Source organism: Anser anser (assembly GCF_964211835.1).
Source record: "Anser anser genome assembly, chromosome: 2".
In the NCBI taxonomy this organism is placed as follows: Eukaryota; Metazoa; Chordata; class Aves; order Anseriformes; family Anatidae; genus Anser; species Anser anser.
Window position 1 is genome coordinate 41,674,517 of NC_139721.1, and position 127,239 is coordinate 41,801,755.

General features: G+C 40.2%; 1 protein-coding gene and 1 long non-coding RNA gene across 6 annotated transcripts; both read left to right on the forward strand.

The window, feature by feature from the left end:
* The first annotated feature begins 202 nt into the window (after positions 1-202).
* ATP6V1H (ATPase H+ transporting V1 subunit H) lies at positions 203-40,755 on the forward strand. Of its 2 annotated transcripts, none has more exons than XM_083824822.1 (14): positions 203-401; positions 1,315-1,441; positions 7,597-7,699; positions 8,139-8,228; positions 11,490-11,603; positions 13,550-13,654; positions 14,561-14,614; positions 17,364-17,461; positions 19,713-19,905; positions 23,014-23,192; positions 23,970-24,095; positions 25,567-25,668; positions 30,103-30,216; positions 39,910-40,755. In XM_083824822.1, exons 2-14 carry the CDS (start codon positions 1,338-1,340, stop codon positions 39,968-39,970), a joined length of 1,443 nt encoding a protein of 480 aa, XP_083680948.1. In that variant the 5' UTR covers positions 203-401; positions 1,315-1,337; the 3' UTR covers positions 39,971-40,755. The 2 variants fall into 2 exon arrangements, with proteins under 2 accessions (XP_083680948.1, XP_083680949.1); XM_083824823.1 differs by lacking the exon at positions 203-401 and adding an exon at positions 759-869.
* Positions 40,756-45,462: 4,707 nt separating this feature from the next.
* Positions 45,463-100,438, forward strand: LOC310894573. 4 transcript variants are annotated; one of them, XR_014580016.1, is made up of 9 exons: positions 45,463-45,495; positions 66,671-66,794; positions 74,160-74,309; positions 82,049-82,092; positions 82,226-82,420; positions 84,263-92,103; positions 92,953-93,158; positions 96,505-96,694; positions 99,652-100,438. It is a non-coding gene; the product is annotated as an uncharacterized lncRNA (long non-coding RNA). The 4 variants fall into 4 exon arrangements; XR_014580015.1 differs by having other exon boundaries at positions 82,226-92,103; XR_014580017.1 differs by lacking the exon at positions 45,463-45,495 and adding an exon at positions 52,477-55,116 and having other exon boundaries at positions 82,226-92,103.
* Positions 100,439-127,239: the final 26,801 nt, after the last annotated feature.

The following is a 127,239-nucleotide window of genomic DNA, read 5'->3' on the forward strand; positions in this document are numbered from 1 at the left end:
CAGTGGGTGACATTGGTGGTAGGGGGACGGTTAGACCAGATGATCTCGGAGGTCTTCTCCAACCTTAATGATGCTGCGATTCTACAACCTGATCCCCGCATACCCCCCCCCGCCCCGGGCACCCCACAGAGGCGACCCCTCGGCCCCGCCCCGCCTCCCTCCGCCCCTCCCCGGGGCGCCCCGCCTCCCCGCGCGGCCGGGAGGGGGCGGGGCCGCGCGCGAGCCGACGCGGCTTGGGCCTCGGCGGCGGCCGTCGCGGCTCACGTGAGCGGCGTCACGTGACGGCGGCGCCAGGCGAGCGGCGGCGGAGCTGCGGCCGGAGGGCGCCTGCGGAGCGGGACGGGGCTGCCCGGCCTCCCGCGGCCTTCCCGGGCCTCGGCCCCCGGCCGCCCTCCCGACGGGTGAGTGAGCTGGGGGGGGCGCGGGGCGGGTGTCTGCCGGTGTGTGTGTGTGTGGGGGGGGGGGCGGTTCAAGGGGAGTTCGGTTTCGGTGCCTTTTTTTTTTTTGTTTTTATTTTTTGCGTTTTGGTTAAAATCCTGTTTTCATTCAGTTATGCGAGGGAGCTGCGTCTGTTGGGGGCGGGGCAGCGCGTACCGGTTTGCTCCCGGTCCCTGCAGCGAAGGGAGCCCGGGAGGGCCAGAACCAGGCTGGGCCAGGAGGCTCCAGCCGGTTCAGGGCGTCAGAAGCCGCTGCTGCGGCCGGCCCTGCGGTCAGCTCCTTGTTTTGGCATCAGAGTCAGCTGGGGATTAAATCACAACGGAAGGAGAAAGCAGAAGTGGTGAAGGTCACTCTTTCGGTCTGTGTAGCAGGGCTCTTCATCCGCATAACTGGTGGATTTATTTCTTTCTGAATCTGCAGTTCGTGCGCTTGTATGCTTTTTTTACTTATCCTTTACAGTAGTAGACAAATATCTAAATCGGTCCCGAAGTATGGTTAGGAGGCAGGTATATGCGTGCGCAGGATTTTAAGCCTTGTTGTCAGTCCTGATTTGGAAGGAAAACAGTTTCTGCTATTTGCAAGGCTCCTTGAGCGTTGTAGAAAGGTAGTGTCTATTGAAATCATTTAGTTTGATTAATTGAGAGTTGATAAGATGGGAAGCTTAGAGTTTAGTGTGCAAGTATACCATACCCTTGTCTGCTGTAGGGAAATCACACTTTAGGTGCTTTATAAAACTTTGATTTCAAAGAAAGTACTAAAGTTGTTTTAGGGGATGGGACTACTGAAAAGAGATTTTCTTTTATTTTTTAGTTACTGACAAACGTTCTGCTCTTTAACACTTTAACAAACGGTTTCAAATCTGTCTTTTTTTCTTAGGTGCATTTTAAATATCAGTGAAGATGGATATCCGAGGTGCTGTAGATGCTGCTGTCCCAACGAATATCATTGCTGCCAAAGCTGCTGAAGTTCGGGCAAACAAAGTAAATTGGCAGTCTTATCTCCAGTAAGTAAAATATTGCTACAAATCTTTTTTTTTATTTTTTTTATTTTTAGACTTCTTGGGGTTTTGCGTTGCACAGGAATATTGTTACAATGTGGAACAATCTGTCTTGAGGTCATGTGAAGGGTTGGAAAAAGTCTATATTAAATGCAAGCGGTTGGGGATTTTTTTCTTATTACAAGAAGGAACTCTACTTATGTGAACTGAAGACAGTAATAACAAATGTAACTGTGTAAATGCATGGTTAAAGAGTCTGTTTTTCTCATTACCAGTGAAGAACCTTTCTCAATTTTAGCTTTATCAGACAGGTACTGAAGTAAATCCAATTTACAGTAAGAGTTGTCTTATGTGTAGGTATAGTTTCTGTACTGGTAAAGCGCCTTTTGTGTAAACACAAGTTGTGCTAGCAAAACTGGTCCGGGAAAACAAACTGTACCTCAAATAAAGGACAAATTGTCCTGGACAGCAATTGAAACAGGTGAATGGAGAAGCAGACAATCTGGGGAGAGTTGTGCTGTTTCAGGTAGGATCAGAATTTCCTGTAGAAGTAATAGCACTGGAACTGGTGGGAGAAATATCGTCTAAAGAGGATACAGGGACAAGCTGAGGAAAATAAATTTGTGTATGAGGTAGGGAACAAGGAAAATAAATAGACATTCGCTAGTTCTTTCTGCTCTGTAATCTGAAGTAAAATGTGGAATGCCTGCATCCCTGCATTCCTCCCCCTGATCTATGAAGAATATCAGCAAAGTGTAAATTGTTATTGTCTCTTGAATGTCCCCCTGTGCTAGCAAATTAGTTACAGAGGAACTAATGCTGAAGTAAAGTGGTAGATATCTTGGTGATTACAGAGGTACAAACCATGCTGATGGGGCTTTGTGTTTATCATTGCACCACTTCACAAACGGTGAGTGTTTTTCCAGATGGCTGTGATATATATGTAAATATTTGCTAGACAGTAGAAAAGGATTGCAAAACCGTACACATGGAAGCTGAGAAATGCTTACACAGTAGAAGCTCATGAATGACAACCTACTAGAGAGCACTGTGCTGTGGAGCTCAGTCCTATTCCATTTGTTCAGTTGGAACTTTTTTTTTCCTCTTTGTATACCTGCATGGTAAACTGGATTAAAGAACTGATCTGTTGAAGCAGCATCATTTTCTGGGTTATTTTTCAGATGGTTCCTGGTTCAGTTAGTGTGACATTACAGTGGCTGTGCAAAAGAGCAAGGTTGGAGTGGTAACTTGAGAGTGGCAGCAACCAAGCACTTGTTGACATGTCTCTACGTGGCTTTTGCTGCTACTGTATGCCTTGTTATCCATCGGATAGGAAACGTGTTCTGGGGAAGCCTGTGTGACCGTTTCAGTGCTGTTCTAGTTGGCAGTAACGGGTTAGTGGAAGTACAGCTGTTCACTGCTGATCTGTTGAGTACGCAGTAGTCTTCTCTGAGTCTCTAGTGGTTCAGGCTACTGGGCTGGTAAGGTTGAGCTGTTGCTTTTGTTGGTGTAGGGGATGGTTCTGTTTGGCAGAGGGCTATATTTTGAATATATAATGTAATATTAATTGCTTGAATGTGTTTCTTGTGGTCTACTATTTATAACCCACCTTTGTTCTTGGGGTTCTTTCTCTGTGGTGATCGATAAGGATTGGGCAGTTTTGTTTTCGTCAGCAGCTTCCTATATAACTTCTGACCAGTAGGCAGACTTGATGGTTCTTTTCCAGGTCCTAGGATTTTACTTTGTTCTGCTGTGGAGTCTATGAAAGGAGAATGTGTCAGTTATTTCCCCTCTTGGGCTTACTCAGGTTTTGGAGACTACTGTAGTGCATGTGACTAATGTTTGTGACCGTACTGTGAGACTGCTCGGTTCTCGGTGCCCTCTACATGTCAATGACAGCGTGTCCTGTTTGTTATTGCTCCGAAATAAACGTAATCTTTGTGTTTTGTATTTACTGATAACAGGCTGTCTGACTAAGGTAGCTCCAAGGATGAACTCGAGTGGTGCCAGAGGGATCGCAGAGCATTGTGAGCTGTACTTCCTTGGCTGACGAGCTTACTTATCGTTACTTACTGGAAAATATCAGCAGAACTTTTGGGGTTTCTAAAGAAGAAAAGATTATTTCTGTTTTTGAATGTGTCCTTTCTACAACAGCCAAATTTGGTCATGATTATGTCTTTGAAGCTAGTGCTTTAAGGGATTTGTAGGAAAGTCAGCTAGTGCAGCTGTATTGGCTGGCATTTCTAGAAGGAAGCATGCTATATTACTGACTGGAAACTTCTGGCTTCTGGTGACCTGTTAGAGGCAGGTCGGAGTGGTTTGTTCTGTCGTATAGAGTAGAAGGAAGGTGGTGTACTGATGATTTTGAAGGACAGTTCTTTGTTCTCTTCTTAGCTGCTGTTCTGGCAGTCTGTGCAGTTTGTGAGGTGAACTTCCATGTAAAGCCTTCACCGTAGATGGAGATTTACTGAAGTCTTCAGACATGTTTATATTAGAGGAAGGAATTTTGTCTGGTTTTCGTATGTTAACACACCAACTCAAGCATGACATAATTTCTTTTCCTTAAAGATTAGATAGCATTTCTGTAGTTAGAGTTAAAAAAAAAAAATCACAAATTCTTGATTTAAGGATTTTTTTTAAATCTAGTTGTGACAGTTGTATAAAGATGGTTTAAAGTCTGCACCATTCACAGCAGTGTAGGAGTCTGGTCACAGAGGAAGGACTTCTGAAGTTCCTTTTTGCTCTCTCTCTTCCTCAGTGGAAAAATAAAATAGCTTATGAGCAGTTGGTCAGGCTGCAGTAGCCTGACTTCTGTAGAGTTAACTCAAGCTAAAGATTAACTGGCATATTGTTTATTTCATCTCTGAAGGTTGTAACTGTAAACTAAATGTCAAACTAACACAACTGCTGACTTTGATATTTTCTATGTATATTATTGGCATAAAAAAGTGAAATATTTAAGTATGACAGCTGGACATGTCACCTGTGTTTTCCAGTGTTCACCATTCCAAAATTAGGCTGTGGATTTGTTTTTTTTTTGTTACTGAAGCTTACGGAAATAGCTGGAATTCGACACACAACAGAAGTTTCTGAGGGAGAAGAAACTAGCAAACCTTAAAACTGTAGAATGTGAACTGTAGATCTAGTTACCTTTTGGAAACTAAATGTAGTTGAGGCCATTAATTCTGTGCAGACTTTCCTGCCTTTGGATCTTGAAACTCCTAGTAATTTAGAAATGTTGGTGCTTTCTGTTAGTGGAAAAAGTGGTATGCTACTGTTTTGTACTGTGTGCTCGCTTTCAGTGTTTGTCTCAGGGTGTCAGAATGCCTTTGTAGGGTACCTTATCCTACAGGAAGGAAATTTAGTTTTGCTTTTTAAAGGTAGTAAGTGATTTTTTTGGAGAAGTGAACACATTTTGGAAATTCCATCTTACTACATTTGATAGTACCTGTGTAATCAGCTGAGGTGCCTGGCGGCTGTTCTGTATTTGGCTTCCTACGTGTTTTCAAGTAACTCACAAGTGTTTGTGAATTCTGATTTTAAAATACCTGTTTTAGTTTCCTAGGGGTGGGAACTTTCTAAAGCAGTTTAAGTATTATCTCATACTTCAAAAGCAAATCTAGTCTCAGATAAGCTTCCTAGCTTGCAGTGTTTTTTTTTTTATTTTATTCAATACTGTAGAGTATGTTCAGCTTGAATGTTAGCTGTCAAGCAGTTGGATCAGGTAAATGCCCTTTAGGTATATATAAAGTACTGTAGATAGCTGATTAAAAGAAATCATGTCTTGACATCATGGTAGGTAGCCCTAAATATGAGCTTCACACTTGCAGCAGATGGTACTTAGTGTTGTTTTTTTTTTAAGGGGGGAAAAAGTCCACAATGACTTTGATTAAGTTATTCAGACAAAGAAAAGGAGGAACAGCAGTTGGAGAAAATGTATAATTAAAAAAAAAATCACAAGATTCTGAATCATTGTTAGAGACCAAGAGGTTTAAAAAATGGTGATCTCACATCCATGCTTTTTAAAATCTGGCATGGCTGCAGTTAACAGTCCTGCAGCGAGTGCCCTCAAAGGCAGGACTTTGTGCTTCAAGCACAGAGCGTTAGTAACAGGGTTACAGAACTCCTGATCCAAACCAGATTATATCCAGACAGCTGAAGCTCAGTCAGGATTACTGTTATTGATAGACAAAAGACTGTGTAGACGTGTCCTGGAAAATAAAAGCAATGAAATCGAGTGGTTGTTAGGAATTGGGATGGAGGGAAGCTTTGGTTACCTTGTTTGCTTAAAGGGGCTGGGAAATCCCACTTTTCCTTGAAAGTCAGCAAATGTTTTCTAATAGCCTGTCTGTAAACAAGCATTGCACTTCTTGGGCTGAGGCTTTTTTTCTATCATTAAAGCTGAAAATTAAGGGTTCACCTTAAGTCATCTTTGAAGTGCTTCGGAAGTGGCAGTATTCTTTCTTATAAACTCTTCTTTATCGCTGTCATCCAGGTGTTCCTGACTTGGCCAGCATTGACTGAAACATGAGTGGCTGCTAGTCATGCATCATTATGGGCAGTATTGTTAGCAAATGAATTGTCCTCTTTTTTCATCAGCTACCCAAAGTCTATTTTTAATAGGTGAGAAAGAAGACTGCTCAATCTAAAAGGCATGTGGTGGCAGCATGGTCATTGTTGGCTAATTATTTTTTCTCTGTAACTAGTTCAATTTTAGTAGGAACTACTGTCAAAGACTACCACGGGCTGTGTAGTCAATCTTAATTGCCTTTTCTCAGCACATATGAAGATATTTCTTAAAAAAAAAACACCAGCTAGAATACAAGAATGGCTCACGATGTACTGGATTGCTTATGTTTTTGCTTGAAAAGTAAATGTGAGAAAAGATGCCTCTAATGAGGCTATCCTGAGATACAACTGTTTAAGGAAGAATAGAAATGAGAACATGATGTACATCTTATGTTTCTGTAGTTCATGAGTCCAGGCGAGACAACTACAGAAAACTTGCACTTTTATTTGGGGTTTACAAGGATTTTAATGGAACTTCTGTTCATGGAACATCGGGAAACTGACCCAGAACATCGGGAAACTGACCCAGAACATGGAAAAGATGGATTAAAAGATTCAAGCTACATAGATTTGAAAAGTGGAGGAGGCAGTTGGCTCAGTGGAAATGTTAAGAGGAGATAAATCTTGGAAACACTTAAACAGGGCAATGTCTAATATTTTCATCCTCTGTGACTTTACTTTGATGATGATGTGAACAGTTTTCTTCTTTCCTGCAGCACTCCTGATTTTAACTAGTAAAGCTAGTCACCTATAAGTCTTGGATTTTCAGGACTATCTGATTTAAAATTAGTTTTCTTATCCTAAGACTACCTGACTTGCACTATTTTGACTTGTTCATTGTTGAATGTGTGATGGTAAGTTTTACATTGTGACAAAAATAAACAAACCCCAAGGATATTCTGCCAGCTCCTCGGCTGAGTCAACAGCTTTCCGAAATAGCTCTGATGGTGGCAGTAACCCCTTGAATATTGCTGTTCGTTTTAGTTAAGGAAAAGACCAAATGGAGATCTGTTAGCTTGTAATTGTCCTGCAGCAGTTTACTATCTCAAGTCCTCTTGCTATGTGTTTGGATGAGCTCGTGGGCATATCAGCTTTTAAATTATCAAGAAAAGCAGAAATGTCTTAATTTATGAAAGCTAAAAATATATTAGGAATCAACCTCTCTATACTTCTGAAAATTCTCTTCAAGGCTTAGGACAAACTTAAAATAACAATTTTATTTTTCACCACTAATTTCAGGTTGGATTAGACTGTTACTCGTAATTATGGCATAAAGTGCTAGCTGTGTGTATTTCAGTTCTTTCAACTACTTCCCACTGACCATCGTGTTCAGCCTCTGGAAGCTGAAGAATGATTTAGAGAATGCTGTTGAACAGAAGCAATGCACAAGGAAGGATTCAGAGTGATTGTTCTGTTACTAGAGTTTTAAACTCTGCATTGCAAGGCTATCTGCAGAAAGGAGCTCTTTATGTTCTGCTGTGGGATATAGGATTGATAAAAATGATTCTGTTGAGATACCAAGTTGAAGAAAGTAAGGTTTTTAATACTTTATCGTTTGTATGTTGCTAATGGTTTCATACTTTGCTTTTCAGAGGGCAGATGATTTCAGGTGAAGACTGTGAATTTATTCAAAGATTTGAACAGAAAAGAAATCCAGAAGAGAAACAAGAGCTGTTGCAAACTGAAGGCAACCAAGTAATTTTCCTTTCTTTTTAATATCTTTTCAGGGAAGGAGAATGGAAGGAAATTTTCATACCAACTCTATTTCAATGTTGATGATACAGTTAAGATGTTATGGAAGAAGTATAAAACTTGTATAAAAAATAACTTTTGCTAAATATAGCATGGAGATTTTCATAATCAGTCTTTCAAGAAAGCACCTTGCTGACTTTTGCTGGGGAGTATTTATCTTGTTTGAAAGCCATAAAATGATTTGTAGAGGGTAATAATCAATGACAGAAAACTTTTCTTTGTTGTATAATGCCAAATGTATTCATCTTTTACTGCAATTGAATAAAATGTTGGGATGCTTAATGTGTAAGACTTAACTGCGAATTAATGAGGATCTGTTTTGTATTATCAAAAGGAATGAACACAATTGTTAATATTAATTTTAATGTCTTTTATTTTCTAGTGTGCTAAAACATTTATAAACTTGATGACTCACATCTCGAAGGAGCAGACGGTTCAGTACATTCTCACTATGGTTGATGATATGCTGCAAGTAGGTCAATAACCTCTTTTATTTTTAAGTCTTTAAAGGAATGTTTGTATGTTTACTTTGTCTAGTTCAAGTCTAGTGAATGTTAGTAGGTCTCATGGTGCTTATGGTCTCTGACATTAGTACATGCCCTGTAGCTACAATGTGCAATGGGTGATACCATCTCCTGTGCTGTGCTTTACCCCACAGGTAAAGGCTCTCACTGGCCCACTCAAACAACTGCATTAGTTCTAGTTGGTTACAGAAAGTAGTTGGAAATAACCGCTTACTTGATTCTGTCATGTTCAGCTAGATGCAGATGCTTTCTCGACGTTATGGTAGTGCACCGATGTTTCTGTATTCAGGGCCTTACCATGTTAAAGCAGTGACATGGGCGACATTCTTAAAGTTAAATGACTTAAAGTTGTTCAGGCTTTATGGTGATAGAGCAGAAAAGAGGTGTCAGTGCAAGTTTCTCTATGTACATTTGCTTTTGTTTGAATTTGGATGTCTTCTTCACTTCAGAAATTCTGCCTCAGTTTCTGAAAGGCTGTGGCGACTTCGCAATGCTCTGTGACACTTCATTATTCAGACATGCCTTGCTGCTGGCAAAGAGGTCTTGTGTGCAGGTATCTGCTTCACATTCCCCCAGAGCTGCCTAGCCCTCCATGCTTCTGCTAGACAAGGCTGAAACAGGGCTTCTACTTTCTTTTGATCTTGTTCAGATAGTAAAATGCTGACAATGATACCTTACGGACCTTTTGTTGCGCACTTCCAAGGTGCAAGGTTCTTGTTGGAGGGCAGGATATTTATTGGCCACTAATTCTGTGACTGAATTTAGTGCAGGGCTCTGCAACTGGCAAGCACAGTAGAATCCACAATAGTGGAAAGGAAGTCTCCTGTCTTCGCCTTAGTGGACTTAATTCAGTACATCCAAAACTTTAAGCAATAAATTGTTCATGGTGCCACTGATTCTCTCAGTGAAATTGTTTTGAGCAAGGATGCCTGCTGTATATTCATGAGATGAAGGAAGAATAATTGAAAGCCACCTTTGATGGCTGAAACTTCTAGAAGCTATCATAAGTAATAATATCCAGCTTTTGTCTGTGATAATGACCATCTGCATCTCTTCTATTGTCTTTCAATGCTTTTTTTGTGAGGTTGTAAGAAAATCATGTCAATTGTGCTTTGAGTGTGCTAGAAGCCCAGCTGGCTGTCTAGGATTGTTCCAGCAGTTCTACTCAGGGGTTTGGTTGTTGTTCTAGGGAAGATTTCTTTTGGAGGCTAATGTGGAAATTGCATTCTGAGAACATCACCGTTCTGTTTATGAAGATGGAAAGTGTTTGCATACTGGATCCCCAAGGAAACATTCATTTCCCTAATCATGTGCTAAATGCTTGGAACAATTTTTGAGTTAGTGACCCCATCACACTTCACAGCCTGTTAATTATGAAATCTTTAAGAACCTGCAGAGTAGTTAGTGGAGGTAGCAGTACCACCCAAGTGAGCTTCATTTAGCATCTGGCATTTCTGAAAAAGGATAATTATTCAACTGTTGATGTGAATGTTTAGGATTTTCTTTTTATTGATCTATTCAGCTGCCTAGAAAGGTGCAGCACTACGTATTTCAGGGCCATCAGCTGTTCTCCCATCTTTCCTCCTGTCATTGTGTCACCTTAACAGCAAACACCAGGCTGATTTTCTGATTGACAGCATGTTGAAGTTATTTCAGCTTTCCTGCTTCCAGACCTGTCTCCTTTGTAGTTATGTTGTAAACGTTGACTTTTTTTGCTCTTTTTAGCTAGACTTTGTGTGGCACCAGTATAGATGCTAACAGTGACTTATTTGATAAAGCTGTCATTTTTCCTTAAAGTAGTTATCACAGAGCCGAAGCTTTTTGTGAAGACTGTAAGTTCCTGAGATCTTAGTCTTTTCTTTTATTCCACAGTTTGAACAATAGAAATTGAGTTTTTGAGCTTTTTGGTACATGCCATATAGAGTATTAAATGCTTGAACAGTGAATCACTGGAAGAGTTAGGAGTACCAGATAACTGCTGGCACCTGATCTTCCTCCCCACGAAGTAAGCAGGCCAGAAATTTGCAGCCCAGTTGGTGCAGTAACATTGAAACTTTCAAGGAAGGGTTGGCTGCAACTGTGATACTTGGTAAAATGCCAGTCTTGGATACATTCAGATCATCTTGTGTTTAATAGAAGGTACTCCAATAAGTGGACTTGTCCAGCTGATTTTTTCATCCACGGTATTGTTGAAAGGGTGCTGTACGAGTGATAGAAAGCCCTTCAGTTAGTGGAGTTTGAAAAATTAAATTCAGGGGATAGTGGAGACTGAGGTACTGCTCTCATGCAAGTCTCCTATTTACAGTGTCTTGAACAGTTTTGTCTTCCTTGATAGAAATTGTGTATTTGTTTGGAGTAGCTTGACTTCAAAGGGGAGACATCTCTTTATAATAAAAGCTTACAATCCACTGGGCTAGATAATATATGGAAGTGCTGAGGAAACACGGGAATCCATATACTTCATTTTCTCTAAGAATATATTTCAGGCTCTTAGAGCTTCCCTCTCTTCAGGTTTGTGTGGCTGCTTCTCTGCTCTGCTTTAAGGTTATAGCCGCTTTGTGCAGCGGTTACTAGGTAAAATGCTAGAAACAGCTGTGCATGGTGCCCTAGTTCGGGTACTTGTGATACTCTGGGGTTTAGTGTAGAAGCTCTGCAGAGCAGACTTGTGGTGGCTCTGTCCTCTTGGTGCTCAGGCTGCCCAAGGTGAACCAGCTGCAGCTTTGGGAGAGCTCGCTTCCCATTGAGAGGAATGGAGAGGCAGGGCTAGCTTGCACTTCTGGTTTTGTTCATAGAATGCACAGGCAGACTCAACAAAAGGGATTAGTGTAGAAGTGACAGTATGTGGAAGACTTCCTGGATTTTATTCAAGCATAATGAAAAATGGTATCATTTAACTAGTCTCTCATTCTGGTTGATCAAAAGGATATATCCATTTTTACTGTAACAGGTGTTGGAGCACTGAGATACTGTTAGGGTTTCAAAGTTTAATTCCACCCTCCTCAAATCTCCAGCTTCAATGTCAGCATGCTGAAATGGACTTGTATCTGCAAGGAACTGTCAAACTGAAAAATTTCCAGGGACTATTATAATCCTGGATACACTCTGATAAAGCGTATTAACATATCAACATAAGGATGAGCAAAAGTACCTGTCTTCTGTTGAATGCTCTTACAAGTCTCTGATCTTCTCCCCTCTCCCTATTTTTACAGGAAAATCATCAGCGTGTTTGTATCTTCTTTGATTATGCAAAACGTGGTAAAAACACTGCATGGTCCTACTTTCTGCCGATGTTGAATCGACAAGATCTTTTCACTGTGCATATGGTAAGCTTCGAATGAATCCATCTCTGAAGATGGTGGAGAAAAATGCTGTTTATTTTCCTTTTGGAGATTTTGGAGTCTGCAATTTCATCTGCTGCCTGGACTTCAGAGTTTTTCTAGTTGGAGTCTAGATGAGTCATTCTTAATATAAGCTGGACTTAACCACTTTTTAGAAGGAAAAGCTGTGTTGTTTGATGTTTGGGTTTTTGGGGAGACTAGAGTAGATGTTAAGGACTCAGAAAAGAAAGGATTTTAGAGTTAGGCGCAGTAAGGCATAACTAGAAAAGTAACTTTTGTAACAGCTTCCAGTCAATGCTCCTCATCCTATATGAACATTAGAATTTAAGTTCTAATCCTGTGACAGGAAATCTTGCTGAACATTACTCTGTCAAATTATTATAACGCTGCTTGAAGTCTGTTTAAAATGGTTCGTAAGCACACTAGGGAGGAAACAGCAGCTGCTGTTGTAGTGGGTTTACCCTGGATGGCAGGAAGAAAGCCCCCACCCAGTTGCTTGTCCAGTCCCCCACAGTGGGATGAGAGACAGAATTGGAATGGTGAAAGTGAGAGAACTCGTGACTTGAGAGTAGGCAGTTTAGTAAGTGGAGGAGGCTTGGGGTGGTGGTGGTGGGGTAGCAACAAACAAAAATGGGGAAAAAAGGCACCAAAAAACAAAGCTGCTGCTGCAAAAGCAGTCAGTCACCACCAGCAGACTGATGTTCAGCCAGTCACTGAGCTACTTTGGAAACTGCCTCACTCCCCCTCAGCTTTCTTGCTGAGCATGATGTTTCATAGAATCACAGAATGGTTTGGGTTGGAAGGGACCTTAAAGATCACCTAGTTCCACCCCCCTGCTACAGGCAGGGACACTTCCCGCTAGACCAGGTTGCTCAAAGCCCCATCCAACCCCATCCAACCTGGCCTTGAACACTTAACTCAGAACATATCCGTTTGAGTTCAGGTCAGCTGTCCCGGCTGTGTCCCTTCCCAGCCTACTTGCTGGGAATGCCAAGTGAGAAACAGAGGCATCCTTGGTGTTGTGCAAGCACTGTTTGGCAATGCCTAAAACACTGGTGTGTTATCAGCACTGTTTTGGTCACCAGCCTAAAACAGGGCACCGTATGGGCTGCTATGAAGAAAACTAAGTCCATTGCAGTACAGTGGAAAGGCGCCTGCAATAGTCTTCCCACTGCATCATGGAGCTGTATGCAGGCAAACTAACACCTGCTTCAGTAATTTTTTGTTTAAACTGCTTCTTTATGTATAAGTTGGCTCAAATATTTCTGCACGTATGCTGCAGGCTGTAGCGTATAGTTACTTTGAAAATAATTTGAAAAGGCTGGCATAGAAATGCACTCCTCTGATTTGTTGTGTATAGTCTTATGCTGTAGACTTAATGAAAACTTTTAGTTTGGCACCATTTTTATGTTTAAATTTCATTCTTAAATTCTACCTTTCCTTTTGGTTTTCTGCTGTTTTTTTTCTAGGTTGGAACCTTTTTCCATCTGGAAAATGACTTGCTTCAACTTAAGTACAAAATACATGGTTGCAAACTATTATATTTGTGTTGACATTTGCATTAATTGCTTAAAGTAAAGTATGTCTTAGATCATTAAGTGTCTTACTGCTGGTGAATTTCTGACTTCAGTAGAATCCTACAGATATAGCCCATTGATAGGCCCATTCTGAGTTCTTCTTTGGGGCTTTGTGAACTTCAGCAGCTACAGCTATCTGATAACCTTGTGAAAACGCACCAGTTACTAGGAAGTAGAAGCAAAAAAAAGCTGAAGAAACCAAGTTGCTAGGCAGAGAGATAGAAACCTATCCGTCTTCCATGTAAGGGGCCATCCTTTACCTAAACTTGGTTTCTGGAGCTGGTAGGACTGTCCTCTAACACTGAAGACTGAAACTGTTAGATTTGAAAATCCATTCATTCCTTTCTCTTTCAGGCTGCAAGAATTATTGCCAAACTGGCTGCTTGGGGGAGAGAACTTATGGAAGGCAGTGACTTGAATTACTATTTCAACTGGATTAAAACTCAGCTCAGTTCACAGGTAAAAAGCTACTTCTGTTTAAACTCTACAGTGACTTTAAATTTAGAAGTTTGAATTAAAAAATAAAAAATAAGGCTTTTCGCTTTTTCTGTTGGTTACCTTTCATTGTCTACTGGGCACTAAGAAAACGTGAGGGTTTTCTGTCTCCCTGCGTTGTTTTGCTTCTCATAGCTTGTTTCTAGGAAGAAAAATCCCATGGCAACAGGAATTGAACATGAAAACTTTTTTCCAGTTTACTACAGTATGCCTTTTTGTAGTTGCCACTTGAAACTAAATAAATCCTGATTTATTTGGACAGAACTTGTATGGCATTACCTCAGTGTGAACTGCTTCCTGCTGGCATGTCCTTCAGATATGAATCTTTCTCCTTCGCCTTCTGTTTTGAGATTTACCCACTTCTTCCCCTCAGTCCTTACGAAAACCTAGTGATTTGTCATTCTCTAAGGTAGTGCTGAAAGAGAAGTAGATTACAGAGAAACATAATTCAGTGTGTTTAGTAACAGTGTATTTTTGCATAGGTTTCCTAATTGTAGGCTTATTAAGAATTCTGTGTTTTTCTCTGGAAGAAGAATCTTAGTCAGAATTTCTTTCAGAAAGATTCAAGAGAAGAGCTTTCGAATCCTAAGATAAAGGTGGATAAAAGTCTTAAATCTATGCTTAAGCTAAAAAAGGGGAAAAAAAATGAAATTGTGATATGACACGGTAAGCTCCAAGCATATTCCTCTAGACATGATGGTATGTGTGTGAAAGAAATACAATATATTATTCTAACATATTAAGCCAAAAAAGTATCTAATAAATTAACTTTTTATAACTAGAGGGATGGGAAAATTGAAGTGGTGTTGGGAACAACCTTTCTGTAAGCATGAAGGACAGCTCTGATTTTATGCTTTTTTTTTTTCCTAGAAGTTACGTGGTACAGGTGGTTCTGTGGAAGCAGGAGCAGTCTCCACAAGTGATGTGAGTGTTTCTTTAAAGCTTGTCAATCTGCTGTTTAAGGCAGGTGATACCCACTCCTTGGATTAAGGTGCAGAGGTGTTCTGGTATCAATAATAGAAAATGCTTCAAATGGAACTGTACAACAACAGAGTGCCAGGTGATGGCGCCAAGAAACAAAAGTATTTTTAAAATCACTGGTTTCACAGAAAATGCTGGCAGTGGAAGTATGTATTTCCAAAGTTGGATTGGGTTATGAAAACTGTAGATGTATCTGGCATCCTTATTGTTAAAACTTGAAGAGATGGTGGGCAAATTTGTTTAATATTTGAACAATACTGTCTGTTTAGCTTTGTCTTCTACTAGTCAGACAGTTTGGTGCATGAAGCTTCTGGGTCTTGTAATGTGCAGACCTTAAGGCACATCAGCTGTTAAAGCAAACATTGCCCCCGCAAACTTCTGTAGCACGAAATTACAAGAGTGCTTTTGAAGCTATAAACTGTTCGTATTTGAAGAGCCTGAATTCAGAGGAAAGTGGATTGTCCTTTTCTCATCGGTATTCATATATATTGAATTTCTTGTAGCTATAATGGGTATTGGGCTCTGAGATGAATCTAGGCAGTATAGCAAATGCAAGTGATGATAACACTTGATTTTCATCTTTGTTGTGGCACAGTGAGGCAGTTTATTTTGCCTTTTGAATGTGGAGTGGAATTCAGTGTGGTTTTTGTTCCTCTTACAACCTGAAAGTGTTTGTAGTCTTTCAGAAGATTTAAATATGAGCCTGGAATTTGTTTCTTTTCTAAAAGCAGTCATAGCTTTAAAGCATTAGCTTCCTGTAGAGAAAAGCCTCTTAAATTACCGCCTGACCAGGATTTAAAATAGTAAAGATGGAAGACTGCTATGTATGGCCATAGGTAGGGGGGAAATTACAATCTGAGAGTGGTAGTCGAAGTATTTCAGTATTTTGTGTTTAGGTCAGTGTCCCATACTGTTAGGTTTTGTTAGACTATGTCATATGGCCGTAGGACAGCGAATAGTTCTATTGCACGCCATGCAACTTGTTACAGAGGTGTTAAGCTATTCCAGTTTGGTTAGAAATATGTGTTCATTGTGCTGTAGCACTGCATGGATGTACCACTGCAGGGTCCCAAAGCAGCAGAACTGATGGTACAGATATGTTCTAGGATAATTAAGTTGGGCATGTTTGGTGTTGACTTTGTTTCTGATTTCAGATCTGGCTTGTGTTGGGTTTCCAAGCAGGTCCTAACTAATTTATATCAGAGTAAATTAATGATGCAATGGTAACATTCTTAGATTGGGATTGATGTCTGGGACATAGGAAATTTCAGTTGTAATAATGTTGGAAGAGAATGATTTTATTATAGTTTCTTTAAGAAGTTCAGGAGTACACAGGTTGGTGATGCAGATAAATTAATACATTATTTGGAGCAGGAGTGTTTGTGTGTTTATACTATTTAATTTGCATGGAAGTCTGAGAGCAAATAGCTACCCAATAAAATAAATGTTGTTTGATTTGGATCTAGGTGTTTTGGAGTCACTTTTTACGAAAAGGTCTCAAAAATAAGGATGAATTCATTCTGTGACCCTCATCAGACATTGTTCTGTTTGTCTTTTATCTTATTTTCGTATGGACTGGCCTAGTTTATTTTTTTCCAGTAAATGTTTGAAAGGTTTGACCTTGTGTTATGCGACTGATCTAGCTTGAGACTTTCAAGACACTTAATAAAGAAAAAGGCTTATAGGAAAAAATATTTTATCTGCAGCATGTCTGAGTGTTAGTGAAGATAATACCAGAATCTGAGCACGAAGGGAGAATAAAATGCCACTTCTGTCATAAATTGGGATCTTTCTTTTTACTGACCAAAAAACATTTTTGAATTTCAGCTGATCTTGTTACTACATGAAAAATACGTACATTTAGAGCTAGAAAGCTGTTTAATGATTAAGTCTGTGACAGTTCATAAAGGAATCTGGATGAAAATGGAATTCAGTGATGCATCTCACAGCATTTTTCTGATGTGAAAGTTTTACTCGTTTTTCTTTTCTTGACGCAGTATTATGTGCTAAGACTTCAATGAATATAGAAAAAATTAAAATGCAGGCTAAAGTTTGAGGATGGTTTTGTGTACTCATCTTCCTAATGTTATCTTTTTTGTGTAAATGCACATCTCATTATGGTGAGCATGGTCCTTTGTGGCACATGCATAGGAAAACATAAAACTGTGATGGCATCGCTGCTGCTCTGAGTCGAGAATGGAAATGGGAAGAAACCGAGCTCAGTTCCTTTGACTACAAAGGCCTCCAGCAGACTTAACCAGGCTCTATAGAAGTTTGCTGATTTATTTTCTGGTATGCTCTATAGAGTAGTAATTGATTCAGTTGATCAAATGGCTCTGGCACTATAATCAAACAGAAGGTAGCCTTCATACGTGCTAAAAGAAGGCATGTTCAAATGAGCTATGAAAATCTACTGCTGGAATGGTAAAATGGCATTGCTTGCATAACACTTCTTTCCTATTCAAAATGCTTCTGTTTGTATTTTACTTCCCGCCTTTCCTTTTCTTGTGCTTTTTTTGTTTAAATAAAGGCTTGGAAAGCATTGTAAGGGTGAGCCTTTTTTAACTCAGAAGTGTTGCTGAAGAAATGTGTATTGAAGTATGCCAGTAGAGCCGAGTTTGGAAAACTGAGCTTTAGCACTTGCCCACTTAACTCTTCTTGTAAGAAGTGATGTGTTCTTCTTTTCACCCAGAGCTCCCAGTACGTGCAGTGTGTTGCTGGATGCCTGCAGCTGATGCTGAGGGTCAACGAATATCGCTTTGCATGGGTAGAAGCAGATGGGGTAAACTGGTGAGCATTTTTTTTACTTTATATGGATATACTTGACCTTTACAATAGCATTTTCCCAAATGACTACTTTGGGAATAGAATTCTCTTGCAAAAGACAGCTTCTCTGTTGGAGTACAAAATGTATTTGTTTTCAAAAACTCATACAGTCAAACAGACAAATGAAACTGCAGATGTGGGTACCAATGTGAGACCTTAATGCTGCTTTACTCTTCATGGAGTATACATAAATATCTGAAGGGTAATAAACCTGCTGTCTGCCTTCAACTGAAGATGCTTTGATTTTTTTTCACTTGTTAAAACAAAAACTGAAGAAATGAATTTCCGCTAATTATTATCATCGTCTTTGTTTGGAATTATTTAATTGCAGTATGTTAGTGAAAGGAGAAACTAAGAAATATGTTCTAGAGCTAAGATCCTGTTTTTTAAATTTATTTTACATATGGCTTCAAATAGATCTTAGTTCAAATTCACTTCATAAATAGCTTTGCATGAGGCTAGGATGGTGTCAGTCATCTTTAAAAATTATAAATAACTTTTCTGTCTTGTATGTTTGGGACAGTGGCTATACAGTTTTAATTTTAAGAAAAAATAACATTGTACCCTGAGCTGGAGAAAAGTCAAAGTGGTCAGTGAAATTATTTTGGGACGTCATTGGTGGTATGAAATTTGACAAGGGTAAAAGCTGGGTTCTGCACCTTGGATGGAGTAATGCCTGACGCAGCTACAGGATGGGAAGCACGTGGCTGGGGAGTAGCCCTGTGGAGGGGGACCTGGTGTGCTGGTCAACAGCAGGCTCAACGTGAGCCAGCAGTGTGCTTTAGCAGCCAAGAAGGCAAACCTCATTTTGGGATGCATTAAGTACAGAATGGCCACCCAGTCAAAAAGGCGATTCTCCCGCTATGTTTAGTGTTGATGCGGCCTCACCTTGAACATTGTGTGCAGTTCTGGGCTCCACAATATAAAGGGATGTTCAGGTACTTGAAGCATCCAGAGGTGGGCAAAAAAGCTGGTAAAAGGGATGGTAAAGGGCATCTCCTGTGCGGAGAGGCTGGGGATGCCTGGATTGTCCTGTCCGGAGAAAAGGAGGACTAGAGGTCACCCCGCTGCTCCCTGCAGCTCCCTGAGGAGGGGAAGCAGAGGGAGGTGCCGGCCTCTGCTCCCTGGGAACTGACGACAGGATGTGTGGGAACGGCACAGAGCTGTGCCAGGGGAGGGTCCGAGTGGATGTTAGAAAAAATGTCTTTACCGTGAGGGTGGTCAAACACTGGAATGGGCTTCCTAGAGAGGAGGTGGATGCCTCATGCCTGTCAGTGTTCAAGAGGCATTTGGTTAATGCCCTTAACGATATGTTTTAACTTTAGGTTATGTCTGAAGAGGTCAGGCAGACGAACTAGATGATTTTCGTAGGTCCCTTTCAACTGAGCTATTCTAATTTTAAAATGAAAGGTCAAAAGATGCTTCTGTGTCAAGATGATGCTACTGAAACAAATTTTTTCGCTAAGGAAGCTGATACAATAAACTATTGAGGTGTTACAGTAAGTCTACATTTCAAACTTGTTTGTTTCACTTTTGATAAGTTTTGAAAGTAATTTTTAATTGCATTAGCTTTTATTTGGAATGCATTTGTAAACTGGTTTTTAAATTTTCAAAAGTACAGGTTCATTCAGCTGAATAACTCTTTCTCAGAGGTCTTGTGATATCATTTCTTCTCTGATTGTTCTCTGTATGTGTGTCCTGTCCAAGATGTGTTACACCTATAGACTTTTTTCTGAAAACCCACATGTTAACTAGTGATTACTTACAATTCAGACATTACATGGAGAAGTAGAACTACAGGAACAAATTCAATCCTTGTAGATTTTTGTTCTGCCTTTCTATTCTCGTTTCCTAACTGAAAAAACACCTGTGTTTCTCCTGGAATGACGTATGATGTTCTAAACTTGCCACTGGAAAAAGAATCTCAGTAAACTTGAAGGTGGATACAGTACCACAGTAGTTCAAATTGGAAAAGCTTCTTTATGGCTGCATGGCTGAGGAGGAAATATATTTATTTTTAAAAGATGGCTTTCTGAACAAGCTGCTCGTGCAATGATAAATACTGGTGCAGGATACTGTGAAGTGGGTTGCATTCTCATCTCAGTAGCTCTTTCCAATAAGTTCCTGTTAGACATTTATTTTCATATTTCTGTGCAGAACAATACAATGTATACAGTTAATTAAAAATGAAATTATACTTTTGTTAATTTTTCAGTATCATGGGAGTCTTGAGCAACAAATGTGGGTTCCAGCTCCAGTATCAGATGATTTTCTGCGTGTGGCTGTTGGCATTCAGCCCTCAAATGTGTGAATATCTCCGTCGGTATAATATTGTTCCAGTGCTGTCAGATATTCTTCAGGAGTCAGTCAAAGAGAAAGTGACTAGAATCATCCTTGCAGCATTTCGGGTAAGTGTCATTTGACTGCAGTCTCACTGTTCTTCTCTCAGGTGAGCAGATGTTAGATGCTGCTGATGCACATCTGTTTCTGTTAGGCATTAGGTATCCTGGAATGAAAGCTTAATTGTCCCTCTTTTTTTGTGAGCTGAGTTTTGCCACAGGTAACAGACATGTTTTTATAAGTAATAATGTCTACTATTCAGTCTCTTAAAATGAAATTGATTAAAAGAAAAAAATTTAGTGCAGGCTACTTTAGTTCAAGATGTTTTTTTCTACTGGTCCTAGTCTAAAAGGCTGGAATTTGCTGATACCTGACACATTTTTGCCTTATGAAGCAACCAAAATATTAAAAATAAAATACATTATAATCAGGTATCTCTTTGTCTGACTTAATTGAATTTTATCTCCTAGTCCAAAAATCTTGTCTTGGTCATTCTGTCAAGATGAATATGAGGATATAGCTTACTCACGGTGCCTATGTTACCTAAAATTTCAGGGCCTGTTTAAGATAACTTGGAATAACTAAGCACCAATGCTTGATGTTTTCATTGTGAGAGTGCAGGCTTGTGTTCATGAGTGTTATCTCTGAATGTGCATGCTCCTCAAGTGTCTTGTATGTGATATGAGGCTACTATGACTTTTAATTCTTGCGTCCTGAGAAGGAGACGTTTATTTTCCTGGGTGGTAATTGTGTTCTAGTAGTAGGTGTTGAAGGCAGATTTGGATGTGGAGAGGGCAGTTGTTGTTTACTGACTTGCTGATCAGCTGTAACTAGCAATGTGAAGGTGCTTAATCTGTGACTTAAATGGTCTGTCTAACCAAAAGCATCTGTCACTTTGAAAAACTGGATAAGGCAGATTATAAGAACATGATTTTTATCCTATTAAAGGAGGTCAGTGATGTGAAGTATCCAGTAGGACTATTCTTACTGTATTCATCTCTTCAGATGTTCTAGTGTGCTTTAGGGCCTTGATGCTAGGATTAAGCAGGGAGCTACAGCAAGGCAACTTAAAAAAAAAAAAAAAAAAAATGCTGAGGGGCTCAGCAGCTCATTTTCAACTTCTTCCAATTCTTGAAGTCGTAAACAGGAGAAAAAAACTTCTAGTTTTTAGGGTTAGTGTATCTTTGCAAGACAAAAATCAAGACAAGCTTTTTTAATAAATAAAGGCTGAGGAAGAATAAGATGGTTCTGTTACGGGCTTCAGGGAAACTTGGCTGTTTTCTTTTTCCCAACATTGAAGATAAGTAGTGGCATGAGAATGAGGTTTTAAACTGGCAGCCAGGAAATATAGATTAGAAATTGGACATCAGAGCTGTGAATTCTGAAGCAAAGTTAAAATAGGTAGTGGAGGCAAAATAAACCTTTTTCTGTGTGACAGGTTGCAGTATTAGTTTTGGGGGTCATGGGTGTGATCTGTGTAAACAAGTAGGCTTGATAATTCTCCAAATCATGCCTGCTGGCTGTACTTCACTGAAGGCATGGCATGAGGCTTAATGACTTGCATATATTTCCTTTACTGTCTGACTTCTCATTTGTTCTGGTTTACCTCTTTGGTTAGTTAGTTATATGAAGTATGTAATTGTTTTTTTCTGTAAAACAACTGTTTATGTTATATCAATTACTTTCTCTATTTACCTATTAAAATGTTTCCCTCATTTTTCCATTTCTTTGATTTCATTGCATTTTATGCCCCTCTTGTAGCTGTGACTCATTTTGTACCGTAAAACTTATCAGTGAATAGTTCAGTGATCCATTCTACTTAGTCATATGTTTGTATTTTCCTAATACATCCTTTCAATTTCACTATAAAAAGCTTGAATACCTCTCTTTGGTATGAGTTATGTAATAGTATTTGGAGTAGCTGTCTATATATCTCTTTGAAAACTTTATATACCTGCTCCTTAAAAGACAAATTTTAAGTTCAAGATCCATGATTTGTTCTTTTGTTAGCATTTACAACTCAAAGTAGGTAATTTAGCATTACTTTGTGTAAATTACCTTCTCCTGCTGAAATAGAATGGATCTTTTTCCACACATTAATGGCCACATACAATTAACTTTAAAAGCAGTAATATGACTTACTTTCAATAGGCAAATTTTAGTAGTTCTTTGCAGTGTTCTACCTTACTAATAACTTAAGTATAGGGGTTCTGTGATATAACAAGACTGATGCAGTCTAATTCCTTCTGTGTGATTGTATAGCTTATTTCTGGTAGGTGTTACAGCTTATTTATATGGACACATGTTCTGTCTGCTAAGGACAGCATCTTTTACATGGAATTTATCTTTTATTAGAAAATGTAGGTAGCTCTGAACAATGTAATTTGAAGCTGATTGAGTAGAAATGTAATGAATAAATGACAGTGGAACTTGACTATTACATTCTGTGCTTCTAATTCCAGTCTTACCAATAGGCATCTCTTTGAATAAAAATTCTTAGTCAGAATGTTCCCAATATCAAAAGAAGCTGATCTAATCCAGATGCTAGCTTTTTAGATAGAAAGATGACTCCTTTTTTTTAAAGGCTTTCCTGCTCTGTACTGGTGTTGCATGAAAAGCTAAAATTATAATTCTAGATAAAATCAATTGTTTATGGCAGAGGCTCTGGGACTTGGGGTACTTAAGTGTGCCTTTTTTCTTTGAATAGTCTTTCTAGTCAGCCCTACTTAACATGGAAAATGATAAAAACAGGGGAATTAAAACTTTCTTATATTTAAGGTAGCATACTATCTAGGAGGAAAAGGGTCTGAGTGACCCAAGCTTGAATGCAGTGGTACTTGTGCTTTTCGTCTTGCATGATTGCATTACATTTACCTTGCAAGCTGGAGCCCAGTCTTTTTGTTTGAAATTCTTCTTGGTCTGCCACAGTGACACACATGAGTACTCCTCCTCTGTAGCAAGGTCAGCCCATGGCAGTTGACACCGCTAAATGTAGGTGTAAAGTAGCTATTGTTTGGTCAAGTCATACTTCTTCGGAGACATTATTTCAGGAATGGCTCAATTCTGCCTAATGGTCACTTATTTTAATAAATTGTTCCAATAAGAATTTTTCAATGATACTAGTCTGTCAAAACAGTCTGTCCTTAAAAACAAAAAACAACCTTTTATTTTCCTAGAATTTGCTAGAGAAATCGACTGAGAGAGAAACTCGCCAAGAGTATGCTCTTGCGATGATTCAGTGTAAAGTCTTAAAGCAGCTAGAGAATTTGGATCAGCAGAAATACGATGACGAAGACATAAGTGAAGATATCAAGTTTCTACTGGACAAGCTCGGTGAGAGTGTGCAAGACCTTAGGTATGTTTTAAGTATGAACTTCTCAAAAAGTGTAATTACATGGATGTTGGTAAAACTTTTTTCTCTAAAGCTGTATAATATATGGAATTATGATACTTAAATGATAGCTGATACAGAATGTACAGAGATGCTGGTTATATATAAAAGTTTCCTATTCAAAGTGAATATATGCTGGCTGAATAGAAAATAAATCTTCACTTCTGGATATATTATCTTCATAACTGATAATTATGTGAAAACAACTTCAGAAGAGAGTTTATAGGAGTTCAAGTCTAACCTAAAGACTAATTAGCATACATCTTGCTGTCCAGGTTAACTCAAGTTTTTGCTAGTGCTTACCTAGTTCTCGCTTTTGTGCGTAAACTGAACTGCATTGTAGTTGCCATCAGAAGTTTGATTCTATGAAAGACAGGCACCAGGATCCTTGATTAGGGAAGTTAAAACCTAGAAACCATGCAAAACAGCTGACAAATTCCCGAAAACACACAGGGTTGTATGTTTTTTTTCCCTTCAGGATACCTGTTTTGGAGTGGATGGAGGGATTATGTTTTGAAGATATTTCTCTCTTACCTTTCATGGCTTTTTGTATTTTTCAGCTGAATTCTGAGACAAAGAGCAGTTCTCATGTGCTGCTGAGAGCAGTCTTCCAGTTGTGTTAAATGTATCATAACAAATGGTGCTCCAACTCTGTCTTGCTAGGCACAGGCTTTGGCGTATGGTTCAGACTCCATTCGTGGAAACAGAGCCAGTATTTCATTCAGGTCTCTTGTTCTGTAGCTCCTTCGATGAGTACAGTTCCGAGCTCAAGTCGGGAAGGCTGGAGTGGAGTCCTGTACACAAGTCTGAGAAGTTTTGGCGGGAGAACGCTGTAAGATTAAATGAGAAGAACTATGAACTACTCAAGTAGGTTTTCAAGCCTTGCATCAGAATTCTTTAATATTTTCAGTATTGAAGTGAGCCTGTATTTAATACTTTATTTCAACGTGAACATGTAGAATGACAGCAAGTCAGATCATCTTGCTGTTGTTAGAATGGATGGTTTTTACTAAGTACTTCTTTATTTTTTACTTTCTTTTTCAAAAGCTGAATTGTTTATTTGCTTTTACTGGTCAAAATGTATTGATGATAGGGGGAATATCTCTAGCTTAATCTAGCTGCAGATGTGTACAGTTGAATCTTTTATTGCTTTCATTTGAAAAACATCTATACTAATTGACATATGGTAAAAACCTTTTTTAATTACGTTTATTGTAATTTTGTGTTGTCTTGTCATTGTTCTGAGCAACGAGCTTTTTTCTTAAGTAGTTGGGGGTTGAAAGTGGTATTATTTCATGGAAAAACAAAGTTACTGAGATATATCCAGTCTGTTTTTACTTGGGACAAAGTTTGGTGTAAGTTTGTTAGATGAAGTGAAGCTGAAGCTTAAGTTTATTGTTCTTATTGGGGTCAAGGACTTATTTGCTGACTTCAGGAATTATGCACTCAAAAGATGTCTGGGTTTTAATCTGCTGTGAGAGGTGTTAGTTCTCTACGTTGTCATCAACTGATAGTATGTGGCGATCTCTCTGGTATTCACTAAGTGCAAGACCTAACAGCAAGCAGGAGGTCAAGTGAAATATACGTGATGTTGGCAGATAGTGAACATACTGAGCTTGAACTTCGGGTGCATTTCAGTTTGCACTGAGACTTCATCAAGCCCAGTCTGATAAGTTACTTTGAGGGCACTTTCTTAGATATTTAGTATTACAGACAAAAAATTTAGCTGCTGCCAACTGCAACATGTATATAATGCTGAGACTTGGTATTTCCTGTAGTAACTGCAATACTTTTCTCTGTTCTTCTCTCCAGATTTTGGGGTGGTTTAGTTAGATGTATTGTGCTTGTGCTAACATAAAGACAGTGATCTACAATTAAAAAAAAAAAAAGAAAACTTAACAGCAAAAACAAACAATAACATAAGAAATGTGGAGAGATTCTTGTATTGAAGAATCTCTCATGTTGTAAGGCAAACAATCCTCTTTTTACTACAAGCACCATCATTTTATTTTCCCTTACCTGCCATCTTACTCTTTTTCTAACTCTAATAAACTTACTGTTGACCTTACTGTTCTTTTTGCCTTCCACCATGACTGACTTCTTAAGCAAGTGATGCTGGACTTTTTGAAATTTAGTAAATGCTTTTAATAATTCTGTTACTGAAGGCCAGGTCTCTATTGTTTTAAATGCAACTACATATTTGAAGAAAGTTCTGCTTTACTGTTTGTGCGACTAGTAGCGTCATTTTTGTTTGCCAGCTTTATTATTTTATCAGTTTGTGGGGGGAGGAGGGAAGCCACAAAAAATCAAAACAAACTGGGACTTGTTTGTTTCCTAGAATCCTGACAAAACTTCTGGAGGTTTCTGATGATCCACAAGTGCTGGCTGTAGCTGCTCATGATGTGGGGGAATATGTGCGACACTATCCCCGTGGGAAACGGTAAGAAAAATGCTAATATGCTTAACATTTGGCTACTATATACTTTACCTGATTTTTTTCTAATTTATATTAAAATATGCTACATAGGGTTTTCAGGTGATGACTTAAGTGTAATTCATTGGGAAGGTGTTACAGATAGGTTCCCTCCACTGCTAAGGGATTCTAAAATATATGAAATCGAAGACCTAGTTTCTGTTTTCCTATGTCTAAAGCAGTCTTGAATAAGTTTTTCAGACTAAAGCAGCAGATGTGCATGGGAAGAAATTAGAATAGCTATTTAATCATCATAGTTTTTTTGCCCTCAGTAACTGTTGGACTGTAAATATTGCACTTAGAATAATGATGGGTTATTTCCACAAGGATTAAGTCTATTTTGTGACTTAAAACCATCAAAAAGATTTTTGTCACAAACAACTGGCATTGTAACTTCAGTGGGGTTAGCACAGACTCAGTTGTCATGTTATTTTTACCGTGTCTTCGTTTGCCTATACAAATAAAAATTTTAGTTGAAAATGTTGATGTATTTAAACCTGAATTCTAGTCAAAATATACAGACACTACTATATATGCTTTGCTTTATTTTAAAACTCTGTGAGCAAAGAAATTACTTGCTGAATAATTGCATCTCTAAAGAAAAGAGACTACTGAAGCAGAAAGTGACCTTTCAGTTTTGTAGAAATCATGCTCATCAGTCACCAAGGGGACGTGTGACTTAATTTCTGTAGCAATGAAGCTGTCAGGTTTTGCTTTCTGCATAGGATTTAACAGGGAAGATGGCATGGTTTTCTAGGCATGTTGGAAACGGCATGAACATTTCTTGTGTAGACTGCTATCTTGACATTAGCAGAATCATGAAGACCAGACTGCAACTTGATGCCATATGCTTGAAAGACTTGCTCAAAGACTCACAGACTTTGTATAAGCAACTAGAACTGAAGGTATTTTTAGATAATTGGAACAAACTAACTGTGTCTACTAAGAAAAATCAGGTGTTCAGTATTCCACTTAGACTGAGAAGTGCTGTGTATTTGCTGATTAGCTCCTGTGTCTTCCAAAAGAGATTTATGACAAGTGGTGTTGGAGTGGAGGCAATATATCTTCTAAGGTGGAAACACTGCTGCCTGCAAGGAGGCAAAGCTGAAGGATTAGTACTGAATATTCCTGTTTCAAGCTGCCCTGTCTGAAACAATTTTATTAGATAGCTGCATAATCCTTAAGCAGCTTGCATGCATATTCAAGTGTAGTATAATGCTTGGTCTAGTACAGCCGTGCAGTTGCTGGACTGAAGCTGTGAAGTCAAATGAGTGGACGAACAGAACCTGTATCTCTGCTTCTGGTTGGGAAAACGTACTCCTGGTGGGACCTCAGCTCTGCTCAGCTGCTATAGTACCTTCCTCCTGGGCTGGTAAACCTATCCAGAAGCGTATCCTTCTTCAAAAGGAGTGATCACTGGCAAATGACAAGTGTCCTCAATACCATTCTAATCCACATTCTTTTATCACGTTATACTTCAATTGTCTTCTACATACAGACCTAGATTATTTAGGTTTGTGTTCTGAAGGACAAACTAAAATGCCTGTTTCTTTTAAGGAATTTCATTGTAATCCAACGAGTTCACGTTAAACAATTTTAGGGCTAAAAGCTTAAAATACCAAAGGACTGTGTGTCAGTTCTCATTGAGAAGTCCATTTCTTAGCGTCGTGGTATTTGGTATATAGCTATTTACTGCTCCCGTGCTTGGTTGGCATTTCACACTTTCATTGTGTGACTCACTGGGAGAATGGATGCTCGTCAATGGTTTAGAAGAGAGAATTCAAACGTCTTAAATAAATTTTTCTTCTAAGTGTTTAACCTTATCTCTTAAATGGATCCTCTTTAAGCCTTTGAAGGTTGAAGTGGATGATTAAATCCTGAAACTTTTTGAGTTTACCAGCTGCATGCGGCAGAGACTCAGGAGTTAAAAGGTCACCGACCTTCCTCTGTCTGACAATAGAAAATATTTTTTAAGTCAAATGCTACATTTTTGTTTGACTGTTCTCTAATGATGTCAGCTTACATGATTTTAACTTGCCTTTAATATTCTTCATCATAGTGCAGACTCTTAAGGCTGTACCACTGGGGGCTTCTAATAAGAGTCAGTAGTATGTGTTTGCTGAGAATATAACAGCAGAAATAAGTATGTGATGTTTGCTGTCATTAAAATAAGCACAGATTAAACATCAGCCTCCACTACAGTTTGCATATGGCTCAGGAGTTATCACTGTGTAATGTTGTTTACAGTCACCCCACCTCTGAAATTGCCTCTAATATCCAAGAAATTGACACCTCAAGCTTTTCCCTTCCTTGTCTCGTGGTTCAGAGACAGGTTGGTTGCTTTTCCCTTTTTCACTTTAGTCTGTTTTTAGATATACATTGTAGATTTCATATTAATATATTTTGCTTTAACAGTCTAATCTGTTCTCATTTATTTTTTTTCCTCCTCTTTAAAACTTAAAACATAAAACTTGTTTAAATTGCCCCCATCTTGTTGTAGTGCACTGTTGTTATTGGGAAGAGTCTCTGCAGAAGATGTACCAAGATTGTAACTGGCCAATTGAGCTCTATTTTACTTTAAAATGGCTAGAAGTTGAGGGGAGGGAAAACAACTTAAAAATAGCGTGTTGAGCAGGTTAGGAACTTGAAGCAATAAGCTTTACTGTGAACCTTCCTCATTAGTTGCTTACCTTTCAGACTAAAACATGTAGCTGGGAAGCGATTTGTACAATTAGGAAGTGTTGTGCAAGGGCAGTAACACCATTCTTGGGCTCTTCGTATTCTCAGCCATAATGTCAGTGGTTGTCCTGTCATCTAAAATACTTCCATTTGATCATAGGTTTTTATCTTTTCATTTGATTCTTGCATGCTCCTTGCAAAAGGAAGGCTTTGAGTTTCTTGCCCCTTTTACCTCCTTTAACTTCCTGAAAATTAAGTGTTTAAATCAGTCCTGTAATGGGGAAAAGGGTCTTGATTACGTTTCATAGGCTTGTATTTGTGTGCAGTGGTTTTAGACTTAACTTGACAGAAATATGAGAAATCCGAAGTCAGGAATACAGGTTTGATGAATTCATCTTGTTACTAATAACTTAGAGAATTCTTGGTGAGGATTTTCTGGCTTAAAGCAACTGCACTTTTCTGAATCTGCGCCTTTTGTATGAAACATCCTTGTGTTTTAATGCTGTTGGGAAATAATATTCCCTGGGGTTTCTCGGATAGTTTTTGTGTGAGTGATGAAATAAGAATTTTTTCATCTCTGTTTTGTCTTTATACTGCTTTGCAGTTTACAAAAACACGGTGTGTTGTGCAGTAGTAATGCATTAATTTGGCCATACAAAAAAAAACAAACAGAGCTAATGCAAGATTAGAATATCAGGGTAGCGTTGAGTAATGTTATTGATAGCCACTTAATGGAATTATGTTTAACTACTCAGTGATGTGTAAGAGAACCAATCTGAAAAAAAAAAAACCAACAACCTACAACACTGTGCAACTTGGTGAGTAATCAGTTTACACATTTCTTGCAAATTTTCTCCAAGCTATTATGACAGACTAGAATGCTGCATGTAATATCATCTGGATGCAGCCTTTTCTAGGTGTATGTATGTTGCTGTCTAATTTATTTATGAAGCAATTTATTCATGATATGATACAAGGCCTCATCAGCTTTTGGTATGGGATTTGGTGTAGATATTAAGGTCTGGCTGAGTACTATGAAATCTGTGGTAAGAGATGCAGCTTTAACTATTTTTTTCTTGGAAATTGTAATTGTTAGCAGCCAGTTCAGCATCTTACACAGAATAACTGTGGCTCAATATAGTACAGTTTGTGTGGCAAAAAGCCCTGTGAGCAGTACCAGTTTGTCGATAAATGCCATGAAAATTAGGCTTGACCTTTAGGTATTGATATACCTAGCACAGTAAGCAGTGGTGGACTGGATTAGAGACTCATTATTGAAAAAAAAAAAAAAGTGTCACCTGGATATCATCAATTAATAGAGGGTGCTACCTCCCCCTAAATAATACTTGATAGTGCTGTACCCTGCCAACCTTCTCAAGGTAATATTGAATTCTTTAGCAAGCTGGGTAAAGTAAATGACCCTTCCTGTGAAGAGGGCTTCCTGCTGGATGGATGTTTTATTCCAAAATTTATGGTAGTGGTAGCAAACCTTTGTTCTGATGTTGTGGATTGTCCAAAAAATATAATTTCAGTAGGTAGTATGAGAGTTCTGCATTGGTAACATGTCAAATAGGATGTATATGTTAGGAAATAAATACTTCTAATAAAATAATTAGAATACTGTGTTACTTTAACTTCTAATGCCCTGAACATGAAATGGTTGGATGGGAGAGCTACCCAGGAGCTAAGTAATGTGAAAAAACCTGTTCTTCTGTCTTTCAGAGTGATTGAACAACTTGGTGGTAAACAGCTAGTAATGAACCATATGCACCATGAGGACCAACAAGTTCGTTACAATGCACTGCTGGCTGTGCAGAAGCTGATGGTTCACAACTGGTATGTGAGGCTTGTTTAATATACTGCTAACAGTAAGAGATGTTGGGCTATAAAGAGAAATCAAAACCAATTTCTTTAAGGGTGGTGGGTGAGAATAACACTTTAATATGGTGAAACTGCACTTGTTAAACAATAGAGTAATGTGGATAGTTCAGAAAAGGTTCTTCACCAAGAAGGAACAGGCCAAGGAAGTGGTCGCGGCACCGAGCCTGAAGTTCAGGAAGCATTTAGACAACACTCTCTGACATCTGGTTTGACTTTTTGGGTGGTCCTGTGTGGAGCCAGGAGCTGGACTTGTCTACGATGCTGATGTGTAGGATCTTAGCTACATTCTCTGTATGTTTTTATTGCTGTTGAATGTAGTAACTTGACCTTATGGGACCGAAGTAATAAGTAATTCGGTTCAGTGAATTTCTGGACTTAGTTGAACTACTTAATGCTTAATATGAGCTGCAATTCAGGCTTGCAAAACTATAAAGTCTTAAAAATGGTAAGAATGTCCATAGGCATCCTGAAAACCTTACTAGTCTTGGCTGATGTAGTTGTAAGAATTGGTACTTCAAATATTTAAGTAACAGTTGTTTTTGTAAAGTGGATGCTTGACTGTTCTCTTGCACTGTTGTTCTTTGCTGTGATCTCTTCCGTCTCTTTACACTGGTATTCTTCTGTTTCCATTTTAAGGGATGTAAGTGCAGTTTTTCTTGAGCCCACGGAGTACAAAGGCTTTTGGGCTGGCTGGTTAGTTGAAGTTGAAAACCACTCACCAGATTCTCTTCCATCGTTTGTCTAGAATAGCATTTGAAGCGAGGCTTTCCATTTCATTGCTTGTCAACTAGTTCCCTAATAAAGCTCCAAAAATCTTCAAGTCTTGGAGTGTTCTGCCACAGAACTTGCTGGTGCGTCACACCGCCTCTCCAGTGCCTCACCTATAAAGGTCCTGTTCTGTGCTGAAGAGCTGACTTTCTGGAACACTTCAGTGATTGCATACCTAATCAGCATGGCAGGTTATGTTGAAGTTATGCTAAACATAAAGCATGGAGAGTTAAAAATACTGATTAGGATTTCTTAATCTGATTATTACTTAATATTTAACCAAAGCTCATATTTCCGATCTGGCGTTACCTTATAGAAGGATAAAATGCAGCAGTGTATCTGAGTACGTCAGAACACAGATGTGAAGACAGAAACAACTATTTTAATTTTGACCTTAACCATTTTATTTCTAAAAGACTGGTTCTTGGAATCACCTATAAATTCTATTGGGTGTTCTTGTGTGTTTTTTTTAAAATGCTGATTAGTGATAAGAGTGTGAAAGTGGTAAGGGGAAGGAATTTTCCCAAGTATGTTCTGTAAGGTTCTTTGTGACCTACTTTCTGTAGAAGACAGGCTATCAAGGGTGACAGAAGCCTCCTGACCCCTTTCCCTGCAAAGTATCTTCATTAAACAGTGCTAGTTTCCTCCCTTTCTTTTTGAAGTATTTGGTTTTCTAACTCACATGCGTATTATAAAACTCATGTTGTCCTGCTTCTTCCTTTCATACTATGGGCAGCCTCCTAAAACAGAGAAACACTTAAATGTTTAAATTATGTACTACAACAAATCCAGAGTGAATGTCCTCTGCCTGTAAGGACAACTTTGGTAAATAACATTCAATTTCCAAGTGTGTGGAGATGGAGATGAGGTGTGGTGATGTGCAACCTAATCTGAGTGCAGTGCTGTGAATTGCACTCCACCCTGCTTGGCTGTGTTTAGCAGTATTTTTTTTCTTACTTTATGCTGTTTTGATATATTTGAAACATGCTTAGTACCATAAATTCTCTATCTCTAAATAGAGATCACAACATGGAAGGGCTAGTTACTGAATTTGTCTTCTACGGGAGGAAAGGTCGGTCTTGCCGTGTGTTCTGATGCCTTGACAAATCTGGTAATAAAAATGTTAATCTTTGGTCTTTCTCCAGCGTGTACCTCATTGGCAATGGAAGTTTTCCTGGATGCCTAGCCTGGCTTTTCTCATTTTCAACTTGAGTACTAATTTTAAATATATAAAATCTGCTATTCTGGATTAGTCTTGGCTCTTTTTATCGCGTGAACACTTCACCCCTTGCTTTTCTTTCCCAGCTTGTGAACCTTTAGACTTGAGAATGAGGGATTGCAGTTAAATCTCATTTCAGATCTCCAGAGATGTCAACAGAAAACTTGTTAGCACCATTTTCAGATTTGTATTGTCATCTCTCAAGGGAATTTTTTTAATGCTTATTGGAAGGAGTCTCTGGGAGTGATTTGTCCTTGGCTCATCCATTACAAGGAGAACACTTTGGCAATGATATTGGATAGCTTGTGTTAGAGAAGTGACGCATTGTTTGTACGTAGGAAGATAAATTTGTCTTGGTATAGGTTTGGGTTTTGATATGAATCGGGAGCTCTTCAGTTTCGTAGCTTATTTGGGGAGGAGAGAGAACTTAACTCAGTTCTTGAGTCTTTAATTGCTTCGTAGTGCAGTTCAAGTGCCTACTTGTTTAGACTTGTTTAGCTTTGTTTTGTCATAATATGGATTAATTGGCATTGCCAAAGTTTTGCTTACCTTGCTCTTCAGAGTTGGGGAAACAATAAGCATTTTTTCACTTGCTTCTATGTCTTTTGGAGTTCCAGTTATTTCTCTTGAGGCAATTGTTTTTCCTTGAATTTAATTTGTGTGATACAACCCTGCATTACTATTTGTGATGCATGCATGACAGAAGCGGTGTGATTCTTCCTAGATCTGGAGCCTAATGGAGAAGGACAAGAAAATAAAGGCTTGCACCAGGCCTTGAAAACTTCTAGTACCTGAGTGGGGAGTGTCATGAAGCAGCTGAAGAGGCATTCTGCTTAGAACACAGCTGTATCATTAGGCTGCTAATAACTCAACTTGAAGACAATTAACTTCTAAGTAATTTGAATAGTTCATTACAGGCTGCTCAGCTGGCTTTTCCTTAGGGGATTTTAAGTCAGGGATAAATGGAGAAGAAATCAGACTGTCAGGCATTCTGTTTAATGGCAAAACTTCCTTAGCAAAGGCAGCAACTGCTGTCAGTTTTTCTGATGAGGTAAATTCAGGTGAAATATTCTGGTTACATTTGCATGTTAAATGGTCATGCATTTGATGAAACAGGTAGTGAAGGTATCATTAGCATTGCTCAATATCTTTAAATGGTGACTTATTCTGTGCTTTAATTTCACTTAACTGTGTGTTTAGTCCTGGCACTGCTGATGATAAAAGCCTGTTACCGGCAGATGAGGGAGTTTGGAATGGAAGTTATGGTGTGGGTTTTTCTACTGTCCTGTTCAATTTATGCCTTCTCTGTGCGTGAGAAGCGTCTTTGTTTTTGATGGTGTTCAGAAGCAATGGCCAACTTGACCATCCAACTTGACCATTCTAGTAATAGGTACTGGTTTGGGGAACCTATTGCTGGAGTGATGTTTTCATGATGCAGAATAAAAAAAGTATCAAATTAAGTTCTAAAGTGACAGGACTTGCATGTGTCCCTCACGGCATAACACTTTAACAGTCGAACTCGATGATCCTGAAGGTCTCTTCCAACCTAGATGATTTATTTTCCCAACTGTACAGATTGTGTGCTAAGTCGAGTGCTCTGCTGCTGTAGGAGGGAGGGTGGAGGGCTGACCAGTGGAGGTTACATGGGTGTACTTGTTATGGCAAGGGAGTAACTGGCCTATTGTCAGTTAGCTGAGATGTGCCACTTGTGCTCTTTGTTCATGCTAGTGTGAAGTAAAATGTGGTAGCTTATCCTCTGTAGGCGAAACTTTCTTCAGTTTTCATGCAAGCGCTGAAATCACGGTGAATCTGGCTGCAAGCTTGTTTTTCCTGTGGCTGAGTCAAGGTAATGGCTGAACTGGTAGCATCTTTGGCAATAGCTCCTGTTGAAAAAAAAGTACTGAACTGTGCTGCACCTTTCTACTCATGCCTTAGTAGCGAGCTGCTGTTAGTGATTGCATCTCTTACCTCTGGGCTCAGGTGTGATGCCTGGTCTACCCAGGGACCTTTTACCTGCGTGGGCTCTGAGCTAGAAACCTCTTTCAAATGAATAGGCTTTTCAAATAAAATGTGATTCAGTGAATAGGCATCAATGTGCAGAGTATGAGGACAGAGGATGCTGAACAATGGGAGTTAGGATGTGTCACTGGTGCACAATCAAGTATGGTATTGGAAATAAAATTAACAAATGGCATACTGAAGGAAGCAACACATTCAGGTAAGTTTTGAATATGCAACAGATTCATGTGCTATTTTCAGAGTGCACATCCCAGACAAAATTACTTGCTTCTCATCTTTTAAAATGACTAGGTATGCGGAGAGACAGTAATAAAAAATCTGAAACTGCCTAGAATTTGCAGTATGCTATATTTAGAAGGTGTTGTTCTAGAGCTAGCACTGAACACGCAGCATGTCATTATTCTTTTCTTAGGTATAAATTTTGTTCTCCCAAGCCAGTGTAACCCCTGAGATAGCTTCTGTACCTTACTTGCTCCTGGTAGCAAGAAGTGCAGCATGTAATGATAGTTAACTGGCAGCCATGAAGTTTGACCCTTCTTGTTTCTCCAAGCACTCAGACATATAATGCTTAACACAGTAGACTTCAATCCAAAAGGTTATATTTATCCTCTTTGGCCTTCGTTGTCAGTGTTATTTCTTAAACTTTTCAGCTAGTTAAATATTACTGAGAAGATTCTCTCATTAAAAAAAATCTTTTTGAAGAGTGTGGTTGCTAGGTAGAATGAGACAAATTAGGCAAAAATCCAATTAAATATAGGCATACTTGATATTTAGCATGAGTGCTCCATCTTTTCATTTGGATGTAAATGTGTCTTTGTAAAGGTTCATTCAGTATAGTTAGGGACTGTGGTTTGTATTGTGCATATGTTCTCCAGGATCTTGCAGTTTATGATTATTTCCTCTCATGAGATTCGCATCATTTATAAAACACACTTTGATATTTCTAGACTTTCTATTGATGTGGAACAAATATTTTGCAAATATCGACTATCCTGCTCAGTTTGCTTTTTATTTTTCAAAGAAATAATTTTCATGTGCTGTGGTAAATAATAAGGAAGAATGTCACCAAAGAAGTAATTTTCTGATAGTTTCTCTTCTGATTAGTGTTCCTTTAAAGATGGACTAACTGAACTGGAAATTGGAATATAACCCTAGAAGGAATACTACTGAAACTGCAAAGCTTGTTCCTTTTAGCACATGACCTCTAGAAATCTGGTCTGTGTGTCTTAAAAATTTCCTATCATAAATTTTGTTGTTGACAATGGTCCTTGGCTGAATCTGAGAATTAGTATAAAATTTTCAGTTAGGGTCTTGTGCCTGTTTGCAGTTATCTCCTTACGCCATACTTGGTGAATTTGCTGGTTTACGTGTTGGATCAGTTCCTTGTGCCTTTTCCCAAGTGACCTTCCAGCATTTGTTGCGATTGCTGTAACATTTAAGCGTATCTTGGCTCCAGTGTGTTCATGTTTCTTGTATGCAAACAGAACCAATTAAATGAGCATAACTGAATTAAGAAGCAAATTAGAATAAGCATTTGAGATGCAAGAAATTCTTGTATGCTCCTGTTTTCCTTTCCATGTTGGAAAAAGCATTTAGGATACCCTAGAAAACCTGTGTTTAAAAATAAGGTCTGAAAAAGGGGAAATTGTTAATGTGGAAGGACTTCGTTCTGTAATATGAATTAAAGGATTAATATGCAAATGGAAATGACTTACACCTCCTCTCATAGGGGGGCAAATGTGGAGTTTCAAGTTCTGTTGATCTGAGCTTTGGTTAAGTTATTGAGGACTTTTGAGTCACTACAAAGTAATATATTTAAACAAAGTAATATATTTAACTTGCATGTTTTGAGACGCTTCGTCAGTGCAGAGGTAATATTTTGTGCTCTTGTAAGTTGAATTGATTGTTTCATGTTTGAATGCAGTTATCTGTAACTACAAGCTTGTCTGGATTAGCTTCATGTGCTTTATAAAGGTCTTTCTGCTCCGGTGTGAGGAAAACTGAAAAAGAGTAGAACTTGTTCCAAAGTGCTAAATTTGCAAATTTAAATCTCTGAGGTGCTTGGGCCTTTTTGCTCAATTAATTTTACATCTTGGTTATTAATGCTGGCTGGAGGATGAATTGCCTGCTTGTTCTGTGTTGGGTGGTTTCTAGTGCTGATTCAGAGTTAGTGCTACTAGGAACTGCTGCAAGGTACCCTCAATACATGAGAAGTGAACTCTGTAGATACTTGGCAGCCCCAGCGTGGGGAGTGTACTGAAGTGATGTGCTTACTGGTAAGTCTGCTTTGTGTGGAAAAGGGCAGAATTTTCCAGGTGCTTGAGGAAGCACTGTTAAGTGTACAGGAGCTTTCTTTCATTTCCTTCACTTTCTGGACAGCAGTTAAGGCATAAAGCATGATATGTAAATGTGTTCAGTACTACTGATGCAGAATTTCATTTCCCTTCATCTCCTTAAATGATTCAAAAGAAAAATCAGCCTATGTGTGTACTGTGAAAATGTTTACTATTTCTGACTGGCTTGTAGTGTTCTATCCTGTAATGCAATGCTTCCTTGAGACAAAAGGCAGCCCTCCAGTGGGAAGAATTGTTGGCAAAATTTGTAGACTGATCTGTATTTTGACAGTGTGTTACTTTTTCTACAACTTTGTACTTTGAATTTTGTGTGTCTTCAACATATCACTCTATGTATTCTTTAAGAAAGATCTGCTTGGCCTGATTAGAAGGGAAACATACAATAATTTGTAAGATTTGAGCAATGCAAGACTGTGTGGGTATGAAGGTCCCCAAAGTTGGTTATGTCAAATGTTAGCAGGATGTACTTAGCCTACAGAACAAGCTGATCAGGCATGCACAAACCTGTACCAGTAGTTGCCATGTTCATCTGTCACATACTTTTACTTCTGAGCATAACCGTCTTAGGAACTTGATATGCTTGCAAAAGACTGTGATGCTTTTAAAAAAAAAAATAAATGAAGTTGGCCTTTTCCTGCAGCTGTGAGGGAAAGGAAGAAATAACAGTATGCTTAAGATAGGCAGAAGTGGTCCAATTCATGGGTATATATCTTATTTCAAAAATCACTTGAATTCCTCATTACTTTCCACTGTAGTGTGCACCCCTAATCTGTGTCAGATGCTTCTTTAAATATTTTGTGATTTGTTATCTTGGTGACAAGGTCTATTCATCTTTCATCCTACGTGATCTTCCAGTGCAGTGTTTGGAAGGCTTGCGTTCTTAAAGGTAACTTTAATTCTGTGGTGTGAACAATAGCTCTAAAATCCCATTTTGTATTTTAAAATTTAACTGAGGATAATTGCAGGATAAGTCAAATCTTAAATATTTGATCTGTAAGAGCATAATGATGGACACTTGTGCCCAGCTTGTGTGAAGACTGAAGCTTATAGTAATGCTTAATCTCATGATGTGATGAAATACCCATGTGTAAAATAAATAAATATATATATATGCACGCACTTAAATCTTCATGTATTTCAGTATGTATTTTAACGGAGGGAGAACGGGGGCTGCTGAAGCTTGAGTTTTAGTGGAAGATGTATGGGAGGTGATGAAAGGTCCTAGGTTAAGCAGTAAAACACATTTTGGAAATGATAAACTGAAGATTAACTGGTACTTCTAACAACAGCAGGTGGAAGTTGAATATGTCACTGAGTGCTCATAAAACATTCTCCTGCTCTGCCTTCTCAGCAAAAATGGCTCTTGAGTACAGTGCACCGTGGTTGGATTTTGTTATGTCTTGAGTATGCTTCTGAACTGGCGTAAGCCTTGCAATCTGTACTGTTAAGGATCGTTAGCTTGACTGATTTTCCTACTTCTAAATAATTACCTTGGAAATTCACATTCAGAGTGGTTCACATGTGCTTTAAGAATAAATAACTTGGCATGCTTGTTGTGCTTCAAGCAAACCTATCTACGTGCAAGCATTAGTTGCTTTCAAGGCTTGGATGTGAGAAGAAATAGTAGAACTAGTGCATGCATGTAGGCAAGAACGAAAGAAAGAGCAGAAGGAGATTTGATGATTTTGGAAACCATTCCATAGTTGCTGGCTGTGGTTTTGGATGGCTGTCAAATTTAACTTATTTTGGTGGTACGATTTTGGGTCCTGCCAAACCGTAAGAGAGCAGTTTATTTCCTCCTTTTGCCATCAGGAGCCTCTGCTTTGAGGTTGATAACCTATTTATTACGATCATTTATTATATCATTTTTATGTGATAATATCATTATATCATTTATTATGATCATTTCTATTGAGTGCTAGCCTTAAAATACAGCAATCCTGCAGAAACACCTGATAAAGCTGTGAGTAAGGTGCTCAATCATAAAGTGTGGCTCAGCATGCAAATTTACTACCATTGCTTGTAGAGTTTGAAGCTAGTATTGTATTTTGTAGGAATTTTGCTTTTCTAGCTGTTTTTAGCTTTAAAACAGAAATGCTGTTGGGTGATACAGGTGTGGTGCTAAACTTTATTCTGCAATAGAAATTGTTATGCATAGGGAATTGCAGATCAACAAGACACTAAACTGAAACGCAGTTTTTTGGAATGGGCAATAAGAACTGATCTTTCTCTTTTGGAGAAGGATTTTTTAAAGCAGCAGTGCATTCTCCTGAGTAAATTCTTTACTAAACTCGATTCTGAACATGCCTTTGCTTCTAATGCTTAACTCGTATAGATTGAAACAGCTGTGTAATGAGGAAAATGGTGGTTCAAAGTGTACGATTGGCAAGTGGAAACATGCCTAGATTTCACAGGTCTTGAGACCTCTCTTTCAACCGGTACAGTGGCGCAATTATTAATGCTTATTACAGAAAATGAATTTCAACCCACCTACTGTTAAAGACCTCTTTCAGCTTCCTTGTGCTTCTGTGAAGTGTTGAGCTGCTTTCACTGGAGACAGCGAAAGATGAGAAGACTCAGAATTGTGCATTTTTTCCATAGAATTTCAATATTGTTGCTAGAGCAAATGCTAAGAAACTTTGGTGTTTATTCGATTGTTGAGAGGGCAGATACAAAATAACTGCCTAGATAGACTTCAGAACAAAAGGCAAAAACAAACAAACAAAATTTTTAAGGGACCTGTTGGTATACAGCAGTGTTGACTTTAATACCTTTTATTTCTTCCAACTTGAAATTAAATTTCCTAAGTGTCTCTCTAGCTACAGGAAGACTTTGCTAGCGTATGGGTTAAACTGACAATTTATGGGTTAAACTGACAAAGTGTTACTTGTAAAACAGCTGTGTGAACACATGAAGGAGATCCTTTTTAAATAATTTGCCACAGCCTCTAATATGTATATTCAGCAAGAAAAATCTGTAGGCTTCATGGGTGTTCTGTAACAGTTGGCAGGACTTGTGAATGTTGCAGGAGGGCTTTTTCTTTTTCCAGAGTTTTGCTGATGTTCAATTCATACTGTATTTTCAGAAGATTAGGTGTTGGATGCCTAAAGCTTAGATACTGTCATAGTAGCTCCAGTGACTGTCTGATATTAGTAGACCCTATTTGAAGGAGCAACTCTAAATGTAAAATGTAAAAACTTTTCCCACTTTCTCTACTTTGTAATTCCCACCACCATCCAACTCCCTGTTCTCCATAATGTTTCTCAATCTATTTTTTTTGTATTTCAGGGAATACCTTGGAAAGCAATTGCAATCAGAACAACCTCAAACGGCGACTGCACGGAGCTAAACACTTCCATCAGTGCATTGCAGTTCCTGCTTCTAACTAGAATATGTTTGTCTTTTAAATTAATTGTTAAATTAATTGTCCAAGGAAACAAATCTCATGGTCTTTGCCTGCTACTAGTGCATAAGCTTTCCAACTTTCCTCCAGTGTTTTTTGGCTTAGTAAAAATTTGTTCAGCTAGTTCTGACAAATATGGCTATTATCTCTTCCTGTTATATTCTGAATGTATCTGAAAAAATGTGGCTAATATATTGCATTTGTTTTATGTATTTATTCTAATAATAAAGAATGCTACTAAAGGATTTTCATTCCATGTCACAACCTAGAAAAAATGTTCTCTTAGTGGGTTATCAGTCTTGTCACTTTCCAGGAAAAGCAAAGATAAATCCACTTGTGTATCTCCAGAGAAATTAATAAAGCTTTGACTTGGTGTTCTGTAGGGAATGCCTGAGAACTGTTGATTATCAGTACTGAAATATATACCAACTCTCAAAACAATGTTAATACTGTAAATAAAAGAAATGTATGGGGGCAATTTTGGGTAGGGGACTTCTCTCTTTTGAGACGATATTTTAAAACAAGAAGAGGGCAAGGTGGAGGGCAGGGAGAAGACTCCTCTAATGAGAAGTGATACTTAAGGTTCTTAGTGGAGCTGAATAATAGCAGTGTTAAAATTGCAGATCAAAGATCAAATGATTTTTCATTTTAATAACAAAAGTGCAGTAATAGGTGAACTCAGAAGTTGATGGAGTGTTTCTGTTAATTATTAAAAATACTTGTAAATGCCATGGTTTTAGTGTCATTCTAAAATCCATTGTATTCCATTTACATTAACTCACGTTGTTTGGCTGTCAAGTTCTTCTGTATTTTATAGCACCTGATAGCAAAGATGATGTAAGCATCAATGAATTGAGGATTATATAGGATTGAAATATGAAAAGCCTTGTTGCATGTACATGAGTTTGGCTACAGGCATTTGCAACACCAAGCATGTTCTTGTGATTCACTTTTTAGAAGGGAAGGAGATGAGAGAATGTGACTTAATTTCATGTGTGGTGCAAGTCTCCAAGAAAGCTTAGGATATTTTGTCAAGCAAAAAACAAACTGGGGAAACTTCTTTTGCAGTCTGGGTTTTTGTTGTATGTAACTAAAGTTTGACCACTGTTGCAAAGGGGGGAGAGAGGGATGATGGATGACAATTTGTGATGACTTCTTGGATTAAAATTGGATTATGTAGATTAATGACTGCTTACTTATGCATCTTACTTATGCATGTATGAAGTAGGCATTGATATTGTGGTTGTTATCATGAGAATAGGATAACAAGGCTTGAATGGAATTAAATTGATTTCTGTACGTGAGGTTTACCTAGGTGGATCTTACCTTGATGGTGAATGTTCCCGCATTGAGAGATGCTGGTGAGCAGGGAAGCTGTTGGAAGAGTAAGGATGCATACAGACACAGCTGTTTGTGTCTTGAGTCAGTTGAGTGGTCTCGAAATAAATCGGTCCTCCCTGATTTCACACTTGGATTTGCATCGCACATTGGTACACAAATGGGGTTCTTTGATTCAGCTTTAGGATGCACATCACATGTACCTTGGTTACTTGGCAAGCATACAGTCCACTGAACCAGGTAAGAATTTGTTTGAAATAAAGTCCTTTGAAATGCATGCGGAGTGAAGACTGGCTTAAGGCAATTGGCACTGCTCTACAAATGAGACTCTTGGGTCACCCTGCTTGTTGGTATAAATGTATCCCAAGACTGACATTGAAGGTGTTGTAAAGGGTTGGTCTTATGGTTACAGCTATAATGTTGGGCCCAGGGTGATGGAGCATTGGTGGGGAGGTACATCCATGTCTGCAAAACTAGAAGTCTGTGGTGTTTTCTTCTCTAAAGAGTTGTCTAAGGAGAATAGAGAAGAACTGCTTGGTAGGAAGTAAAGACAATGAATGCTACTTAAGGCAACCACTCCCAACTTTTTTTTTGAGAGGTGGGAATAACCAGGCAATTTGTAACATGGAACACCTTTTGCTTACAGGGGTTGTCCTCAAACATATAAATGTTATGCTTGTCTATTGTTGTATTGGGTATATATGGCAAGGTTTTGGTACTGGGGGGCTGCAGGAGTGACCTCTGTGAGCAGAGCCCAGCCGCTGCCCCGTGTCAGATGAAAGCCAGCTCCAGCTGGCTCCAAAAGGGACCTGCTGCTGGCCAGAGACAGGGACCAACACCAGCTGGGCCTCTGGGAGAGCAGATCTACAAGAAGGGGAAAAGAAAACCTGCTGTGCAACAGCAGCTGGGAGAGAGGAGTGAGAATCAGCCCTGCAGACCCCCAGGTCAGGGCAGCAGGACGTGCTCCAGGCATGCAGCAGCAGTTCCCCTGTGGCCTGTGGAGAGGCCCCTGGTGGAGCAGGCTGTCCCCCTGCAGCCCACGGGTCCCACACGGAGCAGATCTCCACGCTGCAGCCCGTGGAGGAGCCCCCGGTGGAGCAGGTGGATGTGGCCTGGAGGAGGCTGCGGCCCATGGAGAGCCCCCGCAGGAGCAGGCCCCGGGCCGGAGCTGCAGCCCGTGGAGAGGAGCCCACGCAGGAGCAGGGGGTCTGGGGGGAGCTGCCGCCCGTGGGGGACCCGTGCTGGAGCAGTTTGCTCCTGGGGGATGGACCCCGTGGTACGGAGCCATGTGGGAGCAGTTCTTGAGGAGCTGCTGCCTGTGGGCAGCCCCCGCAGGCTCAGTTCGGGAAGGACGGCATCCCGTGGGAGGGACCCCACGGGGAGCAGGGGCAGAGAGGGACTGTGAAGGAGCAGTGGAGATGAAAGGGAGATGGTCAGTCAGGGGCTGACAGCAGCCCCCGTTCCCCTGCACTCCTCGGGGGCAGGAGGTAGAAGAGGGTGGGTTGGAGGAAATTGTTTTAGTTTGCTGTTCTTTCTTACTGCTCTAGCTCATTAGAAAAATAAGTAATAAATTTCTCTTGTCTCCCTATGCTCAGTCTGTTTTGCCGGAGATTATAATTGTTGAGTGATCTCCCTGTCCTTATCTCAACCCTTGAGCCCTTTCCGTTGTATTTCTCCCCCTTTCCCTTTGAGGAGGAAGAGTGAGAGAGTGGTTGTGGTGGAGTGGTGGAGCTGTCCTGTAGCTTTTAAATGTGGAAGTTGGGGAACTTGACCAAAAGCATTCATTGAATATCAACTAATTCATAAAACTTTCTGCTATGTAAGTTTTTAGTCTGAAAAGTTCTGATTAGCTTTAGCTCTTAGTACTGAGCACTGTTTTTACTATTCACCTGTTTGCTCGCTTAACTTGCTCAGTCACATTCTCCCAAAATCTGGCATGTGGAACATAGGCAGATGCCATGGTGGCAGATTGAACACTTCAGGGCCCTGTGATGACAGCGTGGGTAGAGCTTGGTTTTCGGAAGAGAAATGTGTGCCAGTAGTTTCTTTCTATTGCTCTGGTGATATAAAGGTTTAGAGATTACTGGAGGTCCTCTGTGACAGACCAGATGACTATCTTGCTCCTAAAGCTCCTAATGCAAGAAATTAGAATTACCTTACTCCAAATCAGGGTAATAAATCTGTTTATGAATACTCTTTTTTTCCTAAATTTGTTTGCACTCTTACTTTGATTCCAAGAGTTTAATTTTCCTATAACGAAAGTAACTGCATTTCTGAAATCTTTATAAGCAGACTTTAACTTTTCTTCATTTGAGGTTTCTTTTGCTTTTCATGATAACATCTGCTTAAATGATTTTCTCTAAACTTTTGGTCTCCGGGTCTAAAATCTTAAGTGGAAATAAATGAGTAAATTTGCAGTATGCAGCAACCATAACAAGAATTAAAACCTGTCATAAATCAAAGCAGAAGAGATAGAAGGGGAACATGAGGAAGAACAGTGCTGCCTTCTGGAAGTAAGCCAAGAAAATGCTTTAATGATATGCTTAGTGCATTTTTACTGTTCCTACAAGCCTTTAGAGATCTGGCCTGCAGTTGGACGAAGGGGTGAAGGGGAAGCCAATTCTTGGTCGTGGCCAGTGTGTGCTACTTTCTCACACCAAAACAACCAAGGGCTGAGCAGGAGGTGGACTGCGTGGGCCCTAGATGGACCCTGCTGCTCTTTAATAGCTCATCAGAATTGCAAAAAATATCTTTGTGCATCTTCGTGAACAAATGAAGTTTTACAGTTTGTCATACTTGGGCCTGCTGGGCAAACACTCTTTTTCTATGAGTTTTCCATGCTAGTTTTAGCCCAGTAAATTACAAAGGGTCTGAAGGAATTCTCTTGACTCATCTCTATCCAAAAGCTTTCATTTCTGCTGAAGGAGCAGCTGAACATGAAAAATGTGCTAAAAAAGTTAACATATTTAAGAATATTTTCCATGAACTGCCCCTGGGCCTTACTGCTGCTTGAAAGCTAGGTTACTGTACAGTAAGGAGCATAATAACAGAAATGGAATAATGTGTAACTGTTATGCAGCGTCTTTCTGTTTCAATTCTTTGGTTGTACCCAAGAAAATTTCTGTGCTTTGAGAACCTAATTTTTATTGGAGGAAACAACTCCTTTTTTAAAAGCTCTTTATGTAAATGTTGGCAGTATGAACATATTTTTTCTTTTTCAGTCTGATAGTATCACAGATTTTCCCAGAAGTGCACAATTTATGTCTCTGTGAGAAAACTGAATCTGCAACAAAGAACAATTACATTTTTCGTGAGTCATTATGGTGTCCTTCTGTGCATATTCATATGTTTTTTTTTTTCAAGGCTCTTCAGTTAGTATGCCTTGTCTGGATTCTTTGTAGAGACAAAGCTTAAAAATTAAATATCGTTTTGAATGCAGTCATAAGCTACTTTAATAAGGCCACATGCATATGGCTCAGCCATAAAATGGGCGAAAAAATCAGGTAGCTGATTGTGGCAATGACAGTTATAACCTACTGATTCAGAAATTCCAGAACTACCATGGTATCAGATTCTTTTGGGGTAGGAGAATGTAATCAAGTTGCAGACTTGAAGGTCATTGTTCTTTAGATAATTTAAATGAAAAGAAAGTGGTGCAAAACAAGCCTATTCTATCAGGTTCAGTTGGCTAAAATACAGCTTCAGATAATGAGTCTGTCACTGTGGGGATCACAGCTAATAGCTGGATTGTAGATGCGTACAAATGCAAAGCAAGATACATTAGTCATTGTCCTGGTTCCAGTTAGGACAGAGTTAAGTAGCTCATAGTAGCTGGTAGGGTGCTATGTTTTGGATTAGGATGAGAAGAGCGCTGATAACATGCTGATGTTTTAATTGTTGCAGAGCAGTGTTTACACCAGGCCAAGGACTTTTCGGCTTCTCGCTCTGTCCTGCCAGCGAGCAGGCTGGGGGTGCAGCAGGAGCTGGGAGGGGACAGACCCAGGACAGCTGACCCAAACTGGCCAAAGGGGTATTCCATACCATCTGACGTCATGCTAAACAATATATAGGGGTGGCTGGCCGGGGTGGGGGGCCGGCTGCTCGGGGATAGGCTGAGCATCGGTCAGCGGGTGGTGAGCAATTGCATTGTGCATCACTTGTTTCTTATACATTATTATTATTAATACTATTATCATTATCACTATTATTATTATTATTGTTATTATTATTTTCCTGTCTTAATAAACTGTCTTTATCTCAACTCACAGGCTTCACTTTCCCGTTTCTCTCCCCCATCCCAGAGAGGGAGGGGGGAGGGTGAGCGAACGGCTGTGTGGTGTTTAGCTGCCAGCCGGGTTAAACCACAACAGTCCTTTTGGCGCCCAACGTGGGGCCCGAAGGGTTGAGATATCGACAAATCTGACCAGAGTGTGTTAAACTAAAATTGGTATAAGTATTGGACCTGCTTAATAGTTGCTAGTCACGATGTTGATTGCCTTAATCTCCAGTCTGCTGTACCTGTATTCCAAATTGAGTTTTATGGTGCGTTACTTTCTGTATGTGCTCCCTGTTGCACTGTTTATCCTTTCCGGGCCCTGGTTTAAGATTGTTATGGTACTGTGCGGTGTAGCAATGGCTTATGAAATGATGAGATATCTGGTCACGACTTTAACCTGGTATTTGTACTCAGCACTGACGTCGACTCTATACTTTGGAACCCATATCTCAGAAACTATTAGCAATTACACCTATTGCCTGTTTTCGTTAGGGAGCCAATCTGTGAAGGGGACAGGGGAAGACATGTTTCCCTACCTGTTCACTCTCCCTTTCTCCTTCACCACCACCCTCTTTTCCCCCGAGTTAGTTACGGTGGTTCTCCGAGATGTTGAATATCCTTGGGATACTCAGACCAGCCTGCTCTTGTTGTTATGTCTCCTGAATGCGCTTCAGATTTTGTGGAGGGTTAAACAACTACTTAGGAATCTCATCCGGAGATCTGTCTTGAGGCGGGATAGTTGCGAGTGGCAGGGAGTGTGGGAGGATATGGGCAGGTTTCTAGAGCAGTGGTCACCTCCAGTGTTTTGGACATTCACCCCTGAACAACTGCAAAATCCTAAAAAGCTGGCAGAATGCTTGAAAAAAAGGTGTCATGACTCTGGCAGTTCCAAAGTGACACAAATCACTGTAGCGTGCTGGGGTCTGGCTTGTGCCTATCGAGCTGCAATTGATGCTACTAGCAACCTAGCTCCAGCTCCTGCGGCCGCTCCAGCTGCAGCTCCTGCAGCCGCTCCAGCTCCAGCTCCTGCAGCCGTTCCAGCTCCAGCTCCTGCAGCCGTTCCAGCTCCAGCTCCTGCAGCCGCTCCAGCTCCAGCTCCTGCAGCCACTCCAGCTGCAGCTCCCGCGGCCGCTCCAGTTCCAGCTCCCGCAGCCGCTCCAGTTCCAGCTCCCGCAGCCGCTCCAGCTCCAGCTCCTGCAGCCGCTCCAGCTCCTGCAGCCGCTCCAGCTCCTGCAGCCGCTCCAGCTCCTGCAGCCGTTCCGGCTCCAGCTCCTGCAGCCGCTCCAGCTCCTGCAGCCGCTCCAGCTCCTGCAGCCGCTCCAGCTCCTGCAGCCGTTCCGGCTCCTGCAGCCGCTCCAGCTCCAGCCCCTGCAGCCCCTCCAGCTCCTGCAGCTGCCCCAGCTCGTGCAGCTGCTCCCACTCCTGTGGCTGGGTCAGAGAAACGAGCTGTAGCAGTGCAAGTTGACCCCGCAGAGGGTATTCCAACCCCTGTGGCAGACCCTGCGTCTGGGTCAGAGAAACGAGCTGTAGCAGTGCAAGTTGACCCCGCAGAGGGTATTCCAACCCCTGTGGCAGACCCTGTGTCTGGGTCAGAGAAACGAGCTGTAGCAGTGCAAGTTGACCCCGCAGAGGGTATTCCAACCCCTGTGGCAGACCCTGTGTCTGGGTCAGAGAAACGAGCTGTAGCAGTGCAAGTTGTCCCTGTAGACAAGGTGAAAAAATGGTATAGAGGCTCAGGTCGTTTAAAACGCAGACAGTCTTCTGCTAAGTCTGGGCGTAGTGAAGACGAGGCTGGGCCATCAAAGGTGCAGGAGACTGAAGATGAGGATGAGGATGGCGAAAAATCAACAGTAACTACCCGGACTCCATACCAGCCATCAAAGGTGCAGGAGACTGAAGATGAGGATGAGGATGTCGGAAAATCAACAGTAACTACCCGGACTCTACACCGGCCATCAAAGGTGCAGAAGACTGAAGATGAGGATGAGGATGTCGAAAAATCAACAGTAATTACCCGGACTCTATACCAGCGTGAGCTACGAGATGTGCGAAAAGATTTTGGTCGCTGTATAGGCGAGCAGCTTGTCACCTGGCTGCTCCGATGCTGGGACACGGGAGCCAATTATGTGGAATTGGAGGGCAAGGAAGCCAGGCGGCTGGGATCCCTTGCTAGGGACGCATGCATTGACAAAGCAATTGGAGATGGAGCACGATCTCGCAGCCTCTGGAGGCGTCTCCTGTCAGCTGTGAAGGAAAGGTATCTCTTCAAGGAAGAACTTGTATGTTTACCAAGCAAATGGACCACCATGGAGAAGGGAATTCAGTACCTGAGGGAATTGGCCGTACGGGAAGTAATTTATAAGGACCTAGACGACGCACAAACATCCGCAGATCCAGATGCAGTCCGGTGTACACTACCCATGTGGCGGAAGTTTGTACAGAGTGCCCCATCATCATATGCCAACTCATTGGCAATACTAGCCTGGAAAACGGAGGAGAATCCCACAGTGAATGAAGTGACTAAAATACTCCGGCAGTACGAAGGAAATCTCTCCTCTTCCCTAAAGGCCTGTGTCTCAGCTGTGGAGAAACTCTCTGAAGAGGTCCACCAACTTAAAGAGAATTTATCTTCCCCTCCACCTGAACGAACCAGTGTCCACCAGCTAAAAGAGAATGCTTTAGAGAAACTTTCTGAAAAGATCCACCAACTTGAAGAAAGATTATCTTCCCCTTCACCTGAACGAACCAGTGTCCACCAGCTAAAAGAGAATGCTTTGGAGAAACTTTCTGAAAAGATCCACCAACTTGAAGAAAGATTATCTTCCCCTTCACCTGAACGAACTAGTGTCCACCAGCTAAAAGAAGAATACCTTGGAGAAACTTTCTGAAAAGATCCACCAACTTGAAGAGAGATTATTTTCCTCCCCACCTGTACAAACCAGTGTCTCAGCTATTAGGGGTAAACGTTCATCTATGCAAGGAAGACAATATGGTGGGCACACACACCGCGCCACCCTGTGGTTTTACCTACGTGACCATGGAGAGGACATGAGAAAATGGGATGGAAAATCTACTGCGACCCTAGAGGCACGGGTACGTGAATTGCAAAGGAAAACAATTGGGAAAAAGGAGTTCTCTGAAAGGTTTGCTGCTCCAACTTCCAGCAGGCAGTCCTTTAAACACAGAAATGAAGATTCTGACCAGGACTAGAGGGGCCCTGCCTCCAGCCAGGGGGAGGAAAGGGACAATCGAGTTTATTGGACTGTGTGGATTCGATGGCCTGGCACGTCAGACGCACAGAAGTATAAGGCTTTGGTAGACACCGGTGCACAATGTACTCTAATGCCATCAAGCTATAAAGGGCCAGAGCCCATCTGTATTTATGGTGTGACGGGGGGATCCCAGCAGTTAACTGTATTGGAGGCTGAAGTGAGTCTAACCGGTAATGAGTGGCAAAAGCACCGTATTGTGACTGGCCCAGATGCTCCGTGCATCCTTGGCATAGACTATCTTAGAAGAGGATATTTCAAGGACCCAAAAGGATTCCGCTGGGCTTTTGGCATAGCTGCTTTGGAGACAGAGGACATTAAACAGTTGTCTACCTTGCCTGGTCTCTCAGAGGACCCTTCTGTTGTGGGGTTGCTGAGGGTTGAAGAACAGCAAGTGCCGATCGCTACCACAACTGTGCACCGGCGGCAATATCGCACCAACCGAGACTCCCTGAGTCCCATCCATAAGCTAATTCGTCAACTGGAGAGCCAAGGAGTGATCAGCAAGACTCATTCACCTTTTAATAGTCCCATATGGCCAGTGCGAAAGTCTAATGGTGAGTGGAGACTAACAGTGGACTATCGTGGCCTGAACGAAGTCACGCCACCACTGAGTGCTGCAGTGCCGGACATGCTAGAACTCCAGTATGAACTGGAATCAAAGGCAGCCAAGTGGTATGCCACAATTGATATCGCTAATGCATTTTTCTCCATCCCTCTAGCAGCACAGTGCAGGCCACAGTTTGCTTTCACTTGGAGGGGAGTCCAATATACTTGGAATCGGCTGCCCCAGGGGTGGAAACACAGCCCTACCATTTGCCATGGACTGATCCAGTCTGCGCTGGAGCAGGGGGAAGCTCCTGAACACCTGCAGTACATCGATGACATCATTGTGTGGGGTGACACTGCAGAAGAAGTTTTCGAGAAAGGGAAGAAAATAGTCCAAATCCTTCTGAGGGCCGGTTTTGCCATAAAACAGAATAAAGTTAAAGGACCTGCACGAGAGATCCAGTTTTTAGGAATTAAATGGCAAGATGGACGTCGTCAAATCCCAATGGATGTGATCAACAAGATAACAGCTATGTCTCCACCAACTAGCAAAAAAGAAACACAAACTTTCCTAGGTGTCGTGGGGTTTTGGAGAATGCATATTCCAAATTACAGTCTGATTGTAAACCCGCTCTACCAAGTAACCCGTAAGAAGAATGCTTTTGAATGGGGCCCTGAGCAATGACAAGCCTTTGAACAAATTAAGCAGGAAATAGTTCATGCAGTAGCCCTCGGGCCAGTCCGAACAGGACCAGATGTAAAGAATGTGCTCTACACCGCAGCCGGAGAGAATGGTCCCACCTGGAGCCTCTGGCAGAAAGAACCTGGGGAAACTCGAGGTCGACCCCTGGGGTTTTGGAGTCGGGGATACAGAGGATCTGAAGCCCGCTATACTCCAACTGAAAAGGAGATATTGGCAGCATATGAAGGAGTTCGATCTGCTTCGGAAGTGGTCGGTACTGAAGCGCAGCTCCTCCTGGCACCCCGACTGCCGGTACTAGGCTGGATGTTCAAAGGAAGGGTCCCCTCTACGCATCATGCAACTGATGCTACATGGAGCAAGTGGGTTGCACTGATTACTCAGCGGGCTCGAATAGGAAACCCCAGTCGCCCAGGAATCTTGGAGGTGATTATGGACTGGCCAGAAGGCAAATACTTTGGGATATCATCAGAGGAGGAGGTGGTTCGTGCTGAAGAAGCCCCCCTGTACAACAAGCTACCGGAAAATGAGAAGAAATATGCCTTGTTCACTGACGGGTCCTGTCGTATTGTGGGAAAGCATCGGAGATGGAAAGCTGCTGTATGGAGTCCTACACGACGAGTTGCAGAAGCTGCTGAGGGAGAAGGTGAATCGAGTCAGTTTGCAGAAGTAAAAGCCATTCAGCTGGCTTTAGATATTGCTGAACGAGAAAAGTGGCCAGTTCTCTATCTCTATACTGATTCATGGATGGTAGCAAATGCCCTGTGGGGGTGGTTACAGCAATGGAAGCAGAACAACTGGCAGCGCAGGGGCAAGCCCATCTGGGCTGCGGCATTGTGGCAAGATATTGCTGCCCGGGTAGAGAACCTGGTTGTAAAGGTACGCCATGTAGATGCTCATGTGCCCAAGAATCGGGCTACTGAAGAACACCAAAACAACCAGCAGGTGGATCAGGCTGCTAAGATTGAAGTGGCTCAGGTGGACCTGGACTGGCAACATAAAGGTGAATTATTTATAGCCCGATGGGCCCATGACACCTCAGGCCATCAAGGTAGAGATGCAACCTACAGATGGGCTCGTGATCGAGGGGTGGACCTGACCATGGACACTATAGCCCAGGTTATTCATGACTGTGAAACATGTGCTGCAATCAAGCAAGCCAAACGGTCAAAACCTCTTTGGTATGGAGGACGATGGCTGAAATATAAATATGGAGAGGCCTGGCAGATTGATTACATCACACTCCCTCAAACCCGCAACGGCAAGCGCCATGTACTTACAATGGTGGAAGCAACCACCGGATGGCTGGAAACATATCCTGTGCCCCATGCCACCGCCCGGAACACTATCCTGGGCCTTGAAAAGCAAGTCTTATGGCGACATGGCACCCCAGAGAGAATTGAGTCAGACAACGGGACTCATTTCCGAAACAACCTTATAGACACTTGGGCCAAAGAACATGGTATTGAGTGGGTGTATCACATCCCCTATCATGCACCAGCCTCTGGAAAAGTTGAACGATACAATGGACTGTTGAAGACTACACTGAAAGCAATGGGTGCTGGGACATTCAAAAATTGGGATACACATTTGGCAAAGGCCACCTGGTTAGTCAATACCAGGGGATCTGCCAACCGAGCTGGACCTGCCCAATCAAACCTGTTACGCACTGTAGAAGGGGATAAAGTTCCTGTAGTGCACGTAAGAAACATGCTGGGTAAAACAGTCTGGGCTACTCCTGCCTCAGGAAAAGGCAAACCCATTCGTGGAATTGCTTTTGCTCAGGGACCTGGATGCACTTGGTGGGTAATGCAAAAGAATGGGGAGGTCCGGTGTGTACCTCAAGGGGATTTGATACTGGGTGAGAATAGCCCATGAGTTGAATTGTAGTATGTTAATTATTATATAATAATGTATGTCATCACTACCATGATTGCTATATATCATAGATGAAAATGGTGATTAATTAGAATGTATTGGACAGAGTGTAACCTGAGCATGACATAAATGGTATGGAATAAGGGGTGGATATCTGTCCTGGTTCCAGTTAGGACAGAGTTAAGTAGCTCATAGTAGCTGGTAGGGTGCTATGTTTTGGATTAGGATGAGAAGAGCGCTGATAACATGCTGATGTTTTAATTGTTGCAGAGCAGTGCTTACACCAGGCCAAGGACTTTTTGGCTTCTCGCTCTGTCCTGCCAGCGAGCAGGCTGGGGGTGCAGCAGGAGCTGGGAGGGGACAGACCCAGGACAGCTGACCCAAACTGGCCAAAGGGGTATTCCATACCATCTGATGTCATGCTAAACAATATATAGGGGTGGCTGGCCGGGGTGGGGGGGCCGGCTGCTCGGGAATAGGCTGGGCATCGGTCAGCGGGTGGTGAGCAATTGCATTGTGCATCACTTGTTTTCTTACACATTATTATTGTTAATACTATTACCATTATCACTATTATTATTATTATTGTTATTATTATTTTCCTGTCTTAATAAACTGTCTTTATCTCAACTCACAGGCTTCACTTTCCCGTTTCTCTCCCCCATCCCAGAGAGGGAGGGGGGAGGGTGAGCGAACGGCTGTGTGGTGTTTAGCTGCCAGCCGGGTTAAACCACAACAGTCATCAAAAAGGTGAAAAAATTTTGACATAAATACCAAGTAGAAAAATAGTTCTTAGAAATGTTCTTTTTTTTCTTTCTTCTAAGCCTTTTCAGTGTTGCAAAAATTTTTTTTTTGGCTAAGAGATCATATGAAATTTTAATCTGAAAGAATCACTTTGTATTTGGCTTCCCCAGCAAGTGCAATTGAATTGAGCTGCTTCTGTCCTATCCAGATGCATACGTATGAGAACGCTTTTTTTTTTAAACTGTAGTTTTAACAGTTGATGGAGAATTACAGAACAGATTAACACAATTGGTAATTTACATTTCTAAAGTTTTCTTCAATATTTTAAATCTACAAAAAAATGATCGTGGTTGTTCTGAGTAGGCTGTGTAAGGAAGTTTGAGGAGTAGTAGGATATGTGATCACAAAGCTTTGCATCATTGTCTTCAGTTAATAATTATAAATATAAATAATTATAAAATACATCTCAGATGTCTTAAACGGGTGAATTCCTTTTATAGAGAAGATTCTTATTATGAAGTGCAAAAAATTGTATATCTTGTGTTATCGTGGAGTGTCACTCCTCTGTTAGTATTCCGGTTCATAGTGCTATCCATTTTTTTCTGTATTATATCCTAATTCTTTTTAGAATTGGTGATATTTCCCATCACCAGTTTCCAGCCGCTCAATGCTTTATGCAAAAAAGAACCATCGTCTTCACAGAGTGTTTGAGATTATTAAGCAGAACTTCTACCTATGGTCCTCTTTACTGGGTGGTCTTCAGTGCTTCATCAGTTGTCATCGCTATTCTCTCTTCCTTTATTTTTGAGGAGTGAGGACTGCTCATTCATCATCTTGGATGAGGCACTTTTTCTGTTTAAAGCCTCTGCTAACCTAACAAGAAAAGAAAAACATTTTAAATTGGCAGTTTACTTAATAGAACCTAGTAAAGCAGGTTGGGTTTCTAAATGTGTATTTTGAAAAGATGGAAATGCTTTTTCTACAGCAATGGGAACACCTCTTGCTGCTTGTGAGACTGCAGTGTCAAGATGGTGTAATTTAAATTTTAACTCTTCTATTTTTAACTCTTCTATTTAATTGTTGTAGGCAGATATGACTAATTATGACCTAAGTTAAAAAAAGCTAGCTTGTACTATGAAGTAGTCCTAAATCACCAGAAACAATAAATAGGATACTTGAAATGAATTTTTAAATATATTTCTCACCGCCTCCTGCATCAAGATGGCTTGAGAAATAGATGTCAGAAAATGATGATGATTCTGAAATATGTGTTCTTGAAGACCTTTTTCAAGTATTGCTTGTAATAGAAGTATTTTGCGTTCTATGTGGTCATGTCTCACAAGGTCCAGGATGCACAGTATTAGCAGCATGAGACTTGAAAACTAATTGGTGTGCATTGGCCTCCATTGCCAGGCAGGATTAGGTAATACACTCTCAATTTAAAAGAAATTTATAAAATATAAAAATATTTTAAAATTACTTTATATCTCATCAGTTCCCTTTTTACCATAAATCACTAACAGTGTAGTGTAAACCAGTTCTAGAGAAACATTCTGAAATGACCTCTACTGCAGCTTATGTAGGTGATGCTAATGACATATACAAAGGCAAGTTGAATCTTAGTCAACATAGACCGCTCTGTGCCATCTACTCCTTCTTCTGCTCAGTATCTCAAGCTGAATTTCATTTCAAACGTGCCATGTTTAGCTGTTTGCTTCTGCCTTGTGCCCAGTCTGGATGCCACAGAAATAATTGAACTGGGGGTGTTTGTCAGGTAAGTGGATTCCAAAAGAGATCAGTGAATGGAGGATGATTGCTCAAGCTGCATTGCAGTTGCGGACAGTTTGGATAGCTTTGCATATATTGTAAAGAATTTTTTTTCTTTCTATGCACAAAATTGCATCTTGCTTACCTTCGGAAGAACACAACAAACCAACCCCCTTGAGAATATATGCTGAGGCATTACTATAGCATCTGTGTTGTAGTAGTTTTGCTGTTCTCCTAAATGCACCTTATCATACTTCCATGCTGAGTCTCTATACAAATGCAGGCTCCCAGGATGGTGAAGAATTGCTTGCTATTTTCACTTAACCTTTGGGCTTTCTGGGAAGCTGGCGAAGAAGCAGAGGGAGTTGCATGGCCTGTTCTGAATATACCTCATTGCTGCCAACTTGCTTCCATCTGTACTTGGATGTACAGCTTCATTTTTCTTTCTTCCAATATGACCGCAGGAAAAGCTGCTCCCCACCCTGAGGCATAAATACCAGGCAAGCCAGGAGAGGTGATGTTTCCTCCTGTTGTAGTTATGGCTAAGGAGCTCCATGCAGCTTTTCCAGGGGTGAGTGTTGTTTGTTCTTCCTTTAGAGCTGTTTTTATCTCGATTATATTTTTCCTATTACATGAAGCTGTAAGAAATTGCAGATAAAACTTCTCATTTTATGGAGTGGCAGGCAAGCTATTTCCAATCTGAAGCGCCTGGGGTGGGAGTGAAATAGAGCCACACATCATAAAGTGACACTTTTGAGACTTGCTCATGACTTGATAACAGTGTCCTGGCTTTGATAATAGTGTCCTGGCTTTCTACCTGTGGTCTGAAGTAGGTGTCAGGTCTGAGAGAGCATCATCTACCTGTATGTGGGGCAGCATGGGCTGGTTGGGATGTGTAGGTACAAATATCATCTTTCCTGGGCCCAGTGTGCTGGATGAATTCCTGGTATTCATCTTTAATTAAACTGATGCCTGCATACATGAAATACTAGGTATATAATATAATAATTCTTAATACTATGTATAACAACTTCTGGTTTATTTTTAAAGGGGTTCCTCACTGGTGACCAAAGGTCAAACCTTTAATGTTTTTGCTGAGCCTTTGGAAACTGCTGTCAGACTGTAGCAACTCATCTGTCCACTTGATGTACCTGCTTGCTATGGTACTTTGGATGCAATAACTGCCACAGAAAGCTTTAGGCTTTTACAGATGGGTCACCATAGAACCTCTCTAAATGTCTGGGAACTTGCTTACCGTAAACATTACTTTTTGCAAAAACACATGCCCTTTTCCCAACATCGTTGAAGTGGCAGAGTGGAGACGAGTGTCTAGTAACTAGTAAGAGAGTGATCAAAGTAGAAGGCAGATGGTGCTTTTTCTCAGCACAACTTTGCAGTGAAGGAGGGAAAAATAAAGGTTACAGTATTATCGGGAGCTCTTGTCTAGCAAGAAAATTAAACCAGTGCTTGGAAATGCTATTTAATCACCACTGTTGCAGCACAGGGTTTATAAAAAGCTGAAGAGGCCAAACAAAAACCATTTGTGTTCTGATGTAATTTGTTATGAAAATAGTTGTTATGCCATGTGGAGAGAGCAGGTTCCCCAGTTAACTGGCCGTGCAGCCTCCCTTCTGGGCTGCAGCATCAAGAGACCCCGTTTTGTACGGAGCAGCAAGGCTTTGATGGGAGGGCCTAGCTTTTGGAAGAGGTGCCAGGAGCAGTGCGTGGCACGGCCTGGTAACCCCAGGCTCACCAGAGCGTTAGGCCAGCACGCACAGGGGCCCTGTGAGGGACCGGTGGTGCTCTGCTGTACCGCTAGGTTGCTCACACCGTAAGAATTACTCTTGATTTCATCCCTTTTAAAGGCTGATTCCATAACCTGGTTTCCAAGGGCAGATCCTTGCAGCAACCTCTCCTGAACTGCGGGATTCAGTCTACTGCCTGTTTGTGCCCATGATGATGTTGCAGCAGGGAATGGAAATAAAACAGTTTTCCCCCTGTATTTTTTCTGTGGACTTAACCAGTTTTCATGAAAGGCTTGAAACTTTGAATTTGTGGAAGCAGAGCGTTGTCTCGTGACTAGAGGAAAGGTTCAGGAAAGATCAGCAAAGGCCTGACTTGGTTCTGATTGCCAGATCTCAGAGGCTGCAGCATTAAGTGTCTTTCTCCTAGCATCAGCTGTTTGTTGCTCTTACTCTTCCTGCTGGAAGATTGGACCAGAAACCCACTCCTCTGGCCCTAAACCTTCTTCCAGGTTCACTGAAGCTATGGCAAGGATATTGTCATTTGCTCTTGCGCTGATATTTTCTTACAGCTACTTACATTCCTGTGGCAGTAGCTTCCCCCAGGCACCTCCCTAGGTCATTTAGGGAGAAACCACTTAGAAACACCGTTAACCTCTGTCTCTAATGGGACTTAATTGTACCACAAAGTCTGTTTTCTTCCTTGAGTCAGAATGCAAAGCAAACAAAATCCCACACAATTAAGTGCACCGCAGACCTGATGTAGTAGAGGCGCTAGGAAGTTCCGATGTGAACTTCAGTCTGTGTTAGAGGGAACTCATTTGTGAGACATACGCTGTATGGGTGTTATCTGTAATGGCACGAATACCTTCTCACATAAACAAAAATCTTATTCTTGAGTAACATGCACATAACTAATAAGCTCGTGCATAACTGGAGATTTAATTATCAAACTGATATGCTGTTTGTTGTCGTTGGGTCAGATTTGTGGCTTTCTGGGGAAGACTGGTATTGTATCTATATTAAAAAAAAAAAGTGCTTTAATTAAGATGTTTACACATAGGTTGTTGTTGTTGTTTTTTTGTAGAGGAGCAAAACAGCTCTTGTAAATGTGATACTTCACAATTATCTTGTGACTGAGTCTGCTGTTTGGACTTGTTTTTCCACACAGAATGAACCACCCTGCAGTATGACAATATGCTTCCCTGATTTTGTTACCTGAATTTTTCTCTTGTATCCAAAGAATTACGTGGCCAAATATGTCAGTCTTCACTTCCTTCTTACCTAAGTGACATAGGATGGTAATTTAGAAATGCATTACTCCATTTCTATGGTAATGTTTTCTTCTTAAAGAGAAAAGTCAGTTCCGTTGTCTCTGAGCTGTTGTTTTTTTCCCCAGGAAGCTGTTCTCCTTTGAATATTTTCTGTCTTTCAGATGTAACTGCTACTATGTTCTGTTAACATCACACAGCTATACTTGTTTCATCATTGCCTTCCTAGTGGTCTCTTAATTTATTTGATGTATATGAAATTGAAGATATGAAGTTAAGATGAAGATATGTAACATTAAATAAGCCTTAAATTTGAGATAATTTGGGTGCTACCTTATTTACTAATCATCAGTCCTTGATGTCAGTGTCCTTCCTGTGCTCACCCATTTCATGTAAATATTAGTGCTGTCCAAAATTATTTTAGGTCCTGTCTGTCCATCCTCCCCTATTTCAGTTGTCCATTCTGTTCAGTCTACATGGGCAGATAAGACAAAACACAGGCTTCTGTAACTTAATTCTTGACTTACAGTAAATGAGAACCATCTGTGTTCTTAATGAAAGCGACTAGTATAATGCTGCAAAAACTTGTCAGGCTTTGGAAAGTTATTGAATATAAGGGTAGGATTTATTTTTTTTGTGTTGCTAATTTTGCTAGCAGAGCAGATGAAGCTCTTCTGGTAGTTCTGAAGCTAAGAAGAGGTTAACTTCTGCTTGTGTTCACAAGACTTAACAGTATGTTAATGTGTTGTCCTGAAATGCAGGATTTTTATTACATGCATGTGGTTGCATAGCAAGATCTGATTAAGAGGTTTTGCAGTCCTTTTCCTGAGCTGAACTGCACTGAAATCATAGAATCGTCTAGGTTCGAAGAGACCTCCAAGATCACCTAGTCCAACCTCTGACCTAACACTAACAAGTCCTCCACTAAACCATATCACTAAAGGCTACCTCTAAACGTCTTTTAAAGACCTCCAGGGATGGCAACTCCACCACCTCCCTGGGCAGCCCATTCCAATGCCTAACAACCTTTTCAGTAAAGAAGTTCTTCCTAATATCCAACCTAAACCTCCCCTGGTGCAACTTTAGCCCATTCCCCCTCGTCCTGTCACCAGGCACGTAGGAGAACAGACCAACCCCCACCTCTCTACAGCCTCCTTTAGTGTACCTATAGAGAGCGATAAGGTCGCCCCTGAGCCTCCTCTTCTCCAGGCTGAACAAGCCCAGCTCCCTCAGCCGCTCCTCGTAAGACTTGTTCTCCAGACCCCTCACCAGCTTCGTTGCCCTTCTCTGGACTCTCTCGAGCACCTCCATGTCCTTCTTGTAGTGAGGGTCCCAAAAAATATTTCCAGAGTTTAATGGGCTGCTGTTAATGTAGCATAAAATTGTCTTTTTGCTAAAACATGTTTGGGTCACAAGTTGTTGGTGATTTTACCTTAACAAAATTACTTAGATATTATGGTATTGGAACTACTCTGAGTATGATACCAGTTTTCCAGTATGTTTACCTTAAAAGCAGATAATTAGTAACTGTTGAACTAATGATGCTAACAGGAGACTCCCTGAGAGAATGAACTGGGGGCTGGAGGGTTCCCCGTCCGAAATTGTAGTCACCATCTTTGGAGGGCTCTAGCCTGTGTCCACCTCCAAGTGGACAGTGGAGCTGATGCTGGAAACTGGACATGTACTGATGCATTACTCTTTACTTTACACAGAGCATTAAACATTGAGGCAGAGAGTGGGGAAAAAGCACCTGCTTTGGGCACAGAAGGCAGAGGTTGTACCTATCTCACTGAATCAGTACCTATCTCAGTGAATCAGCTATATGAAATGAAGCTGTTGCAGCAAAGCAGAAGGAGAAGCTTCCAAGGAAGTCCAGGCTGGAGCTCCCACCTCCCTTCTGGAGAGAGAGAACTGGTTTCAAACTCAAATTAGGCAGATGAGATATTTGAACAGTAGTGTTCACAACCTGATTAGTCTAACCGCTGTTTTGAGGCTTGCTGATTTTTCTGTTTCGACCTAAGTTCCTAAATAGCTTAAATGCTTTGGAGTTAATGGGAACTCCGAAGTGTAATAAGTAGAACAGAAATTAAATCCAGCCAGGCAAACCTGATTTTGTCTTATAGGGTATTAGAAGTTAATCCTCTTAACACCTAGATAGGAGATATCTTCTGTGCACACAGAAGAGCTAATATAATATTGTCTTGATTTTTAATGTGGTGCTTTATTGTTTCTCTCTTAACTTTGCTGTAAAATTTCATTCACTTGGATAGAAGTGGTATCGAGTGGATTGCTACAGAAGTTATTGGATTTGAGATGAAGTTTGTTCATAAAAATGCCTATGAGCAGGCTGTGATTCCATCAGTGCTTTTTTATTCATTAATTTGACTTGATTTTCTCTTCAGAACTGTTTTGCTACTTTCTGTGTTATTGTTAGTAGCAGTTATGTAATTAACTGATGTTAAATTTGAATTTGATGAGCTGCTGTAATTACGTAAGTCATAATCTATCACTTATATATCTTGACTGGACTAAAACAGCATTGTAATTAGGAGAAGAACTGGAGGCTACAGGAAGGGGAGAAGCATTTGACTCCTGGGGAGCAGCCATAAATGGAGAGGATCAGGAAACTTCTCTTGACCTAAACAGTATCTGAAATGTCAGCCCTAAACACAATGGCCTATTTTTATTTCTGTTCTGAGTTTGGATGTTAAATGAGATCTTCTTTTGCAAATAATTTATATTACAGTAGTTTCTCCCTACCCCCAATGGGGGCTATTGCCCTTTTCGCTCAGCAATGTGCACTCTAAGAGCATCTTGCTTGTTTGCATGAAATAGGGCCCATCATCCCATATGTGCTGTACTAGCTGCAGAGCCTTGGTGGTTTAAATGCTGAGCACTTTGAGTTATAATTATATCTTCTGTATATGCAATATTGTTTTCTTGTTCTGGGAAGCAGACAAAAGAAATGTGATTACATTCAAGACAGTCATTTGTTACACAGCCTCCTTTAGGTACATATGCTACAGCATAAACAGAATTGCCAGAACTTATGGACAGTGACAGATGTGGATTTGGTAGGGGGGCAGATCTCAGTATCAGGAGGGGAAAAAAAAACACAAAACTGTTCTGATAACTTTTGATTGATACATGCTTTTCCCTGTGAGTAGCTGTCAGCTGGGCCCTTTTGGGAAGAGTCATCAGCTTTGCAGCCCTTCTGGTTACAAGTCGATGATAACTTAAAGATTTCTACTTATGGGTTATGGCAAATCTGCAAGATGTTTTCACCTTTCAGGCTGAGAAACAGCAACTTCTCCCCTGTTCAGTCTATGGCTGACTGTGATTCAGGCCTGAACAGAAGGACCTAGGTACTTAACTCCTGAGTCTTGCTGGGAATCTTGGCAAGCCCAACAGGGAAGGTAGAGGAGGGCAGAGCTGCCAAATGCTGCTTCTCTATCAAGGGGGAGGCCTTGGGCCCTTATACTGACCCTGCAGGTTATATTATCTTAGCTTCTCAGTTGCGTTTTTGGTTCAAGAATTTGTATCATTTTATGACCTGAGTTGCATAGATAGGGGAAAAAGATGTTGTCAGTGTTCTGCAGGCTTTGCTATGCCTGGCTTATCCCGTCCTTCTGGGGGTATATCTGCACTAGCCTTTGGAAAGGCAATAGGCTCTGGCTGCCCAAGAAAATGGGTGTCTTACAGCATCTTAAATCCTCAGATTTTCTGCAAGAGCTGTTGGAGCAGAGCTCCTGTTAGTCCACAGAAAGATTAACAACTATGGAAACAGCAGGTGTTTTTCACCAGCTGAGAAACAGCTCTCTGAAACAAGGCGGGTAATTGTATGCAAGAGCCCAGGTCAAAAGGAGAATTGAATCCTATGCACATATCTTTAGTGGTGGTTTCATTTGCATCTCCCCCCCCCCCCCCCCCACGTATTACGAACTGTATATCTGCTAGTTACTGAGGGACTGCTTTTTTTTTTTTAAACCTAGGTCTTTATTTAAAAAAAATACAAGCTCCCTGTAGCTCTTCACTGAAGTGGTTTTTTCCACTACGATCTGTATTACAGGGCAATATTTAGTTCAAGTGATTTGTTATTTGTTGGGTTTCCAGTGCTTTTGAAATGCATATTCATATTTTTAGATCATTTGTTATTATGGGTATCCTAAAGCTTATACCTCTCTTTCTGTGAAGGTTGGCTGAAATAAGAAGAAAAAAGAGTAGATCAATTATTTGTAAGAACAGCAATCCCTTCTAAAGAAATAGGCTTCATAATTTTCTTTCATGAAACTTTATGTTCCTCTTAAGCCTGGTTTTCCTGTGGAATTAGTTAAAGTAAAAACTAGTAACAGCCTAAAGCATTTAGATCTCAAAGATGCTCTGGAAATACTAGGTGGTACTCCTACTTTGCTACTCATCTTCAAATACAGACAGAAAAGGATGCTGTCACATGCTCTTTACTTAGTCAGCTCACAAGTATTTTGTTCAGTGGAATGAAGGAATAAAATATAGGACTTTGTTCCTTTATCTTCAGCTTGATTAAATTAAGAATGATGAATAAACCACCTGAAATTTTGAAGAATTGGTTTATCCAAACAAGTTATTTCTCCATCTATTTTTCCTCTTCCCCTCTTTTTCTACCTTTAAATAGAAAAAACGAAAAATGTTTAATGAAAAAATCAAATATACTCCATACAAACTTTGAAAAATGATTTGCAGTCTGAATTTAGAATGAAGTAGGTTAGCATATGAATACCACCATGGGCTTCAAACTGCACAGAAAGGATTGTGTTATCTGCATAAACACTATTGTGCAAAATACTTTTCTACACTCTTTGTGCAATACTTTGTGTTTTAAATCTTATGTAAAGCAATAGCACAGGTTACCACTCCTTTGCTATATTTTAACTTCTGTCTTCAAACATACCTCCAAGCTACAGTTCCCCAAAGTGTAGTTCTCTAATGTTCCCTCAATATAATTTTTCCTCTCCCGATACCTGAGAGAGTATATTTTGCACTCACTAGCTATGGACTGTTATGTAAAAAAGGCACATGTTCTTTATATGTACAGTTGAGCAAAAAACTTGGAGGCTGAAGTAGATTGAAGTCAACAGAATTATTTTGTTGATATAAAACTAGTTAAATGAGACATCATAATAAAGGCTGTAATAATGAAGGCATAGCAGAAATCCAAGGATGAACAGGAGAGGCAAGATACTTTAAGAATCTGTAGCCAGTTTGTGGTGGTGTGGCAGAAATGCCTAGGAGAAGCTCTGTGTATCACATAAGCTCTTTTGGTGTAAGCAGAAAACAGTGGCTGGTGGTGTGTTGGTGCTTTCCACCTTGAGCCTTGGCCAAGGGTGAGCCTGATGGGAACGCTTAGATAAGGCCTTGCTGACTGTGAGCTGGCACTGAAGGTGTGGTGACAGTGTTTGCCGAGCGCATCCCCACCTGCTTGAGCAACAGCTCACCAAAGGGGAACAAGAGGTTGTGGGGCCTCTCCAGGAGGTGACCCTGGCACCACTATGCACCCCCGTTTACCCTCAGACACACAACGTGCATGGGAGTTTTCTCTCATTTAAAGCAAAGTAAATTCCTGGGGCCTGGCAGTGGCATACGAGTTAGCTGTGTGCTGCCCGTGCCTTCCTGTTGCTCTGGATCAGTGCCTCTGCTTAGATAAAATAAGATCCCCTCTGAGCAGCTGCAGTCGTTGGCTTTTCTCTGCTCGGAGACCGAGCCCCAGCGTCCCCAGAGGGCTGTGATCAAGGAGCAGCTGCAGGGAGCTGGTGTCACAGGCAGGCCAACAATCCAACCCCGTGTTTTTCAAAGTTTACAAAGGCATAATTTCTCATTTCCTTGCTTTACATGGACTCTAAATTACGTGCAATAGAGAGAGTGAAAAGTGAATCATCTCTTTCATAAGGTCAGGCTAGAAGAAACGTCCGTGACATCAGAACAACCGTACTTGAAAGGAGAGGTTTAACAAATGCCTGCTGGGCTGCTCTTCATCTGTGTGGTAGGAAAGAGGTAGCACAAAAGCACTTGTGGGCTTTTTAAATGATGAAAGGTGTGTTTGTGATTGAGCAGCTGCCAATTGTTTAAAAGATGAAAAGGCATATTAATAAAACTGACATGAAAAAAAAAGGAAGGAAAATGGAGATTTAAAGATATTTTATCTTTCTCTGTTCAATAATCTACCATAGGTGGTCGTTAAACCTCTGCAAGGTGAAATAAATACGGTAATGATTGGATCACAATTCTTTTACTCAAATAGCAAGCAAAGCATCTTCAGGGTCTTCTTGTGGATAACAGCAGCACCAAAATCATGTGTGTGCTGAATGAAACTTAAAACAATAGCAATTTTTTGGACTGATTTAGTTATGGGCTGTTTGGAATCATTTAAAAACCCTGACCCTATAATACAGATGATGAGCATTATGTTAAATGTATATGGGTAAAACTTCAGGGGTTATAAACAATCTGATATTAGCTTTATATGTACACACTGTGTAGTGTCTGCTGGAGTGCATTGGACTGTAAGTGTGTTGAAATCATATTGGTGAGTTTGTAATAATTTCAAAGGAAGTTTTCCCAATATCTGTCCATCTTGGACCTGTTTTTACACCAGGAAAGAAAAAGTGCCATTGAGATCTATTCAGGTCTGGCTTTTGCCATGTAGAGCAGGTGTTCATGAGGCTTGCTCTCATGGTCTCTTGTTACTGGGCCTTCTGGCACCAAACACAGGAGGAATTCAGCTGAAGCTTGTAAGTGAATAGTATGGGAAATGGACTGGTGGCATCACTGGATTGTACCTCTCTTTATAATGTTTGCTTCTGGCACTTAAACTGTGAATATGCAGTTTGCAGGAAGAATACTGGTTATAAAAATTTGGTTGGATTAGGGTGAAGAGGGCACTTCTTTCTTAGCATTAACCCAGAGGAAAAGCATCTCCATCAGAAAGGCACCAGCCAATCTCACCATGTTTGTGGCAGACTAGAGACTAAAATCAATTCCTGAGCAGAAGGCTGACATACAGGACTCTGTGCTATTGATAGCCATGGGGGAAAGAGAAGGACAATAAACTAGCTTGGCAGAAATCCTTTACTTCTCTGGCAAGGCTTAAGAAGGGGATATGTACCTTCAAGCTAGATAACAGGCTGAACACTTGAGTCTCTTGGAAAGCTAAATCAATAAATATTTGTAACTCACTACTAAAGGGCTGAATAGCTCTGTGGATATTTTGAGCCCCTTCTTTGGAGAAGTAGCTGTGGGAAGATGACTGTGCTGTGAATGATTTGGGGTGTTATTTAACTAAGGGCTTCTGGCAGAAGTAGACCTTGGAAAAATATGTTGCAAGAGATGTCATTTTGTGTTCTCTGGGAAACGAAGCTTTTTCTTAGTGAAGTTTGATCCGTTGTAAGGCTCACCTGCTTGGAGAAGTTATGGCAGAATAACTAAAGTGTGGTTTTATGGCTCCCTTGGTGACTCATTTTGTTCCCATAACACTACTTCTGTATCGGGGTAGCCTTCCCAGTGCAGTACTAGGGGGCACAGGGAGGTTGTATGTGGCACAGGGAGAAGGTCCGTACTTGCTGAGGCCAGAAGTTTGTTTCGCAGCCCCAGCATAGCGGACACAGTGGGAGGGTAGCATAGGCTCTGTAATCCCCCGAAGTGTTTTGCTGGCATCCAGTAAAGTTCAGGGGCTTCTGGAACCCGAGGGAGGTTGTTTGTTTACACCAAAATCTTTCTCTAGTAATCTTGAGGCTTAATTTGTTCTGCACAAATTTTCCAGCACCCTTTTTGAGCTCAACTCTTCACATTTATAGCGTCCTGTGACAGAGTGCTGCAGCCTAGCCACCTCTTGCGTGAAGAAATTGCCAGTGTGGGGGTTTTGTTTTTGTTTTTCTCCAGAATTGCTAGCTATCTGTAAGCACAGACCTTTAGCTTCCCTTCTGGAGCCATCTTTATGTTAGTGTTGCTGTATGGACAGACACCAACAGACAGTAGTATTATTATCAGACAGACACCAACATGGAGCCTCCACACAGCCCAGAGAGTATGGCTGGGAGACAAAATGATTTCCTGGAGTATAAAACACTATAGGCATTCAAGTTAGCAATTTTTGCTCTTTTATCTTTGATCTGTTAGCATTTAGTTGGAAAGAAATTGCACACTTGCTCTTGCTGCCCTTTTGTAAAGATGAAAGCAAAGACTCAAAGGTGTTTTCCTTTCTAGCTGCGAAATCTTCTTCCCAGAATGAGTAAAAACACAGCTGCACGGATCATAGACTCAGTTCTTGTGAAGAACCATGAATGTATTTAAAAGCACATATGTTCTTTGGTTTTCAGGTCTTGGGAGATACCAGTAGATGAAATCCCAAACAGTAAAGACAGTGTTCCAGATACAGAAGTTAAGGAAAACTTTATTGGATCCTTTAATGAAAACTGGTTTTGAGTTGCCTGCTATCTTAAAGAGCAGGATCAAGCAGCATCAGTCCAAGGATGAGTTGGATTCTGTCTCGTTTTCCTTGCATGCTGTGTTGTTGCTTCTGAATTTTCCGAACAATATTTTCAAAGCAGATTAGAAATCTGCTTCAGTGAATAGTTTGCACTATAACTGCCAATATTTCATTAGCATTTTTCCTGAAGCTCACTCTTATCTGCAAATGTCTGTAAGCACAAATGGAGTATTAGTAAGGCTGACCGCTATAAAACTGACACCCCGTACAGTTCTGATAAAATTTCCCCCCACAAGTAATATTTTGAAAGGCTTTTGTTTTATTGATTTTTAAAATATTTAGCCTGAGTGCCACTGTCTGTGACAGAATGTTTAAATAATGCAACAGCAGAAAAAGATAAACATAATCCATAAAAAACAGCAGTTGCCCAGCTGGAGAGATTAAGGCGGTATTATGACACTAGACCTACAGAAAAAGACAAACTTTTCCTCTCAGAAGTAGAGGTGAACAGGAGGGGTCTCATGCTCTTTCAATAATATATGTGCATTATTCTAGGCAAAGGGAAAAACAAATCCCCAAAAGACCCCAAACACTATTTAGGAGAAACTGTTCTCTTCATAACTCTTTTTTTTCTTTTTTTTTTTCTAATTGAAGGGGCCTTTGGATTCTGCTGCTGACAGACCTAAAGGAGATCAGCTCTGGGTCTGCATGAGGCTTTCTGAACTGATCCCAACTCTGGCAGCACCAAACGTGCAGGAGCAGCCTTCTGGCATTCAAGGTACAGATGTGGGTAGTGTTGGCATATCGCATGTAGATTAGCAAGCAGCTCCCGGGCTCTGCGTGAGCTTGAACTGACTGGGAGATGTGGGGTGATGGGAATGAGTGTCCACAGGCTTGGCAGGGTCCAACAAACAAACAAACCCAACAAATTACACATTAAGAAGATTTTGCATTCTATGAAACATCTTACAAGCACAGATTTTTTTTTCTAAAGATGAAGTTGATGGCTTCAGCTGTGAGTTTTGCCCACCAGTACAGCTCCAGCAGATTTAAATGAGTGCTTGTACCAGCAAGAGCCCCTCAGATTGGTAGGGAATGGTGGTCGGGGTGTGTGTGTGGGGGGGGGGGATATGGGACACACACAAAATGAAACAGAAAAAAGCACTTTCAACTGTGTGCATTTCTAAAGTAGTCTGTATTAATAGTCACCTATGCACTCTACAGAAAGATAATTGTGATCTAGGAATTTAAAAACAAACACCCCCTTGAAAAACAAACAAAAAACATAAAATCCTCTAAACCAGAGTCCATATTCAATGACTACGTATATGCCTGCTGGATATTATGGGCTTGAAAATGCTGCTGCCTGCAAGGAAGGAAACCCATTCTGCCTAGCTGTGGCTAGGAAGAATATGCAATTTTAGAGAAACCAAGTGTGTAAATTCAGAGCCTCCCACAGGGAGGGAGGAGAAATTCCTTGACTGGCATACCTCCCCACCCTCTAGTTCCCCTGCGGCTGCACTTGGCACTGCCAGCAAGAGCTTGGTGCAGTCATTGCTTTCCTTCAGGGGAGAGGGCTGCTGAGCTCATAGGGACGGGCATGGACTTCCTGTCTTCAGCTCCAGGGGAGAGAAGATCTTGGCCTCCAAGAGCCTGCCCCCTTTCACCACGTTGTCTCCACAGCCACATTTGGCTGAGAGCCTTGCCAAATCCCCTGGTGTAAGAGGAGAGGCTGAGGCTCAGGTGCTGAGGAGACAATGCAAGGTTGAGGCATATGGTTACAAATGCACTGGGGAGGTGAGGGGGAAGGCCTCTAGCACAACAGATGTAAGTTATTTGTCTGAACAAGGGTATCTAGTGCAATTTGAGATGCTGTAGAGAGTACCAGTCATATAAGTCAGCCAGTGCTGGGGCATTGGATTCCCCAAGGCATCTTGGGTGGCATCAGGTGCTGAGGTTCGGCTGACTGAGTCAAGCCAGAGCTCAGCACATAGGAGATACTTGCTAAGCAACAGTGAAAGAAGCTAAAATATCTGTAAGGCATGTGCACAAGAACAGCAGATGCTTCTGCTGAAATGAGTGACCTTCACATACCCCCGCCCCCGCTTTGGGGGCATGCGATGTCTAAACAAACTTCAGCAGCTACTGAAATTACTGATTTCAGGATTTATAAAAATTCTGAAACTTTGAAAAATGTGAACCCGAACACTAGAGAAAAGCCAGAACACACAATTTAGATTGCACAAGGACAAGTAACTGGGTCCACGTGTGAAACTAGTTTAGATAACTTAAATAATCTTTAGAGGGGTTAACAAATTACAAAGATAATAGGGTACTGATTATTTTATGAAAGATCTGTGAACACTGAAAATAAGTCTAGTATCTTGATGCTCAGCTGTGGGTACATAGATCACCAGGCACCATCTCTGTTCATCTTGTGCCATTTCCCACTTGCATTTTGGCAATGTACAGTCAGTCAAACAAATGAACTGTGGTCTGATCCCTGGTCAGGAGCCAGAGGTGGTGATGGTGTAACCTCTCCTATGTTCTGGTGTCTTCACACACTCTCCTTGTGAGAGGTCTGTCCTTCCTCTAAAATCTGTTTCTGCTTTGCAACATGGTTGCAGGAAAAAGGCGTAACAAGTGGGAAGGATGTGATCCAGTTCCAATGAAATAGTGAAAGCTTTCCTGGTTACGTATGTGAACTTTGAACAGAGATGCTTATAAATGCTGGTTTGGAGCTGAGGGTGATCAGAAGTGTGCAGTGTCAGACTGTATATGAGCAAACTTGCTGGTTTCAGGTTATTCTATACCTGGAAGGAATCTACATACATATATATATATATATATATATATATAATTTCCTAGTACAGTCTTTTAGCTGCTCCTTTCATCTATGCAAACAGTTTTGTGAACTTTGAGAATAGTCCTCTGTGCATTAAAATATATTTGCTGTTGAAATGTTAAATCAAACACCAGCTTGAATATTTTTAAAGGTCATAGTCACTGAAGGAAAACACATATTGCATACACCTTTTTGAACTGCTTTTTTTTAAAACAAAACAAAACAAAAAAAACAAAAAAAACCACCCCACAACAAAACATGGAATCCTGAAGAATAAGACAATGCTGCAACTTAAACATGTGGAGAGAAGTCTAATTTTGTATTACAGGAATTAAAAAGCATGATGACTGGCATCTTCCACCTACCTTTCATAGGTGATTAACAAAAAAGAACAAACCAAACCAACCAACCAAGCAACAACAACAACAAAACCACAAAAGAACGGTGATGATCTTGTTTTAGGAAAAGCCAAAGTCATTTAGTAATCCACCTTTGCACTATTTTCTCCATCACTGTGAGGTCCAGGAGCATTTCTGGGGTACGTGCATCAGTGGCCTAAATAAAAGCCAAAGTCTGGGAGCACAGTTCTGCAACCAGGGCTGAATGGTGCAGTGACTTCTTTGGCTGTGGTACTGCAGCTCAGTGAGGCTCTAAACAAATGCTCTGGCTGCTGCAGCAATAAGGCACACTAGACATATGCCAGATAAGCAGGCATTCTCTGCAAGGATAAAATATTGTTATATTGGGAAGAATCTCTTCGGTTGTGTCAGGTCACCTGGTTACTGTTAATGTGTTAAATCCCACCTTAATTCGTCTCTTCTGGCTGTCAACAATATGTAAATGTAAATATTTATAATATTTACAGTAGTTCTAAGCACTCATTTATAAAATAGTGGACCAGTAGAATTGCATAGACTTTGATACTGAGGTTTCTGGATATACTATGTTCTTCTGCTGTACGTTCAAGATAAAGAATTACACACCCAAATGGGACGACTGATTCATCAGTAGCATCAGAGGGATAATTGTCCTAAGCATTGTTCCAAGCAACAGACACAAAGCCTGAGAGATGATCAGAAAGTTTAAAAGCATGCACCAGGGTCAGGTCTCAGAGGCGCAGGCTCTATCAGTTCAGGCTGTCAGCATGGGGCAGTCGCAAGCTCTAGCCCATGCCTGCAGGCTTGGTGCTGCTTCTCCTTACTCGAGGTCAAATGTCCTTAGAGTTCTGGTACACGGATCTGTCATCGTCATATCAGAAACTGAGGGGGATTATTTGGACTTAAAATTAATGAGCTAGGAGCTAAGTCATTAAATACAAGACCAGTCCGTCCATCCTGTGTGCATTATTAGATATTTTTTCTTCCTCTTCCTTTTCCTTATTTGTGAATATTAAACACAGGTGATGATGCAATTATTTCTTTCAAGGTAATTGATTCATAACTTTATTTAATAAAAAGCACTCATCAGCTACAGTGGAAAAATCCAATGAAATTAAAAAAAAAAAATCTAATCTTCTCCCTGCTCTTGGGGGTGGGATTAGGATTCATACAAATTGCGTAAATTTGCTTTAACAAACAAAGACAAAAGTGAAGAACTTCATGTAGGTTAGGATTTCAACAGCATTAGTTTTATTTCTCACAAGGACAGCAGGGGTATCTGATCATTCACTGTCAGCAGAGGTTAAGGTCTTGAGTTGCCTCCATGGTGGATAGACATTAGATTGGACATTAGGAAGAATTTCTTCACAGAAAGGGTGGTTGGGCATTCAAATGGGCTGTCCAAGGAACTGGTGGACTCCCTATCCCTGGAGATACTTAAGGGATGTGTAGATGTGGCACTAAGCGACATGGTTTAGTGACGGAACTCGGTCGGTCAGGTTGGTGGGTGGACCCGATGATCCTGAAGGTCTGTTCCAGCCACCAGGGTTTCATGACTCTACTCCAGTCGCTGCTTGGAGTGGAAACCATCCGGCAGAGTTTAGTCCCGCAAAGTTCTGGGCATCTTTCAGTAGTCCTCCACTCCTGCTACAGGGAGCACTCAGCACCTTATGGGCCTTGATCAAACTGATTGTAATTAAGGATTTGGATCTGTGTCCTGCGAGGCATAGAGTCATTTGTCTTGAATTATTTTATTTTGGTTACTTCTGCTTGAAGCAGGCACAACATGGAAGGGAAAACACTTGAACTATGCCTAAAAGAAGCAGCATGATTTTTATTAGCCCTTGAATGTATTATAAATCTGTCCATAAGTCTTTTTCTGATGTAATATTTCTTTTTGTTTCTGTGAGGAAGTCATTAGCTTCCTTGTGCTCTGAATCAAAATCATTTAAATAAGAAAACGTCAGGGCTTTGTGGTGCCACCACTGACTGAGTTATAATAGTTATTAATTTGACAGACTACCATCATTTAGGCAGAGTCCAATCCTGTAATTAGAATTTCTGTAGTGTAAGCATCTGGTAACAGCACAACATCAATATGCATATGGCTCTACAGGCAGAGTGTTTCAGTAATTCGGAAGAAAGGGTGCCCAAGTCATCTGTGAGGATGCTAGTGGAGGCAACTGGGGGGAAAAATACCATTTGTTTCTACAGCTGTGAGGTTGTTCATTCATCAGCCTGCTTTTGCTCTCTGGAAATACAGAAGTGATGCATTCAAGCCTGAGTACCTCCTTGACTCTTAAAAGACAGTTTTGCACAATCTGGTGCTATGGATGATGTATAAATGTATAAAGAATGATGTAATTTGTGTGCTTTGGGAATGATCGTGAGCAGCAGGACTGGTTAACAAAATTTAACTGTGAGCGCTTTTAAATAGCTGAAAATTTGGGAAAGTTCTCTCTAAGTATTCATATGCTTCAAATGAAGAAAAAAACTGCAAGAGCAACCAAACATGCTGAAATACTCTAAAATCATTTAACTGAAAAGGAGAATATTGTAGTGCCCATTTAGAAACAAAATGATTTGTCACTATGCTAATATTCATTAACTTGACAGAATGCCGCTGTCTGGGCAACATCGAATTATTGTAATTAGTACTTCTGTGATGTAACTCCTGGGAACAACACAGCCTCTGTGTTTTGCCCCTTTCTTTGCATTTTCTTTTGTTTCTTCTGCTGGGTGAAATCTTCCAAGCCATATGAGTGTCCACTGGAGCTCAAAACCCCCAAAATTTCATTATGCACTAATTTCAAGTTACATAAAGTCAATGTGAATGCCTCAAATGGTGCAATGCTACACCAAAACGTTGTGAGTAGAGTTACAGAGCCTCTTGTTCCTAACACCTCTTGTGTTTGGTGTGGCAGCAAAATGAATGGTGTGAAATGCCTTCCCCAGCCCCAGATCTGCACAATTTGTGCTGTTGCTGTCTTCTGGCAGTAAAAAGAGGAGGTCATCAGAAAACCAGACCTTGCAGTGCTTGGCTGTGGATTAGCAGCTTTCCTCTGGGTACCATAAAGGAACTGAAAACATTGGCACTGTGCAGCAGAGCCTTGAGTCTTTGTGTGCTCAGTAGTCATATATCACAACCGCAGACTAATGAGTGGATGTTTTAAATCAACTATCCGTAAAAATGTGCGGGGTGAGGTGTAATGTAGAAAGCAAAATATTTCAATTCCAGTTACTGCTGGCTTAAGATTTGTATGAGTTATTAGAGAGGTGCTGGGAGCGTGTGACTCTTCTCCAAGGCAGGGCAGCCAGCTCTCCCTTTGCCCATTTACTCAGATCCTAGTGAGGAAGACATCTTTTGCCATCTTTTTCAGAGCAGCTTTTGCTGAGCTGAACCATCCTGAAAGGCTGAGTAGTACAAACCGCAGCTGTTATGGCTGAAACCGGAGCAGCTCATTTAGGCAAGAAGCACAGGATGTTTTAGGATATTAAGGGCTTATTGTAGTGTTTTATTAATGAGGAAGCGCTAGCTTCCAGAGGAGGGGAGATTGGATGGGGTAGTGCTGGTGGAGAAATTGAGAATAATGGACTGGACAATTGTCAGCAGACAACTTAGAAATTTTATGAAGGCTGTGGCCCACCCTTCATTCTTGGGAGACGCATACACATGTGCCACAGCCTTGTTTAGCCCTTGATGATATTTTGCATCCTCAGCATCATGTCTTAAAAAGGAAAGAAGGCTCTCACCCTGGTGGTCTGAGGCTCTGTGGCTGGAGATGTACTGTAGTCCTTTGTCCTTTGCAACCTATTCCTCTGAGCAGGGTGCACCCTGATGGCACTCCAGGGTCTGGCTGTGCTGTACTCATGTGTTTGTGCTGCTCCACATGTGTCTGTGCCCCAGCAGGCCGTCAGGGTGTTGGCATGAATTGGGGACCTAGCTTTGGTCGCTGCCGTGTTCCCCAAGACCTAGGTGGAGAGAAGCAGGGACCAGCCTGTCTTAGGATATCTAGCTGGCTGCCTGCTTAACATCCCATCCCCAAAGAAGCTTTTGCCAAAAATGCATGCACACCTCTCCAGGGGGAGGAGAAATAGATATACAGCAAGATAAACAGAGGGGAAAGGGTTTTGCTGAGCTTTAAGAACATCTCAGTGTTCTGGGAGCTGTCAGACTTACTGAGCTCTTTAGCAGACAAATGGGTAGGCAGTGAGATTAGCGTATTCACGAGTTTCCCAGCAGCTTCTGTCAAAATAAACATTATTTTGTTACCAAAAGAAGCAGCAATGCCTATGCATTGTATAGAAACATGACTATTTTCCCTTCATATTGCGACAACTCTGGAACAAGAAAAGTCAAATAGCACAATCCACTTAATTGCACACACTTTAGCTATGATAAACAGGTTGTTGTCAAAAAAGCTTGGGTGATTTATGAATCGGGATGACATACTTCTGTAACAGCTCAGGCATTAGAAATGTGACTCTTTTTTGGAAATCAGCAGTATTTACACACTAAAGCTATTTAAATGCTTTTAAAATAGCCTTTAATGATTTAGAAGATAAATTGTTTAGAGGTAAACAATTAATTTTGTATTAAATAGAGGTTTAGGCTAATTTTAAGACTATCTTGTGCTCCTGAATCTCGTAAGCTAGGTATCTATGTTTATAATCACAACTGGGATCATCTTAATCTATTTACATAAATATTAAATTTTATTACACATCATAGATTGTTTCCAGTGTCCATAATTTAAAATACTTGCTATGTTCTGTTTACTGTTACAACTATTCCCCACCATGCACACCAGTATTCACCATTCCACTACATTGTTTTTATTGCTGCATGAAAAGTTTCTTTACTTATAAAAAATTGAATAATTTTTTTTTATTCTTCCTGGGGCTGAACCCTCCCCTTTAGGAAGAAGATGAAGCCAGTAATCCAGAGATCACTTGGGACATAAGTCTTCTGGTTAAAAGACTTCTTTTAGATCAGATATGTAAACTGTTTCTCACAGCCCTGGCTAATGCTGTCATCATGAGGACCTTCTCAGGACCTTGCTTGCAGGAGGTGAGGAGGCTGCTGTTCTGCAGCTGGATGTTCTACTTGAGAACTATAAAATCTTTCTAGATGACAAATGTTATTTAACTTGACATATTTCTAGAATAAGTTTTGGAACAGCAAATTTCAAGCAATGCACCAGACAATTCCATCCAGTTTTGGTTACAAATACTCTTGCCATGGTATTGCCTGCAGGCCCTACTTCATACTTCTATCGTGTCCCAACGCAGTGCATGGGAGAGACTCCTTTCCTCAGCAGGGGATCTTCCCTGCAAATGGAGGAGCAGTCAAAAGGCATCAGGAGCAAAATTTATGTGGCAGCTCCTTGCTAACCAGCGCAGAACGTTACTTTGCCGGGACTGGACCCTACTTGCTGTATTATTTTGTTATCTGCCTAAATTATTTAGGGAGTCATTATGGAACTGAGAAAAGGTTTGGGGCTTTGTTTTACAGCACCAATGCGCATATATATATATGTATATATATATATGTATATATATATATTTGTTTTCATACACACCTTGTTAGTGAATATTGTTGAAGTCCAAGAGGAGCCTTATGGGTGTAATTATGACAGCTGGGGCTGATGGCCAACGTTTGGACACCACTATTGCATTTGTACTATGCCTATTGGGCAGACCTAAACCGAGTGAAAGCTGGCATGATGGTTAAACCAGGGCTACCTTGCTTGTGGACCCCTATCTGGTGCAAGAGGAAGTATTCTTTTCCTCTTATAGAAAGTGATCCTAGCACATACTTTCTGGGATCACAAGGTTGTTTGTGTCTATCAGATCCCTGAAAACTGTGGATAAGGTGCTTCTTAGGCTGGAGGAAAATCTTTTTCCACTCTGCTTGATTTTGAGCAAGGATCAGATGTGCATCCTAGGGAAATGAGCTAGCTACAAAACTCTTGAATACTCCACGATTAGCCTCTCTGTCTCTTCTTCTGGAAATGTACCACCCACTGCAAAGAGGATGTGAACATAAACCTGCCAATTCCAAGGTGAGTGCTTCTGCAAAAAGGCTTAAGAGAGAGGATTATTTTCATCCTGGAAATGTTGCGTGGCAATGCAGAGAGAGATGCCGTAATTTAGAAAAGACAAGGTGCCATTTTACATGAAATATGTGCCTTTAATTGATTTACAAATGAAATGATAATAATGAATATTGCAACAGTATCATATCTGAATAATCCAGTAATAGCTCTGCATGTTCTGGATTATTATCAACTTTCATAAATTATTACATTGGAAAGATAATATTTTTATAGATAAAGAAATATAATTTAAACGGTAATTCTAAAAAATATTCTGAGTAAAAGGAAGCCCAACTCAATGGCTTTCTCAATCTTTATTTTGAAACTGAACAGAAGAAATCGTTTCACACAGTAATTGAAATGTCCAGGGTTCAGCAGTCCCATGGCCACAGGGAGTTATACTTGTGACCAACTCTTACATATGCATGAACATCTTGCGAGGAAACTTGCCATTAGCTAATATTTCAGTAGGCTTTTATTAATTTGTTTTGTTAGCATTCAGAGAGGAATTAGAAATATAGTAATTTTGCTATTCTGCTGCCGGGCTAGTTAATCAAAATTAAATGACTGGAGAGCTCTGCAGATCTCTGATAGCTAGCCAGCAGATCTCATTATTCCTTGTTTCTCCCCTTTTTAACAGACAATTCTGCTTGATGTCTGGCTGTTATTTTGGCTGCCTGTCTAGAAAGCTCGCTTGTAAACGTTTTTCTTTTGAAAATGTCTCAGCCAGTCTTAGAAAGATTTCTCAAAAAATTGCTAGCAGAGTTTAAAATTGGCTTAAACTGCTCCATAGGTGTTCCAAGTGTGGAGATGAGTAGGTGAGGGATGGCTTGAAAGTGAATAGCAATTGGGAACTCTGGAGTGATTGTGTCCTGCTTTACTGTACAACAGTTGAGATTTATCTTAGGTATTAAAGTGTAATTTTTATGCTATTGATGATACAAAAGAAATCACTACGAGGGAAAAGATCTCATTATAAACTATGTGCATTTGATTTTATTGCTGTAGAAATCACGAACTAGAAACTCTGCTAGTTGCAGATACAGGGGCTTTTGAAGTACTTACTGCAGCTCATAAACTCCACTGCAGCTATTAGATGATAATTTTAAAAATGCAGTTAACAACTTTACAGGAGGGGTCACAGTAAAGACAACATACCGATTCTCAACTATGTTGTTAAAGAAGAGCCCTTGTGGGAAATGTAAGCCTGGGTTTGAGATTACAACATTGCAGCACTCTAGTCTAGGAAAAAGGAAGAGAAAAATTGAAGCGCATGAAGACAGATGTGAACAAAAATAACCAAATGTGCTTCTGCAGTAACTGGTCTGCAGTGAGCCTGCTGGAAAATGGTACCACCATGGGATAAGTGCTTTCTGTCACGTGAGACTTCTTCATATCAGTTTTTGTTACCAAAGAGATTGATGACACCTGTTCAGGCCTGCTTTTCAGTAAAGATGAACTATGGACCAGGCTGTGACGTGACAAGCCTAAACCAAACACTTTTAAAGGAGAAATATGCAATGGTGTTTCTTTTAAACAGTAATTCAGATTGGCAGGATCCATTTCAAGCTTGGAAAGCCGGGAGAGGAATAATTTAGTTATACCTACAGAATAAGTTGCTGTGAGCATTTGAAATGCTGGAGGAAGAAAAAAAGCATCACGTACACATTGAAGAACAAAGCAATTACATATTAAATGTCTTTGATAGTTTAAAACTCTTGCACTTTCCACAGGAGGAATATCTCATAGTTGGTTCCCCCCCTTCCCCTGCCCCAGAGATCTGCTACCTGTCCTCTGGTTTCAAAGAAATTGGGAGATCACATGGGGTTTAGCTGGATACTTCTGCTGTGTATGTACTGTACTGTTAGAGAGGTGTGAAAGCAGCCAGGTGCGTGGTGTCTTCCACAACTCACTGTTTCCTACTCACATAGCAATAGGAGGCATAAATCCATTCAGGCCTTTCCCCCTTTTTTTGTTTTGTTTGTCGTACATACAGTTTTCTCCTGAGGATATGTCTCACTTCTAAAATTGCCTGACAAATCTTTCGGCCTTCTATGATGGGGTTACAGCACTGATGGATAGGGGAAGAGCAACTGACATCATCTACATGGACTTGTGCAAAGCATTTGACACTCTCCCACATAATATCCTTGTCTCTAAATTGGAAAGATGTGGATTTGATGGATGGGCCACTCAGTGGGTAAGGAATTGGCTGGATGGTCAAACTCAAAGAGTTGCGGTCAATGGATCAATGTCCAGGTAGAGACCAGTAACGAGTGGTGTTCCTCAGGGGTCAGTATTGGGACAGTCACCGTTTAACATTTTTGTCAGTGAATAAGGCAGTGAAATTGAGTGCACCCTCAGCAAGGTTGCTGATGATACCAAGCTGTGTGGTATGGTTGACATGCCGGAGGGAAGGGATGCCATCCAGAGGGACGTGGACAGGTTTGAGAGGTGGGCCTGTGTGAACCTCATGAGGTTCACCAAGGCCAAGTGCAAGGTCCTGCACCTGATCTGAGGCAATCCCAAGCACAAATACAGGTTGAGTGGGGAATGGATTGAGGGCAGCCCTAATGAGAAGAACCTGAGGTGTTGGTTGACAAGAAGCTTGACAAGAGTTGGCAGTGTGTGCTTGCAGCCCAGAAAGCCAACCATATCCTGGGCAACATAAGAAGCAGTGTGGCCAGCACGGTGAGGGAGGTGATTGTGCCCCTCTGCTCTGCTCTCATGAGACTCCACCTGGACTGTTCAGCTCTGAGACCCCCCAGCACAACAAGGGCATGGACCTATTAAAGTGGGTCCAGAGGAGAGCCACAAAGATGATCAGAGGGCTGGAGCACCTCTCCTAAAAAGACAGGCTGAGGGAGTTGGGGTTGTTCAGCCTGGAGAAGAGAAGGCTCCAGGGAGACCTTATAGCAGCCTTCTAGTACCTAAAGGGGGACCCCCAGGAAAGCCAGGGAGGGACTCTTTGTCGGGGACACGGGAGGGATGATATTAAACTAAAAAAGTAGATTTTGATTAGATATGAGAAAGCAATTCTTTACTCAGAGGGTGCTGAGGCACTGGCACAGGCTGCCCAGAGAAGCTGTGGATGCGCCATCCCTGGATGTGTTCAAGGCCAGGCTGGATGGGGCTTTGGGCAAGCTGGTCTGGTGAGAGATGTCTCTGCCCATGGCAGGGGGCTGGAATTAGATTGTCATTAAGGTCCCTTCCAACACAAACCATTCTATGATTCTAAAATGCAGTTCTTAACTAAGTTATCATCAATCTTGCATTTCTGTCGCCTTGACTTGTTGAAAGCTGGCTGATGTTGATGCTGTTCACAGGGGCTTCATAAAAGTAGTATGTTGTCCAGGAGAGGTCTTTCCTCGTTTCACCCTTAAAAATATGTAAAATACAAACTTCCATCGTAAGACTGTCATCATCATTTGCCAATATACTGTGGTAGAACTGATGTTTTGGAACAATTACTAAAGTCCAAAGATCACAGAGCAGACAGCTAAGCCCTTTTTTGCTGAACACACCTGTGTTTCAGCTGTTATCAGCAGAATAATCACTGGCATGAGTTCTATCAGTTCTGGAAATGTTTATTCCAAGGTGAATGAACAGTAAATGTGACTTCTCAAAATAAATGTGGCTCATTCAAATATACATTCCCATCATAGTAACTTCCTGACGTTAAATCAAGTGGTTTATATTGCTCCTTTCAGTTTCTTCAATCAAAATGATTTCTGATGGGAAATTTTCAGTTGCACTATGGGACATGAAAAGATGACAGTGTACCTTGTTAAATAGCTGTATTATAACAATTATAATAATTTTTCTTTACTGATGGATGAGCACAAGATTAATTCCATCCCCTTTAGCTCTCTGTTCAGTTTGTTCCAGGCTGTTAGACAAACAGCATGATGTATTTCGCAGAAGAGGTTTTTATTATCACCTATAACCTCCATAACACAAATTGCATAACCTTTCCTAAAAATAGGAGGAAAAAAAAGTAATTTCCAAAATGTATTTTTAAAATGTTATTGTCGTGTTTCCAAGGGGAATGACTTAACTACCCAATCTTCTCCACTGCAACCTTCTGCTCGGCAGAGAAGCTTTGCCTAACAAGTGAGTCCACTCTGTGGTGGGTACATGAGTGTGACATGGTGAAGGGCTCTGGGTGATGTTTTGGCAACTCCTGACCTTGTGTTTAACACCCTGGGGACTTGTCCAAGGGAGGAATGCCTAAAAGCTATGAGCTAACCCCAAACTAGTCTCATCTCCAGATGAACTTTAAGGTGAGAATAGAAATGTAAAGTGTAAGAAACCTTCTCATTTGTTCAAAGACAGGCAGAACAATGAAATGACAGAAGACAACACCTGTAATTCTCATTTTGCTTTGACTTCAAGGAGATTTCTGTTAAAACCATCTAAGAAGGTTCTCAAGTCAAACTGCCACAGGGCTCAGCTGAGTTCCCTAGGCAAGCCTGCAAAAAAAGATAAATTTTTCTTACATTGCCCTTTCTCGTTGCTATTGAAAGGTTTTGCCACTATTTATCAGGGCAAAAATTCAGTCCTGGTGTTAGCTGATGGCTCAGCTCATGTCTCCTAATCAATGCATGACTTCCATCTTGTATAGCCTCAGTCTTCATGGTAGGACCACAGTGATGTTTTCTAGCAGAAGTTGTTTACTTGTCCGCAACTATTTAACTTTCCAGTTTCTGTGATTTTGAAAAGTTGCTGTGTATCATGTCCATGAATGAGTCCAGGGTCACCTTATTGCAACTATTCAGTACTTACAGGGAGCTTATAAAAAAGATGGAGAGCAACTTTTTTGTCATTATCAGTCAGATAACGACAGGACAAGGGGGAATGGTTTTAAACTAGAAGAGTTTAGATTAGAGGTTAGGAGAAAATTCTTCACTCAGAGGGTGGTGAGGCACTGGCACAGGTTGCCAGAAAAGCAGAACACCCTGGAGGTGTTCAAGACCAGGTTGAATGGGACCCTGGGTAACCTGATCTAGTGGGAGGTGTCCCTGCCCATGGCAGCGGGGTTGGAACTGTGTGATCTTTGAGGTCCCCTCCAACCTGAGCCATTCTATGATGAGGTCTAACAAGCCAAACGTATAAGATCATCAGGTGAGCTGCTGAGGCTGCTGCTCACTTGGGGCTCTACCAAAGTTACCTGCAAATTCATCAGATTCATTTACAGCAAAAACTTGCAGAAATGTGCTTGTGAATGGTCAGTCTGTGTCTGTGAGGTCAGACTCCTTAATGAAGTTAATGAGCTCTTGGCTTGTTTATCAGGCTCATTGCACATCTTATTACCCAAAGGGTCTGTGCCTTGTCATGATCTGCAGTATTCAAGGCTGTGCTCAGTAATAATGTGCCCTGCTGGGAATGGGTTAGGGGAGGTCAAGGTCTTAAATATATGTCTGTATGCCTATGTGTCCCTGGCCCTTCATGTTTGGGCTCTATGGGTTACAGCTGGCTGATGGACAGCCTGGTCCTGAGGCAGCGGGGTGATGCCCATCAGCAGCTGTAGCCTGTATGAGGGTTTGGTGAGGATGGCCACAAGCAAAAAATCCGTGCTTGCACCCTGGTATTTCTAGGAGTTAGCCAGGGATGTTTCATATGACAAAAATGGTTTTAAGATACGGCTGTTCAAAAACAGGTATCCTTTCCCTTCAGAGGCAGCTGTGCTTAGCCTTTATCTATTTAAAATAATAAAACTTCATGAAAATGCACTTGCCCTGTCTACAGGGCAATTTGGAAGTAATGGAAAATCCCACTCCTCCTTTCTTATTTATTTATTTATTTATTTATTTTAATTTGAGTTATTAAAATGGATTCTTCAATACAGAGACCAAACAGGGTTAGTGCGTGGTGGGGGCAGACTAGATTTAAAAGATTTTGAACACGTGGTTATTCGAGGTTTGAAGGTAGGCACCCTTTATCAATTCTGCTGTTGGAACTAGAGTTGCTCTCTGACAAATCCCGTTTTCTCCACCCATCCAGCTACAAAAAAAGGATTTTGAATTTTGTTTATTTCAAGCATACAGAATGAAACATCAATGGAAATTCTGCTCTGTCAAAAATGATGACAAAACTCTGGCAGTGAGAAATCACAGCAAAGGGGTCTGTTTTCCAAAGGAATTTTATATTGCTGAATTTAACTCCATAGAATTGCTTCAGTCTTCTTGCAAGGTTTTCCTGGTAAACATGCTCCTTTCTGAGAGTAACTGCTGGCGCAGAATAGAGGCCATGGTGTAAATATTTTCAGTGTTTTTCCACTAAGACCAGATGTTGGATATTCTATACACGTATTGCTTTTATACCAGGTGAGTGCCGTTTTTGTCTTCTAGTATAAGGTGAAACTCTTTTGTCCTTTGGGCTGGATATGAACAGGCCAATTTTGTATTTCAAGAAAATATTGATTGGTGTCACTTGCTGTTGTTTTAGTCCAAAAATTGTGTAATCTCTGCTACTTCCTAAGCTTCAACAGCTCCCTTAGGTACCTTGCCTGTATCTCCATGGCATCTAGAAAGCTCACAAGCGTTCATCACAAATCTATTTCTTACTCATGCCAGCAGGTTCATTAGTATGAGTTGGATGAGATATGTAAGGATAAATTAAAGAATTTCACCCTGGTTATTACAGTCTCACCCATAATGACAAAAGAGTTGACAAAATCTGTAGATTTAACAAAATTTCCTTTATCTTGCAGCTGTGTGACTTTGTCATTGGTGATGCCTGTTCTGCATAGTTGGTGTAAGTGTGCATCCTACCCTGTCACTTATCTACACAGTTAAACCCCATTACTGCTCTCTGGGACCCCTGTAGTTTAGGTGTTGTCATATCCAGAAAATCTGGCTTTCATGAGCTTTTTTTTTTTTTTTCCCAGGTGTCATGGCTGGATGCAGAGCTTTGGGCTCAGGTTGGAGAGCTAACATGGAGAGAGGGCATCTGCCCCCCTGGCCTCACTATTCCAGCTGCAAATTGCCATCTCCAGTTGAGATGTTTTCTGACTGTGCACTTAACCTGTTTCCTCTGTGGGCTTCAAAGCTTTAGCCCCCGTGTTGGAGTCTGGGTTAGCATGGTGGGGTGCATCTCATTTTTACACTTCAAAGTTGATCTTGTTACTTGTTTGGTCTTATAAGGCCTTTTCCTTTCCTGACCTAGTGTGCCTGCAGCCCTACCACTGAGTGGCTTATATTAAAGTAAATTGATTCATATCAAAGGTGATGAGATCCTTCAAATGTGACAGAGAGCAGCTAGACACACAGGAGGGAAAGCTCTGCCTGTTCGCAGGGAAACCTTCCACTCACACTGATCACTTCTTTACAGAACAAACTTTTACTTTCATGGATAGAAAAGGCTATCTGAATGTTTTAAGCAGTAATAAGTTTCATAAAGGTATCCAGAGAGGTATAGGTCTGGACCATATCACAAATAAGAATTGGAGAAAATTTTCTATACGTGAAACAGTAAAGTAGAACCTCCACTATCTTGCTGTCTTTGCTGCTTCCAGTAACTGTTATGAGCTTCTGGTAAGCTTCTTGCAATATTAATAATGGTATATGTTTAAAAATATCCTGGCATAGCTCTGTGTGCTGATTAATTTTGATCAGTTTTGCTGGAGAAGATCTCCAAGTCACCCACGTGATCTGACTAAGAAAAGGCTGAGTGAGATGAAGCTTAGAGATGGCTCCATGGGTTTATGTCTACACTTACAAGCTTTAGAAGGATAGTCTTTTCAAGTGGAGGTGATCTGGATACAAAATCAAGAGAAAATAGGAAAATTAATGTTCTCTCTCTCTCTCTTTCTCTCTCTCTCTCTCTCAATATATATATATTAAATATAATAGAAGAAATGAGGGAAGAATTAATTTCTTGCGTTGATCTGTGTAGTATGGCACATAGGTTGGCCAAATGGGAAGGTTAACACACACAAGAAAAAATCTTTAAAGGTCTGCAAGTAGTAAATAAATATATAGGTTATATCTATGAGTATGTGTATTTAAATTAGACAGATGAATTTGTGTTCTTTGTAGAAATAAAATATATTGTTGACCTCTCAGGGTACCAGACACTTGTTTGTTGTATTCCCTGACAGCCAAAAAAATAGCTTAAACGTGCCCTGAAAGTAAGAAGCAAACAGCCTTATTTGTCCACATTTTTTTTTTGAAGGTACATGCTGCTGTGAATATTTTACTGTTTCAAGCAAGCTGGTATCTCCCCTGCCAGAACCTGAAGCAGACAGATGAATTTCAGAAGCCTTTAGTACTCAGAAGCCTATTAATAAGACCAAATCATTTACATTACTGTCTTCAGACACAACCCCAATCAACCCCCCTGTGTGAGGAAGGTGTCCCCATCCTTGCAGCAGCCATCCAATGTGCATGGAGATGCCCACAGTCTGCACCTGCTTACCTGCTTCTGGTAGGAGCTGGCAGGGCTGAAGCAGCCTGTCCCTGCCTTGTGATTGCTTTCTGCAGCCCTTCTGAGGTTAAATCTCCTATCAAAGCCACCCAAAGAAATGCCAAGAGTTAAGGGAATATAATGCACACACTGGGGTTGGAGAGCCTGGCCTGACATGGTCTGGTACAGTGCTGCATTTAAATGTCACTAGCATCTTAGGTGTCTGAAAGGATAACCCCACGACATTCAGAAAGACAGGGACATTTAGTACAAGTGATAGAATGAGGTATACTCAGTCTCTTTCTCTGTGTGTTTCAGACTGGAGATCCCATAAATAAGGTGATGCCAAGGTTTTACTACACTGAATTGTCTTTTTGCCTGAGAAATTTTTTTTTTTAAAGTTTAAGTTTCTGAGTTGTGAAACTTCAGTCACCATTCTTTGTTATTTAGGTGGTCTTTTCCAGCTCTGCTCATTTCAGAAATTGAAATATTTAAAAGTATAATCTAAAATATTTTTCAGCCTCTATCCGGGATGAGGAGCCCCTGTTTCATCAGTGCTTACTGAGTCACTTCCTACAGGCCTCCCAGAACCAGACACCCACGTTCAGCGTTGCCATTGCAGACTAGCACTATGGAGCTCTGTCCGAGTACAAGAAAGTCCAGTCCAAGTGAAAACCAGATCCCACCTCCTCCACGAGGTACTGTAAGAACAGAGAACTAGACGATGAGCTCTGCTCTGGGTGCAGACTCCATGCATGCAGGCGCCAGAGGGGAGCCACAAAGGCCACCACAGACCTTCTGTTTCTCAGTGACCTGCTCTTGTTTCACACCACATGTCTTTCAAATCAAGTATTAGTTGAGTAGAAACTACCTCTGGGGTGAGACAAAAACAGGAATAATTCTCTTTTATGTGGAAACTTAGCAATATCAGAGATTATTTTCTACCTCCCGTGTATGCTTTGTTGTTTCCATCTTCTGTGCCATTTTGAGGCTTTCTGCTTGGGCCTCCCTGGTTGGGTTTCTTGTTATGACTTCCCCTTGGTGTCTTCATTTCCTTGCATGAACTGAATTATATTGGAGGCTGTTATTACAGAATTATTTGTGTTGGTGTGTTAGCAATGCTTATTCCAGATGCCCCGTGTTCATTTTGTACGTGTGTGCAGTTCCTCAGGTACTTTTGCTGAGTTATTTTCACACAAATCCTGGAACTGCTGATAGGTTTTTGTTTTGGAATAAATTCCATAAAATACCTTGGTAAATCTGCAACTACTGCAGTTTTTTATTACTACTGAGTTTACAGGTTCTGCAATCATTCAGAAAAGCTGATAAGGACAAAGAAATCTTTATTAATTTATTATCCATGAGTAAATGGCTTTTGAATTCTCTGTCAAGAGGGAGCAAATGCCAGCAGGCTGAAGAGAAAGGGCAGACTGAACCTGCATCTTGCTGTGATCAGTGATTTCTTCTTGCAGCTGATAAACATTTTTCCCTCCTTCTGTGAAAATATTAAACCAGAAGAGGGTGACTGGGGATCAAGTGACTGTTTGCAGTACTTCCTTCCACCTTTTTCTTTCTCTCGATTATTACTTGCACTTCCTAAATAGTTTTCTAAGAGTGTGGACAGCTACTTGGTCTCTGAATCATGCAGATGTCAGTGGAAGAATGCAAGATTCTCTTAGGAACTTTAAGGCTTGATGCAGAAAAAGGCCACAACTTTTTAAATGGTTGCTGTTCCGGAGCAACAAGACTATAGAGAAATACAATTCTGAATTTCTTGAGTATTTTATAAGTTCACAAAATTTTTTGAAAGCCATGTCTAAGAAAAGATATTCACAATGCATTTTTGTCACACCTGAATAGTTAAAAATTATGACACTTAATATCAGAATATTTGTGTTAAAGTACTGTGCTACATGCTTCGTGAATGTACCGTGCTTTTAAATACCCAATAAATAATGCTGTCTTAAATGGGACAGTTTTATAAAGGCTTAATGCTGTTGGCTGTGCTTTTCTTTGGCCAGTGCTTCCTTCTGAGCTGCCATTTCAAATAGGAGATCCATGTGCAGCTTTGCAGATTATTTTTCCCCGAGTTTGCAGTGAGATGGAGTCTTCAGCAAAATCCTTGGAGTAACACTGGCACAGCCTTATTCTTTTAAATGCTGTTCTCTCTAATGTACCATCTAATGTTCACATGCATTAATGCTCTCTGCTCTAATGTCACAGTTAAAGCTAAGGGTAACAGAGCTGATGTTATTGCAACTTTTAGGGACTAATATAATGCTTGGAGTGAGGTGGATTATTCTTGTGGGGAAGAAAAATCACAGTGATATTTTTTCATGGCTTGTAAAGAACATGCACGTTAGCCTGAAATCCCGACTGTGCAAATGACAGGAGTTTGCCTTGCTCACGCTTCCAAGCCAGCTTAAAGCTAGCCTGCTGCCCCAAAGCAACTCCCTTGTAGTTTCCACTTGATACCATGTGGCCTTCAGAATTTTTTTTAAACCTTCTCTAGCGTTTCCAGCCTGATATGTAGTCAGACTGACAATCAGACTTTGATGGCATTGAAGAGGGCAGCGTGGAAAAGTTGATTGCTCCCTCTCTATCTTTCTCTCTCCTACCCTTTTCTCCAGAATTTTTCCATTTTAGGTGGAATAACACATTTTGTTTGGCTTTGTATGAACTACTTCATTTACAGACCTTGCCCTGCAAACTTTTTCTCTGGTCCCATTCTGTGGTATTGAATTCTCCATTAAGCACTATATACTAAGTCAGAAAATGTTTCTCACATTATACGATATATTTATATATATTATATCTTCTTGGATTCCTAAATCATAGAATCATAGAGTTGTTCAGGTTGGAAAAGACTTCTAAGATCATCTAGTCCAACCTTTAATGTTATGAACCATTCAACATTGAGTTTGCACATTTTCCGTGAGGGATTGTGCCTAACAAGTGTGTCATGGCTGAGGAAAGCTCAAGAGAGAGAAAGGGACCTGGGGGTGCTGGTCGACAGCAGGCTCAACACGAGACAGCAGCTTGCCCTGGCAGCCAAGAGGGCAAACTGCATTTTGGGGTGCCTTAAACTCAGCACAGCCAGCTCGTCAAAAGAGGTGATTCTCCTATATTTAGTGTTGGTGTGGCCTCAGCTTGAATATTGTTTGTGTTTCTGGGCTCCACAATATGAAAAGGATATTAAGGTCCTTGAAAGTGTCCAGAGGAGCACGACAAAGCTGGTAGATGGGCTGTAAGACATGTCCTCTGAAGAGATGCTGAGGATATGTGGATTGTCTAGTCTGGAGATAATGAGGCTGGGAGGTCTTGTTAAATTTCCAAAGTCATAACAAATTATAAGGATTTATTTATTTTTTTCTCATCAGGCAGAGAAATTTGATTACTTCATTTCAATGGGAAATTTTTCCCTGCATATTTGATTTGTTAGGTTCCATTTTTCATCTACTGCCATGCCGTTTGTTCTTAAAAGCTTTTTTTCATCTAAGGATCACCCTAAAACAGCTCTATGGATCTACCAGGGAGCATTAAAAGCTTACTGGGAGAATCTTCCTATTTCTAGAGGCTCAGGGTGTTTTTCTGTGGCGTATATTTTTCTGAGCTTTGTACAGATTTAGGATCTTAGGATATAAGGTCCACAGACTTTTGCCAGAATGGTTGGCAAAAGAGCAGTGATATTCTTATAGCCTGAGGGTTATTTTTGATCTGGAAGACTTCAAGAAGTTGTCCTCTCAAAAGACTACAAAGCTATCAAAGCTATTTACAAAGACTCTTTCCCCCTCCCCCCAGAGCAGGCCCAATGGCAGTGGCCTGCAATAGCTTTTCTTCAACAACCTTTTGAAAAGTTGATTTTCTCAATGAAATCCAACAGAGGAGCCATTAGTGTGTCAAACCAGAGTGGCAGCATGGGCAGAGGGGCTGGGTACTGATTGCTTAATGCACTTTCAATTCACACCGAAGGTGTTTTTTTCTTTTCTTGCTTTTTTTCTTTTGCTTGCTTTCTTTTGCTTTCTTTTCTTTTGTCTCTTCTTTGTCTGTTTTCTTTTGTTTGCTTTGTCTTGTTTTCTGTTGTTTACTTTCTTTTGCTTTCTTGCCTTTTTTTTCCTGTTTTCGTTTTCTTTTTTCCTCTTCCTTTTTGTTTTCCTTTGTCCTCTTGCTTTTGTTTTCTTTTGTTTTCTCACTGTCTTTTTTTTTTCTTTTTTTTTTTTCCTTCTGTCTTTGTCTTTTGCTTTCTTGCTTTTGTTTGCTTCCTTTCTTTTGGTTTCTCACTGTCTTGTTTTCTTTTGCTTTCTTCCCTTTTCTGGGTAGGCATTCACTGCTTTGGAAATGTTTGGGCCAAGCATCTTTAGGAGGTCACTGATAAGAACTGGGAATGGAAATAGAAAGCAGCCACTTCCATATGGGTGTTAAATAGCTGTCTCTGGAAAGCCTTTTCTATACTGTGTGCCTCAGTCTGTGCTTGGAAGCTTTACCCCTTTCCAACCCTCCCTACTTCCACATAACTCTGGCATAGTATTAACCTCCTCCCCCCCCCCCCAAACCTCTGTCCTTGGCATGCTGTGGGAGCTCTCCCATCCTCTCACCTTACTGTATTTTATACATGAGGAAAGCTTGTGTTCAGCTTCAGGTAGGTGAGGCTTTATACGTTTGTCCATTCATTGCCAGAAGTACTTCTGCCTTACTCTGTGACTGCTGTATCTTATGCTAATGGATATTGTGTTGTGTATTGCCTGAAGCTCTTCTGTCTTGGTCATCATAGTCTCTTTCTTTTCTAACTGTTTTATTGGTGCTGAAAGACAAAGATGCAGGAGAAAGGCTGAAAGCCATTGCATTCAGATTTCCTGATGAGTAACTCTTCAATCTTGTGACTTAAAAAGCAAAATTCTTTGCAATTTTGTAGCCAATAGAGCTTCCGTGAAACACACTGTGGTCATGCTAGCAGAGGAGCATAGTCCATATTCTTGGTACAGTGGCCGACTCCTTTTACAAGAGCCAGAAAGCAGAAGATAAGGTGTATATATTTTTAAAATGCTTTTGGTCTTGCTTGAACAACTGATGAATAAAGCTCTGGTTTGTTCCTCTGAGACCCTTTGTCCACACAAGAAACCTTCATTCCTCTAAAATGAATCTGGGGCAAAAGGGAAATAATATTTTGTCTTAAAATTATGAAGAGACTTTGAAAGCTTATATTAAAGTCCCTATTGTGTTCCTGGTTTACCAGTCTGTAAAGGCAGCTATCCAGCCTCCTATATCAAAATCTTGAAATAAATAAATAAATAAATAAATCATAAAGCCTTCACCTCACCCCCTCCATTCAAATAAGTTTTCAAACCCATCAAACTAATCACTCGTAAAATTTCACCATTATATTGTTAATTCTGACATGACTGGCTCTTTAAATGTAATGAAAAGCCACTAAGGTTTTAATTTTTAGAGGAAGCTAATCTGGTCAAAATCTTTTGAGCATTTTTTTTTTCCAGTTTGGTCAGAAAACATCATCCAAAGGGTTTGTGTCTTGTGTATAATAGAATAGTTTCAGTTAAACTTGTCCCTATAAAGGCACCTAAAGTTCAACCTGGAGATTATGGTCAGATTGAGAAGATTCCTAACAGACGTGGGGTAGGTACAGCAGCTGTGTCTGAAGCCATCTCCTTGGGCTGTTTGGGCAGAAGAGGGGGCAGAGTATGGATAATTTGTTTTCAACTTGCTATAGTGATGGAAACAACGTTGTTTAGATCCTCTCAACACCTGCACAATTTTGGGCATCCATAAGTCAAAGGAAGACAAGATCCATATAGAGCCCCACCTCTGTCATGGGAACACATGGACCACTCCTTCATTGCCTAGGATGATGTCTTCTTCACTGCGTGATATAGGTAAGTGACTCCTGGTCATTTTTGTTTTCCCACCTGAACGTCTTCTGTGGGCCTCCTCTTGCACAGCAGCGTGGATGTTCTGCTCATCTCTTCCTTTAGTTAGGATCTAAATAAAATCTCCATTATAATATTTTCCTAAAGCATACTGAGCTTTCATCTCTCCCTGCAGTGTAGAGTCAAAGGTTTCTCCAGGCTTTAGATATATCGCATTTAGAGTAGCTTTAATGCTAGCTCCATGACAACACTGAGCACTCACAGTCTCGGAGGGACCGATCCTGGTAATGCATCAGCTTCAGAAGACAGCTGTGGCTCTACAGCAGGAGAAAACACCCCCACACTGCCTGGTTCCTCCCCACAGCTGCAAAGTGACACAGCCTGCACACGTTGCAGAGCTCTCTTCAGCTCGTCTTCATTGCCACGGGTGTAAAGACCTGTTGGTTAAAACTGCCATGTCCATATATTTGTATTGATTTATTATGTTCCTTTCTTTGAAAAGAAAGTGACATAAAAACATCTAAAGAATGAGATTTTTGTAAAGCCAGCACTGAATGCTGTTACAAATTTGGAAGCTTTAAATACAAAGGATTGCAATACTGAAATGCTGCAAGCCCATGTAAGATTTACTGTTGACTCACTGCCTTGTCTCTTATGGCACGCACGCAACACTTTATAGACGAAATATCGCTGAAATGGTATCCTTGGATAACTTTGCTGTTTAGATAAGCGTGTTTTTAAAGACATGCTCCAGACAGTGATAGGAATTTATGCTGCACCTCAGAGCACAGGATAATTCTATTTTAATTATAGAGCATAGTTCTACATTACTGAATGCTCAGAGAAAACTATAAAAGAAATATGATTTTCATCCTGTTGTAATTAAAGGAAACAATAATAATAATAATAATATACACACACATACAACAAAACACATAATTATAAATTTGAATTAATGGCAGTGGAAATTATATATATATATATATATATAAAGAAATAGAAAAGTTTGAAATACCAGGAATGAAGCAATTGCATTTTGCCAGGAATTAGTTTATGAGAAGACAATGTGATGGTATGTCATCAGATTATTATTATTTTTTTTTCTTTCTGTTTTTCCTGCATATTCTGCTTTTCTTTTTACTTTCGTATTTTCACTATATTACTGGTCTCCTTGTATTCAGAAGGATCTGGGTTTAAACTGCTTCAGCAGCTGAGTCTTAAAACCATAAATTCCACATCAGGTTCCATACACTAGGAGGGCAGCTAGCAGAAATGATATCTAATTGCTGTTCATTGCCTTTAGAATGTGGAATGAATGGTTAAGTAAATAGTACTTTTAGTTTTTTGATATACTGCTTTTGCTAATGTGCTTTCCTGTTTTCTGCAGTTAAAGTATTGGCTGTACATGTGCTGAGTGTACCACTACGCTTGAGTTTCCTGCTTTTAGAAACAAAAATATTAGTGCTACAGATTGTAAAACACAATTTTCTTTGGAAGTATTTCTTAAACTGAATTGCTTTTTACTTTTTTAATCAGGTCTTATTCTCCTTGGGGTTTTAGTAACAGTCTTTTAATCACTCATGAACAGTACTGATCCAGATATGACTGTGATCTCTGATCAGTATCATTGTATGTACAGGGAAATTGACAGGATGTAATAATGTATTTTTAACTTAAAACAAGTGAGATGAAATTGTAGTAAGAAAAATGCCACTGCTTAGTCCTCCAGGTTGTTTTCTATTCTTTTTTTTTTTTTTTTTCTAGAAACACCTGTAGGAACTTACAACCAATTGTGGAGAGTTGGTTATTTATTTTGTCTGGACTTAAATATATTGTTTCAGAGTAATTTACCTCTCTGTCTGGAAGATAAATTAGACTGTCTATAAAGCACTTGTGTCTTATTTTGCTTATTATAAGTACAGATAAAACTTTGCTTACACAGACCTTTCACAACAGACCTTGTGGTAGAAATATCATCTTTGCAAAAATATATTATCAGTATAGTTTCAGCCAGTCAAACTCCGTATGTAGCACACTTGCTGCTCTCGAAACAATTTCTTCATCTTGTTCACCAGATAAATCAGACATCCAGAGGATAATTAAGTTACTTAAACACATGAATATGGTCCCCAGGAGGCCTACCTGGAAATGATGTAGATCATTTAAGTTTTGGCATTTTTCATATTGAATGTTTGGATCTGGAAAATAAGATATTCTTATACGAACTACTTTGTATTTCCTAGTTATTATGGCTATTGTTGTTTTCATTATCCTTAATTTGTCATTGAGGAAAAAAACTCCCCAGGGTTAGCTTCTTCTTCTGTTATTTCTTCTTCAAATCACTCTGACATTTGTGTAATTGCCAAGATGTGGTGAAGATAACTGCTTGTACTTCACATTTTCCAGGACTTTATATGAGGAGTAGGTGGACAATATTTCATCCCTATGTGATATCCCTGTTTGAGGGCACTGAATACAGGTATAGATTTTGGTTTTCATCTCTCTTTTCCAATAGGGTGAGCATTATATACATAGAAAATCATTCCTGGTTTAGTCGTATCATAGCTATAGTGCTTGCTATACTGAAAGATCTTCGTGATTCAAGTTACCTTGCTGTGTATTTGGAGCTGTGTATTTGCTCCTATTGTTCCTCCGGTGATAATTGCAGCACTCATTTCACGGGGAAAATCTTTCAGAATTCTTGGGAAACCGTGGGCAGTATTAATTAAAAACAAACCAACCCTAAACAACACCAAATGTTAATTTAGTTTTTAAATAAGTACTATCTATGCCTGATTCAGAGTGACTAAGTTATGTTTTTACACCAAATTGCCCTTTTTCTCCATAGTAGACAAAGCCAAGAAAGGTGATTTAATCTAGGATAAAATCAGGCCTTATGGCTCTTCCAGGTGAACTGCTTTTATTCAAAATATTGAAAAAAAAATCTGAAGAAGTCATCAGACTATTTTGTGTATCAAACATACTTGACAAAATTCCTTCATTTTGGAAGGCAGAATAATATTTCATCCCCTTCCAGGAACATACTGAATGAAAGAAGAAAGGAGAGTTTTTCTCTTCCCCAAAATACCAACTGTGTAAATTATGAGTATTGTAAAAAAATATCATACTGCATTCCTGGTACTTTTATTATTTCTAAGTGTTCCTGTACGGCAATTAATTTGTTGTTTGATTTACTGATATTTTATGTTTTGAGATCCTTGTTTTGAGTAGAAGAGAAAATAAATCTGTTGGTAGCATGTTGCCAGGTTGATCTGTTTTGTTACCTCAACCAAAAGAGCTACCTTAATTCAGCTGCATGTTTTTATAGCCAGGTACGTGGCCACAGCTGTGTGCCCTTTGAGTCCCACAGAAGGAGCTCCTGGAGGTTGGAAGAAGGACTCTGGAGTATGTCCACGACACCTGTGGTGAGTGGATGTGGGTGACTTCAGCAGCTCTGAAAGCTGCAAACTAAAGCTTGAGAGCTGAGCTTGGCACCGGGGAAGACCTGTCTGCAGCTGAGCAGAGGAGCATCAGGTCAGTATGGCACCAGGGTAAGATGAGCTTCATTGGCACGTGGCTTTATAATGGAAGAAGTCTCTACCCTTTGTGTGATATGGAGCCTACTCCAAAAAAAAGTCTGCTTGGATTTGAATAAACAGCAAAAGATTTATCTGCAGCATCCCACATATGCCTTCCCTCTTACTATCATAAGACATTACAGGGTCACATTCCCTAGGGACTAGGGTCCCCACTCAAACCAGAGCAAAGTGTATGTAAACCTACTGGGGCTAATTTTTAGAACATCTTGCATTCGGTGAATTTGATCTATCAGCACAACTTGGCTTGATTTTTAGAGCAAGATCTGAAATTAAAGATGGCTTTCTGTTTCTCTGATGTTTTCTTGGCCAATTTAGTTAGGATGTGCACCAAAATTCTCCCCCGGGGCTGTGCCTACAGAGTAGGTACCTACAAAATACAGCTGCAGGACAACATTGTGGTGTCAATGTAATGTATAAGGGAAATCTGATAATGTCTCAGTACACCCAAGCTGCTGGCTTGATGTGGAGGTGGTGTATTAAACTAGATTTGCAACATCCAAGTAATTTTCTTGAGACTTCCAGAGTGTTAACTCATCTTAATGAGGGAAACCAATGTAAATGAGCATAGTGTGGAACTGGATCCAACAAACCCTGGTTTGAATAGTGTCTCTAGTTAACAGGTAATGCAGAGTCACAGCAGGAGACCTCTGAATTTCATCTCCCTCTTTGCACTGCCTGCCCCAAGCTTGTCCTTCTCATTCTCCATGAGTTATGGTGGTCCCAGACCTAGTGGTCTGGGAAAGACATGGCAGAAAAATCTGAACAAGATGCAGTTTGTCAAAATCCACAGTTATCCCTGCTACAGAACTGCCAGTCTTGAGACAATTCTGAATGTACAAAGACAGGTAGCTTCTGCTGTAAAAGTCTTGTGGCTAGAAAATCTCATCACTCTGGAAAATGGAATTTTACTGTCTATATGATTGTCATGCGCAGCTTCCCTTTGAAATGACAAGCTTCAGTGGAAAATTTAATAAACGCTTTTAATCCTAACCAGAATTACACATTTTTATTGATATCAGTATAAATAATAGCCTTCTGTATTCTTTTAGAATGACGAATTATAAAAATATCTACTTAGAATGAACTGTAAAATAAACCAGCCACATTTCTTGGGTCCTCTCCAGGTTTCTGCCGTGCACATTCCTTTGCCCAGTCTGGAAGCTCACTTATCCAAATAACAAACATTTCAAAATTGATGGTGGTCTCTCAGAAAAAAAAATATTTTTGTAAATTATCTCTGAAGTTATGTGAGACATTACTCATTTTATTCATCTCACTCACATAACTACATCTCCAAAATACAAGTGCATACCTCTAATTTATTTATGTGAAATGTGCCCCGCCTGGCACTTGAAAGTCTCATCCTGCTCTCCAGTTTATTTGTGACTGCAGTGCTGTGCAGATGGCTGCTGTGGCTGTGGGCTACTGCCCCAAGTGAACTTGGCCCCAGGGACAAGAAGCATGGCACAACTATACTTTTCTTCAGTAGTCTCTGCAGAAACCTGCAGCTGATTTTATTTTTTAATCTTCAAAGATCTCCTTGAAATCTGTACCGTCAACACAATTCGTATTATTAATCCTAAAGGTTTAAACAGTTTTTTCCCCGGTGCTTAAGGCATCTGAGTTTCAAAGGAATTTACGTACCAAACTCCCTCTGAAAATCCTGAAGTTATCTGACAGAATTTTTATCTAGATTTGTTTTTTGGATGCTAAAATTAAGCATGGCTAAAGATGTTAACATAAAGACGTCCTCTGTGCTATACATAATTGTATAGCAAGAGATTTCATGCACTGCATCAGTTTTCATTTATGTCTTGGAAGATTTACCAGCTTATCAATTACTGAGATTTTGAAGGATTTGCACTGATGCTACTGACAGCAGTTAGAAGATGGGTATGATATACGCAATAATTTTGGCTGGTAGGTGTGATAGGATTCTGATTAAAGGCTCAGGATAGAGGGATGTGATTTACCAAGAATTTAATGTCTTACTCTAAATAGAGTGTTATTAAAAAAAAAAAAATCCTTCTTATTTGAAAGACATGGAGATAATTGTATATAAGAATATCGTATCTTGATGAAAAGTTATACTTGTTCAAGGTTTCTCTTATCTTTCTGCCAAAGTTTCTGGGTTCTCTTTGTACACATAGGCTGCCTTTGTACTGAAAACTTTCTTCTGTACAAATCATGCCCTTGTAAATTTTAGTAATGATTATGATGTGAATAAAGGAGTTACTTTACCATTAGCTCGGTGAAAAAAGAACCTGACTTTAATGTTAAGATTATATGAGAGTTATGTGGATGAAGGAAAAATGACATGGTACAGCATAACAAGGGATTTTATTACATCCCAGGACCTGTGTTTTGCTGAAGCAGTTGCAGTCCTGGGAAGGATTTGTACCTGGACAGGAACTGCAAAGCTGTAGCAATCAGTAATAGAATACCTTTCTATGCAGGATGTCTTGGGAATGAGATGAAATTTTAAACTGAGACATGAATATTGCCTTCTGACAATATTCACAGTGGAGACTTGTGATTTTTAGGGACTTAAAAATTGGAAATAAGATTTTGTGTTCAGAAAAGGGGGGCATTTATACCCTAAGAAAATAAAATCAAGAGAGCTGGGTATTTCAAATATTGCTTCTGCCTGTAACCTAAATCTGGTAGAGATCATGCTTTATGTTTCCAAGTCAAAGAGGTCACCATTGCTAGCCTGACCCAACAGCTCACTGCTGGGAACTTGGCTCTGTGGCACAGAGCTGTGAAGGCTGTATAGTACAGGAGTGGCACACCTTAGATCTTGGTCCTGCCTTGCTCAAAATCCTGATCATGAACAAAGGGGGAGCACATCTCAATGTATGTAAATCAATAATATATTTTTAGTATAATTAGAATCTCAGATGTTTGTTAGTCCAGACTTGGTTGTTACAGAAAGGGAAATAATTACTATGCAATTAAAACTGTAGCATGTGCACTTAGTTTCTACCCCTTTTCCTAGAGTTATGCTCATTCAGCTCTGTGGACTCTTCATTTTTCTTAATGTTTGAATTCAATTTTAAATTTGCAATTTGTGTGAATAAATAAAGCCTTATTCTATGAGGCTGTGAGAAGGAAAAGCTGGCAGATGACTGTTACACATCTCTGTAACAAGGGTGAAGGCTGTAGGCTTTTGTGCTGAAGTGAGGACTTGGCCAGCTTATGGTATGTGACAGAATTTATTTTGCCTTCAGTTTACCTTCACAGTAACAAATTGTTTGTGCTTCTCTGCTTCTTTTCCACAGCCAAACTCTACCTTGGGGAATGGCCTCCTTGTCCTTTTGGAAGCAATCAAAGAAAACAAAAATCACACTGAGACTTTTTTTAAATTATTGCCTATTTTGCACATTTGTTTCAAACTGTTCACCTGAGAGGGGGGTTGCTGCCCCAGTTTGTCTGCTGGGCTGGAGGAGTTTCTGCCTACTGGATTTACAGGTGGGTGTAGCAGATGTGGAGGGGTGGGTCTCGTATCACAGAATCATCTAGGTTGGAAGAGACCTCCAAGATCACCTAGTCCAACCTCTGACCTAACACTAACAAGTCCTACACTAAACCATATCACTAAGCTCTACATCTAAATGTCTTTTAAAGACCTCCAGGGATGGTGACTCAACCACTTCCCTGGGCAGCCTATTCCAATGTCTAAAATGCCCCCTGTCAGTGGGGCAGTTGTTCACACCTGGCTTATGACCACCAGCTGCTACAGCTGATGGGGCTGGGATATGATGGTGAGGCAACAGCCTGCAGTTCTGCGCAGCAGCCACCCAGCTACCTGTACCCCTTGGTAGCCATTGGTATGCACACGACTTTAAAAGAGTAGCTAAATAACCTGAATTTCTGAACGGGCACTGCAGTTGTGTGAATTCCCTTGGCCACAGTGGGTTGTGAAGGCTTTGGCTGGGCTTCCCCATTTGCTGTCTGTATGGGCAGAGGTCGTGGCCTTGGGGATTTTGTCAGTGACAATGTTCAAATTAATTTTCACTTATATGTTCTCAAAATAATTGAAGTGTTGGGAGATACCAGTGTGATCTAAAGTCATAAGCAAGTTATTTGTAAGGGTTGCAACACACACGGTGGGAACAAACCTTGGTAGAGGTTCTAAAACTACTCTTAGAAACTGCTAAAATTGAAAGTTCTCCAAACAACTTGTACCCAGTGGTATTTTCAGAGGGTTATAATTGTAGTTCTGACCTCTGTAGCTGAGATCAGCAGTAATCTTGCCTGTCTTCTGTATGACACACTAGTACAGTCCTTCTCATAAAGTCTGTTTCAGTACTGGAATACCAAGTATTTAGAAAATATTTGTTTATATTTACAACATTTTCTTTAAATTTATAAATGAGGAAGCATACAATAAATAATCTGGAGAGAGAACAATATTTATCAAAGTTTCACTTCTCTGTTTATAAAAATGCATTTTCCTCAGGAGAATAGAAATCTGTTAGAGGCAGACCAACTACTAAACTCTCTTGTGAAGACAGTCCCTGTTTCCTCAGTTGAAATGTAGTGAATGATTAAGTGGAAATAACTCATTTTGACCGGCTGCTGAAGTCTGTCTTCAGATTTTTTAGTTTCTTCCTGCTGGAAATATATCAATAATTGTTCCTCAACTTCTGCGTCAATATATCTTTTTTATCATACATCTAAATTATCTTTCTCTCAGACCTTAATTTTTAGGATAAAATTGTGTTAGAGTAGCCACTTCTATATTATCTTTTTGCAGTTCCGTCCGCAGTCCTCTAGAAAGGTCATTTATATATATATATATATGTGTGTATATATATATATGTGTCTGTGTTCATACCTCTCCAACAGTGTAATGACAAGGGCTGATTAGAAGGAGCAGCTTTCCACAACCAAGTATTTTTACTCAGAGCTCTTGTTTACTGGAAAAAGTTATTTTGCATTTAGCAAGAGTATGATAATTTATAGCAATCCAGTTACTCTGATCTAATTTCCCTATGATCACTCTGACCATGCACTAGCTCTAAGGCTGTCTACTACATTTTCAAAGGTGAACAAAATCCCTCACGTGATGATGTTCTTGGGGTGCAGATGCGTAGTCAAGCTAAACTGTGTTTCAACACTTTTTCTTGTCATTTGAAACTCAGGTGTCTAATGCAAGTTAGATAGATACCCAGCATCTCATTACAAACACTTACAACCCCAGCATTTGCATTTGAAGGACACTGTAGATGAAACTTAGCCATGCAACTAAAAGGGGTCACTAAAGGTCACTTGTCTTCCATTAGTGTTCACATGCTAATATTTTCAAGATGAAAAACTTACTGTATAATAGTAACAGGCACAGACCCTAGTCTTATGCTTTATGCTGTGTATTTATGACTGCTTTTCTTATTGACTTAAATTTATAAGCAAAGGATGTAAAAACGGAATAATATGGTAATGCTCAGTGCAGTGGGCTGCTTGTTCCACATGCAGCAGCGATCAGTTGACAGAAGAGGAACATGCTATTTTTAAAATAAAGAAGTGGCAGAATTATATGCAGGATGTTACTACTAAATAGGTGTAGATCATCAAATCCTTCCTAATAAGTGCAGAATCCTTCCCAGAGAGAGGAGTCTTCAGGAACATCTAAGTGCAGACAGTCTCTCTGGAGCTTAATCACTCAACAGGTCAAAGAAGATTAAAGCAGATGTCGAATATAAAAAGGAAAATAACCTCCCTTCTTTGGTGCAACATCTGCTCCTTTCTGTGTTGCCGGAGGCAGCTACTCTGCTGCTTCCCACAGCTAATAAAGTCAGCTAAATCCACTGAAAAAGCCCACTGCTATTTTTTCAAATATGTGCACTTTGTAAAATTAAAAATGTATGCGAGTTACATACTGAGAAAAAAATTCTGAGCACATATTTATCTGGAGGCTCAAATTTTAAAATTCCTGTATAAAACCTTGTTTGTAAAGAGGAGTGAGGAGAACCAGCAGAAAAACAAACAGGTAAAGAGAAGAACAGTAACAAATAACTGCTGAAAAGAAAAAGTGCTCGGTGAGCTAATCTCACTGAACTGTCTGTACTGAGTGGCACTTCCCTTCCTTCAGTAATTATTCTCATTTGGGCTCATTTCTTTCCCTCCACATTTTACAGAGCTCTATACGGAGATGTGCCTTTATGTATCTCTTCCAGTGACAAAGTTGATTGAAATTGGCAAATGGTTTCCAAATTATCTTGAAGAGCTGACCCAACACAAGGCTTGGGAATGTATTTCTAAGAAACTCAGTCTTTTCCTGGCTACACAATCTTCGTTGGTTACAAACTTTGGGAGGGTTTGTTATTTGTTATACAAAACTTCTAGCATTTGCACAGTGTTTCTAAATTGGAGACCTCTTAAAGAAGCTTTAAATGATAAATCACGATGATTTTCTTTATTCATAGCACTGGAAGTGAAAGGAAGTGAAGAAATGGGTTGAACTGGAGCAACAGGAAATTCAGCCACAAGACAGTGGACTGAAACTCTGAAGTACACAACTCTGAATGCTGATGCCATGCATCTTTCTGCAAACAAGCTTTTAAACATATACATGCTTTAAAAAGAAGTGTTCTGTATTTAATATGACTTGGTTATAAATTATTAACATATTATGTATATTATATAAAAATTGTCTCTCAATCTACATGTGGATGTCTATGTATATATAATTATGCTTTTTTAGATAAACGTGAAAGTGTAATGGAGGAATAAAAAAAAACAGATTTGAAGACCTTTGGGAGGTAAAGGAAGAAAACAAATAATATTCTTTCTGGCAAAGAAACATGAGACTCAATAAAAGGAAGAACACAAGCTAATAACAAATACTTTTGTTTATTGCTCACTAGCCTGTTGGGTTTATTGCACCCAGAGTTACAATATTTCTAGGAAAAAGGAGCATTTTCCAGTTCAACCATGGCAGTGCTGTAGCATGTCAAGACAGAAAGCTGGCCCTTTCCTCTAATTTTTTCCCCTCCCCAAAATGGTAAATATATGAATATAAGATTAAATAGATCTATATCTATATTTGTCCCCTAAAGTATCAGGTTTATTCATTAGAAATTAGTCTCTTATTCCAGAAATGTTCTCCAAAAATCACAAACTACTTCTGGGCTAAAATATTGATTCACTATATTCGACCCCTTTTTTTCTTTAGAAAAAGAAAAGTCAGTTTTGTAAAAATGACTGTCCCTCTTTGTGATGTCCTATCATACAATTTCTTGCATTATTGCTTTTTTTTAAAATTTAACTTAATTTAATCTTATTATTTTTTTCCTAGTAGTCTCATGTTCTCTGTGAGATAGTACAATAGGATGGCAAGCCACTGGCCACGGTTCTTTTGATGGGTGCAATAACTGACCTTTAGAGATGCTGTTTCTTTTCAGATTTTTTTTTTCCTCTTGTGTTGCATAATGGAGTCTTTGTGTTTTTTTGTTATTGACCTGAAAACAGAGGGATATGTTACTAACACTGCACAGCTGACTGGACTGTGACTTAATCTGTAGTTAGTACAATCTGTCTCAGTGATGCTTTCCATTGCGTGCAATTTTGTATTGCACACATCTGTATACATTTGGTCAAGATGGTAAGGAATAGATTTGCGTTGAAATGTGGAAAAAAAATACAAATCTTGAACTTCTTCCAGATGATGATTGACATTTGAGAAGCTGATCTGAGTGGAGGAGTCTTTTCAGCATTCCCTCAAAACCCAAAGCCTGATAGTGACACCTACAAAACTCACTGTTTAGCTATAAGGAATTGATACAACCCGAAAGGAAGCTATTGACCTTTAATGTAATTTTTCCAAACTAACAGTAGATACATAAGGCTGCTGGAGATGATGACTAGACAAAACCATGGCAAGGTGATTGAGGAAATAGTTGATCAGATGTTAGACCAAAAATTGCCCGGAAAAGCACAATTACACAGTTGGAAATTTTCCTTCTGAGACCCTGGGGGGAGGCCAGCACTGGATCTGGCTGCTGATTAAGCAGTGAGTGTACATGGGCTGTGTTTGTGTGGTGGCATGTGTCGTCACTGTCACCAAATTGCTCAGGTTGGGAGGGACCTCTGAGGCTATCTAGTCCAACCTCCCCGCTCAGCCTGTCTCTTCATAAGCAGGAGACTGAAAAATGTGGCTGTGGGAGGACCAGAGCGCCTGTAACGGGAAATATGGGCAGCATTTTGTGCTGTCCCACAATTTAAAACAGGGTACTTCATTGAAAATAAAAGGGGACAAGCTCAGAGACACTGACACCTGGTTACACAAGAGACTTCTGTGTTTACTTGGGGCAACTAGTGCCCAGTGTGCCTAAAAATCAGGCCCTGTGGTGTGGTAAATGGTTAGTGTGATCCCACTTGCTTTTAGCTGGCTTCTTCAATGTTGCCACAGTGCACCTGAGATAAAATTCTGGTGGTGCAGATTGACCTGGAGCTGGACAAGGGATGGGAGTACACCTGCTCCTATGCGAAGTGACTATGGAGCAGGAGATTCACAGTACGAGCAGAAGGCTGCAGCCAGCTCCGTGTATCATCGTTAGTCAGAAACAAATGTTTCTTAGCTCCATGCAGACCAGGTACTTCTGTAAGCAAGCACTTGGAAATGTGTTTGTCTTAAGGCAAATGCATTTTATTGAGCAGGTTCTATATAAGCTAACACTTTTTTCAGTAACTGATTTTTTTTTTTTTTTTTCAGATTCTAGTTTATATTGGATTCCTAGCTGGAATAAATCACTGGCATTTCAAAGGAGCAACCTACCCTCTAGCTTCAGTTGTTTTCAAATGAGCAACTTCAATTTACACCAGCTCTAGAAATGGCCTAGGAAATTAACAGTTCTCAGTGACATTAATGTAAATTTACTTTGTTGTGCATGCACTTTTAAGTGAGAATAACAATATTTATTACCTTAACTCCTCCCTTTCAGCACTCTTCTGGTCAGGATCAAGTAGAAATAGCTCTGCAGAACTGACAGACTTGGTTCTAAAATTGAATGCTGTAATCAGTAATAATGAAGGTAAAAGGAATGGAGTGACTGGTGAATTAATTCTGCTCTGTGTGTGGGTGACTGTGCAACCTTATACTGAACCCCCAAGAAACAGGGAAAACACATTTTTGCAGGCGTCTGCCTCTTGGGAATTTACAGACTAATCTATTTAATATTTGAAATGTAGTACATCTAATATTATCACTTCAGCTTTGTGCACCAAAGTACTGGGTTAAAATAGTGCTTCAGAGGAAACTGCTATTTTATGTCCAAGGGAAACTTGGACTTGGGACTTACTTCTACAGCCCTATTCCAGTTTGAGGGTATCAGGACCTTTCATGGGGTATTTAAGTCAGCACAAAGTTTTTAGCTGTTCAGACAAAAGCCACTCTTGTTGTCTTCCTCTTTCACTTCTGGCTGGGAGGCTGCTCACCTGTGAGCTTCCCCAGAAATGCTGGCTTTAAGCAGCATGTGGTTGAATGATTCTGAAATGTTTCACTGGCAAGAACCTCTTCTAGGTGTCTTAGGGGGGCTTTGCTCTTAAATTTGGCTCTCCCTGTGGCCTGAGAAGCCTGGGCTGAACAGCTGGATACACACCCCCTCCAGGTAAATATGTACATGTATATATGTCTGTGTGTATATATGTGCGTTTTGGTTATGTAACTTCTCAAAGCTGTATGTGTGTGATGAATAAACAACTTGCCACAAAAAAACAACACTTTATAAAATATTCATAATGAATTTTAAGTAACAGACTAGGACTAACAGAATGAAAACATTTAATTTACATTGACAGAGCTAATAACTAACAGTAATGGAGATACCTGCCCAGCAGGGAATTAACTTAATCTTTCCTCATCTTCCTAAAGCCTATCTGAACAGTCACAGCCCCGAAAGTCCTTCTGATGCCCTGCGATCAGGACATTGGAGGCAGAGCTGGTTGAGAGCTGCTGCTCCTGAGGACAGTGCAGGCTGATGCTGTGCAAATCTCTGCTTGGCTCAGGATGTCCACTGTGGGGTCAGGAACCCGGCTTGGTGACGTGGTGCCTGCAGCATGTCAGCCCTGCTATGGGTCCCTCTGCAGCATGTGGGAAATCTTGTTTTTGGTTGTCAACTAACAGCATCAAGCCAGCCGCAAACTCTGAAACGTGGCATTGATTTTATCCAGTTTCTGAGCTGAAGGCAGAAAGATGAAGCAAAATTCACAGGCAAAATTAACTCATACAAAGCCTGAGTATCAGCTTATGTGATTGCAAACTGAGGTGACACAGATAAAATTAGACTCTTAGTTTAAAAGGCAATTTAGTAGGCTCCAAACCCATTTGATAACTTTAATATCCCTTTTATTTCTGAATTGATGTATTAGATTTGTTAGAGGAGACTTTACGTTTGAGACTTATGGAAGGTGCCAGAATGACAGTCCTAGACCTCGGAGACTGGTAGCTTACTGAATGTGCTGGAAAAAGGCAGTCAAGCTTCCCATTTGTAAAACCTTTTAAATCTCTATGTATGTATTTATATAGAGATATATACAGTGTTATGTAACATATATTGAGTAACTTAGCTCAGAGCTGGAGCACGCAGGTCTTTTGAAAATATCCTTCTAACAAGAGTATGTTTGCAACACATCCACAGGTATAACAGAATGTAAAAGGCATTCAGATCAAAAGAATAGCTCAGTGCTACCTAGACAGATTAGAGTTGGTGACAAAACACTGTAAAATCACATTCAAATTGAAAAAATGCAAATGAGGGTGGGAAGGGGGTTGGAAAGTTCCAGACAAGGTACAAACCTTGAAAAATGTAACATCAAAAAAACCTCACGGTGATAGTGGGCAGAAGACTAGCTAGAAATTATGATATTCTTAACCCTTTGTAATCCAGTGATGGTTGTTAGAAAACATACAGAGAAAGACAGGGCTCTGCTGGTCTGCAGATACAAGAAAATGCTCTCAAAAGATTTAGAGGCTTTCACCACTTATCAGATATAGAAATGCAGTATGCTTGACTGTCCAAAATAATACTTTTAGAAAATGGCAATGTAGAAAGGATTAATTTGCAAATACAAATAATCTTCATTATTACATGTTTAGCTAAGTTTGTTCTTAAGCTTCGTGTTAGCTTTATTTGAAATAAAATTAGATATTTTTTTTTTTCTGAAGGTGAAAATGCAAATGCCATCTGTGGTTTGACTGCTTATGCAATGAATTGTCTGTAATAGAGTTTTATGATTATTTTAATTTGGGCTATAGCATGTTTTTAGCTTTCAGTGAGTCTCATGTTTGTGATAGCAGCACAGATGTGTGATCAGAGATATAAAATGCCTGCTTCAGAGAGATTATATTCTAAACTTTACAGAGGTTTTCCCCATGGGTCTTAGCAACCTGGAGTGTCTGGGCAAAGAGCAGTAATCTGGTACTGTGGCTCCAGGGAAGTAGCTCTGTGGGAGGAAAGCTCTCTGAGCACAAGTTAAAGCCGTGGAGTAGCTCCAAGACCCAAAAACATTGTTTTCCCTCTTATATGTTAAGTGTAAATAAGAATGGTAAGATGTCACTTACTAAAAGAAAAAACGCATTCTGGATCCAAAAGAATGGTGTGTGGTGGAAGTTGCATTGCTCAGGCTTCTGAAATCAGAACAGGGAAATATTCCAGAGAACTACCCTGCGTCAGGAACTCTGCTAGATAGATAGACTACTGCTTGATTGATTTTACAAATAAAGAAGCAGTTGTTTAGATTAAATGCAGATATTATAATAAAAAGGGAAACCCTGAGTGGAAGAGTACAAAAATAAATCAATGCAAATTAGGAGCTGCAGAGTTTTATCATGATGACAGCAACACAGCAGGTCATTTGAGGGGTTTGGACCTACAAGTTGTATAGCAAGAATAAATCTGAGGGATGAGATATGCTATTGTCTTCCAAGGAAGTCATTAAGCTTATAACACAGTTATGTTTATAAAGTTTATGCACATTTTTAGAATGTATAAAAAGATGTGTATACACGATCACAGGAACATGCACATCATCCCCATATAGTACTTTCAAAAGGTATTGTGAGCAGAAAGTTAGCTACTGCTCTGCTGTGAAATAAGGAGGCATCCATGTGTTTCAACAGTAATTGACTGAAGCTGTCACTGATCTCTTTAACTGGTGATCTGATGCCCCTTGGGATAAATTTCTTCTGGCCAAAGGTAACTGCTATTCTTGTAGCACCATTGTTGATTCAGTTCTCATACTTCATAGACAGCTGCAGATGAAGCCATAGTTATTTTCTTTTTCTATTTCCTTTAATTTCCTGTGAAAATTTGGTCATTTAAAGCCTAAAAGACCAGCAGCAAAAATAGCCCAACTATCCCATAAGGTTCAGACTAATATGTCTTTCTATTGTGAGATATATCTCAGTGGCATTTTATGATTGTTTATTCCCTGCACAGTCTCCCATGGTTTATTGGTCACTATTCGCTCTTTTTTGTCTGAATGTCTACTTTATTGTTTTGGAGCCATGAGCACTAATATGGCCTGGTACAATATAAATAGTCTCGTGTAAAAACAAGGCTGTTTAATTTGATTCTTCTCTTTCTGTGACATCTGCAAAGCACAGTTAATCTGGCAAGAAACCCAAGTTAGGAAAAATCTCACTGTCTGTCAGATTGGGATAATGAAAGGCCCAGCACATTCAGCAGAGGTGTGCTAATTCATTATTTGTCTAACAAGTGTTTTCCTGCCACTGCAAAACCCTACAAACTGGTTGTGTAGTTGTGTTTAGAAGGTGGTAGTTAATGGGTCATGCTCTACCTGGAGGCTGGTGAGAAGCAGAGTACCACAGGGGTTATCCTGCAGCCTGTCCCATTTTACTTCTTTATCAATGATATGGAGGAACACACCGTGCACCACAACCAGACGTGCAGAGAACACTGAACTGGGGATACCAGTCAATATGCTCAAAAGTAGGGCTGACATCCAGTTTGAGATGGACAGGCTAGAGTGAGCCAACAGTAAACCTATGAAATTCAGTAAGGACAGCTGTGAAGTCATGTCCCTGGGAAGGCAGAAAGGCTGAGAGTGCTGCAGGCTAGGGATGGACTGGCAGGGGAGCAGCTCTGCTGAACGGGCCCCCAGGGCTGCAGCAGACCTCAAGCTGCACATGAGCCCGGTGTGCCTGGGTGGAAAGAAGGCAAATGGCATCCTGGGTGGTGTCAACAGCAGTACAACACATAGGCTGAAGGAAATGATGCTCTCGCTTTGTTCAACACTCATTAGGCCACGTTTAGATACTGCATTGAGTTTTGTGTCCCTCAATTAAAAAAGGACATTGATCAGCTGGAGGGAGTTCAGCAGAAGACCATTGAGATGCTTGGGGGCTGGAGCCAGGCATTTCCCAACAAGGCAGGGCAAGAGGACCTGAGACAATAGGTACAGGGTTTTTTCCCCGACAGGATGAAGCCCTGAGCAACCCGGACTGTCCTCATGGCTCAGCCTAGTTCAAGCAGGCAGCTGGACCCCCACAGGCCCTTCCAACTTGAATTTTCTTGTGTTCCTCTGGACTTTTTTTTTTTTTTCCTTCCATATTAACCTGAGCTGCTTATCATAATGATTAGAAATTTGCATTACTCTCCGTGTCTTGATTTTATATTCCAGTGTCTGAGTTCTCTAGCCTGTGGACTTTGTTTAAAGTGCTCTGTTTTAAAATTATGGTTTCTAGATTAGCAATGATTGTATGCAGCCTACATACTGAATTTCATTGCTGCAAGCACTTTATAGAATACTTTAAAGATTAAAAAAATAAATATTATGTATTGGTATATGTGGTATCTATGTACACAAAAATTTGACTCATCTCTTCAGTCAGAAATGTTTTGTTCATTTAAGCGGCTTAAAACTTACACTTGTTCTTTCTATTACAACTATCTCAGTCAACATTTCCCTTTAAAATTATAATGTGAAAATTTTCACATTGCTTATTATCTCGTTGCTTGTCATCTGCTTCTCTCCAAACTTATTTTGCACTTCCTCAAACAGAAAGTGCAAAGGATGTGCACAAATCCGTTAACAGAAAATGTACAAACCTCTTTTGTCTGCATGAAATGTATTCACTACCATAAAGATCATCTGATATGTTTAATTCATACCTCACATCTCTAATCTGCTCATTTGACTTTGTTGATATACTGTCAATAACACTGGTGCTTGAATAATGAATAATCTGTTCTAGCCACTAGACTGATTCACTGCCTTCACTGTGGGTTTTGAAAAGTGTCATGTCATTCAGGTGGTACTAAAAGTGAATGATGTGGTGTGATGAAGCAAAATGGTAAATATTGCCTTTAGCAAATGCCAAAGATATTGGAGCAAATACAACTGCAAGAAGATTCACAAAATGTTTCTCTCTTTCCTGTAAAGTATAATGATAATTCTTCAGCACTTTTTTTTTTTTTTTTTCTCCCCGAGCACTCCACTTCGTTTTATGAATCTTGTTTCTTATGCATTCTCAAGTATGGAGGAGGGCAGGAGTTGTTCCAGGTGCCAGAGCAGGAGTCCCCCTGTGGCCTTTGGAGCAAATACCCAAGCTGCAGCCCATGGAGGATCCCACGGTGAAGCAGTTCATGAAGGACTGTGTCCTGTGGTATGGATCACAAGCAGGGGAAGAGTGTGAGGAGAAAGGAGCAGCAGAGGTGAAGTGCTATGGACTGACGGCAGCCCCCATTCCCCATCCCCCTGCACTGCTTGAGGGGAGGAGGTAGGGAAGCTGGAAGTGATGGAGTGAAGCTGAGCTTAGGAAAAAGGAGGTGATGGTATTTTTAGTTTTGTCTTTGTTTCTCTCCGTTCTACTCTATTTTAATTGTCAATAGATTAAATTAATTTTCCCCAGGTTGAGTCTGTTTTGCCTGCAATAGTAAATGGTGAGTGATATCCCTGTCCTTATCTTGACCTATGAGCTTTTCCATCTTATTTTCTCCTTTTGTTCTACTGAGAAGGGGGAGTGAGAGAGCAGCTAGGTGGGGATTTGGAAGCCAGATGAGGTCAACCCACCACAGACACACGTGGAATATAAATACCATTTAAAAACCAGTTGGGAGTAGGAGAGAACAACAGATTAAAATTTAGAAAATAAATGTAATTTCAGCCTGGTTCCAAACTAAAGAATTTCTGATCTGACCCGGAATTGAATTAAGTCTTTACTTTCTTTTACAATTTTTCAGTCTATCACAAGTGAGATGCTCTTTAGCTCAGCCCCAACTTGTCATTGTAAGGCTGAGGAATATTACTGCCTTCTTGTTAACAAACATGACATCCAGCTGGACTTTTTCAAAGTCACAAACAAGTTGGGACAGATAAAAGCGGAACCTGAGCTCCCTCAGGATTTCATTGCCTCAACAGCAGTGGTGGGACACTCTTTGGTGCCAGTTCGTGCTAATCATGGCAAGTAAAGCTACAGTTATCTTCTTACTGCATCTCTCTGATGAATGTGTACCCTGTGTGAAGCAGAAATCCTGAAGGTAATGAAACATTTTATCTCCTTTAAAATCTCCATGGTAATGCACATGCACAGGAAGGAGAGCTGTGCAAATGAAACCAAGTCAGAACCAAATATCTTCCCCTTTGCCTTTTCTGTTTCTTCCATGCTCTGCCTGGCGAGCTCCCCACACTGAAAATGCTGCTCTTAAAAAGTAAATTGCAACCATGATAATTCAAGTTAAACATTATTTTCTCAATAATGCAAAAAGTTTTATGGGAAATAAAAGCAGCACAAAACAGCTTAAAAATTTAAATAAACTTTTATAGTTTTACATATGCATATTTATGTGTATATGTATGTTTGCATATAATAATCCACATACAAACACACATATATACATAGACAGTATTATGTATTTCATAAGAAGTTGTGAGATTCACTCAGATCAAAAATACTTTATCAAAATTTTGTCCATTAATAAATATGTTCTAAAAATATTGTCTGCTTGCCAAAAAAATTTAAAAGAACATTTTGATACCAGAATCAAGATTAAAAATACTATTAAAAGAAAAAGAAAGAGTAAAACTTGGATCAGAACCGAGGGCTGTTGAGATGAAACATTTTTTCGTGTTCATTGCAAATATGTATGCACATTACAAGATGCACAACACTGCTCTTGTTTGACTACTCAGCTTTTTATTGTTTGGATTGAACAAGCACTGAGACAGGTTCTGTGACAAATATTTATTCACGCATTTGTTTTAATTGAAATTGTTTTTTAAAGATACAAACTGGATTTTTAAATATATTTTAAGGAGAAGTCAGTCTTCGGTTTGGACTTGGGTTTTGAATCCCAGTGATATCTCAAGAATAATCCAAATGTGAAGAAAACTGGTTAGCTAGTTCTGGAAACATTTTTGTAGTGATAAGAGCACTGACATTAATACCCATTGTCTTACTGGACAACATTGATGTCTTTCCTGTTTTATGCCAAGAAGTTGTGGTTGAAAAAAAATCTGTATTTTACAGAGATTACAGAACAAGGATTATAGCTGTCATTACTAGTGGTAGAGTTTAAAAGCATCAGAAAAAATATCTTAAAGGTCTCATGCTCACTGTCTTGATTTTTTTTTTTTTAAACTTGGACAGCTTTGCAGCATTGCTCATTCGTGTAACTCATGCTTGGCAGCATTCAGAAGTAAATGTCACACTTCCATCCACAGCAGTAGCATGGGGCTAAGGCAGCACACAGTCCCATGTGTTGCTGGCGAGTGCCTTGCTGGCCATGATGAGGGGACATACTCCGGAGCATGAAGTCTTCAGCCTGCTTTCAATAGGGGAACAAGTGCTCAGGCCGGCATTACAGACACAGTAAAGGGGCAAGGTTTAAAAGTTGTTGTGTGTTTAAGCCTATCCATCAACATTTTTTCAGTGTAGGTATAAAACATTGTCATTCTGAGTCGTGGTGGACAACCAGCTGGATGTCAAAGAGCAGTGTGCAGTCTGCTGGTCCTACAGATATTTTGTTTACACTGTTAAAAAGCACAGCTGTGCTATACTAAAGATAAATTGTTTATAGAGTTACAAAAGAGCATTTCTCTGAAGCTCTTGTATCTGCTTGAAAAATTGCAGCCTGACTTCCTTATAGTCTGTCATTTTTCATCGGCTGAGACTGGCAGAAGTGGCAGGTGATGGCTGACAATTTTGGATACAATCGGATTTAGTGAAACCAGGACTTAAACCCCTGACATTCTCATAAGGAATACAATGTCTAATAATTAAAACATTTTATTAAATAATGTTGAAAGCTACCTTACCCTCACCCTAGATAATAACAGTTGTATGAAAACAGATTAAGTGTTTATTATTAGTTTTACAGTCTTTAGAAATTCACCATGTTAGAAAACCTCGGATAAGCCTTGATCGGGTGAAATAACCTTTTGATCATGTTTCAGAAACCCAGGGACTCCTAGGGTAAACCTTGTTCAGGTGAAATAACCTTCTGATCATGTTTCAGAGTGTGACTCTTCTTATTCAAGCAAAGGACCAGTTAGTGCCACAGTAAAGAAATATTAGCCGGTATGATACATATCCTCTGCTGAAGGAGGTGATGAGCTGTTGAATCTCATTGTACAAGGTATGACAGTGTTACAGCTGTCACAAAAGCAGATGGTAAAGACCCTGGAATTACTGAAATATAGCTAAGGGTAAGATTTGGTCTACAAAATGCTTATTCTTGGTCATAAGGAAAAAAAATAAATAAAAAGAATATAAAATCCTCCTAGCCTTCCAGTTTGTGCTGAGTCTCCAAGGTGCAGATGGTTAAAAAAATGCCTTTTTATTTCTAAATTCATGCACACTCTATCGAGACAGTTATCATGACAATCAATAGTGCTATTTTTGCTTATGAACTAGAGTATTCCACATACAGTGAAAGAAGGCAACTCTGTGGAGATATTTGATATCATTTATCTCCTGGTGACAAAAATAATTTTAATTCAAAAGTTCATTTCTTACATTCAATTGTAGATATGTACTGATACACTGGAGAAGTAAAATATTACAGCAATTTCAAAGTAATTTTTTTTTTTTCTCAAGATGAATTTTCAGGGAAAATAAACAGAAACAAGAATGTTAAATTCCATGGGCATGGAAATTTTCTCAGTGATCACAGTCAACTTTAGCAGGTCAGGGAGCTTCCTTCATTCTCTCCAGACAGAATATATTCTAGCTGGAGAAGGGGAAAAAATAACTGTCTGTGAAACATCAATGAATTTTTTGTACACTGTAGGACCATAGTCTCCATAGAGCAGTGAATATGCTCTGAACTTTTTATATGTAACACCAGAATCTAACATGTACTGAATGGATGTGGATTTCTCAGGGAGAAAGATTTTCAGTTCTCAAGAATTTTTCTTCCATATTTAAAAATAACTTTAATATCAGGGAAGAGAATAACACTAGGAGTCTGCAGGCATGAAGTACTTGTCTAATCAAATGGTGCAAATCATCTGAACTATGTGATTGTTAAAAGTGATTATTAACTTTTTAAAGGAAGGAAGAAATAAAGCAGTGGCCTGGTTACAGTGGCTATAGACTAATTTATTCATCAAGACCTAATAGAAATCCCTAAATTTATGAAGCATTTTATTGACCTCCTAGCTACAGAAGTATGGTTCAGTCAAGCATTCTTTGGAGAACAATTTGCTATTCTTTTGGGTGCAGCAACAGTACTTTGTTTTAGAAAAGTTAATGTCATTTATTCTGTTTATAGCCCTGCATTTGGGTTTTTCTTCAAACTGACTTTATGCTGGGACTGAACTCTTCTCCAAAACACAGACTTGAAGTGAACTGCATGATTTCATACAAAATCACAGAAAGGCTTGGTTTGGAAGGACCCTTAAAGATCACCCAGTTCCAACCTTCCTACCATGGGCAGGGACACCCCCCTCCAGACCAGGCTGCTCAAAGCCCCATCCAGCCTGGCCTTGAGCACCTCCAGGGATGGGGCATCCACAGCTTCTCTGGGCAACCTGTTCATGATTTATTGCTGTAGATTTAAGAAATATAACCTGAAACTTCATGATTTAGTAGCCATCTTCAGCACCACGTCAGCTAACCTCATTGGTGTCTAAACGCACATCTCTCCCACTGACTGTGGAAGAAATTTAGAGCACTAACTTTGAGTATTTTAACAGCAAATGCTCAGTGCACTGAGAGGGACTCCCAGCCCCAGAGGTGGGCTGCAAGGTCTTTTTGGTGTATAAGCAAATTGCAGCAGTTGTAGTCTATTGCTCTGTGTGCATAGAAAGCTCAGAATAAAGAATATTAATTCTGCCACATGCTAAACTTTCTGCTAATGCACACTGATGCTACTATGGATATGGAATATGCTCATGATTCTCCTGTGAATTGGACCATTCAAGCACTTTCCATTTCAGTGGTTGTCTTTCCTGTGGGTACTGAAAACATGTACGACCATGAGTCACTACCTGCCATGAGTCTTCTGAGGCACTCTTGATTTATAGGACAGGTCTTGGTACTTATATCTCATTTGGAACTGAATGTTGGGAATTATTTAATTTCTCTCTGCTGGGGAGAGAGGGTGGCTTGGTGACTCTGTGACTCCATGCTGTACAGAAGTAGCATATGCTAAGAGGAGATAACAAATTTCCTTGCTGCCTGTAATGGCAGGAGGTAGTTATGGATGTTAAATGCTTCTCATCACACTTCTCTTTTAATTGAAAATTTACAGTTTGGAAGAAAGGTCAGCACAGAGTAACTTAGGGAGTTCCTGGCACATAAATGTCAGATGATAGATCTAAAATGTTAGAGACCTTGATTAAGAAAAGCAAACCAAAACAAAACAGTGTGATTAATTCATACTGGGTGGAAATAATAGAGCAAATAGCCGGGTTAGGCAGAAGGAAAGCTCCTGTCACTTATGCAGCTGGCTTTAATGTGTCTCTTACCACTAAGAGCAGGAAAAGTAGTTTGTGGGTAGAGACTAAGTATTCTTCATCTTCCTGCTAGCTTCCAATACAGTAATTAGGACAACAATATAATAGATGCCTAACATGAAGGCACCTAGACATAAGGTTTCTGTAAGTCTCTATCGGGCAACACTGCTTGTCCATGTCAGGCCCATGGGAATCCCAGCCCTGCCTCAAAGCTGAGAGCTCTGCTCCTGGCCTGTGCATGGGGAGTGGGCTGGGCCCTGACCTGTGCTGCTCTCAGCCAAGGAGGGTCTCTGGGATCTCCGGTTCTCCAGAAGCCCCTGGTGACCACATCTAGTAGAGCCATGAGCCTTTTCCAGGCTCCTTGATCAGCTACTTGAGAAGAAAATTGTTTGCATCCGAACCATACGAGCCTGATTCAAGGATCAGAAGTGTCCTAAGCTAATTTTAGCAGTTTCCTTTTTGAACAAATTTGCTTTTCTTCACAGCTTAGGCTAAGGACCAGAGTCTGTCACTACAATTTGCTTTGCAAAATATTTCATAGGATTTACTATATCTGTTTTCTTTCACATACATTACCCTTTATAAATAATAATTTCAGTGCAAGTCTGCCATCATTTCTGAGGATTACATCCTTTCCCTTGTGATTTAAGAATGTCCTAAGACTTCTGCCAGTTTTAGAAATGTGTTTATAAAAAAAATCTTCAGTCTACATTAATTTCCATAACTAGAAAAAAATCTCTAACTAATCTATGACCTGTTAGAGATTACAGTTTTAGCTGTGCTGGACAAAGAAAAACCAGTAATCTACTTTTTTTATTTCTTAGTTTCAAATCCTTGTTTCCTGGTTTCCTGTTTCCTACTAAGTTTGAAACTGAATTTTCTAGACAAAATATAGATATAATGTATGTCATGCATTATTTTTTTGTAAAGTATCTTCTTTAAACCTCTCAGAAATTTAATAAAAATAATACATAATAAATGTAACTAAAATAAATAGATTGTAAGCTTACTCAAAGTACTACCAATACGGTCAATGGTAGAAACATTACAAAGGACGCAAAACTAATTATGTTGGACAGAAAACCCATAAATGTTAACGTATTTCAAAAAACAAACAAAGAAACAAAAACACAACACAATGTTAATTACTTGGACCTTAAACAATGAAGCAAGTATAACAATAATTGAACTGAAAGCCATCAGCATAATATGGTCTTCTGAAAATATAAGTAAGATATGGCTTTTTCTCAGAATAGCTAAGTTCGGAGGAAACTTCTAAGTAAATTCTAAGTTCCAAGTTTTTTGTTGCTTTCTTATCCATTCCAAATCTTTCAGCTATGTAGCTGATCATTGATTATTCCTAACTGCAGAGAGCAAAAGCATTCTCATTATTGCACTTCCTTCTCCTTTTAATTAAACTTCTTCCAGGAAAAACAAAAACAAAACCAAAAACATCTGTTTCTAAAACCCTGCTCTTCTCCATATTTTTTAGTATTTATGTTCTCTTTAATTTTGACCTTTTCACAATGAGACAGCACTTCTGTTCCTTCACTGAATGGACATTGGCTGCCCTTCAATGCCCTTGTCTCATTTTGGTGTGGCTGCAATATGTGAGGAAATGCTCTCTTTCTTCACTAACCACAGATGAGGCCAGAGTACAATAAAATTACTATCTAATATATATTTTATTTTTTATGAACAATCTTATGGTTTTCTTCCTTTATTCTGAAGCCATATTTTTCAAACAAGTTCTTGTTCTTATTGATCTTCATTGATTACATGTAACATTTTAACTTCATAAATTTTGGATAATCAATTTATCTTGAACAAGCAGATTCTGTAATTAAACTAGTCCTGGATGGGATAAAACCCCTCGTAAGGTTTTGTTGTCACATATAGTTTTTTTTTTCTTTTTCTTGTGAGTTCACCTTCGGGGCTTTTATTCATTCTTTTTTTTTTATTTTTATTTTTTTATTTTTTCCCTCGACAATTCTCCCATTTTCTCTCTCATGTTCAGACGTTCTTCATCTTTTATGGCACCTAACATCATCTTCCTCCTTCTGGCAGATGGAAGCAGTGAATCAACATGTATGTTGCAGACTGTCATTAGTTTGTACCTATCAACAAAATAGATTACCCAGTCATTGCTGGATGATAATGCTTTTCTTCTGCTGTTGCTACAATCCAAATCTCCAGTGAATTCCACTGTAGGGACCCGTTATTCTACGTTACATTCCTCTTGAAATGGGAGAAATTTCTATGCATTTTAACCTCTCTGTCTTCTTTTAATCTCCAACCATATGCAGTTGATTAACTGTGAAGATATTCCAGATTGGCGGTGCTGTGCTGTTATTTTCCTACATACAGAATATCTATAATTCAGAAGGTTTTAGAGTGAACTAATTGTTTTCAGGTAAAAATGAATAAAACCAAATGCCATTTTCTACTCTCTCTTTCTCTCCTAATGGCTTTAAACCTATTAGTCAATTTTAAACCAGCTTGTCAGAAGAATAATCAGAAATATTTAATAGATGTGAATGAGTTTGGTGAAATTGGATGGTTGGATAGAGAACAGAGTACACATTAGGAGCCCCATATGATAAAGAGGTTGAAGAAGGAGGTTTTAAATAGGACAGGAATTGTTTCAGTGCTACTAGGACAGTTTATTTTGTTCTTCAAATATTTATGAGTTTTGAAAGGTCTCTGTGATGACCACTGACTTGGCTTGGTTTAGATTAGTTATCTGGGGCACAATGTCCTCTTTTATTATTTATATCTGGAAAATAGAAACAGACAGAAGTGATGTATGTCTAATTCCTTCCAAAGTGCACTTAAAAATGTACTATATGATGAAGTGTTTAATAAATTTGTGTTTTCTAAATGTTGGTTTGAGCATCGTTTATCTACTTGGAACAGTGCATTTTTGCCAATCCATTACTTCTTCTAAGTCTGTGATAGAGTGGTTCACTGGGAATAACATGTTGATTAACTTCAATATCAACATGTTGCTCTGCATTTTTCTCTAGGCTGGGAACGTGTCATCTCTGTAGAACATATATAAACCAGATAGATTATTATGTTGTTTTATCGCTTTGCATTATAGATTAAACATGGAGATTATGTGTGCATTATTACAAAATAAATATTTGTTACATCAACAACTCTTCTGATATTAAAAAATACAACAGGATATCCATCTTTGCTCCTCCTTTCAAATATTAAACACTCTAATAAATCAAGTTCATAAACACAATAGGCTTCAAAATTAAAAATGAACATGCTTTCATACTAAATTAATGTTCTTTTCCGTAGACAGTTATGTATGATGGCTAATTTTTGTAGGTTTAATTATAAGCACACAATGTCAGAGTAACTGTCCTTCCATATTCAGATTCTTCTGTTAACAGCAAAGAAGCAATTCATCAAACTCTTGTGAAAACTCACACAAAATGTTTTCCACATAAGAGCTAGGTGAAAAACTGTCTAAAATTAAAACAAACAAACAAAACAAACATTCAAAAATTCAGGATGTGCAGTTAAGCAAGAATTGAAAAATTCAATTTAGAAATTTTCCATCTTTCATGTATTAAACATTTTCTTTTCTGTGTTTTCTAAACCCCATAAATACTGGAAATTACAGGCACTGCCATGATGGTGAAGCAGCCAGTGGGTGTTTTTCTGTTGACTGGAAAATAGTAGGAATTTTCCCTCTATTTTCAATTTTTCTTTTATTACCTCAGTTTTATTAGTCCTGTTGGCTACTGGAACTATGTAGCTAGTTTGTGAAATAGTGACTGTTTTCTTCTCCAGATATCTCAGTGGACCAAAGACTACAGGGTCTTGAGGGGAGGAAAGTGGAAGGGAAAGTCAGAGGCAGGGAAAAAAAAGCCTTCAACCAAGAACAGATTTTCTGCTGTTTTAAAAAAAAATCTTTATTCTGTCAATGTCAAAAAGAAGTTAATTTCATGGTGATGGAGGTAAACCAGCAATTTGCCAAGGCATTAGCAAGGAACAAAGGTTTTTCAAAACGATGGTCCTGCCTGGGAAAATTTACTCTTGCTGCTGTAACAATTTCTCTGTACAAGACTACAGAAAAGCAGGTAATCAATGGGGGTAACAAATGGGGTAACAAAATGACCCCACTGGATTACCAGGTTACTATTGGGAGCACTATTGAGTGCCTGCAGCCTTCAGGGCAGTGAAATCACTATGAAGCATAGAACTTCAGAAAATCATTTGTTTCAAGTCCAATTTCAATTTTTCTAGAGAGATTTATTTCAAAGCATCCTTTTTATAAACCTATAAAATTTTACTAGAGAGAGATAATTTGCTCATCTGCCTTGCAATGAGGTGGAAAATAAAACAATCTATGGACTTCTGAACTAAAAAAGTAACATGGAAGAAAGCATGAACATAATTATTGAATGTTTTTGCTTGAGAGACATCCTGCTGGACAATGCTCGCAGAAGAAAAGTAGACTGTAAAATGGTTTAATAGAGGAGAGAAAGAGTAAGTGTTTGGTAAAAGGAAATTTGCCAAGACCAGAGAGGAGCAGGTCATGTTAGTAAGACCAGATGTGTATGAGGGCCTGGATCACAGAAGTTACTTGTGCAGGAGTGTAAATTTCCAGATCTTTTCAATGCCACTCAGGAAAAACTGTGCCTGACAGTTACTCCATCCTTGTGGTCTTTTCTGCCTCTACCTCTCCAATTCACAAAAATTCCTTTTCAGACAGTTTCCAACCCTGACTGAGGTCATTCTGTGACTGTATCCTTTCCTTGTTCTCCAGAAACAGCTCTCAGTTCTGTCTGGACTCATTGAAGCTGTCCTAGTTGTTTCCAGTCCACTTCCAGTTCCTCTGTCCATTTTACTTCATCTAACTCTTCACACCAAATTCTTACTTATGTATTTATTTATTTATTTATTCCCCTACAGAATGACCTGAGCCCTGGATCTTTGCCCCTTGCTTTTAGTCTGATTTGGAGAGCCTTAAGTTGCTCCAGGCTAGATCGACTAAATCTTCTGAAAGATCCTGCTTTATGTCCGAATTGTGGAAAATATTGGGGAGATATTATGCAAACCTTTGCATTTTTAACTGGATTTATTCTATATTATGCAATTATTTGTATGCTGAGTGGCCACTGAAAATAAGGAAATGCTAAGAAAAAAATGTTGATGTTGAATAGGTAGGAAAAAGTATCTAAGTGATCATAGCTATAATCTTTACTGTTTCTGTTCACAAGCTAAAAATCACAGACTATTTTCCTCGACAGTAATCTCTTGAGAGATTATCATTAAAAATCAGATTTTCAATGTAGTTTCTACAGTTATTACTTCTTATTCTAAGTAAACACTGCAGGCAAACAGTCAGCTGCTTATGTCAGCCTCTGTATCTCTACGTCCCATCTCCCCAGCCTGATAGCCCTCCTTCCCTTCCTTCCCCTCAGTTCTTCTCTTCCTGGCTGCCTTGGCACAAGGGCAGGACCTGATGTGCTGAGTTCTGCTGCTCAGGGCTAGCAGACTCTATGGATATTTCACCTTCCCAGATCTGACAAGTCTTTTCAAGGCACTACATGAGATATTCAAAAGCTTTCAACACAGCACCATTTGGGGAAATTTCCACATGAGCTGCATTCTCCCAGCTCAGGGTGATTCCTTCTGAAAATATATGAAGTCTTTCTTCTGGTGTCAGTGTCAGAGTGCCTCAGCCAAAAAAAAAAAAAAAAAACAAGGTAAAAACAAACCGCCTAACCTTGTTCTCCGAAGTAGTTAAGTACTTTTTTTTTTTTTCTCTGCTAATTTATCTCAAAATCTTTAAACTGAAGATAGAAAGTTAGCATGAAGAAAAAAATAGAGCTAGTATTGAAAGTTGGTCAGAAAACTGAAAAATAATATCTCAGAGAGGACAATGTTTGGGAGGCTTTACCTGCTGCAGTGGTGACTTTGTAAAAGGTAATTTTAAACAACCTGAAAAAAGCCCTTTGCTGGGGCTGTGGAAGGGACAGGAGACTTTCTAATGCCCTGCCTGTCACAGGGAGAGGTTGGTAATTTTTCTTCAGAGACTGTTGCTCATGCCTTTTTGTTGGCTGCAGTAGGGCAAGGCTGGTGGGGCATGGATTTGTGCTTATTTTGCTGAACTTGGTGATTCAGTGAAATGGCTTAATTCTGCCAACTAATTTAAACCATAATTTAGGAACCATTTGGAACAATTAAATGTGTCATCCTTTCTTATTTTCAGGTTTTATTCTTTGGTTGCACTGAAAAGATCACAAGGCTAAAACACCTTGAGGGTTTGCTATCTCTCGTGTATCAATTCATACTTCCTAAGAGAACCTTTTCAAACTTAGAAGAGGTGTAAAGGCTTAGCAAAAGGTCGGTTTGATAACGTCTAATTCATTTCTCTTCTGGGAAGTAAAATGAAAACTAGAAAGGCAGATGGCATGTCTTTTTTTTTTTTATAGTTGTAATTAATTGTTATTTATGTTTTTCAATGTGAAGTAGAAACGCCTGTACTAATGATCAACTATATACGTGTACTAAATACATATTTCTGTTTGTGGAATTATTTTTTTAAGACTGGTGGCTGAAGCACTGTTAGTTGTTAGCATTGCTACCACTGAGTTTCCGAAGTTATTCTCATGCACACTTGTCAATAAATCTTTCTGTCATAAAGTTGCAGAACTGATAAGTCAAGGTTTTTATACTAGAAAAATTTCTATTAGTCTGTAGTTTAATACATTGTTCTCATAATCCCTTTCATTCTCCGGTGTGGAAAAGAGATGTATTCAGACTATGAAAGTGACAAATTTCCTGAGTATGCAGGTAGTGTGAAATAGAAAGGATAAATATTTCCACAGAGTATTGTGTTAGGCATGTTTTTATTTTCCATCCTTCTTCTTGATCTGGAATCAGAAAAAAGAAAAATGCACTGTGTAAGGGCCTGTTTTATAAAGCCTTCCTTACAGAGCTAATTCATTATCTCAGACCAAGTCCTACCAACCTCTAGTGGAAATCTTTTGTCAGAGATGGACTGTTTAACTCACAGAGCATTTGCAGGTCTGATAAACCAGTAAGCCAGTGATATTAACATGGGTTAAAAGCTTTAGGAAGAGGAATGACAGGAAAGCCTACAGAAAAATGAGGCACACAACCAGGTAAAGAAAAGAAGAATTAGAGCAAAAAAGAAGGGACTTTACAGCCTGCTTCTGTCCCTCTTACTGACTCCTGTATGTCTAGAAGCACACTGTAACCTTTATGTGTTTTCTCTGTCTTACAGATGGTGAGTATTTTTAGTTTATCTGCCTCACAGCAGTATTGTGGTGCTTAAGCAGGTTTCTAACACACTGTTTGTGTCAGAATTAATCAGAATGAACAAAATGAAGAAAGTCCCTATAACCAATGGCATTTCCCTTCTTCCTCCACTCAGGACTGGTTCAGACAACTTTGCTGGCAGAACTTATTTAATCTTGTTCGGTCGTGCAGAAAACAAAGCCCACAGGGAAAAAAAAAAGAGTATGGGGATTTCAAAATCTTTTGCCTACATGGACAAATAATTACAATGACAATTGTTTTAGTTATTTTTAGAGAGTACCTCTCTAACTCATTTAGTGCATTGCTGTTAAGCAACCTGGGACAATCACAGAGGAAAAACATCAACTGTCTGTGTATATGGTACATAGGTTCAAAGTGTTGAACCTGGATCCTTTCCTAGAAACACCTTCTGTACAGGAAGAATTATCAACCTGGAAAAGTTTAGGTTCTTATCTATGCTTTAAAGTGACAAAATCTGCAAAAGAATAATGCTAAATAATACTGGCCTCCAATTAGTTGAAATAAATTGCTGAAGCAACAGTCTCTGTAGAAAGCCCATGTTTTATAGATAAGATTACTATTTTGTCTGATTATGACCATGTTACCTTAGATACACAGAAATGTCTGGGTTATCATAGCTCATCATTAAGTAGTTATTGCATTCCCTTACGATTACTTCCTTTAGATACAGGTGCTTGGTGTAACATGCTAACCTGTGGTGTAAACTAGCAGCTGCAACGTAGGAATTACAGGGACAGCAGGACCCAGGAAAACCAGCAGTTTGAATGAAGGGCTAACAAGCCAAGGCAACCACGGGCACATAGGGGGTCAGCTGGAACACGCCACAAGCCTTCAGATTAATCACAGTGCTGAGGGACTGTAGGCTTTTTGAGCCAAACTGCCAGCTGGTAATTGCACAGGAAAGGCTTATCAGAGCAGAGGTACTAAGAAGCTTCCATGGCAACATCTGCAAAAGAAAACCTTCACCTGCAACCCAGCATGTGCATGTAAAGCACTTCCAAGTATGCCAAATCAATCTGGCCATGGGTCTGGGCTAAGCACGAGGGATGACCATGAACTCTGAAGATCCCGGGCTATTTTTGAAGCAATAGACGTGAAGAAACAGAAAATCTAATTATAAGAACTGTTTATCACCTTTTTTTCCCCCAAGACACTTATGGGAAGTCAGGAATGTAATTCTTTGCTGCAGACTTAGGCTCGTAATAAATTTTTTTTCCCCAGCAGAAACAAAGGTACAAGGACAGAAGCCTATGCCTGAATCTTTCTACTTTCATATGGTTCATTCTTGGTTTTGTCCAGACCATATACAAAATTTAGAGTGCCACTTCTCCCATAGAAAAATGGCTCTTCACTCTTCTTTCATCCTCTTCTGTTCCCAAAAGCTGGTCCTGTAGTTTTCAGGCCAATTGTTATGTCAAATAATGGAGGAAAAGTTAATGATAAGAGGAAGCCTTCATTGTTCTGAAGAGTAGAAGGGAGAACACATCATTCTGATTCTTGGTATTCAACAGACCTGTCTGTGAAACCCAGACCCTTGTTTCCTTGGAAGCAGGATTCATCCCTGTGATCATCTAAGACAGGCTCTAAAATGCTGTTTTGAGAAGCTGTGTGTAAGAAGAGATTTCTGAAACAATATTGTGTGGGTCACTGACATGCAACACTAGAAGGATACAGATTTTGTAATGCTGCAAGACTCTACATAAGATTTTTGGGAAGTCACTTGGTTCACCACTTGCTTCCAGTCCTTTTTTGTAACAGAAGGACTCTCTAAAGCAGAAGGGTTATGAGGAGAAGAGGGTGGCAAAGCGGGAGGGGAGCTGGGGGTGGTGGCCCCCGCCCTCCGTCGTAAGGGGGTTGAGGGTAAAAGTGAGGGGAAATGGAACGGGGTGCGGTTGGGCCTCGGGATGCAGGATCTATGCCTCCTGCCAGGAATAAACATCCCAGAAGAGGAAAGGGTGCTGTCGTGAGGTGTTGGGACTAGAGGGAATGGCCTCAAGTTGTTCCAGGGGAGGTTTAGGTTGGAAATTAGGAGCCATTTCTTCTCAGAAAGAGCAGTCAGGCACTGGGACGGGTTGTCCAGGAAGGTGGTGGAGTCACCATCCCTGGAGGTGTTCAAGGAAAGGTTGGACATGGTGCTTAAGGACATGGGTTAGTGGGTGACATTGGTGGTAGGGTGATGGTTGGCCCAGATGATCTTGAAGGTCTTTTTCAACCTTAATTTTTCTATGATTCTATGATTCTATACTACACTCACCTGACTATGCCAGTACTGCAGGACATTGGTTATCGATAGGCAGTTTTTCTTTCTGACTTTTAGCCTCTTACATAACAATTTTAACATCATAAATAATAAACCAATTTTGCTAGAGGGCCCAAGATCGTGTCTGAATTTACCATTGACTACTAAGAGAATAAATTTAATTGGAATACTTTTTGAGAGTTTTTTAATTCTTTATGAGTTTAAGAGGTAGATTAAGTATTCTATAAGCATCATGTGTTTTTAAACTATACAACATGCCATAAGCACCTAGAAAAATTCAAGGTAAATATCATTCAAAAACTATAGTCAACACTTCAAATTTGAAAGATTTAAATGAGATCATAATTTTAATATCATTTCATAATTTTGGTTCCTAAGGAGGAAAAAATCTTTTGTATTCTGATGTGAGGAGGGAACAGAAATGTATGGGGTAAGAATAAATGCACAATAAGGTCAGGCTCACCTAGATGGACTGATACCCTAGTGGATAGATAGAACATGTGGACAACAGGTGGGAGAGCAAGAAAGTCAATATATTTGCTTGGTACAAGGAGGTAAGCTCAGCTTTCTACATGTCTAGCAAGAGTTTTATCTTCTATACTAGAGAACTACCTGTCATTTTCTGAATATTTATTTATCCACAATGGACCAGCACCAAGAGGAAATGCTAAAGCCTAAAGACATTGCTTCTGTAATGCTAACCGTGACCTAATTTAACAGACTCAGCTGCTGTCCCTGTATGTGTATATATGTTTCTGTCTTCCATCTTCAACAGTAATATTGTCATTGAGATAGACAGTTCCTTCAAAATTTGTGTTCAAGAAACTCAGAAGTCTCCAACAGGCTATTAACAGATGTTGAACTCTTCTTACTGAAGGAAAAGCTAGGACACAAGTTATGGTCTTTGCCAGCTGATGCAGGACAGGCTCGGGAAATTTGTTGGCTTATTTTGCAGTTACTTAGACCCATTGGGTGACAAGCCTGTAAAAAAAGTTTTTATGTTCTAGTTAATTGTAAGTAAATTTTAGGAGCAACACCGGTTATAGTTATGATGCAGATTTTTCTGAGGAACAGTGCGTATGCTTATATTGTCCTTCTCATAGCAAGCAGGTTGCTCGGCTCATTCACTCTAAGGTGAATATTTCTTAGAAGAATTTCTGTCACAGAATGCAAATGAGCCAAAAAGTTACATGTTGTGAGGATCATTACAGGCTGTATTCATGTCTAATGATTTCTAAGTTAATGGATGATTATTTTGTATCATATGAAATAAGCACTTCTCTGTGGTTTCATACCTTCTTCTTTAATAGCCTATGTGGATAAAAACCAGATTGCTCCAGCAAAAACAGCTGGCTATGTAAAATGCCTGACTGGTGTATTGGGTTTATGTGGCTGGGTTTTGGTAGCAGGAGGCTGCAGGGGTGGCCTCTGTGAAAAGAATCCAGAAGCTGCCCCTTGTCAGATAAGGGCCGGTGCCAGCCAGTTCCAAAGGGACCTGCCGCTGGCCAGAGCCGAGCCAATAAGTGATGTTGTTGGCACCTCTGGGAGGGCAGATTTAAGAAAGGGAAAAAAAACTGCTGCACACAGCATGTGGGAGAGAGAGGAGTGAGAACCAGCCCTGCAGCCCCCCAAGGTCAGAGCAGCAGGAGGGCAGGAGGTGCTCCAGGCACGCAGCAGCAGTTCCCCTGCAGCCTGTGGAGAGGCTCCTGGTGGAGCAGGCTGTCCCCCTGCAGCCCGTGGTGTTGCAGTTTTCTGTGTTACACCTCTACTGAGAAATTTCTCTTCTCCACGCACTATCCTCCCCCCCCCCCCCCCCCCCTCTTGTCCATGTCTTTTACAAATGAGCTTTTTAGCCTGGTACCTTTCAGTCCATGACCAGTGTTACTGGATTTAGTGGCACTACGCACACTGATTAATGAGAACACAATTGAGCTTTCATACTTTATGGGACCCATTTAGTACCCTTCAAAGTGAACCGTGGGTTTTCCAGCCTGGCAACCAACTGGGCTGTAAGCAATTGATCACAGACACATTTCCTTCTCTCATCATTTGTTTAAGCAAATGTCTCACACGTCGCACTTCCATATGCTGCAAAACATTGGCATGAGTTTTCAGATTCATTTCCACACTTAGTAATCTACGATTTAGTAACAGCACCAAACAATGCACGTTTGTGCTTTTTTTTTTTTTTTTTGGTGACTTACTCTGCACGAACTTTTAGTCTTTATGTCTTAAGAAATGCGGTCATTTCACGCTAATGGCTGCAGATGAAAGTATGTGACTTTCTGCTGCTCCATGCCACTGGGTAATAACAGTAATAATAGTATAATACTAATAATACATTGATGGGGGACAAACCGAAGACCCGTAGTCATAATGCTGGGAGAGGGGCAGCACCACGAAAGGACTCTGGCCCCTGGCTGCCTGCTGCAGAAGCGGGTCCAGGTCCAGGACCAGGTCCGGGTGGGCAGCGGGGCTGCCATCGGGTTTGCTCGGTGGCCCCACGTCAGGGCACCGACACCCTCTGCTGTTGCTTCGGAAAATAGCTCTCAGCATGGGTGCTGGCAGCTGGTTACCTGTACAGCTTGTCGCTGTACGTATATATTTAAGTAATCCCACTTTCTCTTTATTCCAGCTCCTGTGCTGAGCTTTGCCCTCCGTGCCTGATTTTTCTTGATACCCTTCACTCTCAGCACGACCGTTCCTATACTATTCACTCCTATGGCTCAAGTGGGATCTCTGCATTATCAAGTGAGTGATGAATAGATTCGATAACTGGGGAAAGGGCAAGGGGGTATGACGTCCTGGAGTTGGCAGACACCGGCTTAGTCAGCCAGTGCAGGCACAACGCCTTATTCAGAGAGCTAAATTCACCTCTCTTATATCACTGTTTAAGCAGTTGATTATGTCTGAATGAAGGTGCCAAAAGCAGCAGGCAAAGGAGTTGGAAGGGGGGATGTTTAGGGGTTGTCCATGTAAAATTTGCTTTTCTTCAGCTGCGTCATTTGCTTTCAGTCCAAGTCTGACTTCTGCTAGGCATTTGAAAAAGTGAAAAACAAACAATTCTAGCTCTGGAGAAAAGTAGATTAAGATTTGGATATCATTGGAATGTAATTGACACATAGTTCTTACCTCTGGAAAAAAGGATCCTTTCTTTTCTCGTCAAAAAGGTAAAGAGAAGTCTCTCTGGGAGCCTGAGCCCTTTGGGGAGAAGCCCGTACTTATCCCACACAGTCCACTGGGATCATCCCCCCAAACACCGGCCTAATCTTAAACTGATTCTTATTTATTCCTGTAAAATTTACCCACAGCATGAACAGCTTCTGGTGCCTCAGTGCTGAAGTTCGGGCTGTGTTAAGTGACCCCCTTTCCCTTCACCGAGTGGTGTGCCAGCTACCGGCAGCCCTGTGCTCCCATGTGCTGGGAAGCCAACTTACTATGGAAGATGATTAACATAGTGCTCTGCAGGAGGTGCAGTGGCAAATAATCATTAGTAAGCAATAATTAGAGAGACTTAAAGAATCAGCTTTTTTATTTTATTTTATTTTATTTTATTTTATTTTATTTTATTTTATTTTATTTTATTTTAGGTAAGAACAGGGTGGCAGATGCTCGAGGAATACTACAGTTTTCTCTGAAAAAGGGAGGCACTAGGAATGGTTCTCTAGCTCATGCTCAGCTGTTCTCAGCATGCTCGCATCTCCTCCAGTAGCCACAGCTGCAGCCTGCTCCAGGAAATTGGGCAGAAGGAAAACTTCCAGCTGGGGACCCCGATTAAGCAAAGTGCAGGGAAGATGGCAAAGTGGCCACCTGCTTTGACAATGCTGCCTCTGCAGCCGGGGTGACAGCAGAGCGTAGCAAGCAGCTTCTATCATTACGACTTGCAGAAGTCCTTAATCCCAGCCAGTCACCTCCTCGCTGCCAGTGAACTCCTGCCTGTACACCACCCTTCGTTTCCTAAGTCCTGGGGTCAGAAATATGCCAACATCTTCCCAGTGCCTCCCTGCGGCTGGCAGTTTGGGGGTGGCTGGTCTCTGACCCTGCCCACATGGACTTTTCCGTGGAAGATGGAGGTGTCTGGGGACAGGCCACAGAGGTTCCTCCTGTGCTCAGAGTTTCATTGTGTTGGTTTCTGAAGTTAAAAATAGAGAAGTATACTAACAATTTATTTTAAAATGAACACTAACTTCTGCCATCTTTCAAGTGTAAAACAAATTACAAGCCGTATGTTGAACATTCACAGTCTGCTATGACCAAAATGTACGTACAAAAGCTGTTTAGGAAGGAGTATTACATATACTTCCTCTCTTTTCCCCCTTTCTCTGCCTTGCTGGTCTTTGAAGAGGATGATATGTCACATTTCCTGAAGCCGTGTTCACACAGCCGGCCCGCATTTCTGGATACATAGACACAGGAGAACTTTGTTTCCCTGGCAACTGAAAGCACAGAAAAGCTCTTCCAGCATCTCCTCCCTTTATTTGGGCTCACCATTATTGTATCC

Bases quoted from the DNA above. Each gene is read 5' to 3' on its own strand.
- ATP6V1H (XM_083824822.1), top strand. From the start codon at position 1,338: ATGGATATCCGAGGTGCTGTAGATGCTGCTGTCCCAACGAATATCATT. The intron at 7,700-8,138 runs GTAATTTTCCTT...TTTATTTTCTAG, and splicing joins TGCAAACTGAAGGCAACCAA to TGTGCTAAAACATTTATAAA. The intron at 8,229-11,489 runs GTAGGTCAATAA...CTATTTTTACAG, and splicing joins TGGTTGATGATATGCTGCAA to GAAAATCATCAGCGTGTTTG.